The sequence below is a fragment of the Larimichthys crocea genome, chromosome XXI (genome assembly GCF_000972845.2).
Source record: "Larimichthys crocea isolate SSNF chromosome XXI, L_crocea_2.0, whole genome shotgun sequence".
In the NCBI taxonomy this organism is placed as follows: domain Eukaryota; kingdom Metazoa; phylum Chordata; class Actinopteri; family Sciaenidae; genus Larimichthys; species Larimichthys crocea.
This window is the reverse complement of record NC_040031.1, coordinates 5092518-5207555: the sequence shown is the minus strand read 5'-3', so window position 1 is coordinate 5207555 and position 115038 is coordinate 5092518. Positions and strand designations below refer to the sequence as shown.

The window sequence follows — 115038 nt, the reverse complement described above, 5'->3', positions numbered from 1 at the left end:
TGAAAAGCAAAAAGCCATATCTAGATCAGTATATGGTTTGTCTGTTCTGGGCTACTGTACAAAAATGACGGTTCAACATGGCGGACTCTGTGGAAGAGGACCCGCTCTTGCCGTATGAGGACTTGTTTTAAGACAACAAACACACAGCAATTCTTATTTTCAGGTGCACTAATGAAAACAAACTAATGAATATTGTATTCCATTCCTGTCAATAAATACTCACACACTGGACCTTTAAGGAAATCATTTTGAATCAACATTCTGACTTTTGTCATGTTGATTTCAGAGATTAACCAGTAGCTACAAAGTGAGGTGATGATGGTCCACATGCTCCTGTTTACCGAAAACAACTAAGAGCCAATCTGTGCGGCGCAAATGATCATTAACGGACGCGTGTGTGAATACACATCAGGCACTGAGGAAATCCTCTTTTACATCTCAGTCAGTTGTTCACTGAGAAGGCAGGCTTCACTTTTGTTTGCATGGGGGTGGAAGGAGGTGAGGAGGGAGTAAAAGAGGGGGTGTTCCTCCTTAACCCCTCCTCTTTATCTAATGTGCAAAGAAAAAGAAAAAAAAACTTGACCAGCCCCCTTTCCATTCCCATGGATTGTATTACGGGAGACTCCAGCCCTGAGACATCTGCTCCGCCACTAACAACGGAGCGCGTCCCCGCGTCCCAGACCTGCGACCGATCCTGGCCCCCGTGGTGCCCCCCTCCTCCGCCTCCTCTTGCCCTCTACCCCACAATTGGGATCGCTCTCTTATTCGCGTTAACGCGGTGATCATGAGGAGCCACAGTGCACATATCCTGCTCGTTTTCCGGCTGTAGTTCTCCCAGCCATATCGCGTCCCTGCCCCCCCTCCATCCATCCATCCCGTGCGTCCGAGAGGCGAGTAGCGGCGGCGGCGGTGGTGGAACGAGCGGCGGATCCCGGTGCTCCCCGAGCAGCACGTTTCTTTTTGTCTGTGCGCTCCGCAGGCTGTTCGGCTCGCTGTGGGCTTTTCCGAGGCTTCGCATCCTCTCCTCTGCTGCCTCACTGACGTTATAGGAGGAGAGGACAAGGAAGGGCGACTGAACAAAACAAAGATCTCCATGTCTGATGTTTAAAAACGCGTCAACAATCGGATATTTAATCTGATTTATTTAGTCTTTCTGCGAGCTTTTTTGTTTAGTTTTGTTTGTTTTTGACACCATGGAGTCGGTGGAGAAGGAGTGTGGAGCGCTGGGTGGATTATTCCAGGCCATCGTAAACGACATGAAGGTAACACACATGTAAATCAAAGTAGACACGGATTAATATGTGACCTTTTTTTTGTGGTTGCACAGTGGCTGATCAGACGCATATATTTTTACTGCCTTTGTCTCTTTCACCGGGTCCTCCCCCACTGGAAACACCGCTGCAGGACAAACTGAGGGATGAAACATGTTTCCCTTTGTGTTATTTGCATAATGTGCAGCAGGTCTTGTCAGCCACTGGTTTCATTTAACAATACTTCAGGCAGTGTGTCAATCTGTGTACTACACAAGAACTGCTTGGATGGAGGTATAAGCACAGCTAAATGTTCATTTTGGGATTAAACTACTTGTTTTTGCATTGAAATGTTTGGTTCAGGGGTCAAACCATGACCTCATCATCATTAATCTGGTATTAGATGGGAAAAGAGCAATTAAAATTGGGAGATACATTTAATTTTGTGCGACTATCACACTATTTGACCCCCAGATGGCTGTCCCTCTTTCATCCTAGCCTCCAAGGTTTTTCTAGATTAAATGTCAGACACAGAAGGATGCTCTGAAAGAAAATAACTGGCCCCCATTGCCTCAACCTCCTAGGCAGAAACTGGCTTGAAAGGTTATCGATTGTACTCCCTGATGTTTGGCCTTGTGGCAGGAAATCTCTACTTCAGCAATATGTAGTTCAATACATTTGATCCAGGCCTTATTTTAGTAACCCGTTGCGTCTTATTTAGATAAAACATGAGCTATCCACCTCTCAGCTTAGTTTAAAATGATTTCTTCAGCATCAGCCACACATCTCCTGTTATCTTTTACACACACATGCAAGTGTGTGTGTCTGTGTGTGTGTGTGTGTTGGGGGAGGGGTCAAGTCAAGGAAGTTGAACCAGGGTGGTCTGTTGTTGTTCACCACAACAGATGGAAAGGGTGAACATATTCATCAGGCCTGGTGGCAGCTCCCAGTCTTCTCATTGTGGACGATGCTCATGCTACAGAACAAGTCAAGCATCAGGCGGACACTTTCCACCTAACAGATTTCTTATTGATCACCGGCTCATGAGGTCGTGGTGCCTTCCGGACAGACTATTTATGGTGCTTCGTTTGTCAGGCTCCAATGAAATCAGCTTTCAGCTATTGGCAGTGCTGGTTTGGTTTCATATATTGCCCTTTTGTGTTGTAGAGAGAGAGCCAGGGCTCTTAGAAAGAGGCAGTCTGTGTATTGATAAGCAGTGCAGATGAATGAGACTGAAGCCCTTAGTCAGCACAGTGTTGATGTCCACTGTCTGAGATCTGACCTCATTCCTGCCGCCTGGCTGGGCCACACAAGCCTGTCAGACCAGCTTTACCCCCGCATGGGAGCAACTTAGCAGCACGGCCTTCCTGTGCTGATCTCACTGATAATTATGTTACAGTATAATGCACAATTACCTACACAATACCCCGCAAAGTAAACTTCAAAAGCCTCATATAGGCTGCACGGACTAAATGTGTTGGTACAAGCAAGCACCCGTTGGTTTTATAACAGTCTGATGAAGCTGTGAGAGTAGGAGGTGGGAGAAGATGAGGTAGAGAGTGGAGAGAAATAAAATGATTCAGCTGGATTAGATCAGCAATCAAGAATTAGGTCAGCGATGGATGTGATTCAAAGCCTGGCTGTGTGGGAAAACAAAAACCACCACTTTTTTTTAATAAAAGAAAAAATGTCCTTGAGCAGCACTGACTACCGGCCTACGATAGTTCAGACCTCACCCTCCTGTGAACGACGAGGCGTGGGAGGAAGAGCCTCTGTCTCTCTCTCCTTCCTCTTCCTCTGTTTGTCTCCCCTTCTCACCTCTTGGGAGTAGCTGGGTGTGGATGAAGAAAAATGTGACTGTGGCCCCCCCCGCCATGCCGCCCCTCCTTGCTGCTTTGCATGTATCCCTTCTTTGCCCGTTTCTTCACCCTCCTCCCTCAGCTGTCTTGGCAGCGCATCCCTACTGCCTCTGGGAGTCACAGGCCACACAAACTAATTAGACACCTGTTGGAGTCAAGTGCAGACAGCGAGGCTGGGAGGTTCATGGCGAATATTTCTGTCAGGGATCGCTTTAAGGGTTTATCCGAGAGAAGACGGAAGTTAAACGCTGTCATTGCCAGGATGGAGGTTATATCAGAAATGATGAAGAGTAAGACTGTTTCCAGATTGCAAAGTGACTATATAGAGGATGTGTGGCCTCTTCTGGCTCCGATCCATCAAAGAGACGCACAGGGGTTATGCCCTTCCTCTCCTTTCTCCAGGGCTCAAGCTCTTGCTCTAATGGGATCGAGCCTCGAATGTGTTTTATGTTTGGTTTCTGCTCTTGTAGCTCAAGGCAGCTTGTGATGATCCTGTGGTAAATCTATCCCAGATTTCTTTTCAAAGACTGGCCATATACCTCACCCATGCACATAAACACCTGTGATATGAGAGCTTATGCAGATCACGCATGCCTAATAGATATGTTAACATGTGAACACACGAACCAGAATGAAAGAAGTGGGCGTATAGGCTGATTGAGGACAGTAACGACAGAAGGGTGCACTGAAAAATCTGACCTTTTTAAAAACAAGTCAGAGCAAAGAGCTCATACACCAACCTGTTTCCAACCCCCAGGGGAAGAAGCCAAGGTCTCTTTGAGTTATTTCAACTCAGTGTCTTATCAGTGTGCATTAAGCAGTAAAATACAGCAACTAAAGCTGATTGAAATGTTTTTAAACTGTACCAGATTCTGTCCTGTTGCAGAGAACATTCTGTCTTCTTGTGTCCATGTGTGTGTGTGAGACAGTATGCTTATGCACTTAAAAGTCCTTGGCAAGATATTTATTTGTCTCATTTCTTTTTCTCTGTTCTCTTCTCAGAGCTCTTACCCTGTGTGGGAAGACTTCAGTGCCAAGGCCACAAAACTGCACTCTCAACTCAGGTGAGAAGTAGTCTCAGTGAACGGTACACTTTGATGAACAATGTGAAACATTTACAGACTCTTTTATTTATAGAGTTACAGTGCAGTGAACATGTGCCAATGTATTTACAGGACCACAATTCTGGCAGCAGTGGCCTTTTTAGATGCCTTTCAGAAGGTGGCGGACATGGCTACCAACTCTAGAGGTAAGAGGGGAGGTTATTTTTTCAATTAATCCAAGCTCACACTGTGGAGTTAAGAGTATAAAAGAAATCAATTCATTGTGTTCATGGATTGTTGCACACTGATTATTTGTGTTTGCTGTAAATGTGTAGTGTAGCTCTGCATTATGGGTGAGTTACACTACTGTAATGTTTTCTGTCGTGCTGTATCACACTCCTTGCACTTGGACTTTGTCTGGATGTAAGGGTTACAGCATCCAGTAAAGACTTACATCAACAAACATTCTCTGTTTTGACATATAACTTGTAGATCGCTCAAATTTTCTAATGACTTTGCAGCACTAAACATAATCCAGGAAAAATAGTATTGGACAGGCAGTATAGCACCTCCAAAACACAATTCAGCCTCTCTAAGATGGCCTAAGTGGGGGCAGCTCCTGGCGACTCAGAAATGAAAATCTGAGCTTATTTTTTCTTCGGTCTTAATGAGGTCTGCTGATCTGTCACCCTGCTAGTGGCAGCAGACAGGCTGAGCAGAGAGGCGGCTGATTAACACAGATTTCCTTAGAGTTGATCGTTGAGAGCATTATGTGGGTTAAAAAAAAAAAAAAAAACGCTGTGAAACCCGGGAAAAGCATGTGAGGCTCCTTCCTCACGCAAAGACACAATCAGATGAGCATACACGCACACAAAAAGATATTCAAAGAGTGACAGCTGGTAGTCGGCCACCTGACCTCACAGGTCACATGCCAGCGGGCTAACATACTGTTGCACTGCTACAGCCCCTTACTGACCACTTCCTGCTAGAGAAAAAGGCTAAACGGGCATTTGTTCAACAGTGTTCACACATTGTTGCCAGTTTTACTCCTGTAGCCTGTCCAGTAACAGAAGAGTTTTATTGTCATGGTGATATCATCTGCTCACCTTAAACAATTCCTGATGTGGGCGCATGAGTTCTGCAAGGTGAAGCAAGGTAGACTGGGGTCAACCTGCTAGCAGCTGGCGGTCTGCTTCAATAAAACATGGGTATAGACTGTGGCAGGGCTTCAAAGGAAAAGTGTGTCTACAGTAAAAGAAAGGGAAAACAGCAGGATGATAGATAGACCAAAGAGAGATGAGAGAGAAGGGGCGTATTGAGTTTTACAGCGAGATGCATAAAATCCCCATAAGTGTGTCACTCATACTGTACGCCCACTCACTCTTCTGTTCCTCTCCCAGGGACATTAACTTCAGGATTAATGTCATCCATCTCAAGCCACAGACCGTAAGAGGGATGCAGGGACCTCTATGTGACGAGAGACTAATGAAACGCAGTTCCATGATTAATGCTGATGAACATTTTGATGATTTCAACATCTCATCTTTATTTATTTTACATGATTGTAGATCAAATATCGTCTGGTTTTTAGACTTGCTAGTGGTGTGTCTGACAGCGGATGTGGATGGCAGTTGGTTAGTTTGTCAGTCGGCCGGTCACTTTGTTCCAGACTGAAATATCTCTGCAACCATCTAATGGATTGCCATGAAAATTGGTGCAGATATCTACAGTACCCAGAGGATGAATCCTAATAACTTTGGTGATACAGATCTTTCATAGTACCATTTGTCATCAGATCAAAGTTTTAATTTATGCAGTACTTTGACTAACCTCAATGTGTGTAAATTAGCATTTAGCTCAAGGCACTGCAGTAATCACAGTCTCAGAGACTCCTAATCTTATTTGACCACTGGACATGCAAAAAAAGCTATTGTAAGCCAACGCTTTGTTATTTTGGGATTTGCATTTGTTGTTTTTAGACAATTTATGAGAAAATAACTCCTGGGCATTTACTTCCATCAGTGTTTGTGCTGAGCATACAGACGATTTAATTTTGGTGTTGATGTTTTCAGTGTTTGCTTGCATTTGCTGTGAATGCAAACAATTTTTTTACAGAACCTAAAAGAGGTTATGCAATTTTAATGCACTCTTCACCACCACACCACTTCAATTCCACTTCTCCTGTGGGAGCTTTGCATGTGCCCAGCCCTCAGCAATTAATTTAGCGGCAGGAGAAATGCCGATATTTATTGAAGCTGGCTCACGGTGGACTGGGATAACCTTTGAACCCCAGGCTGCAGGCTTCATGGACAATACAGTAGCTAAAGCAAATTTTCCTTCTGCAGCTGCAATGTTAAAAGGTATCCTGAAGTATTTTGGCATCCAGATGTTCCACTCTTTCCGCTTGCTTTTACACTGGCTGACTCAAGACTGTTCAGGAAACGGTGGTGTATAAATAGAATTCAGAGATTACTCCCATTTCGTAAGTCTCCATTTCATTCCCTCTCTTTCTCCCTCTGTCTGTCTCCCTTCATGCGTGTGTGGGACTGTCTGCCTGCAGCGATCATGTTTGCCTCAGCGTCTGCACAGCCATATAGGGCTGATTGCACCACAGAAGACAGACCCTAAGCTATGAACTGTTGGCTGTCATCGATGTCACCCCGATTCCCCTCTCGTGTTGGGGGACGTGCTGCAGCTGCCGGCACAGCTGGAGATTTCATCGCATTCTTCTTCTGCTTCCTTTAATCTACCTTTGACACACTCACCCCATCACCCCTTTAACTTTCACCCACACTCTCCAGACTGCACGTGTTTCCCTGCTTGGGAAAGTAACATTTCCCCCCAAATTCAGTGCTTCTTGTTTGCTCCAGGGAGAGTTGACAGTGAACGAAAGAAGGTTTTATGTTTTCCTGTTCTGACTTATGTTGTTGTCTTTTACTGTGAGGGCAGTTTTTCCTTTTCCTCTCTCCTCCTCCTCTCATCTCCGCTACATACAAATCTCTGTGTCTGCATGTTCATGTGTCAAAAACGTCTTGGTCTGCATTCATGTTTTTGGGCTTCCTTCGCTCTGTGTTGTCCATTTTTAGAGTTTACGGTCACAGTTGGGGCGTCAACGTCTGTGTTTTATGAAGCAGCTGGAGGAGTCGGCTGCCAGGCGTTTTGGCACCATGTCTGACAGTGCTGTTTCTCTAAGCTGCGCTGATGGATCTATGTCTAAAGGCATGTCTATCTCAGTGAACTGTCAGCTCGCATCTGGGTTCAATAGAGGTCCGCCAACCACAAAGTCTAAACTGGATGAATGTATTTGGAGAACTTTAGCTTTTTTAAAGATAAATGCTTCATATTTCAACACCCATCCTTCCTGGGGCCTGGTAGCTCTCTGTAATTTTTATTTTTAGATTGGTCAGCCAAATGGTTATTGGTGTGTTGTCTACACCATTTTTGTCATTCATATTAACTTCTTGTGGGATGTATATAAAAGGGCCTGACTTATCTGGAGAATAGTGGGCTCTGTGTTTGGTGTTTTGCTGTTGCTAAGCTGGATGTCGTATTTTAGTGCAAGGTTGACTTCATTTTTTCCATTTTTGGACATGGTTGAATTAGATAGAGGTCAAAGAGTGAATAGTCCAGGGCTAATGGTCCATCATGCTATGAAATACAGCGTCCATATTTTTCGGAGAGCGAGGTGAGTCCAGTGGGGGGTGGGTTGCCCAGGATGGAGACTGTGATTGCAGTGGGATTTCCACAGCTCTGGGTATCCAGGCTAGGCAGAGGCGTTTAGCTAATCCTCTTAGCCCCACTCTGTAACACACAGACACAGCCTGCCGTCCCTTCCCTTCCTGATCAGCCACCCCCAGCTTTAAAAATTCACACTCCGGGATCAGCGGGGCAGACTGCGATGCACTGCAAGTTTGTGTTAGACACTGACGAAACCTTTTTCTCTCTTCGCATCTGTGTGCCAGTGCCTGTGAAATGCACACACTATTACACACACAGACATAATGTTCTGTCAGTCACGCGTTCTCTTACTCATGTGGTCTATATTCAGTGGAGGAATGGCGGTGTGTTAGTAGATCAGTGTTTCAGCGAAGCAGTAATCTGCTTGGCCCCTGTGCTTCTCTGGTTTGGCAGATGGGACGGATATCCCTACCAACCATCTGGACAGCCTGGCATGGATGAGATGTGGCCGTGGCCTAGTGCAGAGCAAGATCAGGGGATTACTGTCCTCTACGCTATCCCGGCAGCACAGCTATTTTTATGGACATGTCAAATAACGAGAGTGCAACCATGTGATCAGCACTGACATCCATCAAGCTTGACATTTCATGTTCAAGCCTGATTATGAGCCTGTGTTGTACTTACTGTGTACAGTGACATGAAGGTTAGATCTGCATCTCATGTGGATTTGACTTCATAAAATAGCTTATAGATGTAGAGTTTTAGAGTAGACATGCATGTACATGCAGTCAATTTAATGAATACACTTGCTGTTGCATTTTGGGCTGCTGTGCCATCCTGATGAATGTATACTAGGCTCTTTAGGTATTTCACGACAAGTCGCTCAACTCACATAAGTATTGACAACGTCCTCTCTCTCCTTCAGCTGTCTGCCATGTCTGTCAGAACATTTCCCAGCACAGCTTTCCATGTCTCTCTCTCTATAGAGTTTATGGGCTTCAGCCTCAAAACTCAACATGGTCAACCCGCAAATGAATGTTTTCCAGCGATTATAATGACCACATGCAAAAGGCGAAGGGTGAAATGGCTGGAACAATGATGTGAGAAGCAGACGATAAAGCGGGGGGAATAATAATGTGAGAGAAAACAAATCTTTTGGCTCTGCATAACTTTCATTCTGAGGCTGAATACCGAACTAAGAAGACAAACATGAGACTTGAGGGGAACACTGTGTTCAGCTATATCCTGAACACGAACTCGGCGTGGAAGGGAGCCGGAGAAGGGAGGGAAAATACACAGGAGGGGGAGAGAGCGAGTCTGATGGAGGAATGTAAGGGAGGACATTAAAAGAGGGAATGAAAGGGATATATGCATAGTTTCATTCAACTTAGGTGGTTGATTTAAAACAGTTGGAGGACTTGTCTCAGATGGATGGTCAGTCCACTGCTTTTGCCCAGACATCCATGATCCCTAGAGGATAAATCCTGCTGACTTTAGCAATTTCCTGTCACCACCACAAGTTTGATATTCTGGGTTATCAACAAAATATCTCAACAACTATTGGACAGTTCAACATGGTATCTGGTATAGATATTTATGTGCAACTCAAGATTATTTTTTTCAAAATATTGCCGAAGCTCTGATTTTTAATCAGGTCAAAATGTTACACCTGGTAAAACTTTAAAACATGACCTGCAACCTCAGCTGTACTTTGTGCTAACATGCTGAACTAATATGGTGAACATGAATGTAAACATTATACCTGCTAATCATCAGCATGTTCACATGTTGATTTATTCAGCTTAAAGCATCACTGTGCCTATGTACAGCTTCACAAAGCTGCGAGCATTTGCAAAGATTCGGCAAGTGCTGGCGTAGGGGAAATTTTTTTTTGGGTATAAACAAAGCAGAGAAGCAGAGAACCACCCTTATGGAAAAGTTTTACCATTAGTGTGAGTATGAAAAAATATGCACAGAGTTTATATTTGACATCTATGCTCTGACTGGTCATATATCAAGCTCAGCACAGAGGAGGATGGGGAACAAGGATAATAAACATCCCCTCGGGGTAAGTTCAGACTCGGAGGCTACAGGTGGGAGGTGGAGCTTATGAAGTCATGAGCATCAGCAGCACCACTAGCAGTGGTGTCAGCATTGTTTGCAAATGAGTAGAGCTGTGGGAACTTTGTGGGCAGAACCTTGTCAGCTGAAATAAAGGGTTCAAAGGGTGAAAGAAGGATAGCTTGTGTCATCTGATTGAACTGGCTCGCAGGCTTTGATCCATTATTGAGTCATTCACAGACTGCTGCTTCAGTGTCTGTCTGCCTGGCTGTTTGTGTAGTTTCGATGCATCCTTAGTCTTTTGTCTGCACATACTGTAGGATCCTCCAGTGTCCTCCTCTCGAAGGCGAAAAGAAGACTGTTGATTTTCTGTTCTTTCCATTTTACTGTGGAATACACTCCGTCTTTCTTTTCCTTACTATTCTTGCTCTCTCCCCTGGTCTCCCTTTTTTCAACTCGACTGAAAATCACATCTGGAAGAGGGGCGGCGTTTATTTTTAGTAACATTTATGTCCCTGAACAGGAAGCTCCTCCAAAAGAAAAATATCACTTCCTCCTTGTTCTCCTCCTCCTCCTCCTTCAGTCTCGTCCTAATGCACTCCAGAACATGTTTACACCACATACACACAGAGGTCTGTCTGTCTGTGGGTGTTTCTGGTTGTGAGGTGAAACTTGCTGTGCGTACTTGCCAGACAACAATGGGCCGAGTGTGTGTTTGACTGTGTGGCTAAAACAATTGATCTTGAGGCTGTTTCCTCTGCCTTTCATTAGGGGGCTATTGTTGCTGGGAACAAGTGGCATTCCACATGTAAGGAAGTGACACAATGGTTGCGAAAGCTGTTTTGATCTAAAAATGTTCTGTTTGGTGTTCTCCAAAACTTTTGAGACAAGCTTGGTGTTTAAGATGCTTAAATACAACACATATTTACAATGGCACTATAGATGTGATAATTTCAGCAGATTGTATGCAGCATTACACCTCTGAAAATCATTTAAAATAGGTTTAAGACAGAGTTATAACTTTCTGTGGTGCCACACCACTATGTAAGACAACATGCTGTACATTCATTTGATCGTTAATTACTTTTGGCAACAACATAATGTGAAATATTTGTAAAATGTTGTGTAATAACAATGCTTTATGATCATTTCTTTAAGTTCAAGTTCAAGCCCAGTTTATGTCAAACGGAATAGTTACCACTGCACTATTTTTGTACATATTTGGTTTCAGTGTTGTAAGAAGAAAAGAAAAATATGACAGTAAAATATGGGTAATTTTGCTATTTTCACACACATAGCAGTTGGGTCTGTGGGACCACAAAGGTCGAATGGAGCCAGTATCAACAGAACACAAGGGTTAAAGTAAATTTGGGGTTTTTGGGCTGCAGAATTTGCTGCATGCAGTATACAACTTACATAAAAGCCATTTCCATTGCTCAATATATTCAACATAAACTTGAGGGTGGCCTAGTTTTTTTTTGTTTGTTTTCTTTAAAACAAAGTAGTGTTAAACTCGTCCCCAAACACTGTCACACTACATCAGGCTTTGTAAAATCTATTTATCGCCTCAATCTGTCATTTTAAATATATTTTCAGCTGATAAAACATTTACATAAAAACATTTCTTTCCAAGTCAAACTCTTGGGAATGTGAAAATACCCACATTTTAGATCAGAGGTGTTCTGGGGAGAAAAGAGAAAATAGTGTCTGTCTCTAAAGTGTCTACAGTCTCTACAGCAACTCTCTTGACGCAGGTGTACTGCACTGAACTCTTGATACACAATCGATGTCCGCATGCGGCTGTTTCATCCACTCTTACTTCTATCAGAAGATACCGCTCCCTAACCAGCAGAGGCTAGGGACGCAACTTTACTTTTTAATACCGTCTGCTCTCACCGAGCTACACCACCAACCTCAGCTGTGCTTTGAAGCAAAGTGTTTGATGATGTGAATGTATGATGTTGACTCTGTCTTTTTGAATTCAGAAGCCTCAGCTGTATTTGCTCAACTTGTAACCAAACAAAGCCAGCGAATCTGACAAGATCAAGCAAGTCCTCCTCATTCTCTTTTTTTGTTTCTTCACTTTAAAAAAGTGCAAGAGAGAGAGAGGAACAAACTATGTGAATATTTGAATGAAATTGGAAAGCGTCACATGAAACAGTTCTTTCCACTGATTCTGCTTCTCATTAATCATATATTTACTGGACCGAATGTGTGAGATTTTTGTCCTGGCAGTGCCTGTTGCACCTGCAGCAGCCAGCAAACACTTCCTCTGCCCCCAGACTGGCCGAACCCAGCCGACACCTCGGCAGTGTGTACCCTCTTTCATCCTCCCCTCTCCTCCCTTCTCATCCGTCAGTGGCCTCCGCTGTGTCCCTGCCAGTTCAAATTCTGTAGCACTTAAAAGGAGCGGGGAAGGGTAGAGTCAGGAGGCTTAACTGTCTATGCCAGCTCCGTGGCTAAGGTGCCAACGTGAGGAATAACTGTTGTCTCACGGATGATGGAATTTCCTTAGCTAAGCGGCAGCTTTATGAGAGCTTATACTTCATATTCCTGGAAGTAGAACTGTGAGGATGTTCTGTACCTTTTCGCTCTTCAGCCCACATAAACATGCTATATTGACACAGGAAGCAAAGAGTGAGGGAGCGCCCACTCAACTCAGGACAGCAGGATTGGGCTTGAAAGCCGGTTACAACACACAGGTCTAACGACAGCAGAATCTCGCTCCAGCTCAGTAGTCGAGTGCATATGAAACCTGAACCGCGCAGCAGGGTTTAGATGCTGAAAGAGGGAGATAGTTAAGCTAAGCCCCCATGTTGAAGACATCAGGGAATGAGGCCCGTGGCAGTTTAGCTCCTGGCTCCTGGGCTCCTGGCAGGAGAGCCCCCTATAAAGCAGGCCTATTAAAACGCTCCTCCTTCCCCGAGGAATCAGTGGAGTTAATCAGAACCAGAGCTCTGGATGGGACCACTCACACTAAATGCTTAGACCACAATACGCTGGTCCAGGATACTGGAGCATAAGGTTCCCAGCAAAACCCAGGGGCTTGACCTTTCCACCAGCAATCCCACATACTCCTCAACATGCACAGCAGATCTGGGGGCGATTTATATTTATGTCCAGCTTGTACTGAACCAGGCGCCATCAGACTCTGCGACATGCACGGCAGTGCTGTTATAATGAACCACACATTTCTGCACTGCTCAGTTGCTCCCAGTTGTTTGCTCCATGGCTTAAGATATATTGCAGGGTTGCATAATAGCTCTCTTCCATCCTGGTCTGTGTTTTGCTTCATTCATGCACGTGTGGGTGTCTGCTATGAGGTCGGCAATGCTCCCCCTAAAGCCCCAGGGGTCCGGGTCTGCTAAGTAATCACTTTCCCAGCTCCTATGCACTTATAGCTAGGTTTCAAGCTCCTACAAAGTCAAGTATTGATGGATCTAGAGAGAGAGAGAGATTGTATTTATATAGCCCAAAACTACCAAATTACTTCAAATGGCTCGGATAAGGATAAAGTACAACAAAACCAACAAAAAAAACCCTCCTTAACTGGGAATAATCTCAGTTATAGCAACTGGGGAGGTATTTGTTTCAAGGTTGGATGAATAGATATTCTTTATTTTTGAATTTGGAAGTGTACGCAACACTTGGCTTTCTAGTCAATCTAAACTCTCCTCCCAGCTTGTATATGTTTGTCACATGCCTGCGTGTGCGTGCAGGGTGCTATGAGAGTGAATCACTTTGTCCCCATCCATCCGGCTGAGGCCAGAGGCCAGCAGTGCTCTTGGACATGGGCAGGAAGCCTCTAGACCTCCCCAGGATGTAGCTGTCAGCTGATCCCCCCTCTGGGAGGGGAAGGAGGAGAGGAGGAGACGGGAGGGAAGAGGAGGGGAAAGGAAAAGAAATTGGCAGGTGTGGATGGGACAGGAGAGCAGGGGGTTGGGGGGCTCTCTCTGGCCGACGGTGACATTGGGAAGGTCTGTTATAGAGATAAAAGAGCCCACATTACCCACCCCGCCTCCTTTCTGCCTCCATCCTGCGAGAGCTGATTTGCAGCTGTGAACTGGCGTAATGCTTTTAAGAGGAGGGATGCATAACCTGAGCACACGTGTCCTGAATGCACATCTGTCTTTACACTTGGCTTTATGATGCCCTGAACATAGGCTGTTACATGACAGATACTCAACACCACTCCTTTTAAAGATGCACAGTCTCTTTCACTATTTATATCAAGAGCTCAGTGTATAGATTCCACATGTTAACTTGATCCCTTCCTGCTTGTTGTGTAACGCCTGTGTGTGATACAGCTGGATGACCTTTCACCTCTAACCTTCCACTCTCTCTCAGTCACCTAGAAAAGCTATTCCCCAACACGCAAACACACTCCAGTTGTTCTACATCTGCCCAATGGAAATGTCTTTGTGAGATGGAGTCCAGATCTGTTGCTCAGCGTCTTTGAACTAGTGCAACCGTCACTGAGGTTGACAGCCAAGCGATGGAGTGAAATGCTCTTTGAACTCGCTATGTGACGCACTATCGACGAGAGACTTTAACCTAGTTTCTTTGGAAAAATAGCACAGATCTCACTGGACAACCATCTGGAGCATTCCTCACTCAGTGTCCGATTTCAGACTTGCTATATTGGTCCTGTGTTTCTTTCTGTGTCATCACTCTTTCTGGCTGTTTTTGCCAGTGCAGGTTAGAGCCAGTTTCTCTTTCTCTCTCTCTCTCTCTCTCTGTGTCCGCCCTACATGAATGGTGTTTAGGAAACAGAGAGAACAGGAAAGGCAGAGCAGGCAGGGAAGAATAGAGGGATATCCCCTTACAGGGTTCCCTCCTTTTTCCTCCAGGATAGAGGGGGTGAGAACTTCGGAAAGGGTGGGGGGTTGGTAAATCACACCACCTGTCTCCACACACACACACACACACTCTCGAACCTGTCCACATGCTCTCCAAAAATCTTTCATGAACACAAATACAATCATGCATGCCTCCAGTCTGTGAAGCCTGTCTGCTGCTAAGAGATGCCCCCTCTCTCTTCCTATTATGCGCGTGTGGTGAGAGACCCTCAGATTAGCCTTATGTGGCCCAGATTACAACAGGATCAGTGCTGCCACATTATACATCAGGCTGTAAACCATCAGTAAGACAGTGGGTCAGCCTGGGCTTTAGGGGATGAAAACTCCTTTTAATTACACACAGCAGAGAGAAAAAGTACAGTTATCACACACTTACACAAGCTGTTACATTGTGGTGAGAATCATGCATGCAATCTTACAGTGTCAAAGTTTTTTCAAGCAGCGGGGAGTGTAGGGCTTTAGTTTTCATACACTGTGACACATTTGCTTTCCTCAAACAAATGTGACATTTATTGGTTTTTACAATCAGCATTTGTCCAACTAGTGGCTGCAGCTGGAAATGCCTCACCAGCAGGGAAACTAAGAACCTGATAAATCCAGCTGACAGGGGAGACTTAAACCTTTCCAAATAGTTTCCTGGCGTGTTATTTCTCCTCTATAGAAAAACATATTTTTCTAGGCCAAGCGGCACAGCAATGATTTGTAATGCCAACATCATATGTGACAATTTGTTTTGTTTGTCTTATTCAAGGTGCCACCAGGGATGTCGGCTCAGCTTTGACGAGGATGTGCATGCGACACCGAAGCATTGAGGCAAAATTACGCCACTTCACAAAGTAAGTGTCACCTGTGTTTTCTTTTTTTATCCCTCTCCATCACAGTTTTCTCTCTTATGTTGAACTTCCTCTCATTACAGAGTGTTTTTGTGCTGTATTAGTTATGAACCTCATTCTCTTGTTCCCTCTCCTCATGTTGTTTCTTCCTGTCACTCTAGTGCTCTTATGGAAGGCCTGGTTACGCCACTCCAGGACAGAATAGAGGAATGGAAGAAGACAGCTAATCAGCTGGACAAAGACCATGCCAAAGGTAAATAGCCAGAAAACACAAACTCTAAAAACTGGTTTTATTTGTTTGTGAACAGTCAATACATGTTTGGTTTTGCCTTTCTCTCCACAGAGTACAAGCGGTCTCGTCAGGAAATTAAAAGGAAGTCGCTAGATACCATAAAACTGCAGAAGAAAGCAAGGAAAGGTGAGAAAAATGTTCCCCAGGGACAAGAACTTTTTGATTTATAAAGCCTGCGATAGAACACCTCACACAGCTTTACTGAGATTTTTAATATTAATGAAGTTTGCTTGGCTGCTTGTCCCTGGTCTGCAGTGGTTCAGATTGAACTGGCGCCATCTAGAGTCTAATATCAGAAATGACAGCTCAATTAAATCAAAATGCCTGGCACAATTTCAAAGGCTCCTTTCCAGCTTTGGATGATTTGTCAGCTTCTAGCCTATAAATCAAATAAATTATCTTCTTTCCTGGCTGTGCTTGCATTAACCCCTACTGCTGGTTGTAATTAAACTCCTATTTGCATACAGGACTTACTGTTCACCAGCGGTACGGGCTAAGTCATAAACATGCAATGTGCTCCGATTTGATACAGCTAACACTGCCTGTTCTTCTGTCTCTCCTCCTCCCTGCCTGTTCCTGCAACCCCCTCTCTATTTCTTACTGGCTATTTCTCTTGGCTATAGAGCTTCTAGGTATGTCTGCTGTGCTTTGCCTGTGTGAGAACATCAGGACATAGTTCTTAAAGGCATCATAATCATGTTTAGAAACTGCCAGTCAAAGAAAACCCTACGCCATCTCAGCATTTTTATTTATTTTAGGGGAACACACTTATTCACTTTCTTGTCTAGCAGCATTAGGTGAGAAGTATACTACTTAAATGTACACTAGATATGAAGCTGCCACCAGCAACTGGTTTGCTTGGCTTAGCACAAAGGCTGGAAATTGGAGGGGGCTGGGGGGTTAAAGCTAGTATAGCTCTGTCCAAAGAGAACAGAATCTACCCACCGATCACAAATTCACTAATTTACAGTGTATCTTGTATGTTTAGTTCATCCAGAAATGCAAGTGTAAAAATGACATGTTGCTGTTTTCCCCCATTTCCTGTCTTTATGCTAAGCTAAGTTAACTGGCTGGTGGACAGGTGAATAAGTGTATTACCCAAAATGTCTTTACCCAAAACTATTCCTTTACCCAAACTTCAAATGACGATATCCCAACAATAAATACTGTAAGTAATACATGCGTGGAAATAAAATGGGTAAAGTCATAGTAGTAATGGCTCTGCTCTATTAAAGTAACCCAGTAAGATATGACAGTGTCACAGTCAGCCTGTTTCAAATGTAGCCCGTCCATTACTTAAATACATTTTTTAATAGAATAAGAAACTGTAAATTATGTGGCAGCTTATCAGTCAGACAATCTTTGATTCCTGAGTACTAAAAGCTTCTTTGTCATGAGCTGACATTTGGCTCTACAAAAAGTTCTACTTAAACTTCTGTTTTTAAAGACCTATCAATTAGCGAGCTGTCAGATCCTAAATGGGTCATTCAATCAGCGCCTTATTAAATGCAGGTACGCTGAAAGATTAACCAATTAGAGTTAAACATATAGACAGCAGTAAGACAAATAAACAGTGTGCTCCTGTTAAAGACAACTAGAGCTTTTTGCCAGCAATATAGCAAGATCTAAATTCACTACAGTTTAAAGGCGCATTCCTTACTTATATCTTCAAGCTGTAATGTCCCAATGCTAAGATATATCATAGGGTGTTTAGAAAACTTTAACTGGCAGCGTGTGTCTATGTAAATCATGTCTTGAACTTGCCATCCCTTTGACCATCTTCATCACATCCTTTTGCTCTTTTGCCTCCCTTCATCTACATCTAGTGTCACTGTGACATGCAGTCTTGAATGACTCCAGGACATTCTGTTTACTTTCTTGTCTAATCACATCCATTTCAGGATCGACAGGTCACCGCCATTGCTTTGCATCAGCTCATGATTGATGACATGTGTTCAGTGTCCTCTCATTTCCACGTACATGAACCATTTGAGTGCAGTGTCTGTCAGTGCGTTGACCTTGAGTACACAAGACATTTATCATTATGTCTTCTAATCATCTCTCATTTTTTATTTTTTCCCTCCTCCCTCCCCACACTATGTACACTTATCTTCCTTCATGTCACTTCATAATTATCACCCGCCTCTGAAATACTCAATCTCTTTTCATTCCTTCTCCTCTTGTCTGTCTCTACTCAACCCCCCCACTCGCCTCTTCCCACCTTCGCTCTGTACTCCCTCTCCTGCCCCCGTGTTGCCTCACACAGGCCGGGGAAACCTGCGCCCCCAGCTGGACAGTGCCATGCAGGATGTCAGTGACATGTACCTGCTGATGGAGGAGACAGAGAAGCAGGCAGTGCGCAGGGCTCTCCTGGAAGAGAGAGGCCGTTACTGTACATTCATTAACATGCTGCAGCCTGTGGTGGTGAGGAACATTTAGCCTTTTTTTTTTTTTTTTTACACCTAAACGTGGTAGGAAATAAATTTGCTTGCTCTTGTTGTTGATGTGGTGGCTAGTTCATGCAATCCATTCTGTTTTCCCCTCCAGAATGTAGAGATTGCTATGCTGGGAGAGATAACACATTTACAGGCAATTGTTGATGACCTCACTGTGCTGACTGAAGACCCACACAAGCTGCCACCAGCCAGTGAGCAGGTAACAGGTTTATTACTACTATTTCGACTAATGCTGATGGAGGTTGGATCTATCTAGTTTGTGTTATTGCAGTCCAAGATCATATCATAAGCTGTTATTCTCTTCTGTTTGTTTAAGAAAAAGTTAATTGACCTCACTAACTAAAGTATTGTCTGTGTATCCAAAGCCTGATATAACTTTTCTATGCCATTGAACTACATTGTTGTCCCAAAACTAAATAAAACTAAAGTAAAAAAAGGTCTTTAATGGGTTTATTTTTAGTTGACCCCACATGCTCCATCCGTCTGCCGTACATACTCCCAAGTGCACTGCATGGCTATCAATCCACTTGTTAAAATAGACCCCAACAAATTAGCAATTTAGTCCATTTTCTTAAAAATACAGTGCACAGTTCTTGAAGAAATGATATTCTGTTTTCTAAAAATGAACTACATATTCGTAATGCATTTTAAAGACTTTTCTCTTAAGTGGGAACAGATGGGCTTTTAGGCTAAGAGCAACAGATAGGCTTGTCATGACATTTGTTGGCAGTAGCAAAAATAATAAAATATTAGAAAGTAGTGTGCAGATACATCAGTGCTATTAGCCACTGTGTCATCTGGTGCTTTCATGCAAAGTTTTTGGAGCATGGATGGTGTGAGATGACTCATGTCAATGCTCACATTTGGCTGAAAATCTCATGTCTGCTAACTATTTTTCCATCCTATTACAGTCTTACCACAACGTGACTAAACATATTTCAAAACTAATTTATCCTTCATGTGTCCCTCAGTACAACTTAAGAAATAACTTTTTTTGTGGACGCCAAACAAGTCTTAATCTGCTGAAATTAATCACAATCTGTCTAAAACATGACTTGTTTTTCCCTTGACATATAAAAGTAATGTTCTTGTCTTGTGCCGCAGGTGATACGGGACCTGAAAGGGTCTGACTATAGCTGGTCCTACCAGACGCCTCCTTCCTCCCCCAGCAGCACTGGCTCCAGGAAGAGCAGCATGTGCAGGTACTAATCCTACACACACACACACACGCACACACACGTGTCATGTGTTGACAGTATATTAAGATGCAACAAGTTTTGCATGCTGGGTCAGATGTGTTTATAGAGGATTTTATTCGTGCTGGATCTGAGCAAACATGCATATTTTTTTATTTGAACCCACACACAATTACAAAGGAATTAACGAAAAAGATTGTCATGAATACAGGAGCAGACCCCCCCCACCCCCCATCACCACACAGCAGACTATTAGTGACAGTCAACAACATGCAGTACATGGCGTAACCTGCCAGTGTCTCAGCTCTTGCTCCTGGCAGATTTACAGTTCTCAAGCTTCTTACAGCCAGCTTAGGTCCAAAGCTGTGAAACATCACAGTCTGACAGCCGTGAGCCTACAACAGAATCAAAATCCACATATTCTGAAGTCTAATAGTGATAGCCCAACAATTTATTCATACATGCGGGTCAAAGGTGACTGTGTTTGACTGTCTTGAAGTTTAATGCAGATTTAAATTGTAAATCACAGTTGGTGTGATATTTTTAGGGTGAAATAAGACTCGTTTATGAAAATCTTACAGCTTCCAACTGTCAGCTTTTTCCGGAGAAACCTTGGTGTCGGTTTGAGTGTTCATTTTCCCGTTTATGCACTGAGTCTGTAAAAGGTTTTTGACAGGATGAAGGTCATAGTTTTCTCTGCCTGTAGAAAAGCATCTCATGATTCAGATGTGGGTAAAAAAAAATGAAAATCAGCAATGTTTTGTATGGGAATAAAAAAAAAAAATTTGATCAAGAGACACAGGTTTTGGTTGAAGGACAGAAAAAAGACAGTGGAGAGAGAAAGAGGATATAAGGACAGTGTCTAGTCATGAGTCATTCAAGGTTATTTAATTTGTCATATTTAATTTGACATTCCTCCTTAAGTCTCGTCCTGGAGGATGAAGATTAAGGAGAAGCGATAACTTCAGATATATTCCGTTGGGTGGGTTGGTGAGGGGGGGTATATATCTGAAGATACGTGGGTGACAAAGAGAAGTAAAGCTGAGTGAAAATGACAGGAGCTGGAGACAAAAAGCTCAAAGACAGCTGTTAATGTTCAGAGGGAAAGAAAAATCAAAGAAGGCATAACTTTTTAATGCTCTTTGATGCTCCAAAATTACAAGAATGTTCTCAGCTTTTGTGATTAATTTTTCATTTAGCTTTTTCTGTTTTTGCCGTGGCCCACACATAAATCCTCCCAAAACAAGTTTCAAAACAAAATAAAGGGAAGAAATGCTTAAATCTTGATCACAATCATGCATACTGTATTTTTTATGGAAGACTTAAAATGCCTAAAATAAAAAGAAACCAAGCAAGGGAAAAATTATATTTACTTTTTCTGTATGTATTTAATGTCATAATTAAATGAAGAATACACGTTACACATTAAAAGGACAATTAAGAAGCCTTTTGTCTTTAATATAGACTTTTTTTTTCATTGTGACACGAATTTTCCATTCCACATTAAAATCAAATCACAGAACAGAAAGTAAATTATATTTCAGTGTAGCATGGTCGGGTCTTTTAAAGTGGCTGTATTTAAGTCTGATGTGGATGATGTTGGATGAATAAAAAAATGTGTGAATGACGGTGCTTTGCATTTATTACTGCTCTCTGCTGGACAACACTGAAATAATTTAAAAACAATACGCCTCTTCACTTTTCAGTAAGAAATTCAGTCAGTTTTTAAAAGACACTAGTTAAATAATTGCCATTTGAAGAGTGTGTTATATTTAATGGACCTCAATAAAAAAAATAACAAAAATGAAGAAATTAACATGTACATTTTTTTTACTTATTTGATTTGTTTTTGTTGAGGCATTGTAGATCTTCCATACATGTTGAGTTATATACTAATGAGCTCTCCTCTCACCAGTCTCCTCCAGATGCCCTCTGCAGGAGCACATCGGCTCAGCAGCGTCTCCTCTCATGACTCAGGCTTTGTGTCCCAGGATGCCAACACCCACTCTAAGCCTCCGTCGCCCATGCCCTCTGACATCACCAGTCAGGTACCAGTCTCAAGCATAACACTGAAGTTTATCCTGTAATCAGGAAGGACATGGGGATTTTACTGGAGCAAAACCAGGAACAAAGTAGACTTGTTACCTCCGGAGATTCCTCAGGCAGTAATGCTGCAGGGCAGGAGGGCACAGAAACATCACCACTTTCTTGTCACAGTAGATTTACAACAATTCTCTTTTTAACAGCAATCCTTTTCCATCTGGCACCTTCAGTCTTGTTTGCATTTCAGACACAGAACCGTAGTCTCAATAAGAGCTCAATAGCTCCATAACCAAAGTAATTTTTTTTTTTTGCTGCAATAGAGCTTTATCAGTTGCAAATGTTGAATTTTTTTTCCCCACTGGACTGATAAAGTTATTCAAGCTCTCACGGTCTGAACATATTGCAGTGTACAAACTCTGTAGCACACCAGAACACCAGCAGCTGATGCAATGTTCTTTTCTTGAATAAATGATCTTGCAGGCTACTTTATTTTCAATCTAAGCTATGGTGTATATAGATCCCCTCCGAGACGACAGATACCTCCCTCCTCCTAAAGCTCATCAACACCTCTCCAACTCTTACCTTCTTCCTATCCATCTCTCATCTCTCACCTCTCTCTCTCTCTTTCTCTCCATTTCCTCTTCCCCTCCACTATTTTTACTTCATCTTCCCTTTACCAGAAATCAACAAGCTCAGCCTCCTCTGAGGCTTCAGAAACCTGCCAGTCTGTCAGCGAGTGCAACTCTCCTACAGCGGTTAGTAATGCATGCATTTAGACGCTTTTTTGGACACACACACACACGCACAGAATTGCACACATACACACGATGTGCTGTGCATTTTATTCATTGTTATCTACAGTTTAAAGAGACTCGTGGGCTCTACTTGACAGCCGCACTGCGGTTTGACGTGGACTATTCGTGGATATTGAGCACTCTGACTCAGACTTGTCTGTCCGTTCCGCAGTTTGGCTCATGCTCATCCTTCGGTACCTTTCGCCCTGCTTTCTCTCACACTGGCACCATCAGGCCTCTCTCTGTCATACTTCCTGCGTCCCCCACATTTAACCACTCCCCTGGATCCAACACCCCCTCACCCACATCAAAGATTCCTAGCTGGAAGGTTTGTTTTCGTTTGCAATTTTACTTTTGGGTTTCTTCTTCTTTTTTTTTTTTTTTTAAACTTTGTTGCTTCTTTGCTTCTTGTGTTTTATTGCCTTCATGCACATTAATGAGTTTGACCTCACAGTCACCATTTTGCTGTTGCTCATCAAGCTCAGTTTTCCAATCTTTCCTCACAAAGATGTGCTAAACTGAGATGGCTCTCTCATGTAACAACACTTACATTGCCAATTGTAATCTGCCCATATCTACATCAGCATCTAACCAGTTCATGAGCCAAATCGGCAGCCTTCATGTTGAACTGACTGCAAGACTGTTGGATGGCAAAACACTGAAGATGCACAGTTGGAATATAGTCTAATTTTTCCTTCTGGTATTGCAGGACTGGGCCAAATCGAGTTCCTGTGAGCCCTCGTTGGCTAGCACTCTGCACCGTAGGAGGGAGTCTGTGGATAAGATGAGAGAACTTGAAGCTCCACCCAGTCCACTGGGGTATTCTGTGATGCAAGCAGATGATCCCCACCGAGCTAGAATTGGTCCAGGAACTATTGCAGCCAAGGTGAGAATAAAAATGTAAATTTAAGCATATACATTCAGTCTTGAAAGTTTCAGTGTGGTGAATTGCATATGTAAATATGCACTAATCTTTATGTATGTCCTACCTGCTTCAGCATGGCGAGCCGCTCTCTCCAGCAGCCAGTACTCTAGCTATGGTTCTGACCAGAGGCTTGAGTATGGAGCAGCAAAAGAGCAGCAGGGACTCACTGCAGTACTCCAGTGGCTACAGCACACAGACCAACACCCCCTCTTGCTCTGAGGACACTATACCCTCACAAGGTAACACTTCACATCTAAACAGGCATCCATACAGAGAACAGAATTTTTGAATCTTTCTATTGTTTTCCTATTTGGAAAGTGCTGTACCATTTACCATCAGGGCTAACACAATTACTGTAAGTGATTATGTAAGAAGCTCAGCAGCTGCAGAATAACTCATTGTTTATTTCAGTGGAATAATAGATTCTCATGACTCACTGTCATTTTTAGGTTCTGATTATGAATGCTACTCGCTCAATGGAGATGCTGACAGTGAAGGACAGGCCGACTTTGACAAGTCCTCCACTATCCCACGACACAGTAACATCGCTCAGAGCTATCGCCGTATGATCCAAACAAAGAGGCCTGCCAGCACAGCAGGTCTGCCTGCAGGTAAGACCCTGCAGGGAACTCCAAATGGAGCAGGGGGGAGCAGCTCTGGAGCAATCACCTCTGGGACAGCCACCATTCGCCGAACACCGTCCTCCAAAACTGGAGTTAGACGCACGCCCTCTACGTCCGGCCCCATTCCCATCCGGCCCCCTATTGTGCCAGTTAAGACCCCAACAGTGCCAGATTCCCCGGGGTATGCCAGCCCTTCGCAGTATCGCATGGGCAGCGAGGAGTTTATATATGGTGACGACCCATCTAGTAGTGACTACATGAGGGGTTCTCCAAAGCGGATGAGCCTCCCTGACAATGCTTGGGGCTGTGGAGGAGGAGGAGGGGCGGACAGGACTGTGTATGCCCAGCAGGCCCCCAGCATGGTATCCCACAGCGCTGAGGAGGACCCTCTGCTCGCTGCCAACCGTCATAGCCTGGTGGAGAAGATAGGGGAGTTGGCAGCCAGCGCCCACGCCCTCGGTGAGGGTCATTTCCCCTTCCGAAGCTCACTGCCAGGGGATCAGGCTCTGTGTGCGCCCCAGGAGCCGTCCCCTATGGCCCAGGAGGACATGGATATGCTGGTGTCAATACGTCGGGGGGTAAAGCTCCGCAAGGCGGTGACTGACGACAGGTCGGCTCCCAGGATTCTGCGGTAGCTGAGGGAGAAGAAGGCTGTGAAGAAGCAGCTGTGGTGCCCTTATTTACAAACTGAAGCTTTGTAGTAAAATACAGCAGCACTCATGTGATACATGAACTGAGGTACAAGTAACAAAGAGGATGTAACACGTGGTAAATGAAGGCCAGTTGAGAGTAATAACCATGGACAATGTCAAGTCATTTCATGTCATGTATGTATTGCGTACGTACATAGTAATCCATATTTCTTTTGGTTTTTTATTCTTTTCGGTTTTTTATCGTCTGTGGGCTTCGTGGCTGTGCATCTCTGCTCCCTGTGTGATCAGTCGTTTCAGCCCAATTCGTCCCTTTTACACCCGGTGACGAAGACGTCGCCACTGTAGGGATCGATTGCTCTGTGTCTTTGTTCTTGCTCTTATGATTATTATAATATTGTGCATTTCTTAATTAACACAGCCACCTGTGAGTGGGAAGTGATGGGTGAAGTGCTCCGTGAGCCTGTCTGTATCTTGTGTTTCTCATCTTTACTGTACAAGTACCGTATAACTGTTTTGTTTCATAAGCTGAACAGCAGCTGTGTAAGTCATGTAAAATAGGAGCAATATGGCAGTGTTTTTATTGCTGTACTGTACTGTCGATATATTCTGCAATTAAACAGGCTTTTTACTGTTAAATGGCTTGATTGTCTTTGTCAGAAAATGTAGCCTGTTTTATTATAAAGGTTGACAAGAGTGCTAATAATTTGCTGTCGCTGTCGTTGCTGTAGTTATGTACCAACATTTTTTAATTGAACACTATATTTAGAAAAGTGGGTTTCTCTTTTTCTCCAGCCTTTTGAAGTTTCATTTCTTCATTACTTTCTCCACTTTACATTTTTGTGACTGTCTGATTTTATTTCCTCTGGAGCTCTTTTTTTTTCTTTTTTTTTCCTCCACTCCTAAATTTTATACTGCAGTTAAATCAGTATTTTATGATTTGTCCAGTAGGCTACAGTAATCTTAATTTTCCACCGATCTTAGCACTGTGATTATGTCTGAAACCAATTTTACACTTTTAACTGTGAGTCTATTTCTCCCCGGTCATTTTATGCTTAGTCCACTGTAGTTTATGCCCCTCGGTTACTGTGACTATTTACAACACTGCAGTCATCTAAAGGGGCAGTAGGGGGTGCTAGAGTCCCTTCACTGGTGGCTGACATTATGGCGCCAAAACGAGCAATAAATGGAGGACATCCATCGACATTACTGCTTCAGTAAAGATATTTGGCAGCCAGGAAAAATGAATGATGTGTGGGACAAAGAAGAGGAGGAGAAGATACAGACGTTTCACAGCCTTCAGGACCAACAACATTCATGTTGCACTGAACTCAAAGCCAACTCGCTAGCATGTTTACAAAGAAACAAAAATGGCCTTGAAGCGTATTTGTTCACACCAGATAAGTAAAGCTCACTTGCATTGCTTTTATTTTGAAAAACAAACTGTCTAAACATACACTAAAGCAGGTAAATGAAATATATGTACCTGGGAGCTGGTTACAATCTCCCTTATTATTCTTTAAATGATTAGACCTGCTGGAAAACAGCTCCTATGCTCACTGAATGAGCTTTTTCCCCCCCTGGACAGCAGAGATGATGAACCTCTGCTTGGATAAAAGACCTCTATTGGAAGGCAGTACTTTATAAAGTCGATTTAGAGCAGCTTCTATTAAGAGACCACTTAAGAGCGTGCCCTGTAAAAAAAAAATAACAGTAGACTTCTTAGAAGAAGAAGACATGGGAGTATGAGGCAGTCGACACTGACAGTAAAATGGAGACTTAGTAAAACCAGACAATGAAGATCAGGCAGATAGATACAGTGGTCTAATGGAGATGTAATGAGGCCAGTCTCATGTTATGTGCTATGTGTCTTTGTTTTTGCTCTTATGATTACTAAAATATTGTGCATTTCTTAATGAATTGAGGCTGAGTAGGACCAGAAAACGAAGATCACGCAGGTGGACCCAGTGGTCTCATGGATTTTGTTGTAAATCATACAAGAGATGCTGCAGGATCACCACGCCTGAAGTAAAATTATTAGTGTACTTGACTCTGGCAGCTTTCAGTATTCTTCAGATTCTCCCAGAGGAGTCCCTCCTAATCCTCGCTCCTTCATAAATAGCACATTATTGAATTTACACTATTAGTTCATAGCCTTGAACTGGTAATGGAAACCTGCCTAATTGCTGCAGCTTTCTGGGATAATGAACTGTGAAAAGAATTGAGAAGTGTCAGTTTGCATCCGTGGTATGACTCTTCTCACCTTTTAAACTGTTTTCAAAGAGAACATCACCGCTGCCTCTTCCCAGGTGGAGCAGGAGGGACACTTAGCTGTGCTAATTTTCATTTTACTTTATTTTTCAATGGCGGTCCCCTCTGTCTTTTGATGGTGTAAGATATCTTTTAATGTGCTAATAGGAAGTCGTGATTGTTTGGGGCTAAAAGGAGATCCTGCTCAAATCAGTGATCAGTTCTTAGTGTGCTAATCACTGAGGCAACCCTGGGCTCTGCTAAATCTGAATGTAGATATAATAAAAGAGCTCCTCAGACACAAGATGTGGCCCTGAAGTTGTTTTGATTCTATCAAAACAACAGGCCATGCATTAATCATTATATTATTTTTGGCTTTTTCCTTCACAGTGGCTGCTGTTGCTTTCAGTTTTGTTATTGCCTTTCAATGAACAAAAGTCAGCTTTCATGAGATGCCGCGTTCAAAGTAAAAAGGCTAAACAGACTCTCGATAATGAGAAGGTTTGATTTTGTCGCTCTTTTCTTTGCATAACTTATCAAAACCCGATGCCGCCTCTGCTGCATTTTTATCAGTAAAGGTAAATTCTGAACCCGGTTGCACATGTTGTTCCATAATTAATACCTCTGTTAATAAACAGTTATTGCTTCTACAGCACTGCTTAAATACTACGGTAGGTGGTAGGAGCCTTAAGGGGATCACAGATCAAATCTAATTAGCCGTACCTAATACAAGAGGGAAATGTCTTCATATTTATCCAGCTCTTCTAACTGCTTTTTGCCCTCAGGTTTTGACGAGTGAAAATGTCCTTGGGGGCTCATACACGCAGGAAAACTACAATAAACAGAGCTGCTTCTGTCGTGTGTCATGGTGTTTCCAGAAATGGCTTTTTGCAGCTCTTTCAGGGGAACATGTGGGGTAGGGTTTTTTTCCATAAATGTTCACTATGAAGTGTTCACAGATGAATAGAAACCAGAGAGCTGGATGCTTAGTCATCCATTTTAATTGTCCTGTCATTCTTTAATAAACCTGCCTGTTTCAGCCAATTATGTCATTGACTTCTGCTGAGCAGTCTATTTTTATGACATTTTAAACACACTACTTACTGTGCGGCATAAATTTCCTCTTAACTGATGTTCGTGCCAACTCGTCCTAACACCACCTTCCATCATTTCCTGTTTTTTTTTTCGTTTTTGTTTTTTTACCCTGCTTTTCCAGGACGAATAACAGACAACCTGCAACTAAAGATCATAGAGGTAACATTAGAAGTCCTTCATCCTCCATCCACCCCCCAGAACCATCATCTCTGGTCTCTGAGGAGCACAGAAGCAAAGGTAGAATGCTTTAAATGCTGCAAGGCTGCAACCTTTGCCTTCAGAAGCTGTCTCTGACTCTGTTTGATTGAAGGGAATGGATTTGGTCAATTATTCATTAAGTAAGCATGAAGCTTTCTAATGTTGGTTGGCTGCTCCCTTCAGTGAGATTTTTTTTTTTTGCTTTAATGCCCTGCAGCTTTCAGTTATCTTGTGAAGGAAAGATGATGAGACCATTTCATGATTATTTTGTTTGTCATTTTTACATCACGTATGGTGGCGTGTCATCAGAGAAGATAACAGCTGCAACCCTCAAGTAAACTGCGCCTCACACTTTGGCCTGGGCTGCCTGTGATTGAATTAGCCTTTGCTGCAGCTATCTCCCACGCTGGCAGTCACGGTGAATTTCACCATGTGAGACAACATGATAAAAGACAGGATTTGATTTGCATTCATGAAGCACTTAGGAAGTTCAAAGAGAAGTTACAGAGCGGAAAAGAGAGCACAAGGTCTCCTTCAGTCAGTGTCTGTTTTAGATATGACAATTTCACCTGAAGTGACAGTACGAGTGAACAGTCATTTACCTTCTATAGGCTATCTGTCACATTTTTGTCTGAGGTTATTTTAGCTCACATTCTTTGAAATGCCCTCCTTCTCCCTCCCTCAGGTCATAGATTGTAAAAACACCAGCAAGTATGGGATGGCTCATGTGTCCTGGTGACAGAGCCCCACAGCTTGTGCCACGTAAAAGAATACAGCGATCAACCAATATGAGCTTTGTGCTCCAGCTGCAGGCTGTGATTCAAAATTGTCTGGGGGCTCACTGCCAGTTACCAGAGTTATTGCCTGAATAGAACCGTTTACTGCAGAGAGTGGATTCGGCTAAAATTGCAGTGATGGATTGTGGTTTCAAATTGATAAGGATCTTTCAGCAGGAGCTTTGATGAATTTTCATCTTGAATACAGATGTATGAGCAGAGCAAACATTGCATGGCATCGAATTATACATCCAGCATAACACCCTTACAATGCGTATGAATATTGATCCATGCACGTCCAAAGTAAAGGTTACATGACTTGAGAGACAAACTCAATCGAGCGTACGGCCGTGCACTCCAGCCCATTATTTCCTTATCTTTTCGACAATTCAGAGCCTTCCAGTCCATGTAATATTTAGACTTCTGACTTGTCACGTACAGAGAGAGGTGAGGGGAATTGGAAGTATGCAGTCTGTGGGAATTAGCAGTAGCCACCTACAGATTAAGTTTAGAGTGCTCTGGGTGCTTGGGACACTAGCAGAGTGGGAAGGAAAGGGACCAGCGATCAGGATGACAATGTTAATTTGAACTCTTGGTGTGCATATAACACCGGCTGCAAAAAAAATGCATGGAGCCAAGCAGTTCAGGCTGTCTTAAATCATCATGTTTACACAGTTTAACAGTGCATATCCTTTCATTTGCATTTATATTGAAGCATTTCCCAGTGTTTTGTACTTTCTTCAAGCTAGAACTGAAATGTGATTGTGTGGATATGTGATTGCAGGCATGCTGTGCCTGATGACTGTAACCTAAAGTTTAGAGTGAACTTGCGACCTGAAGGTTGTGAGTTCAACTCCACAGACAGGGAGAAGATGAGTGCAGAGGGGTTCTTAGGCACACGGGATCCAGTGTTTGGTTTTCAGACTCTGGTCAGGATGGATGAGTGATTTTCTCCCCGTCACCACTTCTTTACACTGAGAGCGGATTTCTAAGCAGACCCGTGTCATACAGCTGCTTGCACTTGCACATGCTAAACCCGGCGTGGTATTTTTTTCGGAGTCGGGAACCCTCCTGACCATCGCGCAGGGTGGGGTTCACCGAGGAGCTCCGTCCCCGTGCGCCGCCACGCCCCCGCGCTTGGCGCTGTCCGGTGCTTTGGTGCTGAACGCTGGGTACGAATACAGCTTACTGCCTGCAGCGCTGTGGACTGCCTGCACGCAGCCGTGCTGCATGGAGCCAAGAGACGGATCTCCCAGGATGAGAAAGCTCTAAGTTCAGCGGGTTCTCGTGGAAGGATCATATCGTGGATAACTATGAAGGAAATGTTTCTCAAGTGTTTTTCTTGTCTTTTTTGACGATTTTCTACCAACCCCCCTGAGTCGCTTGGAGGTACATAACTTACCACCAACATGATTTGGGGTTTTTTGTTATGCTGCCTTCTGCCGCCGGCTGCTGGATATCAAACACAGGAGCGACTGCCTTTCTTTCACGGACATGTTTTTGAGAACTCCCCGACGGCTTCGAAAGTAAACGGACTGAGCATTCCGGTGAGGCGCATCAACGCGCAAAAATGGTGCCCAGTCTCCGGGATGCACTTCAAACTGTACGGAAACGGCAGCGAAGATTTCCGCGCCTTCGCTCACCACAAACGGGGGAGTCTATTGCTGAAAACTTCCAGGGTTTTAGACAGAGAGGCTCGCTCAGAATACCTGCTGAGCGTGGGTCTGTGTTGCCAGACCTGCGTGTCCGAGTGTGTCGTCTTCGAGGTTGCGTCGGTAAAAGTGGACGTTTTGGACACCAATGATCACGAACCGACTTTTCGCAGTGCAGACCCCGTTCACATAACTTTAGATGACACCACCGCTCTCCGTAGCGTTGTTTACAGGCTGGAGGCTGTCGACGCAGACAGCGGCAACAACGCAGAGTTGACATACATATCCATCCCCAGAAATGGCAGTTTCTATGTTGTCCCGAAAACAGGCGAAGTTTTGCTGGTTGACTCTATCCTGGGGCTCCCCTCTAAAGTCAAATTCTATATTTATGCCAGAGACCACGGATGGCCCCCTCTGACCAGTAAAGGTGTAGTGGTTACTATTGCGCCACAGCGGTGGGCGACGCGTCCCGCTGAGTTTGCGGGGTCAGGGAGGGCAGGACGGTCACCGAGGGCGTTACTCGACCCTGGCACGTTGGTTTCCCTCAACGTGTCTGAAGATGCCAGCATAGGCTCGGTCATAACGAGTCTGAGTCCTGCCAGGTTCCAGTCAGCTGCCTTCGAGTTGATTTACCCGGAGTCAGAAATCTCCCCAATCGCCGTGGGGCGCGACAGTGGAGATATCACTATAACCAGGAGGCTGGATAGGGAGACAGAGCCCTTCGTGGAGCTCACTGTTAAGATTCAGGATAAACGAGGTGTGTAGACTGTTCCTCTATTAATCTGCACTTAGTTAAGTCTTGCACCCCCTCCCTCCCCTCTATCCATCCCTCCTCCCCCTTTCTCTGGGAATTACTATTTGCATTATGGTGATGATGCCCTATTTTAATGGAATGCTCCACATTACATGCACATGGTAAAACTGTGCTGCCATCTGGACACCTCACCATTCATCAGTGAAGCCCCTCAACAGGCCTGACATATATCATATCCATCATATCCACACAGGGCTGTCAGTGTGCTGCAGCATAGGATCATTCCACAGGTGTGCCTCATTATCATCCATCCATCCCCACACACCTGAAATATGAGCTCGACATTCATGGGTATTATTGTTATTCAATGCATTTGTCCAATTTATCATGATATGCACAAGATATTTCAACTGTAGATGAACGTTACAAGGTTATTTGTAGCTGGGATACGACAAGTGTCTTTGTGAATTGTTCGAATTATGTCCGTGATTGACGTAGTTTGTGACTGTGAAGTTGTTTTCAGAGCTAATCCTCGCAGAGTGGCAACCCACTTCGACCCTCTCTCTCTCATCTACTGGCATTACCCCTCTAATCCTCCTCTTATTCACTCTCTCGTCCCAGGGATTTGAAGAATAACAGTGCCACAGTCAGTCGACCCCTCAAATTCTTGGAGGAAAGGTGTGTCAGAGTTTTGTTTTGCTCCTCGGAAAGTTAGAATCCAAGCTTAGAAACGACAACAAAAAAAGAAAAGAACAACAAAAAAAACAAGGAAAATCAAAATGATTTGCTTTGTAATTGAGCTGCACAGTGTGCAGGAAACAGTGTGCATTGTTTTCATTTGAATTGCCTGCTGCTGTTACACTGCGCAGCATGCTCTAGATTGTAATTGCATGCCTGATTGAGACACATTTTTGCAAAGGGGTGTCTGGAAGTTTTTCAGAGAGAGCAAAAATAGTCAGATTCTGATGTTGTTGTTATTCCCCCCTATCCCCTTTTTCACAGATGCTTAAGAGGAATAAAGCATTCTAGCCTGACAGATATTCAGATACCTTCCTCCATTGTAACTCTCTCACCTGTGAATCTCTCCTCTCCTGATCAAAGGCATGGCATGTCCTTTATCCTATGACTACAGCTTTCCAGACAGAATCCTGACGGGAGTCTGGGCGGACAGGCCTTTCTTCTGCTTGTCTCATTCCCAATCCCTCCGTACACATCTCTCTGTGAAGGAGTCCATTTTAGATGTGTTTTTTTCTTGTTTGTTTTTAAAGATTTAACCTACTCTCCCATGTGAATTTTGCTTCCTACCTTTTGCTGGCTTGCTGCAATAAATTCGTGGTCTGTCTCATAGATGAAGGAGCTCCTAGATGCATTAGAGAAAGGGAAAAGACTGCACGAGTGTCTACGGGTGTTTCTGTTTGTATGCAAGTGTGAGACTGCATAGTCATACTAAAATTGACCCCAGGTACAATAACAACAGTTTTAATAAGGCCCCATGCGTTGCAACGTCTCAACTTACTTTACCTCAGTGAACTCTCTGTAGCACAGAGCTGTCCGCGGTGCTGACAGTCACCTGCTGAATGTCAAAAAGACTGTTAGGCAGCAGTCTAGCCGCAGTTCAAAGAATATTCAAGTCAGCAGCATTCAGTGCTAACCTTATTACATATTTCACATACAAAATAATAGGTGCACTCGAACACACCACGGCATAACAAACCATAGGCTCAAAAAAACAAGTACCAGAGCTGAAATAATGCTTGTCAGAGGCAGTTACAAAGATGCAGTACTCCCTGTATCTTTGTAATAGTACATGTAGCTTTTATTGCAGCCTCATTGTAGGAATTCTATTCAATCCTTGTGTATTACTTTCATTTTCTCCACACTTTGTTCAAATTGAGACACTTTCATTCTAACACAGATGTGTCAAAACAAGTGATCCTCTTCTTCTGTAGCACTAATATTGCTAATGTTTACCTGAGTGATTGATTTTCTGTTAACATGCATCACTGCTCATGTTTGCTCTGCTGGATAATTCAAAGAACACAAACATTTCTCAGAATACGTGTGGGGAAAAGGAAGAGTACATGTGTGCAGATTTACTGAATATGTCGTGAATGTGTTCATTAACTGGTTATTGTAGAGATGAAATGCTAATCGCACTGGTGCGAGACTTTCTTATGTTAATAACTTTGCTGTGGGTACAGCGTTGTGATTAGAGCCATCAGAAGAACTGTTATTGGCGCTGTTCAAATGGAGACTAAAAAAAATCTAGTCTGGCACTTAGATATCTCTGATAAATTATTCTGGCACGCTGCAGATAAGGACGAGATGCAACAGCAGTACTGGATTACTCTCAGTATGGGGTCCATGCTTATTGACATACTTACCTGAAAGAAAATGTGTGTACCAACAACTCATCCTCTCCTCGGCTCTATGTCATGACATGTTTGAAGACTGTTTCATCATTAATCAAAAACAGTGTTAAAATGTTTGTTTGTTTTTTTATGAATGTTGAATTTTGAGGTTGTAATGTGCTAAGTATGCCATCACAGTGTTTTATTATCAGGGCACAGAGTGTAGAGCCACAGGAGTTTGCACGCAGGAAGTCAGTTTGTCATCCTGTTATAAAAAGACATACGGGCCTGCATACACCAAAATGTGGGTGCTTCTCATCGTCATGAATATGATTAAAATAATTTTCCATAACTCCCATATCTGCTGCTGCTGTTCTCAGACAGTCATTGCTAGGATCATTTAAAGTAATTATGCAACATATCGTCACATATGACTGCTCAGTGGAACAATGACATTGTTTAACTATTTGGGATTATTCTTTACTCTTGCATTTCTGAGGTAATATTCTTGTATTACATATTACCATCACAGTGCTCCGATTCATTACACCACTTACTCTTTAATTACGCCCCCAAAGTTTGGAATTATGTTCTATTTTGCAAAAACAAAGCAAAGATTTTCTTCTCTTTTAATTATACTTTGGCTCGAAACTTCCTTTAATGTAACAAGAAAATTAGTTTGTATAACTCAACATCAGAGTATATGTATGGGACATTAAAGTTAAGGTAGCTGTACATATTTGGAGATCATTATAAGACAGTTTTGGCGGTTGGGATCTAATTAGGACTATACTGCATGTATAAGACAGGACTTCAGGACCCCCTGACAAGTTCTGACACTCTTCCTCCCACTCTGAGGCATCAGACATATCACCTTGTTTGCCTAAGGAGTCTGTTCTCATTGAGAGCCCCTTGAAAGTATTTCTCCTTTCTCCTTGACTAGATCCCCTGATAATGTTGGAGAAATATTTACCTTCTAAACTATATTCAGTATACTGAAAATCCCTAAAGAAAACAAAGAAGTGATATTTTCCTGACATCGCCTCTGTGTATCAAACCAGCAGAAAAGAGAAAAAAAAAAGGTAAAAGCAATGGAAGTAGGCCATGACTCATGACTCACAGAAACTGGTTATGTGGTGTTGTTTTGAGTAGAGGGAGTGAGGGACCTCTACATCTCTTCCTGTAAAGGATTCTTGCTGGCCCACAGAGGACGTCAGTTTAGATTTGTATTGGAAGGGAATTTTTGCCTTTGGTTGTCCCACCCGAAGAATCCTTTTCTGTGTACCTGAGTAGGAATCTGTTAATAGTATTTGACGGGTTAGGAGGAGTATTGAACAAGTGGTGCAGTCCTTTGTGAGTTGGAGTGGGGGGATATTTGAGTGGTTTCTCCCTCTCCGTTAGGTATCAGTGGGCAGGGTGGCATTCAGCTTGTGGTAATCATCTCTTCTCAGCCTGTTTTGTCAAGGAACCTTCTTCCTCTCTCTCTCTCTATCTCGCTCTCTGTCTCTCTCTATCTCTATCTCTGTCTCATAGTCAGCATCTTGCCTCATGCCGTCTTTAATCCAATTTCTCCTTTCATATCCATTTTTTTTTTTTTTTTTTGCCCTCATTATATTTGCATATTCCCCTTGTGATGCGAAATGAATTGCGAAGAGACCCGATCTCATTTTTGTTTGTAATTTGTGACTGTGGGGCTGTTTGTTTAAGTAGAAAACAATTTCATGAAAAGCTGTCTGCATTTATTCAATTTAGTAAAAAAAAAATGCCCGTGGTGATGATATTTTATTTTTCGAGCATGTTTGCGGTTTCATGTGTATATACTCAATTTTCTTTTCATGCACATATCTAATTGTGTAAATGTGTTTGTGTATCAGTCTCTGTCTGTGTTAAATGTCATGTTCAGATACCCTGCAGCTGAGATTCAGAGATTTGTAATTTCTATTGACATGCTGTGAAGCTGTAACATGCCTGCAGCGTGATTTTCTTCTCTGTGGTCTCTTAGATATCAAATAAATGTGCCTAAGCAACATCCCTGCAGTCCTCTCTTCTCTACAGTCTTAGCATGTATCTGATGCCATGTAGGAGGGATGAGGAGTGCGCTTCACAGTTTTTTTCTAAAGATGGGATTAAGCAGAGAGAACAAGAGCAGGCAGAGGAGTAAAAGTAGCTCTCCTGTACATCCAGGAGAGATATTTAAAGGGGATGCGAGACACTACTCTCAGGGACACAGAAAGGTCAGGACAAGCTGTAATGCTAGGGCCATGGTCAAAGAGCATGGCTTTAAGATCACAAAGGTTAAGTGAAGCAAAGGTGAGAAATCTGAGGAGGACTGAGAAATATGGGAAAAGGATGGAGGCAGAAAAACATGGAGGGAGTGTGTAAACGTGTGACTGTGTGAGACTGTTTTTTCCTGCGTGCCTATAAGCTTTACTGAAGATAAGTTTAGGGCAGCCAGATCAGAGGCAGGGAGTTGTATACTGCAGATGAGGTCGGCTTGGTGAAACATAATTGTCAGATGGTTAGAGGGCAGAAGTGAGAAACTATTGGGGTGGCAGGAGGGGAATGAGGTGTGCATGTACTCTAGCCTGTAGTGCAGAGTGAATGGCTACAGGGCACCGGGGGGGTGGGAAAAAATATAGTACTGTAAAGCTGCGAAAAGGGCAATGTGTGATCGTATTTGTCTGAAGATTGTTTTCAGGGCAAATGGGGGAAAGATGAGAAGAAAAGTATGACCTGCCCTTTGGAATGGCATGAAGAGAGAAAGCAAAAGTCAGAGAGATAGAAAGACAGAATATTGTGTGTTGTACACTGCAAATATAAACTAGATAGATCTCTCCAAGCTGGACAACCATCATTTGTCTGTGTCCTCCAAAATGGTTGCAATTTAGCTCCCCCGATTTTAGAGTGTAATACTATGTGGTAAATATGGACATTTTGTTTTGTTTACACTACTTACGTTAAAGAACTTGTGAGCTGGCAACTTTGAGAACAGACAAACATCAAGCAAGTGTAAAAACACAAGCCATAGCAGCCAGATATAATAATACTTATTAGTCCAACAGCAAGAGGCCCGGCACGACGTCTGTCTTTCAGCCTTTAAATCTTTCAGATTTAATCTTTCTCTGGCAGCTTCTTGCCCTGTTTCCCTCTCTCTTATAACTTCCTCTGTCAACATCCTCAAGTCTCTTTGCATTTGCCATGCTCTGCCTGTGGTACCAGTGTAAACACCAACACTCCCGACGGTGCTCTGTGCTCTGAGCTCACAGTCCGGACACCATGGCTAACAAAGTGAGCTAACATTACATCAGAGGGAAAACCAGATTTACAACATAAAATATGATCCAGTTCCACCAAAATAAGTGAAATAGTTGGTATGTGTGTCGTAAAGCCTTGCACACTTGTTGCTCGATATAGTAGCCTGGGGCAAAAGTTACATATTGCAAGAACAGGTGTGCACGGTGCAGTGTGGGAATGACACATTATTCACCTTATTACATGTCAGTCCGTCATTAAAATGAAATTGGAACCAAACAGAGATTCAAAGTCCGACATTTTGATAACTGTCTACCATCCCGACCTCGTCACAGGCCACACGCTTTGACTGACGAGAGTTATAATTCCTATGACAGCTTGAACGTAAACATATGCTGTTATTGGCCATTTTCTGAAACGACAGACGCCGTCCTTTCTCTCTGGAGGACACTTTCCAGGGATGGCAGTGGCACTAAAAACCTAGTTGAGGGGGCCTGCTATGACTTAATGAATACAAGCGATAGTAGAAACACCAAATATTATCATGACATTATAATGAGAATGAGGGGAACTGCATTTAATGTGAGTCGGTCACGTCTGATCTGTTTAATAAGGTCAGCATCGACCATGACACCAGATCAAATCAGCGAATCACTCCTACCAGAACAACTAAAAGAGGGAGGAGGAGAATATATTTGTGTGCTGATAAGAAAAAAAAGCCCAACATAATTATAGAGCAGAAGACACAGAATGAACAAGTATGTCTTGTCATCCTGCTTACACAAGCAATGTATATCTTATTACAGCAGAGACCTCAAACATTCGACCCATATAAATTACGCAAGTTTGTTGTGCAAGGTGCAGTGGGAGATGTGAGTCCTGCATAAGGCACAGAGCTGCGAGGACAGTCATGGCGACAAGTAGTTTTTATCTGGCCAAGGGTCTGCATTATTGATGCCCATTACCACAGACATTGTCGAGGCCCGACATTGCATGGAGGCAAGCACTGTCAGGTAAATGTCTCGCTGACCTCCAACGGCACAGATTTCCACAATGCCTCCCTGCAACCTGGTGTCTACCTGTGTGATGAATGAGCCTGACTTACACGTTGCACAAGGAGTTTATCACCAACTGAGAATGCGTTGTTTTATTAAATCTAATCCATGATGTGCTGACACTAGCTTTGCGGGAGACAGAGATTTGAGTGTGGAGAGTCTTGTTGATGTAATTTCATTTTCTGCTGTTGTGTTTGCTTTCCTACGTTTGTAGTGATTTTTAATGAACACAGTCACAGTTTATGTCACTGACCGAGTGCCCCCTCCACGCCGCCATGTCCCTTGTCCATTTAAAACTTTCGTTTTGGCTCCACCTTCGCATGCTGGCTGGTCTCTCTATGGCGTTTCCTCAGAGAGCTGAATTGATTTTGTGTTATTGATTAACCAGGAGCTGTTTTGCTCCCAGTCACAAAACATCACTTTAAACAACAATTTATATGTCACAGAATAGGCTGTGACAGACTGTTGCTGATCGTTTACAAAGTGGCTGAGAGGTAGGTGTGCGTGATTGAGTCGAAAGGCTGATAGAACTGTCCTGAAGCACACTAATGAATCAGCCTTTCAGACAATCTCGCCTATAGGCCAGAATGAGCAAGGGAAAATTGGTGCTAGTGCTCGGATATGTCGTGGGAATTCAATGCTTGTGCTTATTTATCTATTTGGTCTTGAATTTCTCAACCTTTTGTACCCAAAGGTCCAATTAACTGAGCATAACAACATTTGCAGCTCCGCACTCGGTGGCCCAAGGAGGCACTGATAAACACACAGGATACAGAGAAGTTTGAAAGCTTTGCTGAATGTTGAACTGCGAACAAGGAGATTTTTAATGTAGCAAAAAATGGAACAACGATCACATGGCTGGCCAAGTTGTCTAGTGAGATGTTTTGACATGCCATGAACTTTGCTTTTGAGTAAAGTTCACAAATTGCAGTAATTGTGCGACACCAATTTGCACAGTGTGTGAGTGCGTCTTTTGTTGAAAAGATTACAATGACTGCCATGCAAAAAACGATGGTGGAACGAAGAAAAATACATTTTCTTTAGTATTTTAGTCACACTGGTGATCGAAAGGACCAAGTAGGAGGCAAAGGGAATCGCGGCTCGGATTAGAAAATGCGCTTGAAGACGATGTCCATCTCATGGTTCAGTTATTTAATCAATTCCTGGAAACGGAGAAACTAAAAAGCCTACAACTCCATCACAGCCAGAAGATGGCTGATTACAGTAAGAGGTGTCTTTGATGCAGAGAAAATGTAGTGCCTCTCAGGGTTGATGAGCATCCAGGAGCGAGCATGGGCTGTTTTATGGATATTTTCAAATGTGACTCAGAGAGTGTGTGTTTGTGTGTGAGAGAGTGGCAGATATATAGAGAGATATGCAAACAGGGGATCTGAACACCACAAAGGAAGCGACACGAAAGAAGATTTTTGTTCTTGTTTTGTGATCTGGCTCGGACAGGCTATTGTTATGTTCTTCCCATCTGTATTGGGACGTTTCTGTTCCAAACTTGGCTTATGTCCCTGTGCGTGTTGTGCATGTGTGTGAGGATTTCTTTTTCTCTAACTGTGCTCCAGCTACCAATTTGTCTGTTCTCAGTGGAAGCAGTGAACGTGCATGGCTTTCTTTCTATCATTTTCTCTGCCTCGACAGCGTTAGGGCTTAATTCTGTGGCCTAATCAGACCATATGGTCCCCACAGTCTTATGATGTGCTGAAAAGGATGGGATAGGGATGCTGCTGCGTCATTAGTGCTGTGGAAACACACAGACACGCGCCACTGCCACACATTAGGGATCAAGACCTGGAACTGAGTGCACAGAGAGCACTTATAACCCCTTTTACTTAAAGTGAAACCAAGAAATAGATTTTAAAAAATGAGGATGTGGAAGTTGTTTTTTGTTTTTTTTGCATTGAGACTCTGACCACAATTTTGCTTGTCATTTTTCACAAGTTATCGACTCATAATTACTGCTGCCCTTTCTGCCCCGGCACCGCAGCTGCAATTTAATCGAGTAATTTCAATAATTAATTATGGGAATGTGAGTTAACTTGGTTTTGATGGATATCTCTGACTGAGAAATGGCTGCGTCTGTCAAACACTAAATTGAGGGTCTGTCCCCAAATGTTCGGTTACCGCCATGAATAATCATGTGCTCAAAGTTACAAATGAGTCACTCAGCCTGTCTTAATATTTGGATTGAGTGCAAGATCGCCATTTATTTCAAAGCAAATGCCACTGATGGCATTTGCTTTGCATTACTTTATTTTTTTTCTACAAATATTAATATGAGATCATGCTCATGCAGTGAACACTGTCATGGTTTTGGGATTAATATAGCTCTTTACTACATATAATCATAGATTTCCATTGTTAGCGTCCCTCTGATAGCAAATATTGTGATAGATCGCGGTGAGAGGTGGGGGAGGTTTAACACTTGGTTTCTCTCGCACACAGTGGGTGATAAACATTGATCTTGTTTAATCTTGCTGGCCTGCTGTTAATGATGGGAGATGATGGTCCACACAGAACGGACTGCTCACTGGATTAGATATCTAAATGAGGACTTTATCCTTATCCTCTCTTCCTCTCCTCCCCATTACCAATAAGCTAGACCGCAGTCACATGCCGAGTTACAGTTTTATGCATGTGACTAGCGGAGTGTGTGACATCTTTTGTGCACATGCGTGTGTGCAATGCAGACAATGGACAAACTATGTTCATGTTAATGTGTTGTTTCTTTAATGCGCATTCATGCAAGTGGAACGACTGCAGGGTTTACATCGGAGGAGCGCTGTCAGAGCCCGGGTCCATGCATGCTCACACCACTGCTCCACAGAAATCTGCTGTATGTCCACAGGAAGACATTTGCAATGTTCAACACGTATTTGTACTTTTGCAGAATAACAGACAGTGATAGGGCGTTCCCAGAATGCCTCTCTCTCCAGTGTGCTAAACAAACACAGACCCAGGTTCTGGTTTCAGTGATAGATTAATGCTGTTTCACCCATACACTGTGGCTTGTTTTCCTATTAAACCTGTGCGGCTCCCTCTGTTGCTTCTGCCTGGCCAGGGTCTTGCTGTGAGTGTGAGTTTATGTGTGTGTGTTGGACACTCTGACCGTGCTTGGGTGTGTTTGCGCTTGTTTTGCCTATATATGTGTTTCTATGGAAAGATATCGAAAGGGCTCAGAGGACAACCCCCATCAATCACCAACTCAGCACGAAAATGGGGAGAGGGATGGAGGATGGAAAGAGAGATGGAGGTCGCCACAGGAAGCAGCATTTGGTGAAAAGGAGAGGGGGGAGACAGAGGAAAAGTGGATGAATGGATGGAGCAGTCCGGGCTGGCTCTGATTGAGCTGGGTAGTGTAGTTTATATCCTTTAGAGATAAGACTGGGGAGCACTGCTCAGCAGCTTTCTCCCCCTGTAGCTTGAACTGAGCATGATAATAAGAAACCGTGAATGGGGCAAATTGAATTAATGCCGCGGCACACCATAAAAGCCCTAACTATAATGCATTTTAAAATCCTATAATGAGCAGAGAGCTAAAATAATTTCACACTCCAGTGAAGAAGATGGCCCTCTAACAGATTTTGGGCCTGGCTGACACTGCCAGGGCTTTTGTCATTTAATGCGACTCTAGGTGCTATGTCGAAATGATACTTACTCTTACTTCCTGGGGTACAGCAGCATGGGGTAAACTCAGCGAACGAAACGTTCAACATGCACATGCGACGCTTATATTAGAGCGGGGAGCACCCGTGCTTGCCTGCTGATGTCTCACTTGGGTCAGTTTTACCGTCTCGAGGTAAAACAGAGTTGCAGAGAGGGCACATCTGCCATGAGAGTACTCCCTCATTACTCTCCATTAACAGCCCATTCAGCGATGTGGACAGTGGTTGAAGTTGGACCTTATCCCGCATGCACGTTCATAAACGACCATGTACACACAGAGGAAAGGCACAGATGTGTGCTTCTGTATGTGCAAAAACTGTATTTTTCACTGTTTCCCTGCCTCACATGGTCCCAGCTCTCCCATCCTCATCATTAGAGCCATACCGTCATAAAGCTGAAATTACCTCTCCAACATCAAACCAGAGAGAGAGAGAGAGAGAGAGAGAGAGAGAGAGAGAGAGAGAAAGATGGCTCTCTGACACACACTAACACTAACAGACGGGTGTTGATAGAGACTAATGACCAAATGAAAGCCTCTGGTATGAACAGTGTGGCTTTCTGGCTGGAATAAAAGAGAGTAACATGGTATCAATTGCTACCTTCTCTTTTCTTCTCTTCTCCCTCTCTTCTAACTCCCATTAAAACCAGCCCTCCCACTGCTCACCAATCCTTGAGAAATCACTGTTTTTTTGGAAATCCTCACACTTTCCTCTTCACCTCAGGCAAGTGTGAGCTGAGGGGTGCACAGGAGCATCTCACACACTTGCTTTGTACCGGAAACACACCCAAACACGCATGTAAACACAGCTACTGTTACATGGCAGTACACAAACAACACACACATCACACGACATCCATACATGCACGTACAATTTGAGACATGCTAAAGCCGAGCAAACACACATGAATGCACACGCAAGATGCAAACTCAGTACAACTTCAGTACTCCGACATGAACAAACAGACACTTGTGCGGACAGAACATAACAGACAAATGCACACACGCTGTATATACAAGTTGGGGAAGACACATGTTTCCTGCTCCAGGCTCAGAATGAGGTGCAAAACAGGGCAGGCTGAGGCCAAACAGTAATTTATAGCTGTATACCTTAGATCTTACCGAGAGATTGCATTGGAATATTCCATCTTGCAATGTCATTTAGATTAACTCTCCTTGCCACCTTTCCAAATGACTAGTCTCTGCTGTGAACCGTGTGTGTATATGTGCTGTTGCACATCCATGTCATTAAGCGAGTTGGTTGGCGGGTGAGTGCACCGTGCACTGTACTGTACATACGCTCGAGTGCATATTATTTCTACACTAAGTGTCTGTTTGGATAGCTATGACATTATTCCATCACAAATTTGAGAAGAGAAAGCATACTTCACTGCCGGATTTAATTATGTATCATATCACATCACACAAAGTAGTGCGGATACAGTACTTGACTGCTAATGTAGTGCTTATGTAACCTTAAACCTGTCTGTATAGTTATTTCTACAGTTTCATTTGGGAAAAAGCGAGGGATCCACCTGTACTCAATTTAATTTCATTTTAAAGTATCCCCCATTTGTTTATTTATCTTCACATGCCCATCAAAAGCCCATAGAAAACAGAGCTGTACAGCATTCATAGAACTGAGAAGAGAGCTCATGTAGCCAAACGCCCGTTTTAGCTTCTTGTATTGCTTTCCAATCAATGTTTACCCCTAAGATCTTATTCTTGCACAACACATGGGCAATCTGCAGCCTCTGCTGGGAAGCAATCTACAGAAATCTTAAAGAGTACTTAGTTGTTTTTTTTTGTTTTTTTTTGTAAAAGCTGTTTTGTTTTAACAGTTTCAAAATCTAGATAAGAGACAATAGGTAATAAAGCATTTTCACTCAAGGCCTTTCAACACTGAAGCCACTTGCCTTAAGAAATGCAAATAGGAGAACTGCATCTGCCATTAAGACAAAACTGAAAACCTAATTATCTTGCATCAACGGTCAACCTGTTACTGCCCTCATTATGTTGTAGGACTAATATTGATTTGTTGGGAGCACTGGGTCCTGTTGACTTTGATGGTATATTTAGCATCTGCTCTAATGGTGAGCGGGCTTGGACTATCAGTGTTTTTATGTGTGTTGGTCGTACTTCTCTGGTTTGTGGGTCTTGATGGGAAAGTGTAGGCTTTACCGTTCATATTGCGGATGGGTCGTATTGTGCAATGATATGAACAGTGCAGGGAAATGAGTATGCACTGCTGCCTGGAGTAGTCACAGGCAGACAAGAATATTGATATTATCTCTGTGCATCTAGTACACACACGCTGAAGGCCTGGGGTGTGTTTAGCACAACATTAGCTTAGCACAGAGGTTGTGGAAAACATTAACCTGGCTAACTTTGACTATAGTATAACCGTTAAAAGCCAAGCTCTGTTAAAAGTCAGGCAGTTCAGTTTTGTAAAGCTGTTCAAATAAAAAATGTTATTGTGGTTTAAAGATGGGATAAGAAATTCTAGGTAATATAATACAATACACCATTTTCAAGCGAATATCTCTTCACAGTCTGATCTGTGTGCGCTAAAAAAAAATAATTTCTGTAAATGGGAAACATTATGACTGCAACCAAGCCACACAAGACTAACTTCCGGCTGGGATTGACCATAGACATAAGGCTTATTTTCTATTTTCCCACTATATGCTGTTGTTGTGACGCTAGCTACAGCAGCAGGAGAGCTGTGAGTATCACAACGGGCATTAGTCAGTAGCTATCAGTTACATTACTTTCTGTGTTGTTGTTTGCATTGTATCACTGTATTTGTCATTGTATTGTATTTCACTAGAATCACTTTACCCCACCTTTAAGCAGTTGTTACCTTAAAGTATTCATCGCTATTGATTTTTCTTGCTTTTGACACTGTCACACACACCAAACAAAACTCTTGGTGGTCTTGGACATGTTGACTCTTTCTCCTGCTTCAGTCTTGGATGAAGGTCCAACACCACTGTGAGGATGCAGAGACATACAATTTAGTATCACTCTTCTTATCTGACTGACTTAACAAACAACTTAACATGTCAGTATTCCTTATAACTATACCACCCACCTAACATGCATGCTGATAGCTTGGCCCTGCATGTTATAATTCTGAGGTGTAGATGGTAAATCTGACTTATGGGAGACCTAAGAGTACTCACTATGTTATTGCTGTTATGTGATCAGTGTGTTTAGTATTGTACTTTAGGCTGCAAATGTGGACAGGAGCCAAAACACATTTTTTGTTTTACTTCCACTCAAAGGTAAGACATGACAATGACATGACAATATACCAGCATCTGTATTGTTTGTGCTGCTGGAAGAGTTTTATTCAGTTTTTAGGAGCCTTGAATGCCTGGAATAACCTGACTTTACTGCAAAAATTACATCTATTCATGTACAATAAGGTCCATTTTACTTTAGTAATTTCTTTTTGTTAGTTCATGTTAATGTTAGCTAATACCAATGACATTCAGAGGGAAACGTTTCTACTTTTCACTCCATTACATTTACAGTGTTTAGTGTGTTACTATGAAGATCAAGATTTCACATGCAAAGGATAAGAGCAGCTTATAAAGTATGATTATTACAATTATGATTATTATAGATAAAACAATGATTGCCAGTCATTTGGAGCCAGCTTAAATGAAGCTATGGGTGTGTCTGAAATCACTCCCTATATAGTGAACAATATTTAACCTATTTAATGTTTTAACTCTATTTTTTCTACTAACAATCCAACAAACAAAAAGCAAGATCTCGATTTAGTGCTCACTATAGAATAAAGTATTTTAGTGTCTGTTGTGTAGGGAGGAGTGGACAAGAGAGGGAGTTTGAACACAGCTCATGTCTTTTTGTGTCCTGTGCTTTAATACAAATGATGTAGTGGGATCCCCATAGGTGGGGGACCACTGAATAGAACTACTCAAAAGTATATATAAAATAGTGAAAGTCCCTACACACCCATGGTTCACCCACGCAAGGTTTTATTTCACTAATGAGACCTCTTCTGAGGGACGTCTGTGTGTGTGTGTACTTTAACTGATTGACATCTCTCTGACCCTTTTATCGGTTTGCTGCACTCGATAGGATGGAGAAGTGACACCTTGAGTTTAGTCATAATAATCATAATTCCATAATTGCTCCACTAAATTTCAACTCGAGCAGAGGTCCAATTAGCCAAAAGGTGCCAAAAACCTGTGAGGTTGTGCAGGACCTTTAATATTAAAGAGCTTCACCTTGACCTGCTTCAACATTAAATGCTGCTTACATGCATAAGTAATCATAATTGGTCTTTTTACACGGAGGTAATGCTACTTCAATCCATCAGGTAAAATATCTGAGTACCTCTTCTGCAACTGGCTAGACAAGTAATAATATTAGTGTTTCTACAACACTTAAAATAGACATCTTATACCCATTAGCTACAATTTAAGATAAAGTTTAATAAGACTGTAAGAAGTATTTTTCCTTTGTGTAAAGCAACTGGCAATGTAGAATTCAATGATAAATTAGCAGTCAAGTGGGGAAGGGAAGACCTTTCTGATCCACCTTCATTGCTGTCAGGACACAGCTTTTGCCTATATTTATCCACATATTCTGATGTCAGAAGCAAAACTGAATATATACTTCTGGATCGGTGCAATGACACTTCCTTTTAACACAAAGTGGCACAGCAGGAGAGTACAATAACAGCTGGCATGCATATGTGGAATGTCAAAGACTTCTAGGAAAAAAATATTCTCAGTAATATGACACAGTCAAATATATTTTATTTTAAACATTTCATTTCAGTCATTTCTTTGCTCATCTATAAGTAAAAATCGGCCTGCGGTATAGAAGAGCCTGTTAGCGCCATGATTAATCTTTCCTCTACTGTGGCCAAGTTAAATGTGGGATGTGGTGCAACAAAGTAACCTTTGTCAGAAGACAAATGTCAACAAAATCAAATGGCTAAGCATAAATCAAGCTCAGTATTTGTACCTCGAGGTTTGTACATCACAGTAACTGTGATAACTTGTGTGAAAGCCAAGAAAATAGTGCTTATGCTGCGGGGTTTGATCAACAGTCCTTTGTTTGGTAGCTAATGTAAAGCTTTGAAGTGTGTTTTCTGCAAAGGCTGTTCTGTGCATCATTCACAAGACCTGTTTTTTTCAGCCTCATATTGATTATCTAGAGTCAAAGGCAAGGATCAAGTGTCTTTTGTCTACGAAGGACAAGAGGAGGAGGGGAAAGAAACAATTTCATCTACGACAGAATACAGTGTGCGTCTCACATAAAGCATCAGGCTGTAAATTTCTCAAATGTATTTTCCAACATTTTGACACCAAAAACTAAATTTTCAATTCTGCCCACAAATAACCAACCTTGAATGTACCTTGAAACGAATGTAACTTCTTATAACACTGAGTTCCTTTGTGTGTTGGACTTCCCCGTATGACGAATATACCAACATGACTAAAAAGATACTCGACAGCATGAGTCATATTCCCTTTAAGAGCAAGCCAAACATTTTGGTGGGATGGAAATCGGAACTGGCTCCATTGACAGCTATTGACTTGAAAGTAATCTCCCTCTTACTTGTGTTTAAATGAAGTATGTGAAGACTGTACATCAAAAAACCCTAAACGGATTTTGAGGAGGTGGTATGAAATTTTTATCTCAGTGGTGCAAAATGTACGATTTTTCCTGCTTCACAGCACAAAATACCCTTAAACTGTCTGAATGGGGCTGGAAAGGGTTTCTGATCAATCCTGATGACTCAAGAGTTATTACTTCTAGAAATTTCTGGCTGTCAAAACCTCTTCTTTAACAACCCAGCCATCAGATGTATTTGAAAGAGGCATACGGCACTGAAAAAATACATTAACTGTAATAATACAGGCAAAATAACATGTTATCTCTTGTTTTTGAAATTACTGTAAGAGCAACAAGGAGTCACTTCAATAAAATATTCCAATATGTACAGCCGGCTTTGCAACCTCAGGTTGAGGCATCATCTTTTGTTTACACCTCTGGCAGCAGGATATTTGAACTGGAAGGTTTTTTTTAGATTTCAGTGTAGTGTCTGTCTTATCACCACAAAATCCTACTAGTGCCTCCTAGTATTTTCATCTCACTGACGTTACTGAGCTAAACCTAAAAAGTTTCATGAGTCATTTTGAAAGTGAATAACGCTGCCTGTCATTGATGTATTTTTCTCTTCTGTCGGTTTGTGTTAAGATGATCTGGTCATCCTGTTGCGTCATCATGTCACAGTTGAGAAGCTTCCTATGCAGACATTGGACTTGTGCATAGCAGGAAAAGCACAGGTGGAATTAGAAAAAAAAAACATTTACATGAACCAGTTTTAGGGCTTATTCTTGTACATGCTAGCCCACAGACAGAGCCTACTGGAGCACTTAACAGAATGGAGCCATTATTAATGTTATTCTCAGCTGTGCTTTTCTTGTCTAGAGAATTCAAAATGTCAGCTTGAAAGAAGTCTACCTCTTAAACTCCATTGGACACTGATGTCCTTGGTGGACTGGCTTTCAAGACTGCATCCATTGGTATCAGCCGTCATGCTAGTAGTTTGAGTTGCATTGACTTTGTATCTCAAGAAATCTTAATGAAAATGGGTACCTTTTATAGACATGCCCACTTTTCTGATAATGCCATGCAATTTTCTACAAAAAATATGCAGCTGTTTGCATATCTAGGTATTTATGGGGTTTCTGAATAGTATCAGAATCTAAGAGACTTTTGTTGAGTCAATGAGCCCAATTGTATTCACATGTGATGACGTTAGACCCCGTAATTTGTAGTACTTCCTTGTAGTGAGACCAATTTTTGGCCCGTAATGACATGATGTTCTAGCACAGTCTTGGCCTCATGAAACTGTATTCAGAGGATGTATGATTTTCTTAGGTACACTATATTTACAATTAGGGAGGTTTTCTGAGCAATTTCTGGAACTGTGAACACTGGATGGAAAATCAGATTCTCACAGAAATCTACAAATGTCAAAACTTTTTGGTTTAAGATCTTGATATTTTAATGTGGTATTTGGACAAGTTCTTATCAGTTTTTAAGTTGCCAAAAATGGTTTAATCTTGCATCAAATCTATATAACAACTGGTAACTTTTGAGACATCGTAATGTTCTAAGTCCTTCATGCTTAAACAAAACACAATGTTAATTTTAGATTAAGTCAAAACTTGACACACATTGCTGAGCTCCATCTCAAATGAATCTCCAAGTTCCCAGATTTCAGATGATATACATAATTTCTTTGTTGCATATAATGTTAACCTGCTTATTTCCCCTCAAGATTCCCTGTCCCTTCTTTAAAAAAAAGACAAAAATGTGCCTCTGGTAGGAAAGGGGGAAGAGTGGAAAAGGTTAACTGAGCAACCCCAGAGATAAAGGACAGTGCTCGAAACCAGTGACTCAGGCCCAGGTCCAGAAAAATACACATAGAGGGCATCAGGACTTATTGAGAGAACACATTTATCTTCACGTTCAACAACAGAAATACACAGTGTCAGAATGCTGCTGGCACAAAATGTAAAGTTCAAGTTTTAGCTGCTCTTGTTTTAGAGTTCTCAGCTCTTGTACTATAAATACTTACATAAACACACAGTAAAGTACTCAAAAGTATTTTTAATACTGGGTTCTCTTTGTGGCCAAACATTTAGATCATGCTCAACTACATTTGCATTTCATAAGTCACGAGTCATAAGTAAGAAGTGTAATATCTCACTGTCTACTGTGGCATGATACAACATTTTAAACCAATCTACACAAGGTCAGTGTTTAGGAGCCATAAGATATATTTTGTATAGAATATTTGTGTTGAGTCAAGGGTTAACAGAACTGACAGACATGTAACACGGGGAGACAGGCAGACGGAAGACATAGAGTTAAAGTTGAAATTATACTTGGCAACTTTGCATTTACACCACAGAGATGCCAGTTTTCTTTGTAACACTTGCTACTTTTGCCTGAGAGTGCTTGCATATATGATAAGTGTATGCGTGTGTGTGTGTGGGCAGTGCCTGCAGTCTTACTGGGGTTCATGTATCACTTAGGAAATGTAGGTGGCAGTGGGGGTGTTTAAAAACAACAACTTTATGATTTTCACTAATTGATTGTGGAGGTTAAGCCACGCGAGTCACCACAAAGCAAAGTCAGTGAATTAATTATTGTATTATTAATGTGTGAGGAAAACATTAGATGTGAAACAGAACTAATTCTAAACCTTAATCTCACCTTAAATTAATTAATTCATTACTTAATGGGTACATATTGTGGAGTTATTTTTACATGCAAAGACATATACATAGTAATAACAATAATACCTTTATTTATATATCACCTTAAAAAACAGCATTTACAAAATGCTTTGACAGACAAGCATGAACGAAATACTCGAACTCGAACTCGAACTAGAACCAACAACATTTAGAAGACAATAAAAAGTAGTAGTAAAAAATCATTAAAAAAAATTTAAAGTTAAGAAATGCACTTTGGAACAGCCAGAAGGGTATGATCTGTAACTTGGAGCGAGCCCCTGGCGTGCCTTAAAAGTGATCACTAAAATCTTAAAATCAGTTCTAAAACGAACAGGAAGCCAGCGAAGAGAAGCTAAAATCGGTGTAATGTGCCGTCGTCTGTTAAAACCAGTAAGAAGCCGCTGCATTTTGCACAAGTTGGAGGAGAGAGAGTGATTTCTGATTTATGCCAGAGAGAAGTTACAGTAGTCTAGTCTGGAGAATATTAGTGCCTGTATAACTTTTCTAAATCTAAGCAGGAAATGATTTTTTTATTATTCTGGAGATGGTTTTGAATTGGAAACAACACTGAACTACTTTATTGATATGTTTTTGGAAGCTGAGATTTGAAGCTGAGGTTTGAAGCTGAGGTTTGACTCAAACATGGGTTATATAAAGAAATCATAGGCCATAGCTCTTTTAAATGGACTTAAAAATACTTTTAGCTCAATTATGTTTCCTGTCCCTGAAGCTATAAAGTATATCTCCATTCAACACTTGCTCCTCTGTGAATCCTCTTTTTTTTGTCGAGTGAATAGGGCACATCTTTCTCTGCTCAAAGCAATAAAACAAAAAGGGATTGAATGAGTTTTGTAATTCTCTTTGGCTGAACTACAAGAACAAATGAACCCACCAAAAAAGAGACCATGTCTGTGTCTGATGAGAGAGAGCACCATCCATCAGTCCATTTTCTAAACCACTTATTCCGTTATAGAGGTTGTGCAGGATCTAAACAGACACTGACCAGCACCACTCCGAGAACCATTAAGACTTTAAATACAAGTAAATAATAATGTGTGGGCTGAGATTCACTACCAGAGTAATCACTGCTGTGTATACTAGGTCTTTTCTCTGGCTTCCCATTGTCAGTTGTGGGTTTTGCTATCTGTTGGACTAGTGAGTCATGGATTTATCTGTACATGCATTTGTTCATTTTTCGTCTATTTCTATCTCACTGCTGTACAAGTATAAGAGTAAGTGAATGAGAGGCAAAGTTCATGGGACTCTTGTTGGTTTAAAATGAGATTTGTTATGTGGGCTCTATGGGTTTAGGGTTTCCATATGCATGTGTGTCTTTTTTTTTATATTAACTGTATAACTGTAAACTGTAAAATGTAAAACTGTATTAAATGTAGAGAGTAGTTCCAGTACAGCTTTTTCCTTCCAATACAGATGCAATAATTGGCCTGACTACCGATCTGATACATGTTTGTTATATAGTTGTATGGCCTGGCTGAGCCCTTTTAAACACAAAAACATACTGAATGAATGCTTTTTAACCTTCTTTTCTTTCTTTCTATCTATCTATCTATCTATCTATCTATCTATCTATCTAGTTTAACAGTACCGGAAGTACCGGAAATCAACTGTCCTCGCCCTTGGGCACTGGCAACTTGCATACAGAGGAAACACATGTCTGTCCTTATATGCCTCTGATTGGCTAATACTCTGCCTTTGTTTGGTAGGTTAAATTGGTTAGGTGATTATGGTGAAAATGTCTTTAAGTCATTGAGAGTATAAAGAATGAATGTCAGATCTGTGACATCACCTGGCTAATCTAAAAACTGGCAAAGACAAACAAGCTGCCTGTAACGGTCCCATTCTGTCAATCAAAGCGACCATGCTGTTAAACGTGGATAACTAAGTTCAGACTCAGTACAGTTATCACAAACAGGGAAATTAGTTCTAAAGACCAAAACTGTTTTTTGTACCAGGCTTTTTTTTCTGCTGTGAAATTGGACATTTTAACATGGGGGCTTATGGAGATTGACTCGTTCTGTAGCCAGCCTCAAGTGGCTGTTTGAGGAACTGCACAGTGGGGTAAGTAATGACTTTGCCATCCTGGGAAAAAAGGTGAATGGGACGGATACGCGCTAATATCTAATTCTGCATTTTAGGCAGTATCAGACTCCAATGAAATGTACTATGGTCTGTACTATGTTATTTTCAAATATAATATGGTTTGGCTAAGTACTTATTTACTGAAAATTTTACATCCGTGTAATATTTGATCAGTAATTATTCAGAATTGTAACCAAACTTTGATTTACAGATAATGATTGTCTTGTTTTAAAATTATGTGCGCTCATCATGAGTGGCATCACTCCCATATATTGTCTGGACCCGTCTCCACAGAGGTTGCTGCTTTTTGTGCACGTACACAGATATCTTTTGCAAACTGCAGTTTGTAAACACAATGCCCGTTGGCATTGATCAAATGTAATAAACTGTTGTATTTCTCTTTAACTTTTGTCAGGCACAAAGTCACAGAACACAGCCCACACAGACAGAACAAGAGAGCACTGCAAGCTTGCACACTAACTTAATGTTACTGTTATTACATCAAACTTGGAGAGGAGTGAACACAAGTTTACCTGATTGTCATTCCTGCAATTTATTCTCACGTTGTTGTTTTTTTCCTTTTCGTGCCCAGAAGGCTAGTTCATCCTCTCATCAAAGCAGTAAACACTGACACCTGCTTTGACCCGAGGGGGAGGCAGGGCCCTTGTGTAATTTGCACAACTTGGGTGTATGGAGCCACAGAGAATGACAGAAGAGTCTAGGCTTATGTGCCTGGGCTGAGCCATAGACAGACAAACATTGCACATCATACACAAATATGCTTTATCTGGAGAGAAGCTCAGGTTGAGAAAACAAAATGTGTAGCTGAGGAGGTAAAAGCTCCTCATGCCCCCTTGTGGAATCCTTGTGTGCATATTACAAAACAATGCGTTCATTTAATAGATCTTTCTGATTAAGCTCTTGTCACCCTGAAGGCCACTTGGGTCCAACTGTGTTACAGTAATTGGGAAATTATTTTGCAAAATGTGAAGAAAACAACTTTTCTTGCACACAAGTCGGAGTCTCAGCTTTCAATGTGCTTATTCTCGTGTGTCTTGGTGGCGGTTTTGAATATTATTGTTCCTTTTAAATGTGATGATGATGAAACATGGTATGTTTGGGAGCTAAAACGCTCAATATTCTTTACTTTACTAATAACACAGATGATATATCCATATTTTTATACATATCTATGGTGCACACGTGACTTTATTCTTTCCATTACCTCCAGATGTAAGCTGTGACACAATCCTGTGAATATTGTAGTTGCGAAATGACACACGCCGGCCACAGTATCAAATCCTTTTGTGGGCCTTTTTTTGCAGAGATGCAGATTTATAGTGAAAAATGTGCAGAACTTGAAGACGTCTACCATTTGTAAATATTCTGGGATAAAAACACCTGCATCTGTGTACACATGGTTATGTGTGTCAGCCCTTCTGAGCCGGAGCGTGTGATGCCGGGATCCCTTAGTTAATAGATTTCTGTCCCCAGTGCTTTTGGCTTGTTGATCTCCTGCTGACGGCTTCACACTCTGCTTTAAGCACAGAGATGGGGGTGGGTGGGCGGCTTAGAATGGAGCATCCTTAACACTGCAAACATTTGGTTAATGTACCTTATTACTCCCCCATTGAGCTGATTTTCACTTTCCATTCACTCGCTGCTAAAAGAGCACCCTTGAAATTCCATGTCTCGCACGGGCCATTGATACTTATGCTTGCCGACGCAATTTGTTTAATTCCACACAGAAATATTTGTTATTTAATTTTCTTCCTCACCGGACGTAGGAGGAACAAGGGATCCATAAGATGACCCTCTGATATTAATTAAACTGTATGTTCTATCTTAATTTTCTCCTCTTGTGGTCTGTGCTCTTCTGCTGTATGTTTTCTTTCCAAACATGGATGCTCCCAGCATCTGTTGTGCTGCGCTCTTTCTTGTGCTCTTGTCTCTGTAATGTTATTTTACGTTCTAAGCGTCACACAATACTCCTTCCTCCACACTGCCTGCCTCTTCGTCCTCTCTGTCTCTTTCTTTCCCTCTGTAGATATTTGTGTTTCTGTATCTGTGCCTTCTTCACTCTGTTTCCCTCTCATCCCCTTCCCACACACACACACACACACACACACACACACACACTCAGTGTCCTTGTACTGTGGGCAGTATGCATGTGTAGAGAAGCACTTGAGACAACTTTTTTTTTTTTTTCATACCGGCAAGCCACTTAGCAGCTTTATATAGCAACTACCCAAGGAGAGGATTAACAGCAGGAAACATCAACAGAATGGCTTGCAGTGATATAGAGCACACACTAGTGCACAACTCATGCACACACATGAAAACACCACACCACACTCATTGTAGTCACAGAGCCTTGGCCGACATCATAGCGCACCCCCATCATCCACCTTTTTTTACGATACATTATGGTAGTCATTCAGCAGATGCTCTTATCCTTATGGGATTGTGGTGTACAGTATAGCTTAATCTACTGCCTTTCATCACACTAAGCGAGCACAAAGCATGTTTGACTTTGAAAAATCCAGCGTAGCCTGTGTGCCTCTGCCTTGGCCCTGTTGTTTGATCTTTTGTCTCAGTCAGGTAAGGCGGGCTGTGTCGGTTTGGCGCTCATGGGGCATCACTCGTGGCCGGTCTGCGCATATCTCACAAGATCAGAGAGAAACGTGCGCACGTTTGTAGCCCCCAGAACGTTTCCACAGGCTCACCTCACGAACACACACTTACACACACACACTAGTACATTCTTCATTATCATTCCGGAGCTGATATGCTCTAATTATCTGCCTTGCCTCTGATTAGTCTCTCTGTAACAAGCTAATTAGATGGAGCCTTGTAAAATCATCACCACCATTACCACAGAGACATGGTTGGGAAAGACACCAACAAGCAGGAGGCAAGGAATGTGTCTTGCACTGCTCCCCGCAAAGATTTGATAGTCAACTAAATGTTAAGTGCTGAAGCTCTGATTTCTTTTTGATTAAGTGCCTTTTAAACCCATCTACTTTGCAAAAGAATCTTTAGCTTTTCTCATTATTCATCACGGAAGGATTGTTCCGTCTTACAGGGCTTGGATGATCTGGCTTAAACTGCATAAACTGCCGCTGTCGACATTTTAGAAGATAGCATCTGAACATTGATTAGTTTCTCTGCCCCCACGATACGGTGGCTATTTATCCAAAACGAACTATCGTCAGACCCGAGTCAGAACTTTTCTCTGTGCATTGCAACTTTAAAGCCTGAGCAGAAAGCTAGATTAATTCTCTGCTCTAGCTTCTTCTTCCCTCTGTTATTATCCCTCTAACAATCCTTTTAGGAGCTGTCACACACTTTATAGCTATTGTGTTTCAGTTGTGAACACTCCAGAGCTAGTCTGGACTGCAACACATTGCATTTTCCATCAAAATGCATCTTAACTCTAAGCCAGTTAAAAAAGAAACAGGCACCTCAGCATCTGTTTTCTGCTTTCCAACTTATTTGAGCAAATGTTAGGTGCTGTAAAAGGATTTATCATAGCAGTTCACACAGTTTGAAGACTTCATACCGTTTGGTGTATGCATGTACCACTCATTACCAATGTATAGTTTTCTATTATCGGCTATAATCGACTTTGGAGAGACATTATGTTACAGAATATTAGGAAAACCAGCAGAGTAGAACTGTTTTGCTCAGTGACAGCACATCTGTTGAGTCAGCCATCAGCCGGTGAAAGGAAGCAGAACTCCTGCTGCTTTTGTCTTGGATTTAAAAGTACATATATAGCCTGTGGTCACTCACAGGAGACCTTTTACATAATGGGATTTGAAATCTATAGTTATTTCCAGCCCTTAAGTTACTTACAACTCAACTACGTCAAGTGTTTGTGGGTGTAACAGGATGACTTGCCTGTATGTCATATCTTTGAGATTGTGTTCATATTTGTGTGTTGGTCCTGGCAGGGGGGGTTTTCTTCTCTGGGGTGAGGCAGATGGCCTCTGTGGATCGCAGCCTACTGAACTGGTTGGCAGCTCTTCTGACATTCCTTCATGCCACGTTGACGCAAGATCACAGCCAGTGTTTGCGGAAATAGTGTCTTAGCTCACAATTCTGTGACTTGCTCCATTTTTGTAGGAATAGATTCTACAAAAAAGCGCCCTAGATCGAGCCTGTGACAGTGTCAGGAGTTTTTTTTTTTTTTTGTGCACGTTGTTTCCAGATTGTGTCATTGTATTTAATGTGGATAACAATCCCCTACTATCAGTTCCAGCGAAAGACACGCTACGCTCCTGTCACAGAGACTGCAATGTAGTTGTACACTGCTTCTGCTTGGGCGCTGCCGTACGCTCTTGCTGTCTGCCCCGGCTCAGGGTTAGGGACTTGGTAATTGGATTCCAGGAATCTTCTTATTCACTCTAGTGATGCAGTGTGCAGGCGACAAAATGCCTGCAGCCATGAGGCATCATCCCTAGGCCCCTGTGGGAAGATCAAGGTAGTCTTGCACAGACTCAGTAGATGAGACTGTGGCTGAGTCGCTCTCTCCCATGGGAACCTTGGTGTCTGGACGCCTGCATGGGAGCTGTGATAGAGAATGGTTGGATGAGGTCACATCCACCAAACTCCACCATAGGGCCCAAAAAAGCCCTCCTGACATCCACTTACGACAATCTCCCAAACCTGGCAGCTATGGTGAAGCAAAAGGAAGTGGAAAGATAGCAGCTAAATTCCCATGTTAAAGATAATAGTAATTGACTTTGACCAAAACTCTGAGCTAAATTGAGTCTCTACTGGTTTAACGTTGCAGATACAGAAATCACTGAGATTTATTCTAATTCTGCAGCATTATGTTTTGCCATCTGTTGGAGAGGATTCATGTCTCACATACCTGTACCCTCAGTTGACTCGCCGCTCATTGCTGCTCTAGATTCCCCTGGCTGCTTGTCTCCCCTCTACACACACAGTTACATGACAGCTGTCATTTTCAGTAACCACAGCACCGTCACTATCTCTGCATTATCCCGCAGGCCCTGACTGGTACCTGAACAAGGTGAAGCTGAAGATCACTGATGTCAATGACAACGTCCCTGAGTGGAATATGAAGCCGTACCCTTACCTGGCTGTAGTGTCCCCTGAGGCCCCTGCAGGAACGTTGGTCTTCCAGCTCCAGGCTCATGATGGGGATGAGGGCAAAAGCGGAGACGTGGAATACTTTTTGTTGGATGGTAAGCTTTTGACTGTCCACACACACACACATGCACACATACTGACAGATGTATAGGAGGAAAGTGGTATTAAAATAGGCTATGTTGCTGTTAAAATAGGTTGACAGATTATAGAGCTTTAGAAGTAATACAACTAGTCAGACACCAGCACAGTTGGTCAGACAGCCAGCCAGCCAGAGGCGTTCACACATTCATTCATGCATTCGTACACTCTTTAGGTGTCCATTAGTTTCTCTGTCTCCCTGTCCCTCTCTGCATCTGTATCTCTGTTCTTCTTTCTCTACTACGCACACACACACGCACACACGCACACACACGCGCACACAAATACACAATCAACACACAGCCAGAGGCCTTCACACATTTGTTTATGCACTTATCATGCACTCTTGTCTATCTGTCTGCTTCTCTCTGTTTCATACACACACTGAATTACAGAAGCATCCGCTCACACACATAAGCACACACAGTGGGCTGTTGGAAGTCTTCCAGACTTGTAGACCCCCTGGTGGTTGAGGGGATAGAGGTTTGTTGGCATGTCAGGGATGGAGGGAGGGGGGGCTAATCTTGCCAAAGGGGCTTTACAAAACATTACTGACTTCCCTTTGACTCACTTTAGTCTCATGTACTTGTGGTTTACCTCACTCCCTGATGTGAGGTAAACAGCAATTATTATAACGTACTGATGGTTTATATGACCATGATAAGAAGTCTTGTAAACAGGTTATCTTCAAATTAATCCAGACCCAAGATTTTACATGTAGTTATTTGACCCTTATCCTGTGCTTAACATTTAAGACCTCGAGAAGATAAGAGTTACTTGTCTTTTGATGGGCAAGGGCAGTCTGTCTGCACCACCACAATAATGGAAAAGACTGATCCTTTATTTAAAGGTGCCCAGTGGAGTTTTATTCACAGTTAGTGTTTCTCACCAAAATACACTGTATATATCCTTAAGGTCTAACAAATGTGATGAATACATTTCCTTCCTCATAAAAGAGTTGTGAATCCCATTTCTAAATATTTAAAATCGTACATTATTTACATCCATGTTTGCCTGCTTGCAGTGATCTTCTTTGCTGACTTTGCCGCATTGATAAATTTGTTGGTGCGTTACTGCCTCTAACTGTCAGACTGCAGGATAGTGTGAAAAAATACTGCTACTTACAAAAAAACAAAAGTGATACAATCCTCTTAACAAGTGTTGTCTATGTATCCACAGCCTGATACCCTTTATTCCTCTGCATCCAGACATTTGAATCCACTCACTTCACCGATTTGACTGATTCTGGTCCGGCATCATGACATGAAACATCGGCTTCTTGATTGAAAAAGTATTAATACAATGAACACCATGGGGTCACGTATTTGTATTTCATTCCGCTCCACTCTCAAAACTCCAGTGAAACCAGTATGTTGGTATGGCCACACATCAGTGTTGACCTAAAATGACATTCAGGTGGATACGGCGGGCTTCAGTGATCGGTTACAGAAAATCAAATCCTCCTCTCCCATGAAAATCAGTTAGAGTGGAGGCAATGTCAGACGGAAGATGGAAATGATGGAGTGTAATGAGTTGACGGTTCTGTCTGATATCAGGAAACCATAGATAAATTATTAAAAGCACATTAGTGAACCAGACCATTGCAATGGGTAACATGTTCCCTCATTACCATGAACATGGGCACATTTTGAGTCAGTCCCCACACACACTGTCTTGCTGCCTGAAACGGTCACCTAGAAATGCTCCTGTTCCAGTGCTTCGAATAGACAGTCACCAGCTGTTTAAGAAATTATTATACTTTTTTTTTTTTAAACATTGTTTGTTATTTTTAAAAATGTGCACAGGGACCAGTGGGTTTGGTGCTGAGAGCCACAGACAGGGTAGGAAAATCAGGTGAAAGCACTGTGTTAGTGTGTTAGTTGTTAAATAGTCACTCTCACTTTTTAGCCGTCCCCAGTGGAGTTTTAACCACTCTGTAGCAGTTTATGGGGCAATATATGATGAGTATGCACCCATTGTGTTTTATTCACATACACTGCCCAGTCATGCAAGAGATAGAACAACTTTCCTGGTGATGATGGCGATTGTTTTACACTACTCCACTCAGAGTTGATGGCAAATAATGTGTTAACTGTGAACAGCTAGCTACCAAACTTAGATGTAAATAATGTAGGTGCCAAATTATTTATATCACTTTTATTTCATCAGGTATTCTCCTAGAGGTCACTATCTCTTTTGCAAGAGAGACCTGAGCAGATCATGCATAAGCACATAAGCTGCATCAGAAACAATCATGCACATCTCTAAGAACTGTTCAAAAGTAAAAGTTTAAAATATGCCAAAGACTACCAAGTTATAATGTCCTTTGAAATTCAAATCATTTGTATGGGGAAAAGTACTGGAAGGCAGGAAATAGTTTTAAATGTGAGAAAAGATGTGACAGATTGAGGCAGGTTTAGAAGCAGACATTTATTAAAAAAAAAAAAGTGAGAGCAGCCTACTTTTTCATACAGTGAACAGTCATGAGTATAACATTCATCTCCTGTAATGAAATACAGGGCACAGTGGCAAACTACATCAAGTTGTTTTAAGGTGGAATTAGCAGCAGGTGACTACAGGATATCTCCATAATCAAACACACACATGATGAGTGGATTGCTGAATGATTTTCCTGTTCTCAAGAGAAAAACCTGATATATTCTGATATAAGAAACAGTTTTATCCTTAGATTCTGTGCCAGTGCTTCCACACGAGGCTTGAAAGTAGGACTACTATCTGACTAAATTGAATAACTTCAGCACCATTATGTGTATGGGTGGCTAGACGATGTAAGAATGATGGGTTCTCTGAAAATAAAACACTTTTTGTCTTATCAGAATTCAGTACAAGTTTGAGGTTATGCAGAAATGTCTGAACAATATTAAAGGCAGAATGTAATATAGACATGGCTTGAAAAAAATGTGAATGCATTATCTGCATAAATGTATGTATATATACTGGGGTTGTCAAGTACATAAGTAAGTAAAGTAATGAAAAAACAGCTTTACTAATAGGATAATCACATTAGCTTGTAGATAATCTCTATCTCGTTTTCCACCTCCTGTGTGGTGTACTGATAATCACACAGCTCTGCCGCAGAGACAGAGAAGCACACATATTATGTGGCACACAGTGTGCACACAGTATTTATTTTACAAGCACAACCCTAAAGCAGCAATGTACCATGATCACACATGGTAGGTGCCAGTGTCATTCTGTACCAACTTGATTCGGATAGGCTACATTAATAAGTCTCCTCCACTCAAGTGCTCACCTGCTGCTATGAAAAAGAATCTCGGGTAAAAAAAAACCCAAATGCAAATTAGACTTTTGGGCAACTACAAACATGCTGCTGTGCCTATAATACGAGAGAGAAATAGAAAGTGGTTGGGTGGGTGGGCTGTGTGTGCAGCAAAGTGTAGGTGTGTGCATGAGTGTGTATGGAAAAGAGAAGCAAAGCACAGTGAAGTAGTTTTAACACAAAATAAGGTGGAAAATTAAAGTCGTGGCATTAGAATGAACCTACTAGAAATATGGTAATGTATTCACATAAAATATAAAACCCACCCCAGTTACACTGTCGTTCTATAGGAAACACTGAAACTGGTCCTCAATATGTGTTCAAGTTTGGGTTTTTTTTACACTGGTGTAGTATCAGAGATTATAATTCTGGTATCATGACAACTATATAGACTATATAAGATATATTATATATATATATATATAATAATATTATATATATATATAGATATATAGACTATATAATATATTATACTAAGATATTCATGAAATGTTTTAAAATTGGCTTTGCAAATGCTTCATGAGGAAGGAAATGCATTCAACATGTCTCTTAGGCCTCAATGATACAAGCAATGCATTTTGGTAAGTGTTAAACTGAATGTAAGAATGCTTACAGGAAAACTCCACAGGGCACCTTGAAGTACAAAAGGAGCCTGTTTTTTGCACTCAGACACTTCTCCAGACTTACAATCACAAATATCTTTTGGACTCTCCATCATCCAAATATGAAGTCTAGTTTAGTTAGTTTCTGATTCTACTCCAATTGAATTCACAGTAACCTTCAAGTAGACTGATAAAAAACGAATGTCTATTTATCACTGTTCCACATAACTATCATCTGAGGCAAGCTGGAAGGGTGGTAGCTAGTTTCATAAATCATCCATGATTTTGTGTGTAGCAGATGAAAATATTGACAGAGATTTACTGAGCAACAGCTGTCCTGTAGTTCCAAACTAAAGTGTAATGGCTGTATTATAGACTACAGAGACAGTGTTTTTTTTTTCAGTAATTGTGAGCATTTTGAACAGGTAAAAATGATTTTCAAAACTTTGTTAGTTACTGTTAGCATTTGGAAGAAGGAAGCTGCTGAGAATCAAGGCTAAAATTTTAAATTAAAACATGGTACATGGTACATCAAAGTGGCATTGAAAGAGAAAGAGTCCAGACGTCACTTCCAGTCCACTGGGGTATTGCAAGGGTCTTAGTCGCCTTTTCTTCTTAATATACACCAGCATACTCCCTTGGTCCGTTTATCTGCTCACTTGGTTTTTCTTACCATTGCTGTGCTGATGAAATCCAACTCTATCCAACCCTTCCTCAGCTTATATCTATATCTTAAAATGGATGATGGACAACTTAAACTCAATCTCTCTAAGACTGAACTCCCGATGATCCCAGTCTGTCCTTCAATTTAGCACCACTTCAGTATCTGGCTCAATCCTGGCTCGCTCTCTAAAAAGAAAGTCGACAAGAAATCTGGCCCTAGTGATTGATGAACATACTCACCAATCAGCAATACTATGTAGTATAGCCACATATGTACAGTATGTCAATACGTTATATTGTGTGCCCCCATTTTTTATACATTGACAGTATGTTGCCCATGTCTCATGCCTTCTTTTAATTGATGTTCCTAACAAAGTAAACCCAGGAAAAAAATGTAACGATTGGATAAGGTTGAGATCCATTACACGCCTACGTTTTTGCTCAGTCAAAACCGCATATAAGGTATGTGGTTGTTGGATTGATAATGACAATGAAGAATCATCATTCAATAAAAATAATTTGGGGCCACGGGGTATTTCTATATTGAGTAAATGAAATAAAGACTCTTCTAAACGATGCAACACCAAAGTGGAGAGGAAGTGTTTTCTGGGAGTTAAACTTTAAACATTTATGTATGAGTTTAGATTTTATCCATTTGTGGTCACACTTCATTTTTCTCTCCACTAGCTTTCAGTTGCAGCTTGCATTAATGTAAAGTCACTATTCCTCGCCTATAGCCTGGCCACTAACACAGCACCCACTTACCTAAACTCCGTCATGTAGGTTTATGAGCATTCTCATTCACTATGTGCTGCCAAATGAACGCTGAAGTTCACTTATTCTCTTCTTCACAATCTAGATTGTGCCCAATTTGTACATTGCTTTGGACAAAAGCGTCTGCAGAATGAATTAAATTTGAATATAAATGCAAATTCAGCTTAAAGTCACTATTGAATTTTTACATTGCTGTCTGAATACAAAATAGCAATTACGGAGTAATTTTTTAATAAACCTGCTGTAAATGTATTAAGTCATTTGGTGTTATATCATAGTAAAGGCATGTTAGAATGATAAGAGCACAGTGAGCATGGGTGAAACTATCAAGAGGCTTTAATTAAAGCAGAAAATGTTCTTGTATTGTCCAATTTAAAGACTTTCCATTGTGGTATTAAACAGGACATTTTGTACCCAGTTTGTAAATTAGATTTATTCATGTGTTCACACTATTAAGAGAAAAAAGAACTGCACAGAAAGTTTGCATTTAAATGGTAATTTGAATATAAAAGAAAAGAAAAAAAACTGTGTTGTGAGCCCTCTCTCAGCAAACTCAACAAGACAGAATCACATATTTCAAAGTGCCATTTGGGTAACAGTTCCAAGTTGGTATTCATGCCAGCAGTCAGCTTGAGTTGATATTCAACCTTTGAACTGGTTTGAATCCGGTGCTAGAAAATAATGTCATTGTATTTCCCCGTAGGCGGTGACGGCTGCTTTGCAGTGGACAAGAAGACAGGCCATGTGGTGACCACAGGGCTGGTGCTTCAGAGGGACAGAGAGTACTTATTAAGCGTGGTGGCCCTTGATGGCTTGGGCAGCCGCAGTGCCCCTGCCATGCTCTCTGTGGTGGCAGGAGGCAGAGCGCCACAGTTCACAAACACTAGCTACGTCATTTCCATACCAGAGAATACACCTGAAGGACAGCCGTGAGTACCGTGTTAACCTCCACTCATACATACATAATCAGGGATTAATTAGGGCTGTGTGAAACAGCCAAAACATCAAGAGAAATATTGTTTTTTTTTTTGTAATTTCCTACATTGTGTGACTGCATTTTCAGTAGTGCTAACTTTGAAGTCTTTTCACAGTGGTAATAGTAAACAGTCTTGTCTATTCCCATGTGGCTATCACCAAAGGCTCAGATTATTTATTGTTCAATCAAAAGTGTTGAGGTTTAATTGCATGACCCTGGAGAATACAATATAAGGAAAAACTAATTGAAAATATTATTGTTAGTGTACTTCATATATGTAAATTGCCAAATACATAAATACATGAACACATGAATGAATCCATACTGATTCATTAACACAAGGACATTTTTACCCACAATTAAAACAGAAATGCATGCAAATAAATAGTCTCTGCAGAAACAAGCCACACAGTAACTAATTCAGAAAGGCATAAAGACATACTTGTCTTGAGTTAATATCCAAGTGTAACCTGTAGACTTATGTTGATGAATATTCATGTAGTCACATCGGTGCACTCAACCATGAATTAACATATCATCTTCGCGCACCATTAGGAGAATACACACTCCTTTAATCGTAAAAACAAACATTGATATCTGTATAATAGTGAGGCATTATTACACAGAACTGACAAGTACTGATGGACTGTGTTTATAGCACGTAGTCAATGGGCCATACAGTAATTGATTTCATTACAGCGCAGTGCTGATGTAGGAAAAGAGGATTTCGATATTAACTCAACATGTATGCAGCTCAAAATCAAATAGTAAAGACTTTTTTTTTCTTTTCTTTAATCACTTTCTCTTTGTTCGGCAGCTTCCTGGTGGTGTTTGCCATTTCTTTCCAGAAGCAGACAGTCAGCTACAGCCTGCTGATCAATCCCAGCAGCCTTTTCAGCATCCGGCAGGAAACGGGAGAGATCAGTTTGACCAGGGCATTAGATTATGAGAGTGACCAGCGACGCTACCTGCTGATGGTGCGAGCCAGCGAGGAGCCCGGCAGCCTTAGCACTGCCACTGAGGTTAGTTTAATTAGAGAGTGATACAAGCAACAAACATGAGTCATAAATGAGTTCATGCACTCAGGTCAACTAGGCCCAAAGCTGAGGTCTACTGTAATGTTTTATTATTGCATCTGTCACAAAAGCATTTACTCTAACTGCTGAATTACATAAACTAATAAAAGAAATGCTGTTTTGTTGCTGAGATTTGCTGCATTGCGCTCTCCCACTGGACTTTACCAAAGCACTCAGACAGAACAGTTTTCACGTAACTGTTATGTGGCTCATATCGGCTGACAAGGCTGCATTAACGACAATGATCTGATCTCAGCACTGACCTACTGACATCACACTACTTGGCGATAACCACAGAGGAGCAGCAGCAGAGTTTGTGGCTGTCTTCAGGAATGGCATGGCTGAATGGTTTTGAAATGTTAACAAGTGGACCGGGGGACCCATGTGATTTTCTTTTCTTTTTTTTCCGGTGATTTGTATCACCTTTTTGTTTTTGTGTCTCGGTAAGAGGCTTTTGTTGAGAGCGTGATCTAGAGATGAACTGTGTAAAATATGGAACAGGCTTTGAGGCACGAGGACTAAAAATCAGACATTTGATTCGCAAACGAATATTTCTAGATCAACTATTCATGAATTCAGCATCATCTGAATTATTAATTCAGAGATTTTGTTACCCAATTATCGTGTCAGGCACTCACTTCGTACCACAGATTTAGGCAGGCAAAATCTGCTTCTGCTCAGCTGCATGTTGCAGAGTGGGAGATGGAGACTGGGAAAACCTATCCCGGCTATTTCAGGACTATTACTCAGCTGTCACTTCACACTTTACACACAGTGGTGACAGGGAGCTTGGAGGGTGGAGGGCGGCTAAGGGCCTTTGTCGAAAACACACACATGCTCAGAACATTTTCTATTTTTGAAACAGGAAAATCATGAAGTGGAAGATAAAGGATGTGTTGAACTGGCAACTTGAGAAACTATAAAATGCAATTTAGATTAAGTTTTGGGGTCGGCTTCTTGTACAGGGAATTTCATATGGTTGTCTCCTGGATTTGAGGGCTTTTAAAGAGAGGCTAATTTTGTATTCTTCTTTGATTTTGTCTCCTCTCCTCTCATCTCTTCTCTTCTCCTCTCCTCTCCTCTACACTCCTCTCCTCTCCTCTCCTCTCCTCTGCTCTCCTCTGCTCTCCTCTCATCTACTATGACCTTATCCCATCACACTGGCACTAATCAGGTTCAGGTGTTGATAACGGATGAGAATGATTGTGTCCCAGAGTTCCTCCAATCCATCTACAGTGTGGATGGAGTTCCTGAGACTGTAACCACGGCAACATCCCTGCTGCAGGGTAAGACTCCTGACCCCGTATTTCACATCCATCTGTTTCATTTTGAAGTGGAGAGAGAAACTATCCAAGAAGTCACTTTTTCTACAGAAAAACAACAGATGTGTTTTGGTAGAAAGCCAACGCTGCAATACAGACTTGTTTCGCCTTATAGACCTGTAATGCATCCATGTTTGCATACTGGAGGGAACCAATAGATCTTTCAGATCTGTGACTATAATCTCAATTATAGTGTGCTAAACTAGCTGCCACAAAGACGCCATACATTTGTTTGATTTATTATGTAAAGTATGAATAACAGCATGTTCATTTTTCTGTTACTGCATGAGGCTACCTTATAATTATCAATGAAGGCATATATATTGTAATTCCACTGCGTAACTTGAGTGGTAATGGTTGTCAAACTACTCACCGGTGAGTAAAACTGCTGATTGAAGTGTGAAAAACTGTATTAAAGTATATTTTTAGTTGGTTTTAAGATTTCTGTCAGTCATTGCCACATTTTGTTGTTGAAAGGAAAAACAACACCTCTGATTGCACTCATGTGATAGATGTTTGAAGACGCTATACCTCTGAGATCCCTTTGCAATATTTAGTTACATCCTGTGACTGTTTTCTTACACGTTACAAACACCATTTTAGCACTATTTGGCACCTTGTTCCCTCTTTAGTTCTTGTCAAATGTTACTGTACCTGTTGGATTTCTGTCCCCCATGGGCTCCCACAGGTGACTGCTGGTAATCTCTGGCTGGGTGATTGTTTCGACTGGATTCTAAGTGGAAAAAATGGAACAAATTTAATCTGAAAACATTCGAATACACAGCCTGGAGCCGCAGAAATTGTTGGCACAGCAGAGCCAGTAGTAGGAGAAAATGGCACCCAATATAAACCAATGCATCAACACAAAAATAAAACAACCAGTACGGCAGAAAGAACTCAGCAGGGGGGGATCAAAGGTAGAGAGAGTGAAGACCCAGAGTCTTCTTAGAGAGCTACCAATTGACAAGTTAGATCTTTATGCTACAAATAGACTGTAGCTGATATACCATGAAAATGGTTGAGTGCCCTATATGCCCCAACAATTCAGATCAAGGGGGCAAAAAGAGTTACGTTCTTAATCTGGTGGACTGCACAGCTCACTAATGAAATGTCAAAGTTTGAGGCACCAGGGGAGTGAAATCCCCATTACCTGATCAGTTCGCACTCTACTTGGCAAAGACAGATGAAGAAACGGTGAAGCACGAGTCACAGTGAGGTTTAAGGGAAATTCACTAGTTCAATTCTTAACATTTAATGAGTCAGTCACATTATACAGCCTCCTATACAAAGACTGTGCGGTGAATTCCCATTCTGAAATGATATTACAAGACACTAAGATGGAAGGAGAACGAAGCACTGAGAAGCACAAGCTGCTAATGCTGATGCTTGACACAAAGGAAATGAACACATCAAAAGAATATGCAGAATGCGAGTGTTATAAGCTAGAGGGGCTTTGTATGAAACAGTGAGTTTAAGTGAAATTCAACAAACAACAAACTTAGACTCAAATTAGCTTTTCAACCAAGGGGTGTCAATATTTGCGGCTGTAGTCCTGGAAAAAGAAAATCTTAGCACACATTATAAACAAATCTATATTTTTTTTCTGTGTAATTACCTCAGAATCAAATCATTTCCAAACACTCTCTGCAGAAAATAAAGCTTGTTCATTTTCACTGGGTCTTTTTTGCTGTCTTCAAGCTCGTTTTTGCAAATGATGGTTATAATTCTGGAGAGGCACAGTGCTGTATGTGTGCTAGTAATTGTAGATGTCAGAGCTTATGATCTATTACATGTTTAGCACGGCCATAAAGAGATAATGATCTACACAGATGTCAACATATTCATCAGCTGATGCCATCTCATCAGCTCATTCCGTTTAACTATAAATTGATGGTTGATTGTCTGCTGTCTTTCCCTCCCCTCGCTAGTGTTGGCCACGGACTGTGACTCGGGGTTAAACGCTGAGCTCACCTATTACACTTTAAGCCCGGACTTCAGCATTTCTCCCCATGGCACCGTTTTCCCTGCGGGCCGGCTGGACTATGAGAGGCCTAACCATCTGTATGAATTTGTGGTGATGGCGATGGACAGCGGGGACGAGCCTCACTCCGGCACTGCCACAGTCCGTGTGAGGATGGCAAACATCAATGATGAGACACCTGAATTCTCCCAGCCTGTGTGAGCATCTTTATCACTTATATTTTATATTTATGTCCCCATTCCCTTTATATTTTTTTCCTGTTTTTAGCCAGGCAGCGAGCTGTGTTTTTTTCCTGCCTCATACAATAATAAAATGATCACCAAGATGTGAACTTTAAGAGAGAGCTGACGCTGGTGTAGTTATTTATAATTATTCCTGCTTACTGAGGTCTCACAACGAAGCATCTAGAAGACTATATATATAATAATAATAAAGTGCAAGGTTAATACACACACAAGTACTATGAATGGATCAATAAGCTATTATAAAAAGCATTCAGTGTGTGTGTTTGTGCATGTAAATGTTGCTTCATACAAACACACTAATATGTTATTTGCAAGGCGCCAATACACAAAATGCAAGATGCTTGTTATGCTATATGCATTATTACTGTAGACCAAAAAAATAAAAGCAAAAGTTCACATTTAGTTATATCGAAGCTATTTTCTGAGCAGACAAGGTAGTTGCATCACAGATATATAGGTCGTTACATCACACACACACTCCTTCAGGCTATTCGTCGCAGTAATATTTGATGCCGGGAGTCCTGCCATGAATAGTGGCCAACTTGCATCAACAGTGCTGTAGTAAAACCACTACCAGTAAGACAAACTCGATATATTTTATTTGGTGTGTTAATCACAGCAATCTGGCGTCAAAACAATTTGTTACTCACTTCTCACACATTAACCGTAAACACAGTGTGACATTGTGACTTTTATAGGATATTGCCAAGATTTGCTAAAAATGCCTCTTGTTTAATATTGTAGTAAAACCGAGCTTTCATATCAAATTCACTGGGGATTATTTTTGGCCTTTTCCAAAGGTATGCAGCAGCCTTTTTGGCAAAGCTGTGTGAGTGGGTGGGCAGCAAACTGTCACTGCGGCTCCACTGCATTTATTCCCCCAAACGAGTAAGCCGGTTGTCCTGTCAGTTATGTTTGAATGACCTTCACACAAGACTGTTGCGTCCCTCTGTTACCCACTCTTGTTGCATTGTCAGGTGTCAGTCTCGGTGGGTGGCTAGACACGGAGACCAACAAACATGTGGGCAGGGAGGTGGAGGTGTAGGCAGACAAACATAAAACTGAGTAGAAAAACACACTGAAACATGGTTGCAGGGCAAGCAAGGAGAGAATACCAAAACATGCACGGCGAGAAGACAGGAGACAGGCGGTCAGATATGCAGATAAACAGAGAAGCCTGTCGGCAGTCAGACAAATACTCTTACCAGACCAGCAGACAGATAGTTAGAAATTCAGGCATTTTGCCAGGCATGGTGTGTTGGACGCTTCGTCATACTGTGGCTTACTGAGATGTAGATAAGTACTGTGAGGGCAGAGGAGGAGAGAGTGGCCAAAAACAGCACAAAGGCTGGCGTGTAGATGTAGACTGATGGATATTATGACGTGCGTGAAATTAATCTTCAAATCAGACTAACTGAGATACCCGACATGTGAGTGGGCAGACTAATTTTACCAGGCATTTCCTCTCATATCACATCTGAACGAGTTGTAGAGAGGCTAAAAGTGATTGAAGTGAGGGACGGACCGGCAGAAAATGCAAATAGGCAGACATACGGTCCAGCAAACAGGCAGACGGGCTTACTCTGTCTGACTTCACAGTTCAGTGAGATGTAGGGAGATGCTTCAAGAAGAAAAGAAAAGGGAGTGTATATGTCTCATCCCGCAGAGCTGCGGAGAGGTGGCCTCTGAGCAGGGTGACAGATTACAGGTCACTCACGTTGCTACGGAGACTGCCGCGGCTGGCGGAGATGAATCACCCATCAGCGTTCTTCTGTAAACCATCAATCACCTCTGACTTCTCACTACAGACACCGACACCCCATCACCACAACACAGACACACATAGTTACACACACACATTAGAAGAGGATACAGCACAAAATCTCACAGGGGAAGAGTTCTGCTGACGAATCAACTCAAACTCTGTAAGAACACCTCCCCCTCTTCCATCCTGCTCCTCTGTGTGTCTATCAGCCTTCCTCTTTCCTCTCGCTACACTCTCTTCTCCCTCTCTTCTCCCTCTCTCACTCCTCATATCACTTTTCCTGTCACTTCAGTGCCAGCCTTTCTTTTCTGTCACCTGCTCCTCTCCCTCTACTTTGCTCTGTTTTCCATTTCTCTTCATCTCACCATCCTCCAAGTCATGCAGTTCATCTCCACCCCATTGTGCCTGGTGCCACCGAGCTATATCAGTCTCCTGTGTCTCACTGGGCATCTCGCTGTCCAGCACCACAGAGAAAGCAAATCACTGTTGACATTTTAAAAGGCACTGGATCAAATAGCCCACAGTGGGCTGGGTATGTGGAAGCACCATTTGTTCAATGACTTCAACATCCCAGTAGACATTATCATTTATCTCTGGTCTGGCCAGCTAAGAGGATAGGTTAAATCATAGTGACAAGCAAAAGCCACAACCATAAGTCTGATCAGACCGCTGATGCTTCGGACTGTGTAAATTATTAGTATCTCCTGTCTTTGTGTGTATTTCTATTATTGACTTACACGTGTGTACGCTCACTTTCTTCTTCTTCTTCTTCTCCACTTGTTACTCACACAATCGGGTTCCTCTGTACAGATATCGAACGTTTGTTTCTGAGGATGCCGGCCCCAACACCCTCGTCGCCACAGTTCTGGCCAAAGACCCAGATGGTGATGGTATAATCTACTCCATAACAGCGGGCAACGAGGAAGGAAACTTTGTCATTGACAGCCAGAAAGGTGATGTTTCTTAATTTTCGGCCAGACATTTGCAGCTCTCCGTCTAATTGACAGGCTTTCCGTCAAATCACACATTCAATTTTCTCTAATACATTCCTGCTACAATGGTATGCAATGAACGCCCTCTACCTTCAAAGTCAATGCGGAGAGATATTGAAAGTTGATATTAAAAGCTGTAATTTCAATACGAAGCCGCTCTTTCCATTATTGGGGTCATAAATATAAACGATGACGTTATTTAGGAAATTTCCACACTTGTTTTTTTTTTTTTTTGCAGGTACAAAGAGGAATGTTCCTCATGTTTCCATCCTTTCTAGTACTAGTGACTGCACAGTTTATCTTTTTTTTTACCCTTTGATACGAAACCAGTGGCAATCGCTGTGACATTTGTCACCCAACCCTTTCAATTCAATTTCACAACAACTGCTCTATCGTAGCTCACAATCTTCAGGCTGCGGCCCGCCAGCTCCTCTTTCTTTTGTGTCATCTTTTTATATTCCTTTCCCACCCTTTCTGTGTATCCTAGGCGCAAGAAAACGCTAAGGCTGATATCCTTTGGGTGCAGGCAGACCGCTATACGGCTTCCCACTTACTGTATATACGAAGAGTGCTGGCTCATTGAATAGCTGCTAGAGCTCGTGTCGCATTTGTAAACAAGCTTGACATTTAAGCCGGGAGAATTACCGTGCACATCCCACAGTTCACTTATTTTAACGTAGTGGTGCAGTGTTTGTCGACGTCACGCATTGTCATTAGGAGCTGGGGTGCTTCTTTAGTCTGTGGGCAGCCGGGATCGCAAGTAAATTGGTAGAAAGGGAAGTCAGGCGCTTGCATCTGTGTGTATCAGCATGCAGTGTTGTCTTTAATCAAGAGCATTGAAAGAGATGAATAGAAACACAAGAGAATAATAGAAAAAAGAAAAAAAAACCCTGACGCTCTCACTTCAATGAGCTTCCCCCCCACATCACACGCTGCTTGTTCGTCCTGCAACCTCTGATGTTTTTGTATTAGTGTTGACGAGAAGGAAAGATGTTGACTCAGATGCTGCATCCTTTTATCCCACCTTTGATCTTGACTGTTACATGAAAGCAGACAAAGGGGGGTAGAGAGGAACAGCTAATAGGCATCTGCTGAGCCTGGTTAACTTCTAACCCGAGTCACTTACTACTTTATGTTTTCACTCAAGTGCTGGAGCTGGATGGTCATCTTTAGAGGCGAGCGTGCAATTATTAGATTAGAAATGTGACAAAATCACCACTGTGAAATTGGTTTTTGGATTTAGTCTGCATATCAGATTTTTATTTATTTTTTTTACCTTTCTGTGGAATTCTGAGGTGAAGTTCCACCACTCCCTGTTTCTAGAACAGTATCATCATCGACTATGCATTTACTTTCTGCTGTGTTTTTATTGATAGCACACCCTTCACCATGCAAGGCCACTGTGGCAGTAGCATCCCGCTTAATGACTAATGGAATGATAGTACTTACCGTGTTAGGAGGGACCGCGTTTTATAATGTGTGATTTAATGGCTCTGTGGTCTTTGTAGGGTTGATCCGTCTCCGCTCCACTCCCTTGCCCAAGCTTCAAGGCCTGGAGTACATCCTGAATGTAACAGCCACGGATGACAATGCATCAGGTGGGCCGCACCCCCTCCTCTCCACCGCACGTGTCATCGTCGGAGTTGATGATGTCAACAACAACAAACCTGTATTCGAGGCGGTGAGGATCTTTAAACCCATGTTGGAAAGGGACCGTAATATTTCCCTTTAATGACTTTTCAGTTGGCTTTTGAGGTTAATAGTTTGACATTCTTGGAAATACATGCAATTGCTTTCTTGCTGAGAGCTCGATGAGAAAATGGACAGCCTACCATTCTCCTCTCTGTATGATAGATAAATGCAGCTGCTGCCTATAGACTGGAAACGGGAGGAATCATCTAGCTTGGCTTTGTCACAAGATAACAAAATTCACCTACCAGCACCTCTGGATCTCACAAATTACCATGTCACCATATAAAAACAGTGTAAGGATTATGTGCTGTATTATTTCTAGTTTCCAGGTGACCATCTAGAAGTAAGTTGTTACCTGTGGACGGAGCCCTGCTCTTTGGTTTTCGACTAAACTGAGCTAACAAACTGCTGGCTCTAGCTGTAGAATTATGAGTGCTATCAATCGAACTCTCAGCAAGTAACTTAATAAAAAAAAAAATTCCAAAATGTCTGACAATTTCTGTCACTGAGCTGTTCTTAATAGCTGACAGTGAGTTATTTTGCCTTAGTTTAAAGAATGTGCTTACACAAAATTGTTACATTCCTTTCATCCGCCTGTCCGTCTCGTTCTCTCAGTACACTTCAGTTATTCCTCCGTCTATCACTCCTTCCTCCCTCACTTCAGCCCACTCTCCAGCTCTTCTCTTTTGCCCTGGTGTTCTCATTTCCCTGGCCTCCCGTCTCTCTCTGCTCTGTTTTCCCAAGAGTTCTGATTAGCCTGCGCACCCACTCTATCTTTAGGCGCTCCGTTGGGATTTCAATTAATTTATGTAAAAAAGTGCTATATCATCACAATATACTATACCTGTTTAATTAACTTCCTCCTTAATTAGGGATGACTTGAACTTTGGCAGAAGACATACTCAAGCGGAGCTGTGCACCTGAGGTTTTGTGGATGGTATGGGAGACCTGGCACCTCCGTGTGTTTAAATATTAAGTTACGCCTCAGAACCATCTGGGCTAGCATGACCTTATATTCGATATTATGTGAATATTATGAAGAGCTACCTACAGACCATACCGTCGGTTCTATCATGTTCCATGAACCCTTGCATTATTCTTCCTTCTATCGCTTGCTCACATCCTTTGATCCATCTCCGCTTCGCTCTCTTTGCTCCTCTTTGCCTATTTTTTTGTTTTGTTTTTTTTCATGGCCATTCTGTTGAAAGAGTAGCTAGCATTTACGTCTGATTTCAAAAAAGAAAGACTCCAGAGAGCGGCTCTTTATCTGGGGCATATGTTCATTAGGGGGAATGGATTGAATTCCTAGCTAAGACAAAGCTGTTCACTGCTGGCTCTTCAAAAGAAATCAGCTCAAGTGTTTTCACTTCCATAGATCTTTAACTTCTGTATTGTGCTTCACGCACAGTACCTTATTGTGTGCGCGCACTGACCTTCTACCTAATGAGTTTATTCTCTTTGATCCCTATATTCTCATTAATGTAACATATTCGGACAAAATAGTCTATAAATGAGAATTATTTCTTGTGTTTGTGTACCTGCTTCTTTCTTTCCCCTTCCCCTTCCTCTCTCTATCTCAGTGCCAGCAATATCGTGAGCAGGCTTCAGTGCTGGAGAACCAGCCGACGGGGACTTTTGTGTTACAAGTGCATGCTGTGGATGCAGATGAGGGAGCAAATGGAAAAGTCAAATATGGCTTAATGCACAGAGACAGCGCCATGCCCGCCTTCAGAATCCATCCAGACACAGGTAGGGTGGTCATGAATTGTCTGGGCTAAAATAGGTCTCAATTAGACATAGAGCACAGACTTTACTGTAGATAGACGGTGCTGCATTTTAATGGAAACTGACATCCATAATGGTTGTTCAAGTTAAATTGTGATCTGAGAGGAGGAGCACATAATTCAAGTTTCTATTCTCAAGAATATGAGAATAGAAATGCCAAAACCTGTTACTCAAAAAATGGCTCTACATAATGAAGGTCAACATGTTATTCTGTCAGTCATTGCCTTTAAAGTTTCTATTCCATGGTGTACATCTCAGATTTAACAACAAAGTCACTGCACTTGAAAAGGATGCTCGACTTACTCTGAATACATTTATTTATTTATATAATTCTTTACTTGTTTTCCCTGAATAATGCGTGGATGGTGGTTAGATGGATGTAAAGACGGCTGCATGGTTAGATGGATTGATGGATGCTTGCATGCGCTGATGGGTGAGCTGGGGGAATTGCTGAATGGATGGATGAATGTATATGTATTCATGTGTGCATGTTTTGTTCTGTATTTACAGGAGTGATTGTGACAGCCCGGCGGTTCGACAGGGAGCGGCAGAGAGAGTATTCAATTACAGTAACTGCCACTGATTGGGCCGAGGAGCCGCTCATCGGCATCTGCCAGCTCACCGTCCAAATACTGGACCAGAATGATAATAGCCCCAAGTTTGAGAATTTGCGCTATGAGTGTAAGTCTTGGATAAACATTGTCTTTCACAAAAATTTGTATCATTAAAGCATAAATAGGAACTTGGGGAACTGAGGTAAAGAGGGAGGGTTTTACTCTTTTTTTCCCTTTAATTTAGTAATTTGATTTAATTGGGGATGTGTTTTAGAGTGTGAACACAGTAAATAGGTTTATTTGGGGGAAAAATGAAATAACATTCATTCCCCTGCTTAATGAATTGCATCTCTGTAAAAATTGAAGTAGAAAATTGGATATAGGCAAAACTATATATATATATATACGGTGGTAACAACCTAAACCATTTTTGCATAATAACCAATACCTATCATACGCTTCATGCTTGACCTTTACCATCCTTTGCCCTCAGCCTCACAAATCCTTATTCTTTGACCAACAAATTGAGTGCACATACATTATTTCTATCCCCTGTAGACTTTCTGAGAGAAGACACTCTAGTTGGTACCAGTTTCCTTCGCGTGGCAGCTCACGATGACGACTTTGGCACTAATGCAGCTATCACTTACTCCATGTCCCTGGAGCAGCCTGAATACCTGCGGGTCAACCCAGTCACTGGATGGGTCTACGTTAACCAGCCTATATCACAGGTCAGTCAGCAGTTATTAAAAGCCTCTCTGTCATCCAGCACACACACATGCGCACACACACGAATCTGTATCACATGGCGGCCTGTGGGTTTGTGTCAACAGAGTTAATGAATATGCCACCTTAAAGTGCCTCTGCCTGCTACCCCCAATCTGGGCTATGTGTACTCCCATAAGTGCTGCATGTGGAAAGACCACACAGAAAGAAGACAGAGGGCGATTAATTTAGGGTAAACAAATTATTAAAAATAGATTGAAACAGCCTGGGATTCCTGTGTCTATATTTGATGACCACAGTTCTGTTTATTGCACATTAATAAAGACTATCCTTTAAATATGCATGAAAGTAGCTGTCAGAAAAAGAGATACTTATTAAGAAGCTAATGATCACAGACAGGACTCCTTCTTCATCTTAAACACTTTGGCTTTGATATAATGGATTCAAGACTTTTTCATTTCATTTATCATCTGAGACTTTGATAAGGAGACTGACAGCTTCAGACGAGTCATGCATTTTGAGGCTATTAACCAGATGGTTGGAGGCTGTAAGATCATACAGTACATGTGGCTTAAGAATGGTTACCTCAATGATAAGCCATATGTTTGGATAAATGTGCTACATAGGCAATTTCCCTTAAATCAAATTTTTTTGTAAAGATTCACAAGCTGTCCTGATGTTTAATTATGCTTGTCCCATCCAGTTTTTACATTGTGCGTGTAGACTTTAATGCTATCTGTATGAGCACTCTTCTCCCTGTTTTCCCTCTTTCACTTATTTAAATAAAATTGTTATTCTTTGGCTAAAAACTTGATATAGCACTATAAAGCCATTTATTATTTAGCATGCTTTTTAGCGCACTGGTGTTGGAGAGTGTTAAGCCCCAAACCTCACTGAACAAAGATGTTGCATATTTAAGAGTGGTTTCAGAAGCCATTTGACTCATCACCACATTCTTTGTGCTTTAACTAAAAGTGTAAAAGCACTTGTCTGTCAGTGTCTTAGTTGGTCTGCGATGAATTTTCTCATCACAGTTTTTTGATTACAGTGAACAAGTATTAAGGTCAAATCTCACACATGTAATGGTAAAGTGTGGAGTTCCCAGTTGACTTTCAGACTTTTAGTTGAATATGAAGGAGAGAAGCCGCTGAATAACAGTAAAACAGCACAGCAAGCTTTTTGCAGTGTCATCATACTTTACAGTACAGCTGTGCAGAGAATTAATTGGAGAACATGGAAAAGGTTGTGACCGTGTCCAAAATATTTTCTGGGTATTTTCTGGTTCAGATCTGACACTATTGCTGCAAAATTAATTTGAAACCTTATTTGAATGTTGCCACAAAGTCAGTTAGCCGTCCATTAATGGTAAAAGCAGCAGTTGCACATTGGACGTTGCAGATTACCATCTTTGTTCTCCGGTATCAAGCTTCGGAAATGAGTCGTACTTGTTCACAAATAGTAATTGGATTGTCCAAGGAATAGAAAAAAATGAAATTCTGAAGTTAAGTGAGATTTCTTTTTATCTGGCTACTGCGGCACAATAATAGACTTGCTAAGCCTTGATTTGCATTAATAGAATAATGCAGCTGGTGGTTGAATCTTTAGAATCATAACAATTGAATTCTTATTTAAGCAATTTTTCATTAACAAAGTGGTATAACTATGTGTTATCTTTTACAGTTAGTGGTTAGAATTAAATCAAATGATCTCATGTGGGCCAAAAGAGGGTTTTTTTCTGAGGGTAATGTTGATGTTACACATTGTCTAATTTAGATATACAGAATCAAATACTCTAATGACCTCTCATGGAAATCTTGAGCTTTCCCCGCTGTGTCCGTCTTGATAAAACGCAGTCCCTCATGCAAATTTACCCTCTTATTTCCTCGCAGTTCAATTTTAGCACAATAATAAATTACAGCTTAATGCATTTTTATAAGGCTCACACTGCTGCCTCTGTTATTCTCAGCCTAATTAAATGATCTCCTCAAATGGAGTTCATACAACAAGTTTAGGTTCAGGCAGGAACTTGAAGTCATTACTGCCAGTCAGCTGATCACTCTGAGCGCCAGTGACACACCTATTCACACACACAGGAGCTCCACACTTTTAGTCATTGTTGCTCCTGTCTGCTGTCACGGGCCAGTTTTCACAGGTGCACTGCTGCAGAGCAAGCTGGAGACACCGCTATATGTTAATCAAGATGATTCAAGAGGTACTTGTGAGTTGCTACCTTAACGTGGATAAGCGGAAGCGGATGGATGGTTGATTTTATTAGTATTTCTATGATACATCAAGCGTATAAACTCCTGTGTACTACACATTTAGTACATAATGGGGCATGACTTTCTGTTTTGGCTGGATCAATCAGCTGTTTAGAGCTGAGTATCATCCACCTTCACCCTCAATACCCCCATCAATTTGCCATTTTTCCATCCATCCATTCAGTTAAATCAAGTTTCTTCTCCTTATCCGTGGTCCGGTCACAGTAACAGGAGGATAAGCAGGATATTCTAGACGACCTTCATCCCAATAACGTTCTTCAACTCCTCCTAGGGGATCCCGAGGCATTCCCGGGCCAGATGATACATGCAATCCCTCCTGAGAGTTCTGAGTCTTCCCCGGGGTCTCCTCCCATCTGGACGTGCCCACAAAACTCCATAGTTCATTAATCTTTTGTCACTAGACTACACTATGTGTTCATCAACGAATCGGTTGAGCACTAAATACCATCATTACAAGTTTAGTGACTGAACTGTTGATGCTTACCACAGAGAACCTATATCACACGGGACATCATAGCGACTGACGGAGGAAACCGAAGCACTTCTGTGGAGCTGGCTGTCACCATCACCAACGTGAAGAACCAGCCTCCACAGTGGGAGAAAGAGAGCTACAGTGTCATCATCCCTGAAAACACTGCCAGAGACACTCCTATAGTGGTACGTGTTCATGTAACTTTGATTGCAAGTAACACTGATATGATATTATGAGATATGCTGTTCATCTGGTTTCTCTAGCTCTTGCCATTTTGAGTTGCTGTAATTAAATCAGCTGAATGTTTGTTTGCTCACTCCCCTGGATTAGCACACAGTCTGAGTGTTATTCAGACACTGTGTTCTTTGTGTGCTCCAAATACGCCTTTGAAAGCTTGTCAGTGCGCAGAAAAATCTGTAAATGCATTTTAGTTTGATGCTGTAGGAGAAAGCTGACATTCGATTGCATGTGCTAAGCAAGTTTCATGACTCCAGGTTAATTAAATGCATTCCAAATGTCTCCTACGATGTGAAAAATATGTAGCTGCCAATCTGGAGAGCACAAACTTTTTCTCCAAAATCCCAAGGGGATTCACTTAGAAATAAGAGGTTATTTTAGGGCTCAGGCAACAGGTTTGACTTTCAACCTGCTCCGTTTCTTACTCATATAATCAATCATCATAATAAATGTAATCAAAATTTGACATAACCTGCTTCTGTCAGACTAGAAACCACAAATGCGATCAGACCTATTTCGAATGTAGATGCACACATGTGAGCAGATGTTACCTGACCTACCTCAAACAGGATCCTCGTTCAAGGATTAGTTCAACGTTTTAGGAAATACATTTCCTCTCATGCATGACTTGGACAACGGGATTGATACCACTCTCATGTTTGGTGGAGCTATAGCAGCTGGTTAGGTCAGAATAAAGCCTGGGAGAAACAGTTCAAAGTTCAAAGTTTAAAACATAGCTACAAGCAGGTCTAAACCCACTTACTAACATGTTGTGTCTTGTATGTTTTACCAGACTCATCATTTCCAGACTTTATGCTAAGCTAAGCTAAATCACCTCCAAGCTCTAGCTCCATATTTACCCACACAGACATGAGCACAGTATCATTAAACCCTTGGCAGGAAAACAATCCCAGAATGTAACATTATTCCCTTAAACACAGAATAATAACCTTTTTAGTGGGTTAGCAGCTCAAAGCAGGTGAGCATTAAGCATGAAGCTAGAGCCAAGAGTATTAGCATAGCTAACATAAACACTGGAAGCAGGGATAAACAGCTAACCTGGCTGTTCATTATTCTACGCCTACTAGCCTCTCTAAAGCTGACTAATTAACACATTATGTTTTGTTTTTTCACCCTTAGGCAGGCCTTTATGTATATATGTATGGTGTCACAGGGAGTTACATGCTGTAGCATGAGCATTTTTCTTTTCTCCCATTTATTCAATGGGAGCACTGACCTCCTGGAGTTCTGTGTAACTGTATGATTACCAGGCAACCAGTGGAGTCTCCGCAGATTTTGTGTTAACATTTGGACAACTTGTTATCTCCCCTGCATCGAGTCTTTATATTGAGCTAAGATAACCATCACCTACTGTAAGCTGTTTGACAAATGCTTTAAACCAAGAGAATGATGTGAATGTCCATCCATGAATTGTTGTAGTTTGAGTCACATGGGCTTCGACTGGAAAGCAGATTGTCCTTTTTTTCTGCACAGACCAAGAGCTTTTTGTCCATTTACTCAGTTTAGGGTTTTATTCTGCTTTCCTAATTTTAACATCCAGACTTTCAGCCAAGCAAAATCATTATCCAACTTCTCATCCTGTTCAGACAATCAAGGCAACCTCTCAGCTGGGTGACCCTAGGGTGACTTATAATTTGGAGGATGGGATGGTTCCCGAAACCAACATGCCAGTTCGTTTCTACCTCTCCCCCAACCGAGAAGATGGCTCCGCATCCATTCTGGTTTCTGAGCCGCTGGATTATGAGACCACGGCCTCTTTCTCTCTCCGGGTTCGAGCGCAGAACGTGGCTGCGGTGCCCCTTGCAGCTTTCACCACAGTTTATATCAATGTTACAGGTGTGAATTTTAACTTACTTATTGTCTTTGTTCTTTGATATGAAATTGGTATAGTGTTCCATTAGCAGGTTTTATTAATATTCTTCAACTGTATGTTGAGATTTTATTGTATTATATAGTATATAATTGACTGTAGCGTATGACATCTACTGGAAAATTAAATGAATTGTGAAAATGTCATATAATATCTGTATCAAAAAGGTAATAAAACATGTATAATAACTTGCAGGTTGTAAAAACTTATATACACATAATTATCTTTATTTATGATTATGAAGTTATTTTTTTATACATTAAATAAAAAAATATTCTGGATTTATTTGTCTGAAGTTTGACAAACATATAGCCCTTGGCCAAAAGATCATATTTGATTTTTTATCTGTAAAGATAATTCATATGTTGCCAGTTCATATGTAGGTGAAGTCCAACATCCAGAATGTTCAAGTCAGCAGGTACATTAAACTTGTGTTTCTTTCTTCAGAAAATCAAAGCCGTAAATCTTTAATGTGTGTAGAGGCTACAGCTTTGGATGCTAGAGAATTTATTACCTAATTACTATCAGGAAATGAACACATTATCAGTTTGCTATATCTCTTCTCTCCCAAGATGTCAACGACAATGTACCATTTTTCACCTCCTCCATCTACGAGGCTTCAGTAACAGAGGGAGCCCAGATCGGGACTTCAGTTCTTCAAGTGTCTGCCCATGACAAAGATCTGGGTCTTAATGGAGAGGTTTGTGTTTCTATATTATTTCTATATTTGTGTTTCTAAAAAAAATATTTTTGTGGAGATTTTCAAACACATCTATAAACTCAGTGTTACACTAGAAGGCCACAGTCCCTCCAGTGCAGAAGCTTTTGTGCTAGAGTTGGCAAAGTCTTGCCCAAGTGGTCTTGGGAACTGTGCCATCGCAGCTGTGTGACTGACTCTGACAATATTGGTAGGAAGGAGTATTGATCTGATTTTGCCTGTAATGAGAGGACAGACTGTGGAATATGATAGAGACCTCTTGACATTTTCAGCTCCAAAGCCCTTCATTTCTGTTATTGCTTTAAAGAATGTTGTAGCTTAATTTTTAAAATTCCCTGTGCTCCACAGATCACTTACTCTCTTCTGAGTGACAGCAGTGGCGACCACCATCTGTTCCGCATTGACCCACAGCTTGGGATCATCTACACAGAGGCTGTGTTTGATCGTGAAGCCCGTAGCTCTTATTTGCTTGAAGTTCAGTCAGAAGATGGCCAGGAGTCAGCTCGACCTGGCAAGAACAAACAGCCCAACTCAGGTTAGAAGTTAAGCTGATTTTAATCAAACTTTTTCCACTAACATGAACTCCACATTTTGGGTAAAACTCTCATTTGTTGCCAAGAGTTACGAATGGATACCATGGATACGACTGCCAGCTTAGATCAGCACAAACACAGAAAATATGGAGAAAGCTTCTTCAATAAATGCAAAAAGCTGTTACTGTATTCTCTTACTCTTCTGTTTTTGTACTGATTAAACAAAAATGATAAAATACTTATTGATTTTTTTTAGCTTTAGAGCCAAGCGATCTGTTTCACTGTTTCCAGTCTGCTAATGCTAAACTGGGCTAACACCCTTATAATTACTTTACAGACATAAGAGTGGTATCAATCTTCTCATCTAACTCTTGGCAAGAAAATCCCAAAATATTCAACTTTTCCATACAGTCTCTACTATATAAATAATAAGTCAGTGACAGTTCCTCCTTTTTAGTTGTTGTTGTTAACTTTGAAGTGACCTCTGGCCTGGTGCATTGTCCCGTTCATGAAATGCCTCATTGTTCTTTCCCCATGAGCCTACAAACTCATCTATGAGGAGTTCTTTCTCTATGCACATTGTGTTTTAAACAGACTGCATTGCCATGTCATTACATTAATTTACACCTTGGGATTGACTTTGAAAAATTAATTTTAATTTGATTTATTCCACTCCCATGACCAGACTGTCTCACTGTCTTCCATGGGAAAATAGCTCAGAGATTTCCTGGTACTTTCTCTTTTGTTACCGTTTTTTTTTTTCCATCCCGTTTTTAATTTTCATCGTTCAGTATTTAACAAGTACAGCCTGTGTTTGTTTACCATGTTCTCTTTGTGACATTTTGGCAGTCATAAAACCTGAGTCTGTATCTGGAGTGACTATGACGTTTGTATTCAGGAGTGGGTCTCTTGCAAATATTTGTGAAGGAGGTATTTGGGGTAAAGGGTGATGTTTTGGAGCAGTAAAGCCTTCTCTCTGGAGTTGTCAGGGCTGCTTAGCATTTGCAATGAGCCTTAGCTGTGTCTTGTGCTACGAATCTCCCACATCCAGAAGGGCTCATCTCCTCTGCAAACATTACCTGTCTCGCTGCGTCACCGCTGGGACACAGTGAGAGGAGGAGGGAAATGTAAAAACAAGCTGAGAAAATAGAGCTACCTTTCACTAACATCATCCCTTACTGCAGCAGCTCCAAATTAACATGTCACCCATGTGTTATGTGAGGAGATAATTTACTCTTTCTAACTAAAGAAATAAACAGTGTAATGAGGAGGGCACCGATAAGACACAAACACTTGTCATCTTATAAATATTTAACCTTCCCAGTAGAGAGGTTCTTTATCTACTCTTTGCAAAAAAAAAAAACAGCTTGTTGAGGAGGTTTAGCCCCATTACTGTTATTCTTTCTGTTGAGAACAGTTACCCCCACTAAAACAATAAACTCTTAGAAAAATGAATAATTTATGTAATTTACAGCAAATCTTTGTGAATAATGTTTTAATGTTTTTTTGATTTCCATGTCAGTGAGGAACATTGTGTCGGGTTAAGTGCCTGTTCCCCGCTAAACAGTGACAATGAATTGTAGAATCAATAAACAGATGGAGTGAGAAAACCCACATACAGTGTTTGGGAGAAATGTGTGTGAGTTTGTGTGCTCGTTTAATCTTCTGCCGTTCTGTCATTCTTGCAGACACAGCGTATGTGAGGGTTTTCATCAGCGACGTCAACGACAACAAACCAGTCTTTGCTCAGCGTCTGTATGAAGTTGGTGTCGACGAGAATGCAGATGTGGGCCTGACTGTTGTCACTGTTGGTGCTAATGACGGGGATGAAGGTATGCTTGATGAGGCAGCAGGCTGAGGATTTCCCAAGGAGATTATAATGATGCCACGTCCTAGAAATAAAGGTTACAGAAGCTAGCCAGACATGAACAAACATGTTTTTGTGAGGTGCTATGAAACTTGACAACAGTTCTAGATTTAGTCATTTTTCCACCAGAGTCTCTTTCCAGAAATAACGGAAATATTTTTGCAGTTTAACAGCAGTAAGTTGTGTGACATGCATTTGTAGCAATATGCATAAAGTGACCCTGCGGGCAGTCTTTCCCAATCTGGTCTGAGCTCTGCTGAGATCACACTGCTGAAATCATGCAATGTGCTAGATTTAGCTGCAGTCATTTGGATGCTCAGTAGTACACTGTAGCACATATGTTCCAAAAAGAGTGACACGCTCCCACACAGTGGGTGGGTGGGATTTAACCAATAAAGCAGTTGCTCATCCTCTGTACAGCAGTCGCCTAAGATCCCTTTATCAGACATGTTTAGGTCCGTTAATCAAGTATTTATGGCGAGCGGGGGTGCAGATTAGGCTGGGCTGCAGCACTAATGATGAATAGCTGTGGAATAACACCAACCCCTAACATTGAAGTTGTAAGAGTGTTGCGTCTGAGCTACACTCAATCTGTCTTCTTTAAAAACTCCACCCCGGGCTTGACTGCTGTAAGCCTGGCAGATCCCTCTGGGATGCAGGGAGCACTTTGTCAGCTATGGTTATGTTAATAGTACAGATTAGTGTATTTACATGGGATTGTAGCTACTTTAACCCAACAGGATGATTGAACGCGAAGACTATTCATTCCAGGAGATTATCTTATCTGTTCCAGTGTTAAACCGTTAGACTGGACTGTCTCCATGGAGACACAGTAGATAAGTTCAGATATTGACTTTCTCTTTACTAAACTACACACCCCACACCCCCTCATCCCCCATCCTCTTACGGGCCTCCGAATCATTCCCCAGAGGGCACTATCAGAGTGCATTACTGTATGCTGCTTTTTACTCTCGTGCTCCCTTTTACTTTTTTCGGCACTCTTTTCTTAATTAGTATCTGATTAAAGCCAAGGAGACGATGTACAGTGTTTCCATTTAATTAAGTAATCAAAACAAGAAAGGGATACATGAAAACCTACTAATGCTCAGGTCTCAGAGGAAATGAGGTGTAATACCCCTGTGGTTACGCCGTTCTGTTTTTGCTGGAATGATAGTGCTTGAGCTTAAAGCAAGAAAAGCGACAACACTGAAGTATGCGGCATGCAGAGATTGAAGGAGTAATGATGCCAGCAGCAACCTGCTATAAAAGTCTGCTACCTTCTTAAAATGCTCTTATGTTTTTACCTTTAGATTTCCCCACCCTCATTAAAAAACATTTATTCGTAGAATCAGTGATTTCACATTCTTGATCATGCATTTTGTATTTCTGCCACAGGAGCCAATGCCAAGCTGCGCTACCAGATTACATCCGGCAATAAAGGTGGTGTTTTTGACATCGAGCCAGAGGTGGGTACAATCTTTATTGCACAGCCACTGGACTATGAGCAACAGAAGAGATACAAGCTACTGGTCCTCGCCTCGGATGGGAAGTGGGAAGACTACGCTGCCGTAGTGGTTACTGTGGTTAATAAGAACGATGAGGCACCCGTGTTCTCCATGAATGAGTACTATGGATCTGTCACAGAGGAGCTTGATGGGTCACCCGTGTTTGTACTACAGGTGAGAGGCTGAGATGATTACTGCAGTTTTTACTCAGTAATTACTGTAATCCACAGACTGTAATCATCTAGCGCATCAAGAGCATCTCAACATTTGTAGCTTTATGTGGAGACATAAGTATTGCTTACAATTTCTTAATGTAACATACTTTCTCAGTGTATCTACAGCTTTTTATACACTTTTATAGATTGAAAGTTTCTAGATGTATCATTCCACTAAGTTAGAGAGACAGCAGTGATGGATCTTATGTGGAGCACTCTGAGACCAGAAGCAGGAAACAAGCATGATCAGAGCTCATTGCTTTAATTTAGGTAGTCAGGAAAAAGTGCAGAAACTTAAATGGCCTGTCTAAAAAATCCAAAAGCAAAAAAGACCCCAGTGACGGCTCAAAAGAGATAAGAGGAAGCAGTAATTTGGGTTTGACTGGTTGAATGAATATCAATTATTTTTAAGAAGTTGTCTTTATATCTGCAGGTGACAGCTACTGACCCAGACAAAGATGCAGACCAGGGCGCCATACGGTATTCCATTCATGGCCAGGGGGCAGAGTCACACTTCATGATCAACGACATCACAGGGGAGATGTACGCCCAGCGCACTGTGGACCGAGAAGAGCGTGCTGTCTGGCGCTTTGTTGTCATGGCAACGGACGAAGAGGGCGAGGGACTTACTGGCTTTACGGATGTTATTATCAACGTGTGGGACATCAATGACAATGCCCCCACCTTCACGTGTGCGCCCGATAATTGCCACAGTAGTGTGGCAGAAAACTCTCCTCCCGGAACGTTTGTTGTGGAAATGACAGCGGTAGACCTTGACGACGCAGCCGTAGGTCAGAACGCAATCCTCACATACCGGATTACTGAAAATGCACACAACACAAACAATGCAGACCTTTTCACTATTGATTCTAGCACTGGCACCATATCTGTGGCAGCAGAGGGTCTGGACCGGGAGTTTGCTGACAGCCACCGTCTGGTAGTAGAGGCACGGGACGGTGGGGGTATGACAGGTACAGCTACTGCCACTATAGTGGTAACAGACATCAACGACCATGTGCCAAAGTTCAGAGAGGACTGGTGTGGTGCTCGTGTGCCTGAGAGCTCTAATGAAGATGCTCCAATTCTGGAGTTGAGCGCTGTGGACCAAGATGCTGGCACGTATGGACAGCTGGCTTTCAGCGTGGTGGCAGGAGACCCGGAGCAACGATTCTACATGGTCAGTCACAGACAGGAGCAGACGGGCACTCTGAGGCTGAAGAAGCAGCTGGACTTTGAGAATCCAGCGGAGCAACGGTTTAACCTTACCATCAAGGTGGAGGACTCTGACTTCTCCAGCCTCATCCATTGTCTTGTTCAGGTGGAGGATGAGAATGACAATGCACCCGTGTTCGCACCGAGCTCCCATCTGCTCTCCCCTTTGACCGAGGATGTAACCACAGGAACCAGCATCATTCAGGTCGTGGCCACTGACTCCGACTCTGGCCTGAATGGGGACATCTTGTACAGCATTCTCCCACAGTCTAACCCTTATGGACATTTTACAGTCAGCCGAGCCGGCGTGGTCACAGTCACCAGGCCACTTGATAGAGAGACAGTGGCAGGTTATGAGCTGGTTGTCATAGCGACAGACCAGGGTACCCCAGCACTGACTGGCAGTGTCACGGTCCACTTGCCACTGCTGGACGTGAATGACAACGGGCCAGAGCTGGAGGCAGCCTACTCTCCTGTGCTGTGGGAGAACAGTCCAGCACCTCAAGTGGTGTGGCTCAACAGCAGCTCAACTCTGCTACATGTTGTGGACAGAGACTCCCCAGAGCACGGGCCTCCATTCTTTCTCTCCCTGCCCTCTCTTTACTCTATCGACTTCCACCTACAGGATCACGGGAATGGCTCTGCCACACTCACTGCCCTGCGGAGATTTGACAGGGAAAGACAGAGCGTGTTCCACTTGCCAGTGATAATGATTGACAGCGGTGATCCACCAGTGACAGCCACAAACACTCTTACCATCACCATTGGTGACCTGAATGATAATGCCCATCAAGCGGGAGAGAAAGATGTCTATGTGCATAGCCGCAAGGGTGAGTTGCTCGCTTCCCCTCATTTTACTCTCTTTGCCCCCTGCTTCCGCGACACAGCTTTTCACTGCAGGCAGAGCTGAGAGTGAAGAGTGGAAACTGAGGCTGCAGCTGACGGGAAAAGTTTTCTCTCTTCCACACCTGCTCAGTGTAGTCTGGAATTCATAATTTCACTCCTCTTTTTAGATTCTAACCGTGTTTTGTTATGGTAATATGGTTGTCAAATCCTTTCCCAAGCCTTTAGCACATTCCCTTGCTAACCCTATGCCTAAAGCTCATCTGAACATCACATTATGATAAGGATCGTAATTCTTCTTATTTTTGTATTTTTCTTTTTCTCTCTGGGTAAGTCGGTTAGGTATGTTGCTTTGTTATTGTTTGATCACGCACTCAGCTAAATGGCATTTTTGGTAATTGTGGAAAACAGGAGTGCCGTGACTCATTCAGACTGCCATTGTTTACCCAGCTGCAGCACTCTGGCACTGCAGGTCGATAATAACATAATCCATACTGAGATAGCCCTGCTTCCTTAAGCTCCACGCTCTCTGAAGTGGAGCACTGAGAGCCTATTCATTCCAGCACTGGGGCTCCACAGTTATGAGCATAATAAGTAGAACAGAACACAAGAATGCAAGATAAGGAGAAGAGAGGGACGAAAAGATAAGTGTTGGCATCAGCAGATTTTGTCCAGACGGAATCAATGTGTGTGTGTGTGTGTGTGTGTGTGTGTGTGTGTGTGTGTGCATGTGTGTGTATGTGTATTTACCTTGAACAGGAAGGATGGCAAATGCGGCACTGGGGAAGGTGTATGCCCCAGATCCTGATGACTGGGACAACAAGACCTACACTCTGGAGACAAGTGCAGCCAAGTAAGAGCTCTCTGTTAAATGCATCTAATTTTTTTTTTTTCTGAAAACATGCTGATCTCCAAATGTGCAGCACAAGTGCAAGTGCTAAAGCAATACAGTACCAGAAGAACTGCCAACAGTGTAGAATTTGAAAAATAAAAGAGGATGTGGACTCAGCATTGAGGCTGTATTTGTCTAACAAGGCCTCTTTCAATGATATCGTCCGACCCGAAACCTGCCCAACAGATATTTCCTTATCTTCCTCTTGTTCTCTGGCCTCATATAAGCTGCACATTCTATAGGCGCCTGAACCGCACACAGTGAATTTGGAAAACACAGTCAGATTCAAGCAAACTAAGCAGTCTTGTTCCACCTGTATGATGTTACCGCCACGTGCAAGAACAGCCTGACTCCATCGGGGACCTTGTGCAGCTATTCAGTATTCATCCTCAAGATCAGATTAGAAATACCAATTGCATATTTGTTTTATTCACATAACAAATTCTGACAGTTACCATGACAACCATTAAGCTCTTTTGGAGCCAAAGAATTTTTTTTCATCTTCTTCTTAACACTTTTTCTGTTTTGTTGTTGTTGTTGTTTTTTTGTTGTTGTTGTTGTTTAAATTGATTTCACATTCACTTCCTGTTGGATTAAATCCAGGCATCTCTGTCCAATTCTCTACTTGTCTGTCTGCCATCTGTCAGGTATTTTTCCTCTGAACAAGAGCTCAGAAACAAAAGAAGCTCCTTGTCTATTTTTTTTTTCTTTCTCTCATCCTCCACTGAAGCTGTCCTCTCCTACTCAACAGCTTCTCTGCTTTTTTTTCCCAGATACTTCAGTCTGAACCAGAGTTCGGGATTGCTCACTGTCCGGCAGAACACTCCAGCTGGCAGCTACTGGTTGCGGGTCGGGGTGTCTGATGGGGTGTGGCCCGATGTGATCTCAGGGGTCAGAGTGCACATCAGGGAGCTGGAAGAAAAGGCTGTGCTGTCATCCGCCTCCCTGCGTTTAACCGGTAACGTTATCAGAAACACTGACTCACCTGATGGCAAAAACACTGTGTTAATCTTGAATCATTAGGTGCCTACAGCGCTGACAGTGGATAGGTGCTGCTGTGATTCAGCTCCGACTTTACCTGTTATGTCTCTACATGACCTCCAAAACCACAAGTCAAGACAATATTGACTATAATAGCTTTTCAATTGGATTCCCTCTCTCTCAGTCTTTCTCCACAAAATAGAAAGCTTGCTCTTTGTTGCCGCTGCTGTTAAATTCCTTTGTGAAGCTGATGTTGAATCTGCCACAGGCATGAAAAAAAGTGCTGCTTTTCACGGAATGATTATGAGATTGTCAATCCAGTTAACGCTGAAATAATAGGCTGTCAGGAGAAATTTTTATGCTTGCATTATTTAACATTTCTAAGCATTGTAAAGCAAGCATTCACAGAGCTTGCTGTAATGGTTTCCCTCTTTGTCTTATTTTTTAACACTCTGAAGTTTATGTTACAGATTTTTTTTCCCTGTCAGTCTCTCAGAGCAAATCGGAGTTATAAAGGTCAATTTGGAAGTGTCAGGTAAAGTCCTTGACATTTAAAAAGCCATTTGCTGAACAGAGTCGAACTCTTTTATAGATGCCTCTGACTCTGAGTCATTATCATCTTTGGAGATTAAAGACGACTGCTCACATTCTCTAGATATTATTGGTAGGTGGCACCACAAATGTGATTGATTTTCCGGTCATTAAAATATTTTGTACAAGGCAGTTCTTTAGGAGAGCCTAACTTTATTGCAGTGAAGTAATAAACGGTTTTTACTTGACTGCATCACGACCAGTTCACCTTATGGATGATTCAGTGGCGAGACAGATCAATAGTGGGAGATGTTAGGCTAGCTCTTGTGCTAATGGAATCAGGAACTCAGTAGACTTTGATCAACTCTGTAGTTGTCATTGACGAGTCAGTAGTTCTTATTGCATGAGCCCCCACTCTCTTTGTCTCCCGAAGGCATCACAGCGAGAGATTTTATCGACTCTCATGTCGAGGGGAAGAGTCGGCTGGAGATGTTCTGGGACTTCCTGTCTGAAACCCTGTCTGTCAGACCGGGGAGTATCAACATTTTCAGCATAGCAGACAGCGAGGAGAAAACAGTGGACATTCATTTCTATGTGCTAACTGATAATGGCTACCTTCGCCCAGAGAAACTACATGCTGTCCTCACCACGCATAAAAAGAAGGTATATATACTATCCCGTCTCATAGATAGAGATCAATGCTAATATATCAAGCGATACACTTGGGAGCTTGAGGGGAAGAGATAACAGCTTTTTATCTGCCCTTTTATTTTCACACCAACTTTCTTTCTGTTTACTGCCTGGCCCTGTCATGTCTCTTTGTCTCTCCCATTAATTTCTTCTCTATGTCGCATTTCTTCTTTTTTCCTATATATTTTGATTGTGCATCATTTTCAGTCCTCTGTCATTCCCAACTATATGTCTTGCCCCTTTAATAATAACCACTAATAAATCAATAAAAGCATTTATATAGACTAGGCCTTTCCTTCCTCTTTTGTCAAATGTATCACATCACTGTGTACCTCTAACCACCAACACTGGAGATACAAATCTTTGCACCTTCACTGACAATTACTGTAATTCCCATTTTCGTCTCGCTCATCTTCCCCCTTCTTCCCTTGCCTGTCTCTCCGCAGCTGCAGTCACTGCTGCGTGTGAATGTGAGCCAGGTGCAGGTAGATGAGTGTATGCGCACAGACTGCAAGACATCCGGCGGCTGCTCCACACAGTTAAGCATCAGTGACTCGCCCACCCTGCTAGACTCAGGTGCTTTATCCTTAGTCTCAGTAAAGGTGACATCCACGGCTGTGTGTGGCTGTGCTGCCAGGGAAATGACCCACCGACCCTGCTCATCTTACTCCAGTAACCCCTGCCTTAATGGGGGAACCTGTGTCAACACCCAGAATGGATACAGGTGAGAGGCATTTCTGCAGTCGCTTAGTTGGACTGAATTTGAAAAAAGCTTTTAATAGATAGGAAACAGGAATAGCAGTTTACTGAAGTGCTGCAATCTTCTCTCTAGCCATGTTAGACTCACTGTAAGAGTAACACCTTAGAATATGAGCCTAAAACTACTAACAGTGTCCATTGTAAGAAAAATCTTCACCTGCAACCTGACCTAACTTGTTTGAACTGCTCTGCTGTGTTGTCATCCGATCATAGAGTAGGAGGCAGTTTGCCGTGGGAGTAATATAATTTACATGCTATGGGCATATCTGTGCGTATCTTGCCAAGATTATTAAATTAGAGCTTTAGATTTATAGCCTGATATTAAATTTATAAATCGCCGTGTTGCAAAACTTAACAGTAAATAATGAATGTAGCCTTTGTATCAAGGTTATTAGCCTTAGATTTTAAAAAATGATCCCTAAATATTGATAAATGTTTGCAGTCGATATAAAGGCCTTCAACTTCAAGTGTATAGCTCTCAGATGAAACAGCATGCATTTCATTTCATGCACACACTAATGCCCAGATTAAATAAATATAGGGCAAGGGGATTAGTACAACTCTGGCCCCTATCTATGTTCACAACTTCTCAAAATCCCATTTAATGGCATTTACATGAACATGCAAGTTTGTTAAATGTATGGTCTTCAAAGAGGGGATGTACAGAACAGATTTTTTTTTACTTTACTTTTTTACTTTTATCTTTTAAATTGTTTCTGCTGCAGTTGTTCTGCACGTTGCTGAGAAAAGCCTCTGCTTTGTCAGAAGAATATCTCCACATATATGCTATATGTGCCCTCATGTGTGATATGAACAACCATAAAAGATCCAATTTTTGGTTTCTACCCTCTGTCGAAGGAGCTTAACAGGCAACCTCAGTCAGCAGCTGATCAGATATCAGTCAGTCAGAAGTGAGAAAAACATGCCTAGCCTTTTCTTGATTTAAATTGGCATCGCTCTCATAAGTCACATGAAAATGCAGTGAAAGAGTGAAGGTGATGCGCTTGCCGTGTGCATATGTATGCATAAGGTTACGTTCCGCCTAAGCCGTCCCTTTTGCTGCGTATAGATCAGTATTCCTGACATGTGTTGGCCCTCTGCAGAATAAACAGCGATGGGGAGAAACAGCCCCTAACAGCCTCAGTACACACAGCTTTCCTCAGACACTGCATGAAAATAGATGGCTTTGACATTATCAGCAAAGCCAGCTTGTCTCACATGCCTGCAGTGGAGGGGACAGGATGAGATCAACTGGTCCCTTCCATCTTCACCATCGGAATGATGGAATGGGCTGTTTTTCATCACTGCATGTATCTCTTCCTTTCTGCGATTATTAATATTTAACATTATGGTCTCATACACAAACACGTTGAAAGGAGGCACGGTGAAACGTATCATTTCCAGAAGAGCATCCTTAACACTCAAACTCTAATCAAAGCAGAAACGTACAAGAAGGCGGCAATTGCACAAAAATGTGTGTAATACCTTAAGAATGAGAAGGGAAGTGAGGAAAAGTCCAGGAAATCAGAGGTGGTACGGTGCATAGAAAAGTGAGAGAAATAGAATTAATTATCTCCTAACAAAGGAGCAGAGCAGGAACAGTCCCCAGAGGGTTCGGCACAGGCAGCTGTGATAGATAAAGAATGGGCCGGAGTAATGTTGTGTTCATAGCTAATTGATTTAATGTAGAATTGAATATTCAGAGCTTTGTAGCTAATGCAAACAATTGATTGACAAAAACGCTTCCTTGGCTGTCTCTGGACAGTCAAAGCCTCCATCTGGGTGCATCATCAAGACTGTCACGTCTGCCAGAAGAAAGTCGCCATGCACAGATTCAGAGATTGGACACTGTGAAGATTTCACAGAGCGCAAAACATGAATGACACTGATTGTTTCTTCCCCCGTGTTACCATGATTTTCCTCACATTCTCTTCCTTCATGGTGCCACAGGTGCCACTGCCCCCCACAGCTTGAGGGGCCAGACTGTCAGCAGACGAGTCTTAGTTTCCTTGGCAACGGCTACGCCTGGTTTCCCCCCATAAGGCCATGCTTTGATAGCCATCTTTCACTCGAGTTTATGACGGAAGAAGACGATGGTCTGCTGCTGTATGCTGGCCCGTTGGCCACTCTGCTGCCCGGGGATGCTGAAGACTATATGGCCATAGGTAAAGAATGAGTCCGGATAATTAGATGTGTGCCATGAGACCTATAGGCCATTATTACACTAAAACTTGGAACTTAATTTTGTGTGTTTAATTACTGGGTGGTAGCTAATCAGATATATGAGGCAAATTTTGCTCGTTAGTGTGCTGCTGAGGGATATGAGCACTCACTGTTCCGAGTTATGCAGTAGGTACTTGATGTGGCGACAAAGTATTACATGTATGTAATACTTTGTTGTGCACCATAAGGAATTAGATTTACCCTCTGTTTCAGCGAGGTTTATCTTATGAACAGACTGTGTCTGCGTCTGTGATGTTCAGTGTTTCCCTGAAGGACACATCAGCAGAGTTGATTGTGCCTGACACAAAGGTATGGGCCTGAATCCTCCAGATGAAGGACGGTAATAAAAAATGTTTCAAACTGAAAAGGTAATTGTGTATAGTCCCAATCATACTGTAGGTGCCTGAGCAATGGAACAAGTGTAGCAAATTTAGCCCCATTATTCAATTAAGAGGGAGAAAATGTATTCTTTTGCTGGTCATTTTTGAGTTATAATGAATGGTAGCAGACCCAAGAGCACCAGCCTGGAGTCCAGAGTCAATCTAACAGTTATACAGATATTGAAACAAGCAGGGAAGTAGTTTCAGCATAATACTTAAGGACAGGGTGGCAGGATAAATCAGAGGTGAATGATGGTCCAAAGTGGTGCAGAGCTAGAGCAGAGAATGAGACAGAGCTGGACGTGGCAGAAATGACAGGCAGGAATTCTGAGGCACAGGGAAATCAGAGTTAGACAGAGAATTCACAAAAACAAAAAGCACTGAGGGAGGGAGGTAGCATTTTGCTTCCACAAGGGGACTGAACGATTTGGTGGGTAAGAAGGAAGGTGAGAGGAAAACTGGGAGCCACGCCTAGCAGCACACACAAACAGAGAGACAGATAGGACAGACATGATGCGGAAGTGAAGGGAAATGACAGGAAACAGTGGGAGAGGAGGAGGCAAAGAGCCTGAATCATCAAATTCACAGCTAGTCACAGTATGCCCTGTAGTTATCCACTAGTCCAAACACAATTCATCATCATTAATAATAATGTAACTCTTTTTAAGATAATAAATGTTTAGATCACCCATCGACTTCTACAGTTTGGTTCAGACCCCAGTCAAAATAGGTTGATTGTTGGCTAAAAAATTACTGTAAATGTTTCTGCTATAAATTTGAACAGGGAAATTATAATGTGCCCTCCTCATCCAGGATAATTTTCTAATTTTCTGAATAAATGAAGTTTGGCAGTTCAACAACAGAGTTTAAACTCAATGTCTTCGTGGGTGTGAGCCGAATCAACAACATAGCTATTAATGTTTTGTATTAGCCCTGTTGAATTTATTATTTGGGAGGTAGTGGGGGATAAACACACTGCAGGTAGTTCTCTTGACTTAATCCATGAGCAATGCAGGAAATCATTTTAAAATGAGCTATATTTTTATGTAGGATTTTTAGGATAAGATTATGTATCTTTCCAAGTATACTCACCCACTTTAAACTTCAGTAGGCGCTCATGGTTTCATTTGCATAAGACTTTTTCAGTGCAAGCACATGTGTACTAAAGGAAAACAGAGCCTCATTGCTGCAAAACACTCCTGCTGGTACAGAATACAGGATGAAAATGATTATCAGAAACATAGGTGGGTGTTGAATAGATAAATGTCAAAGTAATGTTGTAAATATGATGTATTAGCTCAGTATCAGCTCATGCTCAGTTTCTTTCGCACACACACAAACACACACTTTAACACTGTACTGTATCTTTCTTTTCAGGTGAGATGTTTTCAAATGTCAACAGTTCTGTACTTGTACGAAGTAGTTTTTTAAAGTATTTACTCTTTTCTTTTTTTCTTTCTTTCTGTTTCTTTGTGCATGTCCTGACAGTTTTTCCTTCACCTTGCACATTACATTTTATCTGTGCAAGCAAGTTAAACTGTTTTTCCATCCTACAAATCTGTAAGAAATGTAATCTGTAAAATGTTTCATTAAAGTGTAATAATGATCTCCTTTTCCCTTTCTTTTCCTCAGAGCTGATTAGTGGAACACCCAGTCTAAAAATTAACCATGGTTCCGGGACCCTGGTTCTCCAGCTAACAAATAATGTTGGAGTGGCTGACAGGCGCTGGCATCGCCTTGATGTGAGGAGCAACAGTAAAGTAAGAGAAATATATTCATTCTAGCTCCTTTACATGTAGTCCCTTCCTGTGTATGAAGAAGATGTCAGATAAAAATATATGCCATAATTTGTAGAGAGGGCCTGGCTAGAGTCTACTAACACGTCCGCAAACTATGCAGCAGGGATGACTTCTCTCCACTCTTCCCTCCAATTTATAGGAAGTTCGCTTCACTCTCGATCGATGTTCCAGTGCGATTATCATGGAAACAGAAGGTGTGGACTCATGGGCGATGACAGAGGACCGCTCATCCTGTGAAATCCGCGGGGTCACACCCAACAGAGACAAGTAAGATCAATAATTAAATGAAACAAGTCTAACCCGCGCTGCACAACATATATATAAACCAAGAGGCTCTCTGAATCCTACAGTAAAAGGAGCCTGTAAGCACCTCAGGCCTCTAGTACTAAATCTTGAGATAAATAATAAATTGTATTTATTATATTTTGTAATAAATAATTGAACATATATGTAAATAAATAAATAAATGTGGGTCCATGTTTGTTTTGAAGAATCCATGTGTTTATGGTTGAAGTAGCCAACAATTATGGTCTAGAAGATTCTTCAGACGTCCTTCTCGGGTTGCACACAACTAATCTAGTTTATTAGTTAGTTATTTACCTCTTCACTGTAAATCTAAACAGATGCATGACCTATCAGAATAACTTTACATCACCGGTGATGCCATGACATTTACATTTTGTTGTTTACATCACAAAGTTAACACAACCAGTGATGTAAAAAATATTTATATATAATATAATATAATATAAAAACTCGAATGGTGCAATCAGGCAGCCATGAGAGTAATCTCTCTTTTGGTCTAATTACATGAACAGCTTTCTTTATTTTCTTTATCGGCATTCACAGAGCTGTCTGGCAGAAAAATATTGTCCATATGTTTCCAGTAATATATACTGTATATACATGTTTAATGATATTTAAATAAAGATAATGTAGCAAACTATCCCTGCATCAAATGAGTGTACCAGGATGCACCAGTGTATCTAACGTGTGAAGCCCGTGCAGTTTGTGTGTTTACATGTACTCAATTTTGACTGTTTTCTTAATTTTGGACTAGTTGACTAGTCTAAAATTAAATTTCTGTTTAATCGGCAGAGAAATTACTTGTTAGGAACATCTCTAGTGTCTACCTCCCCCAAGTCCCCACAGGGGTAAACAATCCTATATAGAGTGCACCATTAATCACGGAGGCAGCAGTTGCAAGGTGGTAAAAATGAGAAATGAAGAATAAAGTCCATTTTTACATACAGATGTGATAACTAGGTATACTGCACATACACATGCACATACACTCCACATAAAGGATGTTCTGGTATGTTAATTGTGGCAACATTAGGATTAGTGGATATGTCTGTTCTATTTCAGTAGACCATTAGAATTAAAATGATGTATATTTCATTTTGTTTACCATGTGGTGGCATGCAGAACTCATGCACTTGGTAACATTTGTAATACTGATGTTACACACATTTATGTAACACCACCCACACAGTAGTCGTAGTTGAGTATTATTTATTTGGGATTGGGTCCTTAAAGTAGTGGCTTCACAGTTATGGTGGATTTATAAAATTAAAAATAACATCTAAATTAAGTCCTTTAAGACGTTAGTTAGGGTAGCAACTAATAATTATTGTCATTATCGATTAAAGGCAAAAAATACCGGCGTTTTCGGATTACTTGTTTTGCCCACACCGACTAATTAGTGGTCAAAGCTTCCAGGTCAGTGAAGTGAAATTACCCTACTTCCCCCATTAATTTATGACCTCAGTAAACAATTTCTTCATGAATTTCTGAGTAAAATACACAATAAAGAAGGGTATGCTTAGGCTGCAGCTACCTTGTGATTGACAAGTCATTCACAGTGAGCCCATCCAGTGCAACAAATTGGGCTAACAAAACTCAAATATAATTGTAAATCTAGGCAGTGCTGATCAATGTGAATCGAGATTTAGTTACTGCATTGCTTATTTCTCGCCTCAAATATTTCCAGAAATATATTTTAGTGTACTGTTTTGCTCTAATATGCTGTAGTAGGTTTGTGACTAGGCATGCCACCATTTTCTGTTCCACCTCCAACCCCTTATCTAAATATAGTCATTTCTGACTCCACAACAAATGGAAAAGAAAAGCAGTGTCATCGGCCATAATGCCGAACTTGAGACTTTAAAACAGCAAAGCCTCAAATATAAAAAGCTAAAAAGAATGGGTGATTTTGGCTTGATAATTGATTTAAATGATTACTCGATGAATCTTCGTCCAACAGATAGTACCTTGCTTCAACTCTCAGGTTAGCCCTAAAAATGAGTGAAAGCTATTTGGAGGGTCCTTGGTGTCCTCTGTTCCATCAAAGTAACATTTGTACTCCCTCAACATAGAAAAAGAAAAATGTTCCTGCATCTGGTATATCAAATAAAACACATTGTCCTATAGTTTCTGTTTAGTAAATAGTATCTGGAGTTGTGTTTATGAACAAGCTGCATGGAACCATTTATTGAAATCAAATCAGATAGTGACTCAGTGTTTTCAGTTTTCAATGTAGGGCTGTCCTCTCTAAAGGAAAGAACAGTGATGAAATCCTCAGATATTTTCCTTAAAGTGCTCAACTAATCTTTCTGACTTTGTTTGCCTGCATGCCTGTGCATAGCCAATTTTACTTTTTCACAGCTGTGTTTGTTTTCCCCATTGTCGGCTTGGCCTGCCACTGTAGCTCGTTGTTTTGTTGTGTAATCATGCTATGAGTGTATGAAGTTTAACAATGTACATAAGGGCTTACTGCTGCTGTTAATTTTAATAACTTGGGAAATTTAAGAAACTTTAAGAACCGCTGACTGTATTTGAGTTTCAGGTCATTAGGTGCTATTAATCGGGGAATGTGCTTGTTAACGAGGTAGATTTCTATATATTGAATTATATAAACACTCTGTGTTTCATGCCCTTCATGTACAACAGCTGTTGTGCTCAATCAGTTTGTGTTTGGATCGTTTCAGGCAAAAGTAAATTGTCCATCAGGTGTTTATTTTCACAATAAGGGGAAAGAAGGAACAAGAATATGTCATATTGTTGTCACAAAGCAGTAAATGTGAAGACAGCCTCGGCAGGAAAAGAATGAAACTATGAATTTGAACCTTGTTACATGATGTACACATTCCTTTTCTTCTGTATGTATACAATTGTTTACTTTTCTTCTTCTCACATTTTTTCTCTCTGTTTGCATATATACTGAGAGTTGCTCTTTGTTCCCAGGTACTTGAATGGAAGTCTTGTAGTCTTGCAGCTTGGAGGGGTCAGTGAGAACATATCATATGAATACCCACAGCTGCAGCACAAACACTATACTGGATGTATAAGGAACCTTCTTGTGGACACCAAGGTATTGTGACGACTAAATACACATTCAGAATTTATATTACACATGTGTTTATGAAGCTTCTTGTCGCTATAGATTTCTATCCAATTATTCTTTACCTGTTTGGATACTGTAAGTGCTGGAGGACTCCACTTGAATAGGAATGTATATCTGGCCTTGAGGCTGCAGTAGAAATCCAGAGGAATGCTGATGTTGCTCGTTCTTCACTTTTTCTTCTGGTCTAATTCCCTCTCACTGTCTCTGCGTGAGGCTCTGCAGTCAACATGTAGCTACAGGGGGTTTGTTTATTGTAGCTGTACAGTATGTGCTCCAGCACGACTGGAAGAAATAAAGGACAGTGATGGAAGAAGCATTTAGATTATTTACTTAAGCAGTAATAATACACCATGAAAATACTCACTTAACATTAATAAATGATGGCCCTGCATAGAGAATTGTACTTGAAGATGTCCTGTGGAGTTTTTTTAAAAGTAGTTTTTGTTTACATTCAGTTTTTTTTTTTTTTTCACTAAAACACAATGTTTTCATTAGGTCAAACACAAACATGCTGAGGGCCTTTCTTACTCATAAAATATTCATAAATATTTTTAACATTTTGAAAACTGTATTGTGTTCACATGCTAGCAGTCTTCTTCTCTGCATTTTGCTGGTGCATTGTTTTGTTTCTCTGCATACTACCACCACATAAATCTGTGGACTGATGTAAATCCATTGTAAGAAGTGTGTATTGTGTATATTCTCATACATCGTGTGCATGCACTGGTCAGAAATTCCACATTATTGAGTTATTAAAACTGATGCAGTAATAATGAATATATAATTCAATATAGTAACATTGAACTGCAGAATTTGTAGTTGGCTGTAGTTAAATTTATCAACTTAATATACTACTGTGTAGTTTAATTTGTAACAATACATCATAAAGATGTAAAATCTTATTCTGCTGTATTAACTATAGCTGTTCAAATACATTCAATCTCAGAGTTGGAGTATAAAACAGCATAAAATAAAAATGCTTGTTCTATGTACATCTAAATTGTACTTACAAAACACGATGTAAAATTATATTTATATAAGCCACACATTAAATATCAGTACAGTACAAATGACAACTACTGTAGTATAAGTCAGGGACATTACTCAACTGTTACTCTGACCGCCAACACTGTTATTCTTGCACTGAAAGGCTGCACATACTTTTGTTTCGCTGGTACAAGTGAAAGAACGTTAATAAATAAAATGACCTCATTTTCATGCTGTTAACACTTCTGTCTGCAGACACAAGACAACTTACCGACCGCAAGGGTGAAATGCAGTTTTTTCTTTATTGATTTCTATTATGCATTGCAAATATCAATTCTGTTTTAATTGTACATAGTAGATGCTGTTCAGTTGGCATTGGGTCAGTACTGTAGTCTCACAGAAAAAAGGTTCTGGGCCTTTCTGGGCCTTCACAAGCTGGGTTCTTTCTCAGCTCTCCATGAGTCTGCATGGGTTTATTCTGGGTTCTCCATCATTATAGTCATCAATGACATGCAGATTAATAGGTGACTTTAAATTGCCTGTAGACGTGAACGTGAGCATGAATAATTTCTATGTGTCGCCCCCGTGATGAACTGGTGACCTGTCCAGGGTGTATTGAACCTCTCGCCCAGTGTGAGCTGGGATTTGCTCCAGCACCTTGTGACCCTGCAAAAGATAAGCTGTTAGATGTTCACAATGTGTGTAGCAGTCTAGTTTTTTCTAGTGAATAGTACTTTTTTGGAAAAGATAAATCAAGCTGTGATAAAACATCAAACAATCAGCAATCAGATTTCAGTTGACAATATCTCTCAATCTGCAATCATGTTTCTTTTTACTCATCTGTTTTTCGTGCAGGAAGAGAGACATCAACCCTTTCATAATCCTCCATTACACTGAGTTTTTCTCCTCTTAAAATTTTTGTCATGTTCCTTTTCTTCCATTCAGCTATATGACCTTGGTTCCCCAGCTGAATCATCCAACACTGTGCCAGGCTGCTCTCTTATTGATGACCGCTGCACCAATACGGAGCAACTTCCCTCCTGTGGCAAGAGGGGGCGATGTCACAGCGAGTGGGGCTCCTTCAGCTGCCTGTGTGAACCGGGATTTACAGGGCCTCAGTGTGATCAAGGTAAGCGTTTAAGATTACTTTTGATCGACCATGAGGTTTCCAGGGAAAGTACACTAACATCTCTGTGGAGTTGGATTTGAAGCCTCACAAAGTGTACGTGTAGGAGATTCTGCCTTCCAAAACATCACTTTGCTGCTCCAGGAAGATAACCTCGCCTTACATGAAGTGCTTTTGCAGAACAGCACGTTCTAGCTGTGATATCCTTGTGTATTTCCCAAATGACAGCTGAATTAATTGAACAAGTCCTCTGTGTTTTTGATTGACAAGCTGCTCCAGAGTTCTCCTTTGACGGCCGGAGTCACATTCAGTTCCAGTTCTTGTGGTCGTTGCCTGCGCGACAGACAAATGTCCAGGTCGGGGTTCGGACACGTGCCGCCGCCGGTGTCATCCTCAGCCTGCTTTCCCAGGACCAGAATGAATACCTACGTTTAGAGGTGAGTCATGGGCGGTCACTCCCCTCCACCTTGATAGCTCTGATTGTCTTGTTTGTGGGCCTGAAAAATGATGATTAGGGCCCAGACAATGATTGCTGCAAATGCTTGTCAGGCTGAGAGTGAGTAATATCAGGGTTGGAGACATATGGGTGGATACGGAGGGGGCTGGTGATTGACATATGTATGTTCTCTCCAAGGTCTTTCAATAAGTCTGCAGAATGCTGCTATTGAGAGGCTGCTATTTAAAAAATTAGGCCTCCTTTATTCAAGGTTATTTCTGTCTCTGGTTAATGTTTCAAGCGAAGTTCAGTGTGGCAAGAAAGCTACTGTTCTGCTCTGTAATTCGAGGGCAGAATGTTCTTAAGTGAAGGTCAGATCTCCTGCTCTATACTTGAGGATTTTGACACAGCTTGCTTCAAGTAGTGAGCTCAAAGTCATGTCTGCATGCATGCTGCTCACTTTGCCACAACCGGGGCGGAGCGGTGCTCAGAGGAAGACGACTCCACTTCACTTTGCCAAACCTCCACAATAGCTTGCCTCTCTTGTCTGACACATTTCTGAGTGGATATGAAGCCGGTGTTTTTGCAGACTTGTCAAAGTCTTTCGTCTCATTGAGTGACAGGTCGATTGTGAACTGCACCTGCAAGTAAATGGCTCAGTTAGGACTGTCACTTTTGGCTAACTCACGGGTCCTTCCTTTGCAGTGAACCTGTCTCCGTTATGGTATATTCCACACCACTGATCCATCTATGAAAACATCTTGTCTTTGTGCCAGTGCTTGTTATGTGTTAGACAGCATTTTTTTAAGCATCGGTCTCATCGCTTGTTCTTCTTTGGGTCTTTACACCAGATGAGGAGAAACATTGTTGTCCTCTTCCCTTGTTGCCATCCGACAGTGACAGGAAAAGGAAAAGGCTGTAGACTTTACTGTATGTAGGCTGTGAAGCCTGTGAAACCCTCTCTGGAGCTGAATTGGTGAGCTGTATAAAACATCTGATGCCTGTCTGCGGCAGCATGCTGAAGCATTTTCAGCCTGGTTGTCTCAAAGCTCTTAGAAACACTTGAACACAAGCCTGGTGTGTTTGCAGACAACAAGCCCTAATTTAAAGCACCGTCTCTCTCTCTCTCCTTTCTTTCTTAAGAATAGATACGGAATAGAGTGCACACTGAATAAATAACCACACTTTCACACAAGGTTTACTAGGGGCTAGCTGGGGTATAAAGAGCATGCAGCTCTCCAAGGAATATGGTGTCTCTGTAAATAAAACGTTTATCTTATGCAGTCTGTGAAAGAGTTTTTTTTTGGCAGTCAGTGGCATTGACTAGTACTTTTTTAGAAGACCAGTAACCCTTAAAAAACAGCTTTTCATTTTTATTTTTTTTTTGAATAAAATGTGATTGAAGTCAAAAAAAAGTTCTGTAGAAATCCAAACTTCACATATTCACTTAAACATTTTGTGCTTAATGGTGATTGCGTAGATCTCTGGAGGCGCTACAGAAAGTTTCTATAATCAGATTTTTAACTGAGTATTGATTGAGTCCTTTGTCCTTTGCTCATTTTTGTGGTGGACTTGAGGGCAGGAAAAGGCAGCGGGGAGAGCACAGTCAGCTGTTACTGTGTGTGTGTGTGTCCAGTAGGGGAGATGCATTTGAGATGCCCATGCTGAGGGAGCAATAGTTAATGCAGGCTGGGCTGAATGTGAATTATCTTACCCCACTGTTTCCAATTAAGCTTTGGACATGTACAAGCTGCAGTTGTGGGAGCCCCTCATTGGTTGAGTCCATTGTGTTCGCTCATCCTTAACTGCTGAAGATAATTGTTGTTTCTTGTATACCTTCCCTTCGGGATGACTTCAGTTAGTGCCATGCAGTGATGTGTGCGGCAGCTCTGCAAAGCATCATAGCTGCAAAATTGCTGAATTAATTTTTACCACTGAAATTTTCATGCCATTTTTTTTTTCTGGGCAGTTTCACCACAGAGTCTTTTCTGGGTAGTTAAAAATCACAATTTCTGTAGCCCAACCTTTGCTGCCTTACCTTTGGGATCTGACCTACTTCTTATAATGTTGTTATGCTCAAGATCTGTTTTGCCCATCAACACAGCATAATATGGCAGGAGTCCAGGTCTGTCAGTTATGAATATGTGTCACCCCATTTGACAGTTTTATTTACACAGGCATGCCAAACTTTAAAATCCACAACTCAAATATGAAACAATGTTTACTGCAGCTGATGACAAACCAGCTTTTTGTGGTTTAGCATTAAAAATATTATATCTATATTGAGTCCAGAAGTCGTATTTTGACACCTCAAATCTGGAACCTGTTCAAAATATTTAAAGAGATGTATTATTTCTTGCTGCTTGGATTCCCTTGTCTGTTTGAATCCCTGAATTTCGAATAATCAAAGCTTGACTGTGTGTGTCTCAGGTTATTCAGGGTCTGCTGGCTGTTTTCTACAACCTCGGAGATGGAGACTACAACCTAACACTTCCCCACCATCACTTAAATGATGGAGAGTGGCACGAGGTGGAGCTGGATCGCTTTGGCAGAGAGTTCACCCTGAGGATGGATGGAGGTGGAGGGAGACGAGAGGTCACAGCCTCGCTTGGGCAGAGTCAGGAGATAATTATTGACCCCTCCGTGGTGATTCTAGGGAACTCTTTTCCATCTGGACACAACCAGAGCTTACTTGGTGAGTGGCTGCTTAATGAGACTGAATGCATGCTTATTGAGGTAAATGCATGAATGGTTGAATTAATAATACACTCAAGGAGTGATCTTCACACTTCACTTTTTTACCTTTTATATAAAGTTGGCTAACTTTGCCACTTGCTGTTGCATCTACATTTTTCAACCTGGCCCAAAGGTGTTTTGATCCTTTAGTTTCAAGCAGAGGAGAGACAGTGAGGCTGATCTGTATTTAAATGATGTGTTAAGACCTCGTGCTACCCACAGAGTTAACAAACGAACCAGCAGAAAAAAAATCACCTGCGGAAAAAAAAAGAAGCCCGTGCTGACAGGTTAGCCTCAGGCTGTTTGGGTGTTTATATGTGTGAGAGCATTAGTGCACATTGGTCTGCAGGTGTATCAGTGAATCTGTTTATGTGTGTGCATTACAGTTTACACCCCTGCAATGGTGTAAAAGTGTGTCCGTAAAAGATTTTGCCCTGAGGACTGATGTCTTAGTGTGTCTTTTGACGTTGTAAACTCTTTTTTTCTGTCTCTCTCCACTAGGTTGTTTGCGAGATGTGAGGTTTAACGGCCGCTTCATCCCTCTGGATCCGGAGCAGCTTTCAGATTGGCTGCAGGTGGTCACTTCGCAGGGCGTCTCCATCGGCTGCTCTTCAGATGCCTGCAAAAAACACCACTGCACCCCTCCCTTGGTTTGCACAGACCTCTGGAGACACCACGAGTGCAGGTGCTGTAAACATGCAGAATAGGACACACCATATTAATGGTGGCTTACAGTATGGAGGCACGTTGCGTACATATTTACATACGAACATCCAGCTACAAGGACTGAATACCAAAGCCTTGCTTATAATAAGATTAGTAAAGCAAGCACGTAACTTTAACTTTTTTTTAACATTTAGTAAGAAACTATGTCAAGATCCACACACACGCAGTATGGATTTCCTGCAGCAGGTAAATAAAATAATCTAACCTTTTGGATATAGTGATAATAACGATGACAGACTTCATTTTGTAGCTATTTAGTTAAAATTGCTTGACATTAAGATTAATAACTAAATCAGTTCTAAAACAAATCAAACAGCAACAAAAGTTTTGAGCACATCTAAAAAGAGGACAGCTCCTCCAGCAACAGACAGCTACTCCCACCATGTAAGAAGAAGCGCCACCACAGGTCCTTCATTCTAACAGCTGTCAGACATTTTGCCAACACGAGTTCATGACTTTCTTCAGCATTGGTTTTTCCTAAATAATTATTATGTATGAATTATTTCTTATCCACCTTGTGTATATGAGGTGCTGTGAAGTGAATTTGCCCGAGGTGGTATCATTGGTCTATCTTTGCTTATCTTGAATTACGTAACAACAGTATTTAGTGGGTTGGGATACACTAATACAGAAATTTGCATCTGATTCTTTGGACCAACACTGTAGTGTTTGCAATGATGGATACAAGAAAGTCTGGTACAACTTTATAAAGGGTGAATAACCTGCGACTAATGACTTAATTAATTTAGAATAAATCCTTAGTTAATGCTAAATACTTTTGATCAATTATACGACATTAATAAGAACAACTTTTGGGCACATCCATCATGGTTTTGTGTTTTTATGGCGCTCTTAAGTTCATCAGGCAGACCCTGCAGAGCGTCTAGACCTAAATCCATGTATTAATTGATGGATTGTTGTAAAACCTCTTTATTAATGCTGATGGGTTATTAGAACATAAGAAACACCCATCAGTATTTATTAATAATAATTCACAAAAATGCATATATGGCATCCCTAAAGATGTTCTTATTAATGGCCTGCATCCACATGCACATACTCATGTGGAGAGGAAAATCAATCATCCAGTAATCAATACAGATGATATATTAGTTGCACTGCAAATAGAGTGTGTGCATCTGATTATAAACATACAGCCTCATCAGAGTTTCCTGCATTGGACTTGAAATCAAAGTGTCCACCAGATGGCAGCTTGGCTGAGTTCAGCCCCCTGTTGCACAGTGTGTCTAATGGTGTGTCAACCTGAGAGAATAGTGTATAACAGCAGGGACTGTGAGTGTCACGGCTGCTCCTTTAAACTCGGCAGGACCACTAAGTGTCCTGGCTGTGATTTCAAGACACCGAACCAGCATAAAACGTTTCACTGCGTCTGGATATCCATATTCTGTGACTGCAGCACATACATACAGAAGGAGTGTGGCTTCTTTCTTTCTCTTCTTCTTCTTCTTTTTTTCAGAGTAGACCATAGTCGACACTGTAACCTTCAAAGAGCATATCTTGGAATCTGAGGTGTAACTCCTGAGGGATTTATTTTTACACTGTCAGTGTAGGTTTCATAGCTCTGTAGAAGTCAGTGTTTCATTTTATCTGAGAGTTTCTCAAGTGTCTGCGCTTTATACGACTGTCTCATATTCACACAGGTGCCCTCCAGGCCACATAACCAAAGAGAGCTCCTTGGGAAAAGTGTGCATCTACACTTTGTGCGCCAGCCGTCCGTGCCGTCACGGCACCTGTGTGGCTCACTCTCCGTCCCGCTACTCGTGCCATTGCAGCGAAGGCTACCGGGGACGCCACTGTGAGGTGACGCTGGCGATGTTCCACGAGGACAGCAACAGCCTCAGCCTCAGCTCCATGTTTGCCATCAGCATCTGTGTCATGGCTTTTCTAGGTAGCTACGTTGACTATGTCCTCTTCTACCTGTGGTAACACCGTCATCATCTTCTCTCATGTTTTTATGTATTTTGTATGGTTTGTTGTCTGGTTCTTTTTCATCCTTCCACATTGTTTTTATGTTTTTATTTTTTGTTTGTTCTCATCTTCATGGTATAATTTTCGCATTAGTTTGGTTTTATCTGTAACATCCACTGTTTTATTTGTTTCCCACCCCTGTTCAGCTCTGTGATATCTACATACACATATCTTGTAGCTGTATTGATCTCTGGAGTTGAACCAGGATGTGATTTCTCCATGGGAGGTTGGTGAAAACATGAAACAAATATCTACAGTGTACTGGAAGAGAAGCAGAAGGGAAACATTGTATGTCTTAATTTGTGATTCACGGGGAAGCTGTAAAAGTCCCTGGAGAATCTGTGAGTTTTTTTATGTGTTTTTCTATATTTCTCATCACTTCTGTGTCCCCTGTCTCTTCCAATGTTACGCTCTGACTTCAGAAGTCAATTTCACTCTCAGCCTTACTTTTTATCTGTCCAACTTGTTTTACACCCCACCATCCACTCATTTTATTCCCTTGATGTATGTTTCTTTTTCTTCCCTTCCACATTTCCTGTACATTTCTGTTTTCCCAAGTTGCCTTAAATGTGACTATATTGTGCACTTTAGTGTTATGTACACTGTTTGGCTGTGTAATCAAGGATCACACCTCCAAAGCTAACAGATATTTATTGTGAAAAGTTCATTCAAGGTTAATTCTGGGCTAAAATAAGATATAGTTAATTAATCAGAGTCACTCTCAGTTAGGGGTTAAACTTTGTGTTAATTATATTATAAAGACATATCATGGGGCAATATTCCTTTGGTTAGACAAGTGGGAACGAGCAGCTTGCAAGAAAAAAACAACAGTAACAGGTTAATATAGAAAAACATTCAGAGGCAAAAAAACAAAATGCCACAAAAAAAAAAACACATTTGAGACATTCATAACAGCATCAATTTAGACAACAAACGATTTACGGGTTCATTGTGTATTTAAAATGTGAAACCATGCTGGCTGGAAAATAATATGTAAGTCTGCGATATGTTGAAAAATATTACTGACCACCCACAGAGGACTGCATCTTCAAAATAAAATGCATTTTTGAGATAGTCCAGTGGGTCTTTTTAGGCTTTGATGAGCTATGCAGTACCCATAATTGAGCACTTAATACTTCTATTTATTTGAAAATTCTGTCCATTTAATTAGTTATTTTGATCAAAGTTCCTTTGATGTAATTTTGTAATACAAGAAGTGACACCCTCTATGAAGCAAATCAAGTAAGGAGAGGTAAGCTTATCTTCAGCTTTTTAGCCTGTAATGTTATAGTGGTTTAGTTAATAATGTAATTCCCTCTTGACCATTTTCATTACATTTCTGTGAGGCTGTGGTTTTGAGCTCTGGTCAGGAGTTCTTCATGCATTTTTTTGAGACATTATTTAAAGTAAGTTTAAAAAAAATAATAACTCACGACAAATCTTGTAAATGTAACAGTCTCGTAGCACATATCACAACTATAGCACAGCATGCAGTCAGCACAATACACAATCAAGTGCTGACTACATGTTGTTTCCTTTCAGGCCTCAGGTGAGTCAGGCATTTGATTGACACAATAGCGTGTGCACATTATGCATTATAAATGTTCCCACCAGTCAAAATATATAAATATAAATTATAAGTGTGGCACAGAGATGTAATGAATAACATGTATATTTATAACAACAAGCTGTTTTCAAATCAGATTTTTCTTATCCTTAGTGAACCGAGAAAAATGTAAGAGCAAATTAATTCATTCACATGTACTTTGAGCATTGTGTTACCTTTAATAATGCAAACTGTGATAAATTATAAACAACAAAAGATTAAAGCAGAAATACAAATACAAAGTTCAGGTCACAAAATCTTAGGATAGCGCAGAAAAGAATCAACCTAGAGCATCCTAAAAAGTTGAATTAAATATTTCAAAGGGAAATCTGAATCGACTAGCCTCGGGTATTCAAGTTCAGGAATGATTGGATGATGATGAAGCTGCACTCTGACATGAGGGCATCATTAGTTCAAAAGGTCATACTGTACCATTGACTGCTTTGCAGGTGAGAAGCAGAATCTTAAAATTAATCAATTAATCAAAGATAAGGGTTACGTGGTCTCTCTGTAACACCTGTTGAGAGCCAAGCGACTATATCTTGAATTTCTTTGACTGTACGTAGTATTTTTAAGCGAGAATGTTTGATTACATGGATGACCTTTACACAGTATGTAGTGCTTAAAAATTTAATTTTTGATATATTTCTTGGATGAAGCAACCACTTTATTTTTCTCTGCACCAAAATTTTAGTCAGTTCAGGGGTATTACAAGATCTGCCTTAGTTTTATTTCATTTGCTAAAATCTTTCATGATATTCGATTCTGTATTTGAAATCCAGACTGATTCACAGAAGTAAGCCCAGCTGTTTCTTTTCTCACCCAGTCAATTACTCCATTTAGTTTTTAAAATATCAGAAAATAGTGAAAATCGAAACGTTCCACAGCCTTTGTTGACATCTTTAGAGTGTTTTTTCTGATCAACAGTTCAAAAGATATTCAATTTACCAAAAAATAAAATAAAATAAAAACACAGAAAAGCTTGAAAATATTCACCAGTTATCAAAATAGTTCATTCATTTTCCATTGTTTCAGCCCTTGACTCAGTCCTCTCCAGCCCACTTCTCTAAACAATCTAATAAAATTGCATGTTTGATGGCATCATAAGCTGGGTTAAAATATAATAGGATCAAGATCTAATATCTACCCACATCTGCTTCCAGAAGAGCCTCTTTAACTCTATATGTGGTGATATCTCTACACAAAACACTGCAGTTATAAAAAAAAGAAATGAACCGTCTCTTTAATTCATTGCTCAGGCATGACACAAAATGAGTTTTTTAAATTTTGTTAGTTTTAATCATTGTAGCTAAGGAAATGTGATTTTTCTTCTGGTCCTCACAGTGATAGAAGAAATAATATGTGTGCATGGCTGGCATGTTGCTGGAGTCACTACCCTCTGTAGGGCCACATTGCTGTTTATGAGTCTTTCTGTCAGAGACAGGCTTATAAAACGCTTGGGCAATTCAATACACTGTCCCTGCCTCTATAACTGACTCAACATTCCCTCCAGGCTATGTGGCTGGTATTGGGACATCAGTTATTCTGACACTTGAGAGTGAAACATATAAAGCGGTCTTCAATATTTGATAATGAATTCAAAGATGATAAAGTGTGGCCTTGGCGTCATTCATGAAAATTCATGTGTTGCTTGCATGCTAACTAAAAGAACGTGCAGTCCATTTGAAGTCACTTGCCCACTGTCGCTGATGAGGCATTTATATTCAAGGCTCAAACTTCTCACCTCCACACCAATCCCCAGACTGTTCTTCAATATAATTCAGATTGGAAAGAGCTGTCTTTGGTGACTGTTATTACATTTTCACACCTTGAAAAAGTCGAATAAAAAAAAGGCGGACAATTGTCTCCCTCAGACTGAGAGCAAAAAAGTCAAACTAGTTTTATGATCAGCTATATAAAAATGAATACAGTGGTTGTTGTTAATGAACAGCTGGTTTTACAGTATGTGCTGTGGTTGTTTAATGATGACCCTCATCAACACAGGAACCACAATCATAAATACACGCTCGCTCTGCACACTCGCTGCACTAAGCGAGACTGTAGCTGGGTGCTAAATTAAAGGGGGACTCCTACTCTGCCACAACGTGCATTAAAAGTTAAAATGATCATCCATTATTAAGTTTTACATAAGCCATCACAGACTGAGCAGAATGAGAGTTCAGCGTTTGCTATTGACAGAGCCAGATGAGCTGATGTCTGACCAAGCCTCATTAGTCCAGCATCAAATCTGACTTTCTGTTGTTGTTTTTTTGAAGAATGGGAAGAATTAGCTTCCCATATGGGCTCCGGATGCCAAGCGATCATATAAAGTGCCTGTTCTTTTCTTTTTTTTTTAATTCCCTGAATGGTTTATAAATAAATTATTTTTTCAACTCTTCCTCCATCTCTCACCTGTCTCATTTCCTTCTGCTCGTTCATCAGTTTTCTTTTCCTCTAACCTCCCGTTGATGTTTCATCTGTCACGGCTCATTTTTTCTCATTATCTTCATCCTGGAGCTACATTGAAAGGGTTAAGTGTTTTTTGATCAGGCTATGTGGGTAGTTGTTTACTCGCTCACATTCATTCATAATGCACAGTCCGGTCCAGCCTAACATCATAATACCCTGTTCATAGTAACAGTTAGAGGGCAAAGAGGCAGAAGCATTATGGATTGATGAATGACTGCGATGTTTGTTTTCCGTCCTGCGTGATATTGATCTCACTGGAACGTGCTTCACACACACACACACACACACACACACACACACACATATATATATATATATATACACACATACTGGGCAGTTGTGGAAGCAGGCAACTATGTGTGTATGTGTTTGTGTCTAACCGTGTGTGTGTGTGTGGTGTGGTGGGGTTGTTCTTCGGGCCCCTCTGTGCTGTGTATCGAACTCCACCCCTATAGGGACGTGTTGAATATCAGCTCAGGTGATGTTAAGGTGAGTCCAGGCCTGCAGGCAGCACCTCAGAGCAGGTAATTCTGGAGGTGAGCGGGAGGGCCGGTGTCTGCTCGGCCCCTCATCAAGATTCTGGTGTTTTCTGCGAGGGTGCAGGCGCGCAGCGGTGAGGGAGCCAGGTCAACTGATCAATACGGCTCTCCCTCCACCCCATACTGACAATATCTCTTTTTTCTGATATGAGAGCAGCATATAAATAGAAAAATAGCAGCTGAGGTGTTAAAGATTCCAGGAAGAGAATAAGTTGTTTTGTTTTTTTTCAGCAGAGATTAGCTCTCGGGGACATGTGAACTGCCTTTTGTTTATGAACACCTGCCTGTTAGTGTGACCCCAAAGAGTCGTTGGTATATTAGTCTCTTTCTAAGCAATTACTTTAAAAATCCAGACTAATGTGATTACCTTGCATTTCTCAGGAGATTTCCAATTAAACTGATACTTAGCACACGCCATATAAACTATTCTAGTCAAAATGGATCCCAGCTAGTGTGAGAGATAAAAGCCGAGGCCAGTCTGAGGCCAGAGAGGAGCAGAAAAATGGGAGACTTAATGAGAGAAGAGAAAAGACAGAGAGGAGTTCCAACACAGAAAGACAAAAAAAAGGAATTACAGAGATAAAAAAGAAAGAAAGAAAGAGTGAACTACTAACAACAGATAGTGAAGAAGGGAAAAAGAGAAAGAGGGATGGCAGGTGGGAGAAAAATATTGGTTGAGATTAATGGACTTTAAAGGTCAGTCCAGCATGTTGTATAATTCAGCACACAATAGCTGTGATTGATGTGTATGCTTTAGGACCTTTCCTGCTCGGCTCCTGCAGCATTCCTCTCCAGCGTTCAGCCGAGCCACTGAGGCTTTGAGTTTAAGCTGGGAGGAGTACAGATTCAGTTAATAGGTTTCCAAGGAACTGCGGTCTTTGATAAGACAGGAAACAGAGAGGCAGCATCACCGGGAATAGGTGGAAAGGTGGTGCTTTTGTTTCCATGTATGTTCCATTAGCATGTCAAGAACTGTGGAAGTCATAGGTCTTACATGACAAATCAGTGTGATGGAAAATCCATTACCAGTTAAGTATTATCTGTCTGTATTACACGTCTTCAAAAAAAGGATGTTGTGTTACATTTGGTGAAAGATATATCCACATAGTACCAGTCAGTCTTGTTTTCACTTGTATTCCTGTGTTTGTCTCATCACTTTCTGCTCACGTTGTCAATTTCATTTACACCCAAAGATGTGTTTTTCTGCTCTGAATCTCATTTTAATTATGCCAGTTTGCTTCCCGCTGTGTTAACCTGCTCTCTGGCACCCCTCAGTGTTGATGCTGGGCCTGTTTCTCTACTCCTGCTGGAGGAGACACAAGGGCCTGAAGGAGGGTGTGTACCATGTGTCTGCGCACCACGGCGAGTGGGAGGACATTCGGGAAAATGTGCTTAACTATGACGAGGAGGGCGGAGGGGAGCAGGATCAGGTAAACATATACACACATGCTGGCATTTAAACAGGCAGGGGAAGTAAATAGGGCACTAAATACAACGTTATTATGGATTTTAAATGTCATCAGGTGATATTTCAGGACTTTTTAAAAAAAAGCATAAAGGAATACAAACAAGACAGGACAGAAGCTTGAGCAACAACCCTTGATAGAGGGTTTGAAATGAAAGAAATATCAGCTCCCTGGAGATCTTGTGAGTCAATTAGCTGAAATTAAGTTAGGAGACACCAAAAGCTGCTAATGCCTCTGTTTTAATAGCGCTGGTAATAGCACTTCTCCCTTCTCTGCAATCAGATAATTAATTACTTGGTTAATCAATGGTGCTGTTGTTGCCAACATCTCTTCCTTCGTGGTGGATCTTCGTCTTAGTCTGAGGAATAGGTTCATTAGCTGTAGGTACAGATTGGTGTCATGTAACAATGTTTTTCATTATCTCTTAAATTCCAGAAAAGATTACACTCTTTTCCTCTCTTCTGCCTTTCTTTCTCAGAATGCCTTTAATATGGTGGAGCTGCAGCGCTCCCTCCAGCCCAGCCCGGCACAGTCTCTCCGGTACAGCTATCCACACAGCATCATCTCCTACCCGCAGACTAAACTTCCCCCAGATAACAAGAAGGGGGTGTTTAATGGGAATGGCAATGCAGCTATAGCCCTGCGACTGGCCATCCCCCCCTCAGAGACAGAAACCCTGCCATCCCCTCTGACCTTCCGCCGCTCCCAGAAAACCCTCTCCTTCTCCAGCCAGGACTTGGCACGCTACCTGTGTGAGGTCATCAGAGACATGGAGCATCCAGGAGAGCTCAGCACCATGACCACACCGCGCAGAACCTCCGGAAAGGAGCGTGGCCTGGCGGCTGTGCGCTCCCTCAGCTCCCTCAGTACATCTCAGGGTTCAGAAGTCAGGCTTCAGGCAACCCAGAGCACCCGAATGGACAGGTTCAAAACCCTCCGAGCCGTGGTTAGCGATTTGCGAGGAGACTCCAAGACCCCTGAGGGCCAGAAAGACAAACTGAAGGAGAGCAGAGGGCAGCTGAACTGTGAGAAGAGCGGGTGAGGCTGCACTCAGAGAAACAGAACTGAAGGTTGCAGAAAAGCAACACTAATCAGAAGGCGGTGGTGGAATTCCAAAGGGAGATAATTAAATGTGAAATACTCTGAGACTGGGAGGTTGCCCAGGGTCTATGTGAAGTCTGCTATAAATGTACTGTATTGATGAAACTTTGAAAAATTTAAGTTCTTTGCTATAAAACATGTTTCCCAATGAATGATCAGATGTGATGTATTGTTTACTTGGCATTGCACTGTACAGTATTTACTCCACAGATAGCACTTTTCAGAAGCGCCCTGTGTCAAAACTACTCGTCATAAAACTCATAAGAGTAATGTCTGCAAGTAAGATGACGGCAAATAAGTTTCCTGTGAGAGATTCTTTCTTGCTGTTAATGACTCATGAAATCGTTTATGTGACAAAATGATTTTTGTTTCATTTGTATTATCTATTTCCTTTTAAATAAATGATTATCTTTGATAATATTTCGAGCTTGATCTTGTTCAAACACAAGTTCACATTACTGATCGTCAAATCTCCTCTTTATTTGAAGTTCAAGCCAACTTTCATCATCAAATGTTAGTCTGGCTGGGTTTCCTTTTTTTTTTTAACGCTTAGCATACAAAGTAAAGTCATTTGTCTTTTTTTTATACCATACACATGAACAATCCCTCTATGTTTCAGCAGTTATCTGTCTTCTTTTACTCCCAGTGATTAGGAAGACAACATTTATGACCAAGAAATAAACTGGAACA

The 115038-nt window shown here is 41.5% G+C and overlaps 2 protein-coding genes across 5 annotated transcripts; both read left to right on the top strand.

Moving 5' to 3' along the window:
• The first annotated feature begins 517 nt into the window (after window positions 1-517).
• Window positions 518-25201, top strand: mtss1la (MTSS I-BAR domain containing 2a). 4 transcript variants are annotated; one of them, XM_010736890.3, is made up of 15 exons: window positions 518-1262; window positions 4112-4173; window positions 4285-4358; window positions 15502-15586; window positions 15745-15836; window positions 15927-16001; window positions 18142-18299; window positions 18423-18530; window positions 19436-19533; window positions 21443-21575; window positions 22251-22325; window positions 22537-22692; window positions 23074-23250; window positions 23363-23528; window positions 23739-25201. In XM_010736890.3, exons 1-15 carry the CDS (start codon window positions 1194-1196, stop codon window positions 24545-24547), a joined length of 2337 nt encoding a protein of 778 aa, XP_010735192.2. In that variant the 5' UTR covers window positions 518-1193; the 3' UTR covers window positions 24548-25201. The 4 variants fall into 4 exon arrangements, with proteins under 4 accessions (XP_010735192.2, XP_027128712.1, XP_010735193.2 ...); XM_010736891.3 differs by lacking the exon at window positions 22537-22692 and having other exon boundaries at window positions 540-1262; XM_027272911.1 differs by lacking the exons at window positions 22251-22325; window positions 22537-22692 and having other exon boundaries at window positions 538-1262.
• A 4782-nt stretch (window positions 25202-29983) lies between these two features.
• LOC104923733 (neural-cadherin) lies at window positions 29984-114674 on the top strand. Its single transcript, XM_010736901.3, has 33 exons — window positions 29984-31290; window positions 57037-57234; window positions 63321-63546; window positions 64411-64615; window positions 65844-65955; window positions 67920-68169; window positions 70793-70935; window positions 72483-72655; window positions 74247-74415; window positions 74962-75132; window positions 75564-75736; window positions 78503-78670; window positions 80330-80579; window positions 81186-81313; window positions 81680-81866; window positions 83553-83696; window positions 85127-85410; window positions 85885-87493; window positions 88266-88359; window positions 89172-89356; window positions 90344-90573; window positions 91047-91324; window positions 93310-93524; window positions 95595-95722; window positions 95901-96028; window positions 99008-99134; window positions 101100-101283; window positions 101551-101717; window positions 104147-104411; window positions 104954-105137; window positions 106840-107087; window positions 113057-113211; window positions 113726-114674. Exons 1-33 carry the CDS (start codon window positions 30291-30293, stop codon window positions 114287-114289), a joined length of 8742 nt encoding a protein of 2913 aa, XP_010735203.3. The 5' UTR covers window positions 29984-30290; the 3' UTR covers window positions 114290-114674.
• The last annotated feature ends 364 nt before the right edge of the window (window positions 114675-115038 follow it).

Excerpts from the sequence above, each read along its gene's own strand:
- LOC104923733 (XM_010736901.3), top strand. The coding sequence starts at position 30,291 with ATGATTTGGGGTTTTTTGTTATGCTGCCTTCTGCCGCCGGCTGCTGGA. Across the intron at positions 75,133-75,563 it reads TGAGAATTTGCGCTATGAGT|ACTTTCTGAGAGAAGACACT; the intron begins GTAAGTCTTGGA and ends TATCCCCTGTAG. Across the intron at positions 101,718-104,146 it reads ATGAATACCTACGTTTAGAG|GTTATTCAGGGTCTGCTGGC; the intron begins GTGAGTCATGGG and ends TGTGTGTCTCAG.
- mtss1la (XM_010736890.3), top strand. The coding sequence starts at position 1,194 with ATGGAGTCGGTGGAGAAGGAGTGTGGAGCGCTGGGTGGATTATTCCAG. Across the intron at positions 18,300-18,422 it reads ACATGCTGCAGCCTGTGGTG|AATGTAGAGATTGCTATGCT; the intron begins GTGAGGAACATT and ends TTTCCCCTCCAG. Across the intron at positions 18,531-19,435 it reads TGCCACCAGCCAGTGAGCAG|GTGATACGGGACCTGAAAGG; the intron begins GTAACAGGTTTA and ends CTTGTGCCGCAG.